This window comes from Mytilus edulis, chromosome 7, assembly GCF_963676685.1.
Source record: "Mytilus edulis chromosome 7, xbMytEdul2.2, whole genome shotgun sequence".
In the NCBI taxonomy this organism is placed as follows: domain Eukaryota; kingdom Metazoa; phylum Mollusca; class Bivalvia; order Mytilida; family Mytilidae; genus Mytilus; species Mytilus edulis.
The window spans coordinates 62,583,402-62,727,580 of NC_092350.1; the positions used below are offsets into that span (position 1 = coordinate 62,583,402).

At 31.5% G+C, this 144,179-nt stretch overlaps 3 protein-coding genes and 2 long non-coding RNA genes across 9 annotated transcripts; 3 read left to right on the top strand and 2 right to left on the bottom strand.

Moving 5' to 3' along the window:
• Positions 1 to 4,631: 4,631 nt before the first annotated feature.
• LOC139481947 (uncharacterized) lies at positions 4,632 to 8,444 on the top strand. The gene is made up of 2 exons (XR_011654728.1): positions 4,632 to 5,383; positions 7,388 to 8,444. It is a non-coding gene; the product is annotated as an uncharacterized lncRNA (long non-coding RNA).
• Positions 8,445 to 10,108: 1,664 nt separating this feature from the next.
• LOC139481948 (transmembrane emp24 domain-containing protein 5-like) lies at positions 10,109 to 16,728 on the bottom strand. 2 transcript variants are annotated; one of them, XR_011654729.1, is made up of 5 exons: positions 16,513 to 16,728; positions 14,910 to 15,007; positions 13,625 to 13,808; positions 12,027 to 12,604; positions 10,757 to 11,827 (listed from the first exon to the last, which is right to left on the bottom strand). XR_011654729.1 is itself a non-coding variant. In XM_071265525.1 (4 exons), the coding sequence occupies exons 1-4, from the start codon at positions 16,672 to 16,674 to the stop codon at positions 12,368 to 12,370; spliced, it is 681 nt and encodes a 226-aa protein (XP_071121626.1). In that variant the 5' UTR covers positions 16,675 to 16,728; the 3' UTR covers positions 10,109 to 12,367. The 2 variants fall into 2 exon arrangements, 1 of the variants encoding a protein (XP_071121626.1); XM_071265525.1 differs by having other exon boundaries at positions 10,109 to 12,604.
• A 347-nt stretch (positions 16,729 to 17,075) lies between these two features.
• LOC139481949 (uncharacterized) lies at positions 17,076 to 50,310 on the top strand. Its single transcript, XM_071265526.1, has 16 exons — positions 17,076 to 17,747; positions 19,683 to 19,851; positions 21,214 to 21,287; positions 25,883 to 26,094; positions 27,011 to 27,171; positions 28,126 to 28,231; positions 29,365 to 29,410; positions 30,566 to 30,657; positions 32,013 to 32,261; positions 33,696 to 33,824; positions 36,500 to 38,137; positions 39,290 to 39,406; positions 40,807 to 40,965; positions 42,045 to 42,195; positions 42,879 to 43,265; positions 44,739 to 50,310. The coding sequence occupies exons 1-16, from the start codon at positions 17,390 to 17,392 to the stop codon at positions 49,499 to 49,501; spliced, it is 8,811 nt and encodes a 2,936-aa protein (XP_071121627.1). The 5' UTR covers positions 17,076 to 17,389; the 3' UTR covers positions 49,502 to 50,310.
• A 14,798-nt stretch (positions 50,311 to 65,108) lies between these two features.
• LOC139481952 (uncharacterized) lies at positions 65,109 to 78,530 on the top strand. Of its 4 annotated transcripts, none has more exons than XR_011654732.1 (3): positions 65,109 to 65,260; positions 70,279 to 70,313; positions 75,564 to 78,530. It is a non-coding gene; the product is annotated as an uncharacterized lncRNA (long non-coding RNA). The 4 variants fall into 4 exon arrangements; XR_011654730.1 differs by lacking the exon at positions 75,564 to 78,530 and adding an exon at positions 74,063 to 75,200; XR_011654731.1 differs by lacking the exon at positions 65,109 to 65,260 and adding an exon at positions 68,978 to 69,086.
• Positions 78,531 to 84,331: 5,801 nt separating this feature from the next.
• LOC139483307 (CD209 antigen-like protein A) lies at positions 84,332 to 89,930 on the bottom strand. The gene is made up of 5 exons (XM_071267336.1): positions 89,627 to 89,930; positions 89,268 to 89,350; positions 88,497 to 88,578; positions 86,037 to 86,227; positions 84,332 to 84,349 (listed from the first exon to the last, which is right to left on the bottom strand). The coding sequence occupies exons 1-5, from the start codon at positions 89,928 to 89,930 to the stop codon at positions 84,332 to 84,334; spliced, it is 678 nt and encodes a 225-aa protein (XP_071123437.1).
• Positions 89,931 to 144,179: the final 54,249 nt, after the last annotated feature.

Consider the following 144,179-nt stretch of genomic DNA (forward strand, 5'->3'; position numbering starts at 1 on the left):
AAGCCACAAAATTCTGCTTTGTTGACTATAAGTGTAATACCAACATTGATTTTCCCCTATTATTCTTTGTTATATTTGAACCCTTCAAAAAAATGATATCTTTTGTTTCAAATAATATTTGACATGACAATGCTTTCCAGTACTATAGAAAAAATTCCAATGAATTACATTGCATATAAGAAAATTAATTTATACATGTATGATGGATTTGAGCATTCATATATGAATGCATTTTCTTATTAGGGTATCTAATTTGTTGTTGTCATGATAAATCAATAAAACCGTGAAATATTTAAAATATGACTAAAACAAGCAAATAAAAGTGCATCAAGTGAGATATTTTTGTAAACACATACTCACCTATTGCCTGAACTGGACACTGCGAAAAAAAAATTTAATCGTGACACAAGATGCATTTTACGTTTGTTGTAAATAAAAAAAAATAGAGTTTAAAACGACCTCTGTCAAATATATGTAGGAGTAATTCTAGTATGTACAGCTCGTTAAATGCAATAAATAGCGATAAATGTCGAAAACCTTTGTAAAACAACTTTACCTATTGCAACCTATTTCTGCAACCTAGTTCTCAATTAATATAAGTCAACTAATTTTCCCCGTTTCCAATCTCTATTCTATTTCGTACCGGAGCTTAACGTACTATCTCGAAGAGTTTTAGATAGAAAATAAAAAAATATAAAAAATATATCAATTAATCTTTATATAAAGAATAAAGAATATTAAAGTTTTCCACCAATTTACCCCGTTCAATATTAACTAAAAGTTTATTATTCAGATATTGAGAAATTATTTATGAGTAATTAAAATAAAAATGTGTAAGGGTACCCAGTGTCTCGCTTACTTTTGCTGTTAATCACACACTCATCAAAAATGATGAAAAAAATCAATAAAATTATTCCTCTCTATACTATCTTTTGATTGTCAGAAGCTTCTGTCCAAGTTTGGTAAAAATCCAGGCTAGTTTAAGAATCTTAAAAATGTTTTAAATACTTTAACTGCAGACTGTATGTAATGTTAACTGGAAGAAAAACTAAGTCCATTTATAAGTAAAATACGGGAAAAATGGAATTTTATTTTTACAAAATTTACTTCTGGATACTATCTTCTGATCATAAACAAGCTTCTGGCCAAGTTTCTTACAATTCCAGGATAGTTTAAGAAAGTTATTAAAATTTTTAAAACTTTAACCACAGAGTGAATGTAATGTTTCCTGGCAGAAAAAACTAAGTCCATTTATAAGTAAAATACGGGAAAAAAATGGAATTTTATTTTAAAAAAATTTAACCTCTGGATACTATCTTATGAACATAAACAAGCATCTGTCCAAGTTTCGTATAATTCAAGGATAGTTTAAGAAAGTTATTAAAATTTCAAAAACTTTAACCACAGAGTGAATATTTGTGGACGCCGCCGACGACGACGCTGACGCCGACGGAATGTAGGATCGCTATGTCTCGTTTTTTCGACTAAAGTCGAAGGCTCGACAAAAATGAAATGAAATATGGAAGCTGTAATTACTTTGATTAACTCTTCTCAATACAAAAAAAAAAAATACAAATTTGAATGATAATTTTCTGTTATTGTTTTAAATTTTTATCAGACATTTATTTTCTATTTGCTCTTTCTATTTCTCCATGAAAACTTTTTATCTGAGATGCAGTTGATATTTTATATTTATTTTACACTTTTTCCTACTAATAAGTGATATTTATCGGTAATTTGTACATTTTTCCTTTGATGTGTACTCGCTGATAATGTCAGTATCAGTGGACTGGCCGTGATATTAAAATTATTAGGTTAGTACGCAAATGACATGCGCGAATGCAACGCGTAAGGATCTATTTCCCCCTTTCATTCACAAAATTGCGCGTGTTTTTTTTTTCGCAGAAACGCACGAGATTTTTGGCGAATGAAACACTTGACATTGTTTGAAACTTTCACAAAGTCAGTTTAGCATTTTTGAACAATTGTTGTGAAAATGTGAATTGTTAATGCATGAAAAACCCGAGAGACTTAAAAAAAAAATGCGTTATATGAAATGCAACTAACATACCGTCCATGCTGAGTTTTTATTCATACAATACCAATACCTGATACATAGCCTGGTGCTGTTCCGTGTAGTTTTCTTTTTCTGTTTCTTGAGAAGTATTTGTTTTACCTGTTCAGTCACTATTAAGTGTTACAATTCATATTTAAACTCAACACATAAATAGTTACCAAAAAGGTACCGCTATCGCATGAGAGAAGCTAGTAGAAAAAAATGAAATTTACGCATTTTCGACATTTTTGTGGGACCATCAATGGCATCATATACAATTTTAAAAGATGTGGTTTCATTGTCAATATGACAGATATACATAGAACATAGAACAAAAATGTGAACCGTGATATTCATATGCGGATCTAGGATAAATTTTTAAAATGGGGGTAACCGGGGGCACCAAACTTTAAAAGTCTGTTTTGACCATAATTGTAGCCTTTATACGGGGTGACTGTGACCCGGGTCGCCTACCCCTAAATTCGCTTCTGAAATTAAAGGTAACCGCAAGGCCTTTCCAAGTTTCAAATTTCTGGTCGGTGTTGAAAATAAATGAACATGACTTTGAAAAAGCAAGAATTATAGGCTAAAAAAGTTTAATAACGTCTATTAAAATGTTTGAAATAATTATGAAGTCGGCAGGAAATGAGCTTGTTCAGATAATTTACAGTCAGAAGTTACATTGGACCATTGCCTCCTGTATAAATCAAATGTCTACTCACAGTGCTTTCGTAAAATTATTTGAAATCAATGTGATCGTTTTCAGTGGCGGATCTAGCTGCGAAAACGTAGCTCTATTGTCCTTTTTTTTTGCCATATTTCTGTATACCATTGTATCAAAATTGGTTCTTCAGAATAAAATATATATATGTAAAATAAAGTACTGGTTCCAGCCCCGGCGCCGGGGAGGAAGTTACGAATTAAATCTACTCTAACATCGTTAGGTTGATTTTCTAGGCACTTTATATATATATATATAAGTTGCTCCGAAAGGGTAAGCAGATCCTGCTCCACATGTGGCACCTGTCGTGTTGCTAATGTTATTACAAACCCGGTTAATAATCTAATTCAGTAAGTCACATTCGTGGTGAAAAGGAAAGTGGATTGTAATTACGACATTAGGAACATTATCGATATCATCTGTGAAACAGTTATTCCATACGGTCAACCAACTAGTGATGGCGTCCATAAAATTTACGAATGGATGACTTCAACTTAGCCATTTGAAACTCTTGGTTTAATATCTTCCTTATGAGTAGCAACCCTTATTAAAGAACTCATTATAGGAAATACAAGCCCGGGAATATCGTTTCAATTAGGAGATTAACAGTTCACTTTAAAAGAGGGACGATAGATACCAGAGGGACAGTCAAACTCACCAATCGAAAATAAACTGACAACGCCATGGCTAAAAATGAAAAAAAGACAAACAGAAAAACAATAGTACACATGACACAACATAGAAAACTAAAGAATAAGCAACACGAACCCAACCAAAACTAGGGGTGATCTCTGGTGCTCCGGAAGGGTAAGCAGATCCTGCTCCACATGTGGCACCCGTCGTGTTGCTCATGTTATAACAAATCTGGAAATAGTCTAATTCGATAGGTCACATTCATGAAAGGGAAAGGGATTGTAGTTATGACGTAAAGAATATATCCGATATCATCTGAAACGGTTGCTAGTATTACAACGGTCAATCAACTCGTGATGTCTGTAAAATTTACAAAGGGATGATTTCAACTTCACCATTTGGAACTCTTGGTTTAATAGCTTCCATGTGAGCAGCAACCCTCTACCAAGAAACTCATGATAGAAAATACAAGCACAGGAATATCTTAAACTGATCTAATCAGAAACTAGTATATGTAAACTAAGCATGTTTCAAAGTCGATAGACCATGACTGAGGGGCAGGGCCAAATATTCTTAATGGAAATGAGATGTGCTAATGATTATTCAACTGAATATCAATTAACATTATCCTACAACTAATGGTTCCCTTGAACTGACCGAATCACAAACTAATGCGTGTTAAATTTAAGTCAGCAAAATTTTCAAAGTTAATAGAGCATGACTTAGGGGGTGGAGCCAAACTATCTCCATGGAAATGAGATATTCCAATGCTTATACAACTCCATACCATATATGATTGACCTACCACTTCAGGTTCACCATAAACTAGACCTAACCAAAAAACTAATACATTGTTGACGCCACTGTTTCTGTCGCCAACGCCTGAAACAGCATACCATGTATCGCTCTCTGACTCCGTCAAGGCGAGACAAAAACTCATCACAGAGGTGTAATACCACAATCGGTTTTCTCCATTTTGTTAAATTTGCACTTTTTTATAGATTGTGCAGAATTTAACGAATGTTTCAAATAAAGAAATATTTGGCATGAGTTAAGTTTTATCCTATCCAGTACTATATACAAAATTTCACATAACATTTCATTGCATACTAGTATAAATGTCTGATTATTTTCCACATATTAAGAATGTCTCTCTGGTATCTTTAACTCTTCTTTTTCTGTCATAAACAATACTGGAATGTGTCATGATAAAAGAACAAATTACAAAATAAATATTTTATTGTATTAGCAAAGTGCATTCATCAATCAATAACTGGGACATAACGTAACAAATCTAATTTTGTAATAACTAACAATATGTGTGTATTGAATGATTTCAAATGAAAAACTTGGTTAATAGTCTTCACACACTCACTTGTTTAATATGAGCATAGCACATAACACATTTTCTCAAATCCTTATAATCCTGTTGCATTAATTTTTGAATTTACAGTACTTTTATATTTCAAATGATTATAATTTAATTGATGCTTGCTACAAATGTGAATGTTAAAAACATTAAATATAACTTGATATGCAGACAATTTTTTCGTAAAAGTAAAAACAAAATTCTTTAATATGGTATATATTTCCTTCATGGAACGTTCCATTTAAAATCATTACTCTAGTTAGTAAGTTTCTAATTTTGGCACTTCATAGATTCATAAGTTAACATAATACAGCAAAAAATGTTCTATACACCTTTTAAGATTTTCTGATTTGTGAACTTTTTAAAACAAAATTATGCACAAGATTATATTGTGTTAGAAAAAAGATACTTTCAAATAGAATATTTCCAGAATGAGTCAACAATGAGAAATCTTCATCTGTGTAAATAATTTTGTTAATTTCAAATACCAATAAAAATAATGTACAGTTGGGTTAAGTTTGATTCACACACACATTTCTTATTCAAACATAATATGGATGATTATACAGAAACTTGAAAAAAATAATATAGGTCCAACATCCGGGTACTTATAAAGTGAGAAACGGAATCGAAACGAAACGAAACGAAATATAACGAAACGAAACGAAATACAACGAAACGCAACGAAATACAACGAAACGAAACGAAATATAACGAAACGAAATGTAAAAATGAAGAAACGAAACCCTCTTCAAAAGCATCAAATATATTGCCCCTCCCCAGCCCATTTAGTTCAAAAGAAATTGACCTCAATCATAATACAAATACTTCAAAATAAAACTATTATACGAATGTCATGTATAAAGAAGTCTTTTCAACGACCCTGTAATTGGGCAGGTCCATGATTTCAATACGGTTGGTGTAAAAGGGATTGAATTTGCCGTGCAGAAAGAGTCACGAACACAAATATTTAAATGGTGACGCCCCTCACAAGAAAAAATGATCTCCCCTTTCTCAAGTTTCTGGGATTTACCGAGTTTAATAAGACCGGTCGGTTAAAATGCTATGTAAGTACTTATATTCGAAAAAAATTATTAGGACAGGAACTTGTTTTTCCCCAATAGTACCGACCGTGCAAGGGCTTTATAGCCAGTCAAGGTCGTTAAAAACTCCCGTAGTAGCCAATAGTTCTCCGTTTCTGATATAAAGGCCAAAAGATTTTTTTCAACGGCTTTTTATAGTTCGTTCCTATATTGGACGGTCTTCAACAATGAGCAAAGCCTGTACCGCATAGTCAGCTATAAAATGCCCCGAAACGACAAATGTAAAACCATTCAAATGAGAAAACTAACGGCCTAATTAATGTACAAAAAATTAACGAAAAAAAACAAATATGTAACACAGCAACAAACGGCAACCACTGAATTACAGGCTCCTGACTTGGGACAGGCACATACATATACACATACATGCATACTGTGGCGGGGTAAACATGTTAGCGGGATCCCAACCCTCCCGTAACGTGGGACAGTGATGTAACAGTAAAATATAGGAACGAACTATAAAAATCAATTGAAAAGGGCTTAACTCATCAGATGGATACAAATAGAAATACATAGACAAAAACCAGAGTGGAATCGTTTTCGAAATTCTTGCACAAAACAGGGTAAAACATTCATATCTTATTATATTATGTTCTCGTCCTGAATATTTATTTAACTTGCCACTGGACGTTAAAGACCATTTATATACATTAACCCTGAAACCCCTAAAATACTCTTAAAATAAATCATTTTTTTATTCACAATTTATTATGACCTGGGCTATTGAAATATTTTGCCATTATGGTCTATAAAGATATCAGATATCAGCTGGTTAGCTACTAAAAATTGCAATGACTCAACATCAAAATGTTTTTAAGTTCTGTTTCCTTAACTACTAACACTGTCGAAATAAATTTTAAAATGTACATGTATAAGGGTACTTACATTTTCTTTTCCTTCTCATTGGGCTCCATTTTGCGTAATAACGGTTGAATAAAAAATATTCCTTTTATATATACCCGGCTGGAGCCCGTGCAACATCTGGTGCTGAATGCGTTTTAGAAAACTTCAAAGACCTTTGATTTTTTTTCTCACGCTCACAACTTACCCATATATAAACTCAGGCATGATAAAGGGAGCCGACAGGATGAAAGACAATGCCTTTAAAAAGTATTTTTGGAACATCAAAGTGTTATATTGTACGTCAGAACGGGTAGCACGTACACACGGGCTTGTAGAAAAGTGTGCAGTCTTTCAATAAACAATAAATTAATTTACAATCCTCAATTAAGAGATCAAAGGAGTTTTTCTTTTCATCTTACATACTGTTTTAGCGTGGTTGTAACAATGATAACTACATCAACAGCACCACACAATTGCATAACATAAGGGTCAGATTCATTTCGTTGTATTTCGTTTCTTCATTTTTTCATTTCGTTTCGTTATATTTCGTTTCGTTTCGTTGTATTTCGTTTCGTTTCGTTATATTTCGTTTCGTTTCGTTATATTTCGTTTCGTTTCGTTTCGATTCCGTTTCTCACTTTATAAGTACCCCCAACATCCAGGTATCTAGGGTAAAAACATTATATATTAAAACTAACTTTCATAATTTCATTTAGTTGTATCAACAGCACAAATACGATTTTCAACACATATCTTTAGAAAACATACGACTAGAACACAAAATTTTTTTGTACATTACATTTCATTTTTGCATAGTAAATATATTGATTGGTCTGGATTTCTCTTTCAATAAGCACCTAAAAATAAAGCAATTAGAAAAAAACACCTAGTAAATCAGTTATTCATTCCAAAAATATCTTGTATCAGAATGTTTTCACCAATATCAATTATACAAATTTCAAACTGGAGCTTTTCGAATGAATATTTCAAATGTGTACTTTTTATCGTTATACATATATAACATATTTCAGTAAAATGGAAACATTTCAAAACTATTTAATATAAATTCAGAAATGATTGTGTGCATTTATTTTTGAGCTTTTCTCATTTTAGACTAAAATGCAATTTTAATTTTTGCCATATTGAGAAATATCCTGTTTAATCAAAAGCTCATATATAAGGACATGCTGTGAGTATTTTCAGTATTATATAATAAGTAAGGCTTATACATGTTTTCAACACGAAGGTCCCATGCAGGTTTGTTAGAACTGGTTGAATAAAAAAATGTTTACTATTGGTCTTATCTATTTGTTCTGTGGCAGTTGAAAAAGATTTAAAAAACAAAATTTGTTCAAAGTTATTCTGTACGCATAAAAAAGTAATTTTGTGTTTTCAAATTATTAATAGTTTGTTTTTTTTCAAGACAAAATAAAGGGAGTTTTGATTTTTTAAGAAACTACATTTTAATACCCGTTTTCATATTTAAAAATTACCATTTATTTTTTAAACAATCTTTATTAAATTGTTTCTCTGGTGTTAAAATGAAAAAATAAAAAAATTATCACATTTAAAAACATTGTTTCAAAACTTATTCTTCTTATATAATAATTGACTGTGAACAAGAAATTTTAAATCAACTTAAAATTAATATGACACCTAATATGTTTAATAATTATAAATGATATTTATCTATGACTTTCAAAAAGGTAATTCAGAAAACCATAAATATAAAATTTTCATGCATGGGTTAGTTTTTGCAACTATGAAAAATGTGTGAATGGTTTGTAGAATGCAACAGTGTCGATGTGAGTTTCCAACTTATTGTTGTATCAGGAATTTTGCCCCAGCGAGACATAAAATTATGTATTGGAATCAGAGCAATGACAACTTAAATAAATACACATTTTAACATTAACCATTTCAAAAGCAGTGATATTGTTGTCTTTTTTCAAAACTACCTCTACCGTTTTTTATTGGGAAAAATGCACATTTTTATTGAAATTGGGAAATATTATTCTAAACACATCTCCGATTTTTTACTGACCTTTGCTGATTTTTTTGCACTGTTTTTTCATGTACATTTTGGTTGTCAGACATTTTCAACCTTTAGGATAGGGGAAAGAAACAGAAGCAATGATGGTACTTAATGCATTGAAAACCACATGTGTTACAAACACCATGATGATTCTGATCAGAAAACCGGATCTCAAAAGTGCTTTATAATATCAAAATAATAACATGAATACGATATTTACAAACATTACTACCAATGCCATCACTGTTTAGGGAAAATGTAGACCTTTTTGGGAGGAATTTTAAGCCATTTTTTTTAGTAATTGGGAATTTTCTCTAGGGGAAAAGGCCGAATTTCGGCTGTTATTTGAGGCAAACAATATCACTGAAAAGAATCCCAACAATAAAAAAACAAAACAGTATCACAGGTTCTGGGTCTTTTAAATTTAAATACTGGTTAAATGTTTGGCCTAAAATATAAATAAACATTATTAGCACGGTATATCATTGCTTTAATTGACCTGTGTGAATTCTTTATGATTTGCCAATGTTTAAATCTATTTTCTGTTGTATAGATCTTTTAAGCTTTGAAATCTTTTCCACTTTATGCACTTTAAACTTTAAATTACAATGATACTTTCAATTAATTTAAGTGCTAGTCTACCTAAGAATCAGGCAGTGGTGAAAACCTGTCAAACAAAAACCCACTCAGGTTGACATTAATTTATGTTCAAAATGGATAATGATGCAAAAATATAACATTCGTTTCATTGTCCTGTTCTGGTAATTGGAGATAAAATTTGGTTAAAATGCACTAGAAATGAACAATCATGGGGAGCTAACTCTGTAATTTGCTATCATTCTAACCAAAGTTTGTCTAAAGATTTCTCAAGTTACCAGACACGCAGACACTACAGACCTACCATTTCTAACTCAGGATGAATGTTACTTCAATATATGATGGCTAGGTAGGTGGGTTTTTTACAGCCATGTTTTGATTTTTTTCAAAATTGCCTGATTCTTACAAAGACTGGCACTTAATTATCTTAATGTCTCTTTTCTGAGAAACAATACAGTGAACTGTGCTAAAAGGTACAAAGATTGGAAACATTCTTCCTTTTCATGCTTAATTGCTGGTTTCAAACATAAATATACCCAAAATAATGTAAAATAGAATTTGTTCTAAGATGAATGATCCAACTGCTTTAAAAAGCAAAATTGACAATCAAGTTTTGTTCTATCCATGTCTACAGAATCAGATGAAAATGTTGGCACAATATTTAAAAAGATACAATACAATAAATGTAAATTAAAATGTATTTTAACATAATAATCATGTATGGGACATCTGTTCTAATCATACTTATGTATTTGTTTTTTAATATTCCTGCAAATGGTCAATTTTCATTAAATTTTAGATTTTATAAGAGACCTAATAAAACTGATTGTTGTTTATGGTGGTACCTAACACACGGGGAATAACTCTGTAAAATCAGCTAAACGTTTGAATTACGTTGTGTTGTTAAGGGAATTCTAAGCTTCTCAATGATCAAAATTAGTGTTTGTCACTCTGTAATATAACCAGTGTAATTTTTTTGATAAATTGGTTGGTTCAAATTTTTTGAAATTTTTATATTCTTGTCAAAGGGTCAAAGTAAATACTTTGTCAAAATTTCATGAAAATTAAACGAGCCAAATTAATTATAGTGAAGGTGTTGGGTACCACCTTAAATAATGCAAAAGTATCCAGGTTGATACATATAATAATGATTTTATTGTATTAATACAATTATTATTAATACTTTGTTATTCAAAGACAAGAAATTGTTGATTGTGCAATGAATACAAAACCTCTTTCTGTGAATCTATTTTAAATCTATAAAGTCTCCTAAAAAATCATTACAGCTGCCTTTGTAAGAGAAAAAGGACAGATAACATCACAAAAAATATTCTAATTATTGCAATGGAACAAAAGTGAAGTGAAACATTGATTGTACACCATACAATAGCTTAGTCGAGAAAATAGTTTTGTGTCAAAATTAAGATTACAAACATCAAAATTGTATATATTCCATTTACATTGTATCAAACAAATTATGCACAAAAACAGCAGGCAATAATGTAACATAATCAAACACATTCAAACACTGTCAAATTTTAAGCATCCCAAAAAAGCAAGAAATTGTCATTACACCAAAGAAAGCAATATCAATAAATAAAAAAATACAAATATAAATTTTGAGTTAGAAAATAAGTCACCATTGTATTAGTTTAATATTGTGCACATTACACATAATAACCAGGGTTCTTGACAATAATTTTAAAGACGAGTCTAAAGAATCCTCTATTTTCTGAATAGTGAGTCCAGGTACTCACCACTTTTGACCATGGCAAGTACAGGAACTTGCCATTTTTGAGGTGAGTCCAGGGACTTGTCATTTTTGAGGTGAGTCCAGGGACTTGTCATTTTGGCAATGAAGAATCCAATGGTTAGAAGGAAATTTGTTCCTACTATATAATTTATTATTCCCAATGAAATAATCAAGCAAGGATATGACATCTAATTCAGACTACTTAAAAAAATTAATATATAAATTGTTGATAAGTGTGCTCAGCTGGTAAATAGTTTTTTTCAATTTTAAGGAACATTTGGACTCCTGCTGAATCCAGATAGATTTTCATGAGTCCAGGATTCATGGACTCATCATAGTGAAAATCCTGATAGCACCAGGATAAGTTCAGAATGTAGAAGATTTGGGATAAAAAAGATGTTTATGTCTGGTCTTTTGAGAGGAGTTAAAAGTTTCTTTCCATAAATTCCCCATTGACATGTTGTCAAAAATACTTTAAATGTGTGCAAATAACAATTTATAGACCAATTAGTTATGGGCATACCTTTTCCATATACCTAATTATACATGTAATAGAAAATAAAAAAAGACAATTAAATAGAAAGGGACACAGTCTTTGAACTTCAACCGGAAAAAATATGATCCCTTTCACAAATCACACTCTCTACTCTTGTTAACATAAAAGGGTCAAAATTATATCCTTATAAGTTTTAAACGTCAATAAAACAAACAAAAACTCTGCATTAGGGCTATTCCAGAGAAAAAATGTTTGGGGGGGGGTTGGAAGGCACATTGTATTAATAATACATGGGTGATGGGTATCAGAGCAACTTTTCACACTATAATGCACTATAATTCTCAATTACAATTGTCTGGGTGGCGGGTGCTGACAAAAACTGCCTTCCAACCCCCTCGTACATTTTTTTTCTGGAATAGCCCTTATCACAAACAAATAATACCCAAATAAAAAAAAAGTTTAAATTTGTTTACACTTTTTAAATCATTGGTTTTTAAATCAAAAGAGACAAGTGTTACAGCTTTTACTTTACATTTTGGAGTCCCAACTTTTTCAACATGCAACCACAATATTTTTAAATGTAATGTATTACGCAACATATACATTATATATTACATAGGACACTTGTATAAATGTTAGGTACCAGCTCAAAGGCTTCAGATGAAACAATCATTAAATACTAAATAATGTTAATGAATTAGAAAAAATACTCTCAACCTTTAAACAATTTTTAAAATAACCTAAATAATGACCTATCGCAGCTATGTTTTCACTCTCATAACTTTTGATAACCTACTCCTGTCATCAAATAGACTCCTTATGAGTAAAACTTGGGTTAAACCTACTGAAATCATGACAAAGGCTTGAACTGCAGATAAAAAGTTTACACGGTTAAAGCTGATTTCTTGGGCATTTCTGTCTCTAGCTTCAAAGTTCCGTAACATTGTCTGTGCTAGTTCTGTCTGGTCCAAATTGGTTTGCACATTGTCTATCAGTTTCTGAAAAAAAAGTAAAATCTGTACATCATGGCATGCTAATGGTGTGTTATTAAAATTAGTATATTGTTTTTGTTATAGCCTTCATCTCTATGAGAAATTACAGGTATGTCAACTCAGAAGCCATATGTTTATTCATTCTTAGATCTCTAGATACTAGTATACTATGGATTCATCTATTTTCGTGGGTACCAATTTTCGTGTTTGAGGAAATCTTGCATGTTTGTGGATATGAGAAATCTACTAATGAATTACATACTTCTCTCAAAATTTGCATATTTCATTAAAAATCAAGACAGACAATTGTGCTATCTGCCACTTCAAAATCCAAGGAGGAAGACACTACAGCCTTCTTAATAATTGTAATGTGTAGGGCCTAAAATAAAATATTGTTGTTTCCCCAATCCTGACCGACCCTGCAAAAATAGCCAGACTTATATAATTTTATTGTCAAAACTAAGTAAAATATTATTTTATTCATTTCAGAGTTTCAGGCTTGCCAGATTGACGGATATTGTTCCAGCTATTTGGAAAAAATAAAATTATTTACCTACCTACCTACCCACACCTAGATTGGCAGGGTCGGGATTGGGGAAACAAACATTATATTAATTTAGGCCTAGATGTTTATATTTCTCTCACATTTATTGTTGGGTTGTGTGTTAATTATAATGATGTATATAAAAACTTTTCTAAATAAAATAAACAGAGAATGTGTCCATTGGGACACAGATGATTCCCCCACTTGCATATAACCTTATGAAGGAACATTACTCGAGAAAGGTTAAAGTGATTCTACTCAATTTTGTTCTTGATTTGAGTTTTTTGGTAATAAGCATATGCATTATGTATAATTTTCATAACCATGATTACATTTAGTTCAGGTAAACTGAAGTAAGAGAACGGTAACCAATTTCAAGAAGTATGGAAGGACATACAGACGGACAAGGACACAAGGGTAGAACTAATTTCTAAAACCTCTCCTTTATGGCCAGGACATAAAAAATTCAGACATTTAAATACCTGAAAATCGTCTACAGTCATATCAATCAATGTTCCAAGTTCTTCCTTAGCGTTTTTCCAATTTGTTGTATTTTCATCGTCATTCTCATCTGATAATATTTCAAAGAACACCAACTTTGAGGAAAATCTACTGAATGTGTTGTCAAAGCACAGCTGGTAATCACCTTCTATATCAGCTGTGAACCTGTTAAATAAATTTTAACTACAATTGTTATTACAATCCCCTTCCCTATTCATGAATGTGACCGAAATTATACTATTTACTTGGTTTGTAATAACATGAGCAACAAGATGGGTGCCACCTGTGGAGCAGCATCTGCTTACCCTTCCGGAGCACCTTAGATTATCCCCAGTTTTCGGTGGGGTTCTTGTTGCTCAGTTTTCTATGTTGGTTCTTGTGTACTATTATTTGTCTGTTTGTCATTTTCATTTTTTAGCCATGGCGTCAGTTTATTTTTTTATTTAAGTGTTTGACTGTTCCACTGGTATCTTTTGCTCCTAAATTGCATACTGTATTAAAATTCAGAAATTATTGCAATGTTTTTATTATTGTGTAAAATGCGACAGGTTTATAATCGCAAAAAATTCAAACTCGAAGTCTGAAATTTTATATATGAATGAAACATGATTTTTCTCAATATTACAAAAATTAAAATCGCATTTTAGTCTACAATGACAAAATTGCAATAATAAATGCACTCAATATTTTTTTAATTTACCGACTGAAAATTCAGAAATTTTATCATTGTCAATAATGGGACAAGGTGTCTATTGCAATAATAAGAACTCACATTCAGATATCTGATACATAAATCAGTATGCGGCTTTTTCTTGAAATTGCTATAATACGTCTTACATTTTTGTCCATTCCTCAAAAATTGCAATAATAATTGCATGCAACAATTTCGCAATTTACAGTTGTTAACTTACAAAATAAATGTCTATGTATTTTGGACTCTTGTGGACAGTTACCTCAATTTTAACCATAACCCAATCTCCTTCTTTGTAAACTTAATATGATGTACCCAGATTGCCCTTAAAGTTAAAACATTTTTTTTTCTACAGGTAATTGGTGTGTTAATTGCTTTGATTGATTGTTTTTGTTTAACAAAAGTGTCATACAAATAATAATAGTCTAAAAACATTAAGAATGTGATTAAAACATTCAGCTGATTTTTTCAGAGTTATCTCCCTGTAGTGTTATTTGTCTTTTTTTTTTTTTTTGTGTCATTGACATACACCTATACCTTACATATCTTTTATAATTCATATTCAGGGGTCTTACTTGTGGGCAGCATCCGATTTACCAGATTCTGTTAACAAAACTCTGCCATCAGGTGCCTGGAGAAAGAAGTTTATGTCCATGTCACCGCCATCAATAACCTGAAAAATCCCAAACATATCATTAAAATAAATAGCAAAATAAACTGTTAGTTATGTATATAGTTAGGCTAAACAGAAAAGTATATATGTGTGTTTACTGTAACCATTGTAACATGGTAGCATGCTGGAATAAAGGGTAAGTAGGTAGGTAGGAAATTATTTTTATTCTTAATATTACTATTTCCATTGAGTCTATGGGATCAACATTATGACTTAAAGTGCTTAATAAAAAAAAATAGGGTAATCACACTGAGGACTTAATTCAATTCCATTATCCCTATTGGAGCAGAGAAGTTTTTTTCTATGCAGTGATGTTTTTAAATGCAAAAATGATAGGCAAGGGAGATAAGTACAAATTTTGTTAGGAAATGAATGATGATCATATATAAATTATTAACCTAAAGATTGTCATTAACTTCCTTTAATTTTCAATCAATATGCATAAACATGATAAATATCGTTAAATGAGGCAATACTCAAAATAAAATGATGAAAAATATTCACATTTTTATTGTGATTTCCTCTTGTTTGATTTCAGTTCTTTGTCTTTCACAATTTGTCTCTGTATAATATTTTCTGGACAATGATGCACAAATAATGCATTTTTCAAGTTTATTATATATTGTACAAAGAGAGTTTTAAAAAACAAATTATAAGATTTATTAAATATATTATTGTTCTATACCACAAGGAGAAGTAATATCATATTACAACAGGGTAAACGTAATACTTGTTGTTATACATAATAAATGATAACATAGCATGTAAATAAATGTTTAAATTTTTTTTTCTATCAATATTAACTTTCTTGTCGCTAAAATTGTTTTCTTTTGCATATTCTTTTAATATTTATTTGGAATAAGTAATTTAAATTAAAACAAATATGTTTTATTGTCGCTCAATAGTTTCTTGTCGCTAAAATAATTCTTCTTGTTGCTTCTTGAATTGACACTTCTTGCATGTCTTGTCGCAAATTAGTGAGACCGGATTTAGAGGTATTTGAGCAGCAATATTATAAAACCAGGGGTTCAATTTGATAACGGACCTTTCACCAATAAGACTTTAAGGTTATAGTCGACATTAGTATGATTACTAACCTACTGACAAATTCAATAAAAATTAATCCGTTGGCTTATTGATCATGTGTTTGCGCTATAAAGTGTTGTTAACAAGCTTCTTTCAATAGTTTATTGTTTTATGGATATTAATCATTTAAAGGAGAGCATAAAATTCCATCAAAAGTTAAATTAACTTTAATTATTAATTTCTACTGATTGATACAATCAGAATGGGCATGACCCCATGTATATCCTGTTTGTAAAAAAATATATTCTGATAAGATTTGACCAACCATTGTCTTTGAAAATATAGGAGTGTTACCACTCATTTTAAAGCTTAGAGAACAAAGCAGTGATATTTCACAAAAATACAAACCATCCAATATGAGTTTGATTATTTTTTGCTAAATTGTTTGAAAGGGAGATTTTTTTCTGTATAAATTTCACCTGATATTCCACTTCAAACTCAATATTTCTCGTCTTGATGGTTTCAAAAAAACATGACTGATGTCCTGCAGGAATATCAACTGTGAAATCATTGTCCATGCCTATTGCAATGTCTGCAAGACATAGAAATAACAAAATTTTAGGAAGAATTTCTATATTCATTTTTAGTTTTCAGACACCTGTCACCAAACCGGAAGTTTGCGTGTTATTTTGAGTGCTGAATATATGCGAAACAGTTATGATAAAATACTGAGAAAAGAATCGATACAAGTGTTTTAAATAAAAAGAAAAAAATATTTGGCAAGATTTTCAAATCAAAAGTTAAATTGTATAAAAGTATGAAATAAATCAACAGTAAAGTCTCGTGACAATTTACATCTGATTTGCATATACGAGACTTGTGTTTCAATATAGTCCTAGTACAAAAGCACATTTCGGCTTACTGATAACTGAAACAAAGCTTTAATTTCGGTTTCATAGTTCAAAAACATTTGTACAATTAATTTATCCTATTACGTTGATTTTTTTCATAATGCATAGTGAATTTCATTCAGAAACTGCGTAGGAATTCATTTTGATGTCATCAAGTTATGCGGCTGGCATCAATGTATCCGAAATCATGTCAAATTATGCAGGTGTGATAATTCCAAAATACAGCTTGGAACGTTTCATACAGTTCGATTATGAAGACGGACAGGGTCCAGGTTATCGAAATGAGTTGTTCAATAGTTAAATTTTCACTTTAGAATATTTAAAAATGTGTACCGAACATGTCAGATGATGATTTAGCATTGTTTTGATATTTTACAGAACATTTTGGAAGATTCTTAAAATTATAAAGTTTTGAAACTTTTCAATAACAACAACTTCAAGAAATATGTCGTTTTATGATTCAAGAGTTAATATTAATGACGCAGAAGAAATATCTATGTCTTATTTCACGTTCGAAGACGGGGAGATCTTTGGTGACAGTTTGACAGAACCCACAGCTGATGCAGAAACACCGGACCTGGAGGCGGAGCCTGATGGATGTGACCAACAGAGCACGGATGACCACACCTACAATCAAGCACCCCTCAGTTATGAGCTTCAGCAGGGTCTTAGACTTCTTAAAGAATTAATGTCAGATTCAAACAAATCTGTCAACTGGCACTTTCTTGAGCCTGTTGATGACAGTCACCCAGAAACAGCTGATTATTATGGAAAAATTAAAAAGCCTATCTGGCTGGGAAAAAGTTAGTAAAGTTGAAAGTCTCAACTAAATAATAATTTTCACATTCTTCGGCCATTGTGACCACACTCACTTAAATATTAGAAATTGTATTTGTATCAGGTCCTTCAAACCTTAAACCAATCTGGACGATCTTGTAAGATGGTCTGAGCTGAAGTTGATGGCCCAGGGGCGAATTCAGACGGGTGTGTGGCAAGTATGCGCTACCCCTTCTAATGTGCAAAGCTTGAGTTATCCTCAGTTTAGAATAGAAAAGGATATTTCAATAATTTAATCTAAAAAAATCACTCTGCCACCATCCCCCTCTGCCACCCCCTTCTTCTCTGCACCCTACTCCCATCCCAATCCAACTCAAATCCTGGATCCCCTGTCCCATAATAAGATAATGAATAATAGTTAAAATTCAGGGATTGTTGTACAGGGTTCAACTCAAGGTTTTTGCACATGAAAATTTATATAAACATGATAAAATTCACTTATAAACAAGGAAACAATTTAGGAAAAAAACAACTATGTTCAATGACAGCAGGTCAAAATGTCAAATGAGTATTGACAGCAACAGATTTTAACACAATTAAATATTAATGTTACATGTACATTTGTTGCAATACATTACATACAATGACATAGTATTTCGTGAAATAAACATAGTTATTTCACTCCACTAACATCATCCAACAATTGGCGTTGTCAAGACGCAGATAACCTAAGATCAATACAAATTGTGAATGCGTAGAAAAAAATATTGTTTCTTACATTTTCTACTTCCATAAAAGAGCCATTTCATGATTTGCCAATGTAATAAAAAGAATAACTAATTAAAGAATTCAAATGTCGACAAATATTCAACTCATGACTGAACAACACTGATAGTTTTCCCATGAGATACACACATTTGTGAATGAATGTTTGTATGGCCACTCGTTGAATATTTTTTCTGTGTTTTAATTCTTTGATTACTTATTCCATATATATACACACTATAGTCAGCTGCTAGAGTCCTGGATATGAAAAAAATGTACAACAACAGTGGTGTATCTAGGTGGTTCCCTCTTTTTATTTATGACCAATGCATTTGAATGGGGACATATAGTCGGAACCCCCTTTATCCTGGGTTAGGAACACCCCTTTCATAAATGGCTGGATCTGCCCCTGAACTATTCAATGTGTGGCTATGTTTAGGCCAAATAAAAAAATATACATATGGTTCCAGTTACCAGACCGACTCTACATGCCCTAATTTAAACCCCTGACCCTAGAACTTTTTTTTTCATTTCTGAAAAAATAGATTTTCAAACCATCAAATTTGAGTATTGTGAATTAAAATAATTAAATTCATAGATACCTGTCATCTGTTATGACTATAAAAATGCAAGAATTAATAACAGTGCAACAAAATTCACTAAAAACGTAACATGACATTATTTTTCAACCAAACATACATGTACGTAAAATGATGAACTTCCGGTAATGGCGTGTACAATACCAAAAACAATTTCGGTAAACACAATATTTTTCCAGAGTCTGACAATCCAAAATCAAAATTTTTGAAAAGTATGTAACTGGAACCACACATATATTTTTATTTGGCCTTGTTACAAAAAATGTAGTATACAACTGTATTTGCAAATAAACTATTTCAATTTTGACAAACTAAAATAGTATACTTTTCTTTGTTTTTTTATGGGAGATAACTATTGAGTTCAGACTGTTCTTGGAAAGTTGTCAGAGTTGTCTCCCATTGAATGTCTATTATAACTTTTTGTGCAGTATGAGGAACAAATGTAGGAGTTGTACTGATTAATTTGGGAAAGATATACTAAAATATTGTTACTGTGTTTAAACAAGTAATACCTAATTAATATTCTTACTTGTATACTTGTAGCAGAATAATTAATGTCAGTATAAGTACAAATTTAATTGAATTTGTCTTTTTCAGTGAAAGAAAAGTTTGACAACAGAGAGTATGGATCTATTACTCAGTTTGTTGGAGACTTTCGTCAGATGTTGGAAAACTGTTACAGATTCAATGGACCAGATCATTTTGTCTCTAAAAGGGCACAGAAGCTAGAAACGATGATGGAACAGAAATTAAATTTGTTGTCTCGGTAATATATTTAATGATAAAGTCTGCTATGTGTCTTGTGTTTATTTAGTTGCAATACAATGTAAGAATTTTTTCTGGAAATTTATATCTAAAACCTAAAAACAATATATTTAAAAAGTTTTATCAAATTTTGATCTTTAACTACATAAAATTAAGAATAGAAATGGGTAATGTGTCAAAGCGACAACAACCTGACCATAGAGCAGACAACAGCCGAAGGTCACCAATGGGTATTCAATGTAGCGAGAAACTCCCGCACCCGGAGGTGTCCTTCAGCTGGCCCCTAAACAAATATGTATACCATGTATACTAGTTCAGTGATAATGGACGTCATACTAAACTCCGAATTATACAAAAAAAACTTTAAATTAAAAATCATACAACACTAACACATGACTAACAAAGGCAAGAGGCTCCTAACTTGGGACAGGCGCAAAATTGTTGCGGTGTTAAACATGTCTTTTGAGATCTCAACCCTCCCCCTATAGTCAGTCAATGTAGAAAAAACAAATGCACAACAATACGCACAGTAAAACTCAGTTTAAGAGAAGTCAGAGTCTGATGTCAGAATATGAATCAAAAGAAAATTAACAAAATGACAGTGATATATATAAATAACAAATGACTACTAGCAGTTACTGACATGCCAGCTCCAGATCTCAATTAAACTGATTGAAAGATTATGTCTTTTCATCATATGAATATTAGGCACAATCCCTCCTGTTAGGGGTTTAGTATTATACCATCATGAAATATATGAGCAGAACATAACCCGTGTCATGCCAACAACTGGTTTTAGAATAAATGTGTTTAATTCAGATGCAAAGACCCTATAAGTGAATCAATATTAAAGCCAAAATATGCAATCTTTAATGACCAGATAACAGTATCGTAACTATATCCATTCTTAATAAGCCGTTGAAAGGTTTTGGTAGCATACATACATATATGTTTGTTAAATTGAGAATGGAAACTGGAATTTGTCAAAGAGACAACAACCCAACCAAAGAGAAGAAACCAGTGCTAGGCTACGTATGGGTCCGGAACACAGTGAGAAAATTCAGCAGCCAGACACGCTGCTTCAGCTGGCCCCTTTACCAAATTTTACTATAGATACTTCACATAAAATGGATGTCACACTAAAATCTGAAACATACAATGAACTGAAATTAAAAAAAAGACTATTAAACAATGGACAAAGGTGTCTTGGGACAGGTTAAAAAAGTGGCGGGATTAAACATGTTATGTGATCTCAACCCTCTTACTATATATATCTAGCCAATGAAGAACAAAGAAATCACAAGACAATACACATAGTAAGACCAAAAAGTATTTAAAGTCACATTCTCTTTTATTTTTCCAGAGACCTAAGAGAGAAAACGAGTATTTCTGCTACTTCTGGACAATTACAAGATGATTCATTCCCAATGATACCAGGTTTGTATTGAAAATACCAGATTAAAAAAACAGGGATAATTTAGGGACGACATCAGAAGTTCAATGAAGGATAAAAAACTTAATTCAAATAGTTTTTTCACTGACCCCCCTACCCCTCTATTAACTTAGTTTGGGAAAAATTGATTGACCCATATGGATACAAATGTATATGTAAAAATTAAGTTTTTATCTTACATTGATCTTTTGATGTCGTCCCTTAAGATATGAGGATTGCACACTGACTATGCATCCATAAGGGTCAGTAGTGAACTGTTGAACAAATTTATCTCGCATCAGATTTCATGTCAACTGTCAAGTTTCGTATAAGTTGTTTGATTTAAACATTGAAATACAATACTGGGATCTCCATGGCCTGTTTAATGATGGCGCCCAGCAATCGTTCAAATATCTGGCGCCATTGTCAAATGAACGGCGCCATCGTTAAATTGTCTTCCACCATGGTTCAAAACTATCATCATTTTTTAAGCCTGACACCTTTTTTTTTTAATAGCAATTATAATTAAATGCATGTAATTGCGTAACCCTTAGGCTTTTTTATATTATGATCCAATACAGTTCTAATGCCTGAGGGATATCTGGATTAAGATTGCTAATCACTTGTACCTAAGCTTGTACAGGTAGATCAACAAACCAGACAGGAGAATACTATCTGAAGATATATGATTAATTTACCGAATTATTCAACTAAATTTCAGCAAATACTTATGATGATTTAGATTAAATGAGTAAATTAATAATCCAGTTACAAAGAAAACAGTTTATGAGCCTTTAAGAAGTCAAACACATGCTTTTATTTTGACTTACACAATCAGCATCCCCCTTTTTAAGAAGTTCAAAATAAGACATAACACAGTTATATTATTTTATCGCAAATAACTCGAGTACTGCTGTAACGATAATATAGAAATACTTCAAAAGTTATAAAGTAAAAACTTAAATATTTACTGTGAAGAAATATTTTATTGTAATTTCCGAATTCAATCCGTAGTTTACATCTGCGTTTCCGGTTTGTATTCAGACTCAAAAAATGCATGTTGCATAGCATCAATTTGCTAGATAATGTCATTAAAAAACCTTTTCATTTGTCAATGTTTGTTTTACAAATATCTTAAACCTTTTACATAACCCGTACAAATTGTTTTGTTGTTGCTGCTGTAATGGGTTTATGACTTAAGTTCTGAATTTGACGGTGTCTGTGAAAAGTAAGCTCCACATGATTTTTAACCCCCATAACAATTACCAAAAATAGCAAAAAATCTACATGGGGACTCTGAAGGCTTAGCATTTGAATTAGGGATGAAATACTATCAATCACGCTATACTGTACATCTTAGACACATTTTGTGATTGTGAAAGTTCCTCCATTGTTCAATTTTCATCCATGGAGATCCCTGTAATATAAATAGCAGTAGACGTGATATGACTTCTAGATATCTAATTTACTTATCTACTTCAGACTCATAGTCGGTCAAAAATCAAAAATTTAACCCTAGGTGCATAAATGAGCACTAGTTGATGACCTGATTTTTATGTCCCAGCGGTAGTGATGGGGGCATTAAGTTTTACCCTTGTCTGTACGTCTCAAAAATGGGTTTCGTTTCTTTAACTTTAGTTTGCTTCAACAAAATGTTTTGAAACTTATACACAATGCTTATTACCAAAAAACACAGGTCAAGTTTGGAATTTTATAGCATCACTTTTATGATTCTAGAGTTATGCCCCTTTACAAATGGAAAAATTTCTCAATTTTTTATTTTGGATCTCTAACTTAAGTTTGTCTCAACCAAATGATATGATACTTTTACACAATGCTTATTACCACAAAACACAGATCAATTTGAATTTTGGTGGTGTCACTTTTACCATTCAAGAGTTATATGCCCCTTTACAAATTGAAATATTGCTGAATGTTTTCTTTTTAGCTCACCTGGCCTAAAAGGCCATGTGAGCTTTTCTCATTACTTGGCGGTCGTCGTCTGTCGTCGTTAACAATTTTTCAAACATCTTCTCCTCTGAAACTACTGAATGGATTTGAATGAAACTTAAAATGATTGTTCCTTAGATTATCCTGCACAAAGTGTGTGCTTCGATTTTTGATCCGTCAAAAAACATGGCCGCCCTTACTTAAAATAGAACATAGGGGTCAAATGCAGTTTTTGGCTTATATCTCAAAAACGGAAGCATTTAGAGCAAATCTGACATGGGGTAAAAATGTTCATTAGGTCAAGATCTATCAGCCCAGAAATTTTCAGATGAATCAAACAAACCATTGTTGGGTTGCTGCCACTTAATTGGTAATTTTAAGGAAATTTTGCAGTTTTTGGTCATTATATTGAATATCATTATAGATGAAGATAAACTGTAAACAGCAAAAATGATCAGCAAAGTAAGATCTACAAATAGGTTAATATGACCAAAATTGTCAATTGACCCCTTAAGGGGTAAATGTCCTTTAATGACAATTTTTCACAATTTGTTCATCATATTTGCTAACTTTAAAAAATCTTCTCCTCTGAAACTACTGAATGGATTTGGATGAAACTTAGCATGATAGTTCCTTAGATTATCCTGCACAAAGTGTGTGCTTCGATTTTTGATCCGTCAAAAAACATGGCCGCCCTTACTTTAAATAGAACATAGGGGTCAAATGCAGTTTTTGGCTTATATCTCAAAAACGAAAGCATTTAGAGCAAATCTGACATGGGGTAAAAATGTTCATTAGGTCAAGATTTATCAGCCCTGAAATTTTCAGACGAATCAAACAAACCATTGTTGGGTTGCTGCCACTTAATTGGTAATTTTAAGGAAATTTTGCAGTTTTTGGTCATTATCTTGAATATCATTATAGATAAAGATAAACTGTAAACAGCAAAAATGATCAGCAAAGTAAGATCTGCAAATAGGTTAATATGACCAAAATTGTCAATTGACCCCTTAAGGGGTAAATGTCCTTTAATGACAATTTTTCACAATTTGTTCATCATATTTGCTAACTTTAAAAAATCTTCTCCTCTGAAACTACTGAATGGATTTGGATGAAACTTAGCATGATAGTTCCTTAGATTATCCTGCACAAAGTGTGTGCTTCGATTTTTGATCCGTCAAAAAACATGGCCGCCCTTACTTTAAATAGAACATAGGGGTAAGTTTTTGAGTTTTGGTCTGTTTTTCTTATACTATATGCAATAGGTCTACTAAAATTGGTGTATAGAATGATTGTAAGGTGTACATGTCTAGCTGACAGGTGTCATCTAACCTTGACCTCATTTTCATAATTCAGTGCGACTGTGGTCAAAGTTAACTTTTTTAGTTTTGGTCTATTTTTTTAATACTTTATGCATTAGGTCAACTATATTTGGTGTATGAAAATATTTTATGATCTATATGTCGGTTACGCAGGTTTTATTTGAACTTGACCTCATTTTCACAGTCCATTGCTAAGTTTTAAGTGTTTGTGTTTTGGTCTCATTTTCTTTATTTATAAACAGTAAGTCATATATATTTGTAATATTGAAGAATTGTTAGCTGTACATGTTTGCCTGGCATGGTTCAATATGTTCAATAAGGCATTGTTTACCAGGTGAGCGATTCAGGCTCTTGAGAGCCTCTTGTCTGTTCTCTTACTAATTTTCTTCAACCACATTTTATGTAACTTATACACAATGCTCTTTACCCCAAAAAAAAGGTAAGGTTTGAATTTTTGTGACGTCACTTTACATTTCAAGAGTTATGCCCCTTTACAAATTGAAAAATTGCTGAATTATTCATTTCTGTTCTCTAACTTTCCGTAATGAAATGCTTACTACCACAAAACTTTGGCAGTGTCACTTTTACAGTTCTTAAGTAATGTCCCTTTATAACGTTAGTCATTAATTGCTGGGGGATCATCTGTGTCCCTTAGAACACATTTCCCATTTATCTATCATTGACAGAATTTAATAGTGATGCTTATGTAATGAAACAACACTTTTTTGGCTGATCTTAATGGAAAAGTGATTGTGATTTGATTTGATTTTTGGTGTTTTAACTCCGTTTTTAAGCACTGTATTTGGGCTATTTTTGTGGGGGCCAGTTTTTATTGGTGGAGGAGGCAGAAAACCACTAACCTTCCATGGGAAAACTGACAATCCTAGTCCATTAATATTTGAGTCAAGTGCACCCGCACTAGGCGAGTTTGAACTGACTAGTGATTACAGCTGTAACTACTTAGGCCAATCGGCTATAGAACCCCCTTCTCCCCCCCCCCAAAAAAAAAAGAGATTGTGAAGCCTTTAAAACAGAGTGAAAGCACCTATATCACTGCTATAAGAAAATCAATTCAGATAGCATCACATTCAAGAAATATAGTATCACATTACCATGATGATAAAAAAAGCCTAGGGAGAACACTGACAAAATAACTTGAATCATGCAGCCATGGTTATATTATGGAAATGGTTTTGAAAATATATATAATTTAAAGCTGTTGACACTTTACCACATTGACTAATCATGCTAATGGCCATGTATGTACATCTTAATAGTAATATTTTTGTTTATCACTTTTAACAAATACATGATTCATGTCTTTTAAGGTATGAGAAGAAGAGCAAGGGCTGTCATCCCACATGATTCCACGGCTTTGTTAAATCAGCTCAGAGTAGAGGAACTTCAAAAGGGAAGAGATGCCAGAAAAAAACAGATGTTAGACAGAAAGGCTGTCTTGGAATCTCATATTCAGGGTATGATGGAATGGGAGGACAAGTTGATGGAAGGTCAAAGGGAAAATGTCAAGGCCATGTGGGAGGTAATTTAAACTATTTTGTAGGTGTTAGAATGATTGGTTTATGGGTAGGTTCCAATTAAACAATCATGACTTAAACTATGAGGGATTTGTTGCAACTATTCTGTATACAATTTAAGGGTGTGATTTGGAAATAGCTTCAAACTTAACAGTGAAATTGAAAATAGAAAAAGGGAATGAGTCAAAGAGACAACAATCCTACCAAATAGCAGAAAACAGCAAAAGGCTACCATTCAATACAGTGAGATGAAGGCTTCAGCTGGCCCCTTAAAAAAATGTAAACTAATTCAGCGAAAAAACGGATTAACTTTACTCCAAAACATATAAATGAACCAAAATTTAAGAAGCATACAAGAATATTAAAGGCCAGAGGTTTCTGGCTTGGGACAGTCACTAAAATGCAGCATGGTTAAACTTTGTTTTGTGAGATATCAATCCTGCCCTATATCTCTAGCCATTGTGTAATAAAAACACACACTGCCATACACTAGGTAAAACTGAGTTTTATAGAAGTCAGTGTCAGATTTTAGTTAATGTAAAAGAAGAAACATAGCAAAATGACAATGATGAACATAAAATAACAAAGGGCAACTATCATTTACTGACATGGCAGCTTAGGAACTCAATTAGACTCCATGAAAGTTTGAGGATTATCCGAAATTTTTAGAATAAGCATTGATTTTTTTAGCCTTTGACTTTCCCGTTTGTCTCTTCATTGTTTTGAAAAGCGTGATTTTTTTTGCTCAGAAAGGTTTGGCTTTCCAAGCTTTTGATCTCTGGTGTACCTACATGACCTAATGAACATTAATTTAAAAAAGACATGTGTCATGTACACCCATGAAAATCATATGATTTTTTTTTAACCAATTAGATGGAGTACATTATCTAAATAACAATTACATATTCTAAATATTTGCAGTTGCCATCCATAGGATTGTTGTTATTCCTTTGTCATTATCCACTTAACATTGGAGAAGTTGCACAGTTTGAGCTCGAGAGGTGTTTGTTCATGCCGAGGGAAAGCTCCACTCTACAGAGAGTGATGACCACTTTACTGAGTACTCCATTCCAAAGACACAAGTACGGTTATAGAAATTATTTCTCTTAATTTTGTGCTATTTTCGCATTTGTTGTTTGTTTAGAAATAAATTTCTCATCATTTGTGAAACATATGTTCTCTGCAATCTTTTTATTGAAATTTGATTATGACGTAAAATGTTCTAGGTTTCTTCTGAATTGTTTGATGTGATGTCATGAAAAAAGGTGATCATGTCTTAATCTTTCATATACATGATATAAAGAACACAACTTTCTGTCAAACTTTGAAAAGGAAAGACAAAAATCATTAGAGAAACAGATTCCACCACTAAAATTTGTTTATCAGGATATTTCTCCAACAAATTTAAATTTTAAATATTTCAAAAGCTCAGCAAGCCACAGGGTTTAAATATTAAAAATTAACTGTCTCTAGAAGAGAAATATTGTAACACACTTGTTGCAGTGATGGGATCTTTATAACCCCATTGACTTCTTCCTAATCAAGGGTAATGTATAGTTTAATATGTAATCAATGGAAAGAAGACTTTCTTTACAATTACCTATTGCATCTAGTGTGTAGGTAAAGGTAATATCTTTGGTTGGCTTGCTTGCTAGCTGAACCATGAAGTCATTATTAGGTCATGTATACTACCCTTCTTTCCAGTCAGCCTAATCCTACAGACAGATAGATAGGTTATCTGTGGGACTAGTCTACTCTTAAAGGAGGGTAGTTTACCTAACATAATAATGACTTCACAGTTTCTGCTCGAAAGCCAACTAACCAAAGATATACCTTTCATACACACACAATGTAATCAACTGTAAAACAAATCATTTAAGAAAATTATTTATTTACACAAATTTGCTATGATTAGAAGAGGAATTAAGATTTTTATTTGACATGGTCTAAAGACATTTATTTCAGATTTATTAAGAACATTTTGTGTACCTAATAATGGCACTAATTAATTTGAATTGGATTTTTTTCTTATTCAGGTTAGACAGAACTGGTATAATGCCATACAGGGTGTGGAATGAAAAGTTACGGGACAGAATGGCACTATGGTTTAAACTTCTCAAAGACTCACAAGATCTTTATAAAGTATATATATGTCATTTTGTTCTTTTGTGGATAGTTGTCTCATTGGCAATCATACCACATCTTCTTTTTTATATATAGGATAACTTGAATTTACAGTTTATTTTTCATCAGACAAGCTGTTGGGCCAGATACCTGTCTTTCCTAGCAGACATTATTTCTTCAATTGCATTTTGACATTTTTAGTACTAAAGTGTGATTTCAAATGTAGTTATTTAAATGCAAAATCATACTTGTAAGTTATAGTGTAAAAAATCTGAACATACCATATGAAGGAATAATCCAGAAAAAAAGAGGTCTCAGTGGCTGAGTCAAACTACTGTTCCACTAGCCTAGTAACACTGAGATTGTGAATTTGAATCCTGCAAGGGGCAAGTGCATCAACTCCATTCTTAATTGTCAATTTTCCTACCGAGGCTCATGGTTCTCTCTTGACACTCTGGCTTCTTCCCCCAATAAAACTGAAATAGCACAATAGTGTTTACAGTGGCGTTAAACATAAATTAATCGTTTAAAAAAAAATGTAGTTTCTGCAGTTTATTAGATTTTGTAGGAATTAAAAATATATATGTACTGGTCTACTTATAAGTAAGTACAAAAGTGAAAAACACAAAGTACGATAAACGGAAGTATTCAGGAGATTGCATTAAATCTTTCACATTTTATAGTAGATACTTGCTTGGCAATTATAGTGAAATCCCCTCAGAGAATATGTGATCCACAAAAAAAGTAATGTGTACTTTTGTGAGGCCCCTCATGGGGCAATCCAAGTAATAACATAATCACAAATCTTTATGCCAATATAATCACGTAATCATCAGTTGTCTTCCTCAACAAGATAATCAAATAATCAAAAATACAGTCCAAGATTAAACATGTTTAATAACAAATAATCACGTAATCAAACACCCCATGAGAGGGTGCATTTACATCAAACTCACGGTGAACTTTGTAGCTTGCATTGATTGTTGCAGAATCAAACAAAACATGAAGAAATACACTTACAAGAAGCATCATTGATATACACACTATACATCAGGAGTATATATTAACTTGTACCAATAAAAAAAACAAGAAAGAAAGAAAGAGAAATTGAAACATAGTTGTGTTTTATTTTCATTTTTAATACATTTTAGGTAGCTGACAAATTTGGTATAGACCCATTTCTGTTTCAAGTTGTGGGTAAGTTTCTGATTGAATTGAATCAATGAAGTATGGAGTGTTATACTTTATTAGGATAGTTTAAAGGGGCACTAGCTACGAGATATATAAAAAAACTAAAGTAAGATTTTTTTTGTTCAATAAATAATGAAAGTGAAATAGTGAAATAATAGTTCGCCTTTAGCAGCTAAAATGGTTCAATTTTGTCAAAGTGAAGAAACATTGATAATTACTCATTCACTTGCAAGTGAATTAGTCGTCCTCATGAAATCTGTATTCATGTGAACTTCAATTTAACCCCTTGCTAGAGATTGACAACGCATGCATTGTATGTGTACTGGTTATTTAAAGAAAATGAATGTCAACAATGGAAGTGAAACTACAGTAAATCATTTGAAAACTGATTCGATCCATATAAAATTGTCTTATACGGTTAAAACAATGCGAAACATATATTTTTAATCTATAAAATAAACTCAAACAGACCTAGGAAATTCCAATTGCACGTGTTGGTTTAATCTATTCATATCTACATTCATGTTTACATCGCTTATATGGTCATCTGAGGTCAAATCGATAGTTAATTAGATGGCGTCTGGACTAAAATACACACGAAACGAACCTACATATTATCTACCCCATGCTCTGTAAACTGTTTATTTTAGACTTTTGGTTGTTTAGATAAATGTTTTACACTATTATAAATCAAATATGAGAATTTGAGTCAAATCGGTGACCACAAATTTGACAGCTAGTGCCCCTTTAAAGCAAGGTGATAATATTTATAAAGGACAATAACACCATTTAATCTGTCTGGAGCTCTAGTAAGTAACAATGCTTTTACTACAAAACACTGATCAAGTTTTAAATTTGGTACCATCACTTTTAATGAGTTTTGTCTCCTTACAAATTGGAAAAATTGCTGAATTATTGTTTCTGTTGGTTTTTTTTTGGTCAGGACAACTTTTTACTCTTCTTTAGTTTTGTCCTTTTGTAACAAAATTTGCAATCTGGGACATCATCTGTGTCTCGTGGTGTCCTGACACATTACCCATTTATTCTATATATATATATATATATTTATATTTAAATATAAATGATTCAAATGATGGAGCTATTAGTAATTACATTAAAATGAATAAGATATAGATGTAATTCATTGCTTTATTTAAACAGGTAAGAAAAATCCATTGAGGAGAAAGAAATTTCATGAGCTAAGTTTGTTCCAGAGAGTTTGGGTATTGAAGAGCTTATGTGACAATGTGGTGGTAAGATTATAAATTTGTCATAAAGATCTTTAATGGTGTATAAACAAATGTATGAAGTATATAAAGAAGAAGTTCAAGGGTCACCACACTTCAGAATTAATTTGAGTAGGCACTCCTGCCAAACAGGGTAAAATGAAGACTCAACAGGGAGACTTCAGGGAAAGATCACATTTATACTTTTTAAGAATTACATTTTCCAAGCATCTACACTTTTTTGTTTATTTTTTATACCTCTGTCTGTCCTTCCGTCAGTCAGTCCGCCGTCCCATGAATATTTTTCGTTGCATTTTTCTCAGGAACTACAATACAAGGATTTCTGAAATTTTGTTTCAGGGTTTATCTAAGTCAGCTATACCGTGTGATGCGTTTTCAGATTGATCACTTGACAATTTCCTGTTTACCGAACACTTGTATGATTTTACACATGATAGCCAAGTTGAAAATTTTCGTCACATTTTTCTCAGGAACTACAATACAAGGATTTCTGAAATTTGGTTTCAGGATTTATATAAGTCAGCTATACCGTGTAATGCGTTTTCAGATTCATTACTCGACAACTTCCTGTTTACCGAACACTTGCATATTTTTACACTATTAATATTATCCACTTGCGGCGGGGGTGTCATCAGTGAGCAGTAGCTCGCAGTTTCACTTGTTTCAAAGCATTTTACAAGGCAACTTATTCGCTTGCGAAACATATATCAAATGCCATCTTAAGCTGGTACCCAACACTTTCACTAAAATTAATTTGGCTCGTTTAATTTTCATAAAATTTTGTCAAAGTATTTACTTTGAGACTTTATTTTGAATATTTTGAACCAACCGTTTTGTCAGAAAAATTACACTGGTTATATAGCAGTTTGACAAACACTTATTTTGATCATTGAGAAGCTTAATATTCCTTTTACAACACAACATAATTAAAGCGTTTAGCTAACTTTACAGAGTTATCTCCCTGTAGTGTTAGGTACCACCTTAATTCCAATTTAAAAATGGGATTACCCTTTGGTCATTTGAACAGATTGGTAGTCTCTCGTTTATAAGCTGTAGAGGTTCATAACACTTCTTTCATAATCTTTACAAAACTTGTTTTGTTGGTGTTGATCAGAAATGTCTAAGTATACATCATACACACATACATCTATTTGATGGTTTTTATAAAACAAAAAGATTACAATTTATAATAGGTTTTGATGCTTGTTAATTGAAAAAACTGAGTTTAGTTTTCAGGTAGGAACAATATTACAATGTATTCATATTAAAACATAAATAATACCATGAATATGTTGGCTGTCATATTTATTCAGGTCAAACTGTAATGAAATTAAATGACATTCATCATGTTCATATTTTAGGAAAACCAAGAATCCTTAGTAAAAACAATTGAATCTCAATATCCTGATGAACAGAAGGAGTACAAACTTGGAGAAGATGCAGACGGCAATACATATATTCATTTCCCACAATTCTGTGGAGTGGATGTACGTATCTACCGACAAGCTTACATTCCTGAACCAGAATTTGAGGAAACAGAACAGGAAATGGAAGAGGAAATGGTGGAGGAAGAAACAACCAAGTCTGCAAGAAAAAGAAAATCAGTTCAAGTAAATATTAGAAATTACCATGATTACACAAGAATAAAACAGCAAACTGTTAACAAGTATAACATACATAGGTTTATTTTGATATGACCGCAAACAAAATTTGGGGTCATATATCATTGTATATATTACTATCATGTCGTGGTTGTCCGAAAAGACATTTGGTTTCTGGACAATAAATTTAGTTTTAAGTGTGGATTTTTCTGAAATTTAATCAAAAGGTCCAATACCACATAAGGAAGGTTGGGATTGTATTTGGGGATGATGGTTAAAACTGTTTAGGTATTACGCCCAAAAATATTCATTTTTGTAGTTTCAGGACAATCACTCACTGTGGATTAATTAATTTTCATGGGTACCAGTTTTTGTGGATTAAGGAAAACTTGCATATTCGTGCATATTTAATTTCATGTTTTTGCTGAAGTTTGTATACAAACCTTAAGAATATTTGTCATTGGATGAACATTGAATTTTGTGGTTTACCTGTACCCACAAAATCCATGAAAATTGGTATCCAACGAATGATGAATCCACAGTATATATATATATATATATATATGCATATTGATTGCTCTGAAATTGTACAACAAGGTTTAATACCACAAGTAGAAGATTTTGGATTCTTTTCAAGGGTAATGGCCGAAACTGTTTAGGAATTGGGCGGCCAAAAAAAGTCTGAAACAAGGATCTTTCTAGTTTTCAGACAATAACTTGTGTTCAAGTGTATTGATGTCTATTGAATTGTACAACATTTCTTAAAAAGATTTCAAATATGTTTCAACTGACGTATCAGCAATGTACTTGCAATTGGATAAATATGTGTGTTGAGTATTTTATCGACCATGAATTATTGATTAAAAACAAACAATAAAATCTGTTGAACATATAAAATGATGATATGGTCACAATTTTAACGGCGTAACAGGGACAAATATGTTAGGTATGGTTGTCTATTCTACTGTAGAATAGACAAAATGATGATTTACAAAAAAAAACGCCTCACAAACATGACAAAAGGATCAAGGCAAAGTTTTCCTGAATGCCACATGTGTTCATACGAGATTCTGGTGCACAAAAAAACACAATGATACCTACTTCAAGTCTATAGTAAAGTATTATCTTATATGCTCTCTTTTCAGGTTATGTTCTTTCATAGCAAATTTCTAAGGCAGTGTAACTGACACTTAACTTGCATTGGCCACTGAAATATTATATATGGTGGCCAAATGGCAACCTCAATTGTAATCTACTTTGAGCATGTTGAGGACTATTAAAGAATTGCATGGCTACTTTTTTCAAGGGAAAATTATTTACAATTTTTGCAATGCATATTTGATAGAAAAATTGAATTTTTCTTTGAAGATCTATTAACTCGACAGCAATATAAATTAGTCAGCCTGAAAATTATAGTCAAAAATTTATTTACCTTTATTTCAGAAGAAAGAGAGAAGAGACAGATCTAAGAGTAAGGAAAAAACACCAACTCCCAAGAAAAAACCAAAGACTGTGAAAACCTTATCTGAAATACCAGCACCAACTACTAGTCGTCCAAGCAGATTGAGACAGGTATTAGATAGTATTGAGTCAAATCTTTTTTTTTTTAATAATTTGGGTTATCCTGATCCATTTGGTTTTGAATTTGGAATGAGATTCAAACAATACAAAAACCTGGGGGGGGGGGGGGGGGGGGGGTCTCTTCCTATGTGAAGGTTTTTGGGATACAATTGCTTTCAAGCAATCTGTAGACTTATACCAGTGGCTCAGGGCAATAAACATTAAGGAACATCTCAGATTCTTATGATTGTCTTGCTTTAAAAGGTTAAAACAAACAAAGGGATTGAACTTAAACAACTTTACTATAATGTTCTTTTCATAATCTTCATGTTTGATATTTCTCTTGACTTATATATGCGTGTTTTTAACAACACGGAAAATCAGAATTAAGCAGTATTTATATTTAGTGTTTTTATAAATTTAGAAACACGTCAGAGGGAATTCCCCAGTTTTGATAAAAATGTGAGAGTTCTCTGAATTCCGATAAATCTATTTCTGTCATAGCTAAGAACTTAAGTTTCTCTTACATGTCACCGTTATGAATCTGATATTTGATATTGTACTTCCATAAAGAAATAGAGCACCATCTAGGTTGTTTAATTAACATTTAATATACGTTCTTGCTCCAGGGTTTGTTTAGGTAATTATACGCATGCGTATAGTTTTCTTGACTTCAAGGGGTATTATATTAAATGGTTGCTCTGGATTCCCCACTCAATTGATTGTTTTAAAACTCATGGGATCGTTTCTATTTTTGTCTGTTACTGAGGGTTATTGTTGTTTCATAATTTTAAATCATATGCATCATTTAAATTAAAATAAATGTAGTCCAAATCGCAACACCCCTTACAGCGAAATGGAGTCTTCCATATTATCGTTTCGAGTTGTCTCCCTTCCGGAGATAACTTCTATAAAATTCTGAAAACAAAACATGTCGAGAAAATTAACTTGGTCTGTCAATAAACGTCGTGTTATACTAAATACGCAATTTTAACTTAGGAATGTGTACGGAAAGGAGTCATAACCACTGACCAAAAAGAAATTAAATATTTTTTAAAGAGTTAAGAATGGGGTTCCTCCTAGAATTATCGTAGGAAAATATGTGAGATACGAAGTGAAATACCTTCTCTCACTCTGAATCTCTGCTGTGACTACTGTGGAAAGTAAACTTGGAATTGATAGTACAAAAATAAAACACAATGATTATATTGTTCATACAATTGTATCCGGGATTGGCTATTTTGTAACTTCAGATTATGTAAATTATATTTTACATGTGCAGTTGAATTAGTTTTGAAAATAATATTATCCAGCTACATGTAAACATGTGTCAATGAAAACAATGGCAATTGTATTCCTCAGAGCAATCTGCTCTTTGATTGATGTATATATATATATACGTCAAATATATCAATGAAGTGCAGTTTTAGCGAGGAATTATATCAGTAGTTAGTTATTGACCAATTGTTATATTGAATGGAATGATATTTCGCTGTGAAATGTATAGATAGGGATTTCACAATTATCCAATACATGAATGGGTGGTGCTTTTTTTAAAATCCCTGCAACACAACTGTACCCAAAATCCCATGTTGAGACCCCCTGTGTACAAAACTAAAAGTATTGTTATTTTGGCTTTTGGTCAGCACTGAAAGAATAAAAGCAAATTTCTATTTCTAGTTATAAGTATCTCTATTGATCAATATTCTCACAGTTTTCTCTACAATCACCAGATTCCAAAAAACACATGTCAAAAAAGGCAACAGCAATGTATAGTTTAAAGTTACAGTGGATTTCTTTTAATTCATTGGATACTAATTTTCCAGAATTTCATGAGTAAAGGTGTGCCATGCATTTAAACGTTTAATTGGAGTACAATTGTTTTATAGGCTTAAATGCAGACTTTGGAAAAATCATAAAAACATATGTTCACAAAAATATCCGCAAAAACAAATAAATCCACAGACTCAGTAATCATAAGTTTCAGTAATCATAATTTTTGTCAAACTGGCAATTTTTGTCACAAAAGAGAGACATAGCACTCCAACATTCCGTCGTCATGTGACAAGAGCAAAAGTAAGCAAGACACTAGATTCTGCAGAATCCTTACTATTTTTGTTTGTTACTTGTTGATTTTTCATTTGATAACAAAGTTTAAACAGTGTTTTTTATGCTGTTTGTAAACATTAAATACACATGAAGAGCTTTGCCTTCAAGTGACCAAAACAGACCTTTTTTTATGTTAAGGTATCATATCATAAATTTATAAATTGTGATCTGATCTTCAGTGTGGCTGTTTTAACTTGAAGTTAACATGCAATGTGTTGAGAATGAATTCCATTTTGTATTGGTATGTCCAGCATATAGGGCAATTAGAATATTGTTTTTGCCATGCTATTATTGTTCATGGCCTACTATTTTTAAACTATCTTGTTTGTTGAAAGCTAATTCTAGATCTTTAACAATTAAGCTCTGTAACTATTTGAAGAGTGCATGGAAAGCTAGATCTGATATTATTGGTTAGCTACAACATGTATGTTATTATTGTATTGTTCTCTGTTACCAGTCTTTTGTTACATTATGTATATACATGTATTATGTATTGCCATAGCATGTTATATATGCTCTTGCAAATAAAATATTCATTCATTCATTCATTCAACTTTTGAATAACATTTCTTTTACAGACACCAAAGACTGTTTTACCTGTAACAACTAATGAAGAATCATCATCTGATGAAGAAGAAATTGAAAGTACAGAAGAGGAAGCAAGTGAAAGTGAAAGTACATGTAAGAGTGAGTCTGAAGAACCAGAAGGCTGTACGGATAGTGGTTTGGATAATAATACTCCTTATAAAAACATTCTCAGGAACAGGATTATGGACAGAGATAATTTTAGTGAGACTTCTTCTTTAGATAGTAACGATATTTGGAGTGTTAAACGAACTAGATCAGGAAGAATCAGATATAATGGTGCAATGAGAATGAATAATGATCTTGCATTAGTGAACGAAAATTCTTTTGACCTTGAAAGTACGTTTTCAGAAAATAGCAATGCGGGTTCTTTAGATACGAGTAAGTTTAAGAAAGGTACAAAAACTAGTCGTACAGATTTTAATGGTTTAAATTTGGCCAAAAATTTCAATGGTTTGAGCGAAAATGACGATAGTGATATGTGCCATAAACCTGTTGATGAAACGGGCGCTTGTTCATCATCAAACAGTGAAATGATCTCAAAAACTCAAAATTTAAATAGTGAAAATCCAAACAGTATTTCTTCTAGTACACAAAATATAATTTCTGAAGAGTGTGATATTCAAAAACAAGGAACTAGTTGTTTTGAGGGAAGTAATCAAAATAACACTACAACAAGACCTGTAGAAACAAACGAGGATAGTAGCACTTCAAACGATTTTTCTGAAATTGACAGCCAAGACAGTGCTTTTGATGGCAATAATTCAGAGTATTCCTCTCAGAATAAGACTGATATAATGACACTTAACCGAATATTTGATGAGAAAACGGGTGACAAAATGTTTGAAGACAGTGACACAAATTCGTCATTCAATGTGAAATGTGATAGTCCAGCTGATCAGAAGGAAACTTTAAATTCTCCACAACAACTGGTAGCAAAAACTTCTGCTGATCAATCAATTTTAGGCAATGTTTCTCAAGAATCTGAAAAGGATGAAGAAACAAGGGAAACAACTCCATGTAAGGAAATAGATGAAAATGAAGTTATTGTAAGGGAAGTAACTCCATGTAAAGAAATAAGTGATGGTGCTGATACAGACACTGAGTTTGATGAGGAAAAAATGGTAATAGATGAAAAGTTTGGGGATAAAAGTAATTTATTGACACAAAAGGACAACACCTCTTGTGATGCTAGTATTGATGGTTTGAACTCTGACCCAGAGCATAACGAGACAGCAAATTTATTTAATGAAAGGACTGTAGAGGTCAAATCTGAACCTTGTGATGTAACTGAAATTGAAATAAAAGAAGAGACTGCAGACAAATTCGATGATAAGTCAATAGTTTCAGATTCTTCAGAATTACATATTGTGAAAACTGAGGAATGTTCAAATTTACAAATAAAAAAGGAAGAGGCTGAAAATTGTGAAGGAGCTAATGGGGTAACTAAGACAGGCAACATGGTGTCCCTAGTTAAGGAGGAGATTAAAGATGAAATGGAGGACCAGACAGGAGTGAAAAGAGAAAATGACCTTGAAGATGAAAAGAAGGATCTAGCAGAAGTAAAAGGAGAAATAAAGGAGGAAGTTATAGAATCAGATGACGAAGAAGATGAAAGTGATTTGGTCACTGTAAGTTATTTTAACATTTACATGATGTTTGTCTATCATAAACTGTATAAAAATATGAAGATGTGACATGATTGCCAATAAGACAATTATCCACCTGAAACCAAATAACGTAGATTTTAACAATTTTACCGGATCACTGTACCACCTTCAACAAATAAGCAAAATCCCTACTGCAAAATGAGATATAAAAAGCTCATAAATAAAATCTTAAACAATAAAAACTAGAAAACTTAAGTCCAGATATATGTACAAAGCAAACAAAAAATGAACAAGATATATACATCAACAGAACACAAAGACTGCATTACCATGATTACAGTGTGGTGTAACAGTACATCACAAGGTCATATAGTGTAACAGTACATCACAAGGTCATATAGTGTAACAGTACATCACAAGGTCATTTAGTGAAATGATAGAAATTGTGTACATGGAATACAATAAAAACCTAATCAAACAATTAACAATAATTAATGTGTAGTTAGAAAAAAATACTGTAGAAACATTCATTTTTATGGGGTTAAAATTTCATGGTTTTGTCTCTATTTAAGATTTCGTGGGTTCGAATAAATGAAAGTGATATTGTAGGTTTAATTTTTGTAGGTGTTTTAATTTGTGAATATATATATTCTTTCTACATGCATGACATACATGACATAATAAACGAAATTAAATCCTCCACCAAAATATCTGGTTTTACAGTAGTAACAAACTACTTTATAGCAGTACATACACAAGTACACCTTTGTTATCAACACTCATATCTATTGTAATCATTGGTAACCATGGTAACAGAACATAATAACATTTTCTTTTGAATTGCACTTTGAATTGTGTTATATGAGGCCAAATAAAAATATATGTGTGGTTCCAGTTACCCTACCTACCCTACTTTTTAGTCGTAAAAATAGCCTACCCTAAAGATTTTTTTGTCATTTTCCATGAAGCACTGTTAAAGTCAGAATGTTGCTCCCATAGACTCAATGTAAAAAATTAACATAAAATAAAAAAAAAATCCCTACCTACCTACCTACCCTAATTTTTTTGTTGATGTAACTGGAACCACACATACTATTTTATTTGGCCTGTTGGAAAAAGAACATAATTATGTGTTTAATCAATATAAAATTTGATTTTGGTGAATAATTTTAGGGTCCAGAGATTGGTCCTTTGGAGTTGATAGCAGAGAGCGTTGAAGATCTAAGGAACCTAGTGGAGAAATTTGCTGAACCAGAACCATATACTGTTGGCAGGGGAAAGAAAACAAGGGTATACATTTTAGTCTGAGATATATCTCTGATTCTGCAGTAGAGGTGGCAATAAGTCAATTAGTGTTACCCTTGCTCTTCTTTACCTTTGTCCCGTCAGGGAACTTACTTAAATGAGTGATTTTCTAAATCACTGATTCAAGTAACATTATGTTCATAAAGGTTGAAAGTAAGAGTTGTCTTTCTGTAATAATCACCTATTTAAGTAGTACAAATTTATCACTAGACTAAGTGATTTAATTTTATTGTAGTTTTAAATATAGAATACTAATGATCCAGGGACTAACATCTGTGTTGTCTAGGATGACCAGGTCATGTCAGGTGATGACCTTGTACTGAATCTGGGATAATGACATAAAAATCACTTGTTTAAGTATCATACCTCAATTTCCTTCCAAAAAATCACTTCTTTAAGTATCATTATTCTAATAACCCCCACTAGTTTCAACACCCCCAAACAGTGAAATTTTTATCGCAAACAGTAGAATTTTATTACATAATCTGAAAGATGAAACCTTGAACTTTACAGGAAAAATATTCCACTGCTGGGAAAAATCTGTTAAGAAAGTATCAGTTCATTAAGTTAAGCCATTATTATAGCATTTTTTCCAATAAAATAGAATTTACAGCTAAATGATAGCATCAAAGGCATTAACCTTGCTACTTAAAAGAAGCAAAAAGTTCATTTTTTTCAATTTTACTAATGAAAAGATATTATCTAAACCTATGTGTTTAAAATTTTAGTAAAACTACAAAATCACAATTTATGACAAAATTTCGAATTTGCTACTTAAATAAGTGATTTATAAATCACTTATTTCAGTAAGTCCCCTGACTATTGTCCAAAAATAGTTTTCCATTCTCTAACTTTGTTTGGCCTCAGTCAAATGTTTTTAAACTTGTACACAATGCTTATTACCAAAAAAAACAAAGAGATCGAATTCAAAATTGGGCGGTGTCATGTTTAACATTCTAGAGTTATTTCTCTTTACAAATAGAAAAACTGCTGATTTTTGTTTTCCATTTTTCAACGTAAGTTTGCCCTTACAAGATGTTATAAAACTTATATACAATGCTTATTACCACACAACTCAGATCAATTTCGAATTTGGATGCCGTCACTTATAATGTTCTTGAGTTATGTCCCTTGCATACTAAATTATAATCCTGGTACCTTTGATAACTAATTATAAAGTTATATGCAAGCAGGGGCATCATCTTTGTCCAATGAACACATTCTTCATTTATTTTCACATTCATCAGTTAATAGAAGAAAAATACCGCATCAGTTTCTGAAAAAAAAAACAGTACATAACCGAAAGCTTTATGTTTGAACATGTTGAATGAAGAAATATATTTTAGTGATCATGGTGATTAGAAATCTTTACAATTTATATTTAGGTGGTTAAGCCTCCAGCAAGGAAAAGATGTGTTGTACAGTTGCATAACCGATTGTGCTACCTGTTAAAAGAGTTAGAACCATGGGAACAAAAACTCATCCAAGCCACAAAGAAAAATAGACTCAAAATGAAGAAAGAGTATGAATGTTATGATGAAAAGGTATGGACAGAATTAAAGATTTAATATATAGTTTAATTTTGACTTTTCAAACACTGATTGAAACATACATTGTAGAAATGTTTTGAATAGTTTAATGAATTAATTCTGAGGGTGCATTTGTTTTATAAATACATTGTTAAATTCTACATTTAAAAAAAGAACAAATAAGTAACCATGGTAACCACAAAAAGTCAAATAGTTATGAAAAATATATGTATTCATCAATGGACACATATAAGTACCCATGAAAATAAATGAAACCACAGTAGGCTGAATACGTAACATGAATTTTGTTATTTACGGGCAAAACTTTTTTGGGTAAACAAGTAGCTTTTTATACCCCCGCTTTTACCCCCGCTTTTAAAAAAGGGGGGGTATACTGTTTTACCTCTGTCTGTCAGTCCGTCCGTCAGTCCGTCAGTCAGTCCGTCCCATGAAACTTTCGTCACATTTTTCTCAGGAACTACACATCCACCCTTTCTGTAATTTGGTATCAACATTTATATATGTCAGCCATACCGTGTGATGCGTTTTCAGATTCATCACTTGACAACTTCCTGTTTACCGAACACTTGTCTGATTTTACACATGATAGCCAAGTTGAAAATTTTCGTCACATTTTTCTCAGGAACTACAATACAGGATTTCTGAAATTTGGATTCAGGATTTATATAAGTCAGCTATACCGTGTGATGCGTTTTCAGATTCATCACTCGACAACTTCCTGTTTACCGAACACTTGCATATTTTTACACTATTAATATTATCCACTTGCGGCGGGGGTATCATCAGTGAGCAGTAGCTCGCAGTTTCACTTGTTCTTTCAACAAAGATTCAAAATATAAAATTATTGAAATATTATAACCATTTTACATAATCTGAGATCTAATGTGACTTTGCAAGATTATTATTGTTATTAGTTTCCATTTGAAAATTACATAATCCATATTAGATGTCGGTTAATTTTCCAATAAATTTAAAGGATGAGGTATAATTGCAGGTGATATATATTCATTAAAAAAATTATGGCAAGATGTGTCCCTAAATATAAAAAAAACATGTTTCTTTTGCTTGTATAGGATGATGATGGTTGGGAGTCTGATCACTCAGAATCAACAAACTCCGCTACAGAAGATACAAGTATGGATGTAGATTCAGCACACAAACCTCGGCAGCCAAGTATTCCTAAAGATTTTTTGATGTCACAGAATGATGATAGTAGAAATTCTGGTATGTTTAAACTATAGTTGTCTCCCTTTTATAAAGTGTCAAATTTTGATATTTGCAGTTTTCTCCCTTTGTAAAGTGTCTCAAAGTGTAGCACTATTTCTCCCAACGTGGATAACAAGGATACATTCTGAAATTACACACACTTTCATACAGTCACAAACCAGTTGAAGCTATATGGTGCCCTGTTTAAACAATAAGTTGTGGGTAGAAATTTGCGTAGACACTTGTTAAACTATAGTCAACATTTCAAACAGAGCATCGTTATGACTATTAAATCTGAGTTTAAAATTCTATCAAAATCTCAAAATGTTCTTAACTTTTTCCCATATTTAAAAGTAAGGTGTAAACCATCTAGTTTTGTAATTCACATTCTCTTTATTACAATAAAAGCTTCTCATGAGAATGAATTCATGATGCTTATCATGTTTTAAAATCAACTTTTAAATTTTATGGAAATAGGTTTTTCCTTAATTGACTTTGACCAAGATGGGATTTGTTTTTTCAGTACATTGTAAATGACATCTTTTTAAAAAAAAAAAATATTGCGTATAGCATGTATAGATACATGAAAACATAATCGACAAAGAAAAACAAAGCCAAACATTAAAAAAGTTTTGCCCACCTTTTGCATTGATTGTTAAAAGTTAAAATTTATTTTGACTTTTGACTTTTTTTTTTTACAGAAGATGCTGGAGAATGGGATATCAGTCTAAGGGGCAGAATTAGAAAGAGGAGAATTATACCAAACAATGTTGAAGATCAAGGCTTGTCTAAAAAGCGCAAAACTGAAACCACACCTACTACCACATCATCACAAGTGTCAATTAAATCAGATCAGAGTTCACCAAACATGGTTTCCTTGGTGACGAGTGGTGCTAGTCAAATACTGCTACACACATCAGGCGGTCAGACTTTCTACACTGGGTTAAATCAGCAGTCACTTAACAGTCTCAGGATGTTATCACATAACAAGCAGACGGCACATCCCATAATTCAACAGTTACTACGACAACCAGGGATGGACTCTTCAAAACCTCTAGCCAGTACTTCTGTTGACAATACCTCTCAAGGTAAGGATTTAAGTCAGACTTACATCATGCATATAAAATGTATATATTCTAGGTTCATATTATGTCCAAAAAAAAATGTTTACAACAATTACTTAATTCATTCAGTTTAAAGAATGTTTCTGAACAATACATAGGCTGTATGGTTGCAGCTTATTGCTTGCGTTCACTTCATTTGAACTCTGGTGGACAGCTGTCTCATTGAGAATCGTACCATGCCACTATTAGGTCTATGAAGTGATTAATTCTAAAGAAAGAAAAAGGAACCCTAGAAAAAACATTTGTTATAAAAAGAATATTGTTTTTATAAACATCGAACAACAAAAATATGTGACAAATAAAATTTTCTGACGTCAGACACGCGAATCAATGAATGTTTTTGTAGATAGATGTTTTTGTGTTGTGTTAAATTGTTACACGATGATGACTGATGTACCCATATTTTGACTTTCATTTATTATATCTGTTCAGTTCACCCATCATTGTAAATCTAACAGAATTTTATGAGACTGTCAACAAAGTGAGAGGTTTAGTGCTATAAAACCAGGTTTAATCCACCATTTTCTACATTTCAAAATGCCTGTACCAAGTCAGGAATATGACAGTTCTAATTATATTCTTCTCAAAACATATAACAGGTGGAATTGTTATATTTAAATTAAATGTTGAACATTTTCCCCTTTTGCTTTCACAAAGGCAAATAAGTTATTTTCATGCTCCACCTAAGATAGTAGAGGGGCATTATGTTTTCTGGTCTGTGCCTCCGTTCGTTTGTCCGTTCGTCTGTCCGTCTGTGCGTCAGTTAGCTTCAGGTTAAAGTTTTTGGTCAAGGTAGTTTTTAATGAAGTTGAAGTCCAATCAACTTGAAACTTAGTACACATGTTCCCCATGATATGATCTTTCTAGTTTTAATGCCAAATTATAGTTTTGACCCCAATTTTATGGTCCACTGAACATAGAAAATGATAGTGCAAAGTTCAGGTTAAAGTTTTTGGTCAAGGTAGTTTTTGATGAAGTTAAAGTTACATCAACATGAAGCTGAGTACACATGTTCCCTATGATATGATCTTTCTAATTTTAATTCCAAATTAAAGTTTTGACCTGAATTTCATGGTCCATTGAACATAGAAAATGATAGTGCGAGTGGGGCATCCGTGTACTATGGACACATTCTTGTTACTCTGATCTTAATTAACAAGAATTGCCAGTTTTGTTGTCAAAGGTCTGAATTTCTCTCTAGGTACTCTGGCTTCCTATATAAATAATAACTGGTACCCATGATATAGCCAAGTGCTACAAAAATCAATTGATCAATGGGTATAGTCTTCACATAGATAATTTTAAAAAATGTCATGGTTTTTTGCAATACTTTTTCGTTCTCATTTTAAAATCTGATCTTTAGAAAATGTTATTATTACATGTATTATCATAAATTTCAATTGTATCTTTAAAACTTGTATTATTTTTTTTTTCCAGACAACTCCATTGCATCAAAGAACATCAAGAAGGCAACTACTCCTCAGAAATTGCCAGTGTCTACACCAAAAACAACACAGGCTCCGGGAAAAGTTCAGTACTTTGCTGCTAACATAAACAGTTTGCCTCCAGCTGTCATTCAGCAGTTAATTAAGTCAAATGCTTTGTCCATACAGGCAGGAAATAATCAGCAGGGGATGATTTTATTAACAGCTGTCAATCCTGCAGAGCCTGGAGGTGCTCCTGGAACTAAGGCAACACTTACTTTACAAAATCCAGTAGCAACCAAAACCACAAGTCCTTCTCAACAAACACAATCTATATCACAGAATGTTGCATCAATAGTCAGAACCTCAGCAAATATTGACAAGAGAGCAACGGTTGTCACAGAAAGTCGAGTTGAGACCAACAAGTTAACCAAAAATGTTTTCGCTACTGAACTTTCCCAACAGAAGACGATCATACCTGTAACAAATGCACAGTCTATTGTTGCCTCTGCCAAAAACGTGCAACAAAATAAATTTTCTAATTTTGCAAAAACTTTACATGCCACGCCTGCTACACCACAATCACTTGTGTCAAGTGTCCAGACTGTCCAATCTACAACATTTACTCAACAAACACCAACTGTTCCCATTTCAGTGCCAAGGACAGCTCAACCTAAAATGATTATACAGCAGAATCCCACAGTACTACCTGTGGCTAATCAAGGTTTGAGATTACAGAATTTTGGTGGGGTCAATGTGATCAATCAGGGTGGATATGTTTTGAATACTGGACAGAACCAAGGTGTGGCACTCAATTTGAACCCAACTCTGAATATGGCCAGTCAGGGAACTTTGAACCTTAATACAGGTCAAACTGCAATGAATATTGGTGGTCAAAGTTTAACCCTTCAGCAGATTCAGGCATTGGCTTTACAAGGTATAAATTTGCAAGGAATATCTCTACAAGGTTCAAATATAATTGTACAACCAAATGCTGGTTTAAGAATTCAGACACCTGTGAGCAATCATGGACAGCAAGTTATTGTATCAACAATTGGAGCAACAGTTCAGAATCCTGCAACTTTGACAAACTCCAATTTGGCTTCAGTTCAAGTGCAAGGGACAGTTCTGTCTCATAAAATACAAAGCAGTCCAACGGATGCTGGATTAAATTTATTAAATCCAGTTTCATGTTCAATTGGAGACATTTGTCCACCTATAAGTCCAGTGATTGGGTCAGGACAGGCAAATAAGGACTTGAATACCATAAATCATCCAGGAAGTGTTCTGACTGATTACCCAAATTCTCCAATGTTTGGCTTACAGATTTCACCTGGTAGAACACAATGCAAGTATGCAAGCAATGTGACAGTGAAAACATTACTAGAAGCTAGAAAACCGTCGTTTACTGAAACGTCCCCAGAAAACCACGGAACTATTGTTGTACAATCAACCGCAACTGGAATAAAAAAATTAAAACTTCCAAGCAAAGCAGCTTTAGATTCTGCCATACAAACTGTTGTGACTGAAGTAAAAACATCTTTACCTACCGCTAACATTAAAGTGCCATCCCCTGTAACAATGCCGTCAATTCAACCCAGACGTAACATTACTAAAACAATACAAAGTATGAAAGTTCCTATTCCAACTACACCAAAAGTGGAAACTAAATCCAATGTACCAATAAATATTCAGGTTTCACCACCAAACTATGTACAGCCTATGTCTCCTGCTATTGGACAGTCAAACATTACTCTTGGCACACCAGTGCAGTCAGGGCAGCCTAACCTTGCTTTGGCTAGTCCATTACAATCTGGGATTTTGAACATGAATCAGGTGAACAGTGCCGGCCAAATAATGCTGACGAATTTTAAATCAAATACGAATATTCCCACCGGACAGAATGTTGTTCAAGGTTATTTGACCCCACAAGGTCTTATAATACCGTCTGCAAATCTGAAAAACTTTCAAAATTTGCAGAAAACCGTCAGTTCTAATGTTATCGGAAATTCTTTAACCAGTGTCGAACCTGCATCTCCTTTGTTAGTTAATTCTTCTCAGATTGGAGCATCATCATTAGCAAGTTTGCAGTCAAATTCTCTAATCTTTGGTGCATCTAGCATGTCTAGTATAACTGATAAGAACGAGCTAAAACATTTACAAAATGTGCAAGACTTGCGGAATATTGCAGCCATTAATTCAAATATTATTCCTCAGATTGGATCTCAACAGTTTGTACAAAAGCCTATGGGATTATCTGTCGCAGGCAATCAACTTCAGTCTGGAAACTTCGTGTATCTTTCTCCGTCAGCAAATGTTCAACAAGGATCTCAAATTGTACTAAACACAAATCAACCATTGACATCTGTATCATTTAATACACCATCCGTTAAGTCACAGATTTCTGTTACAGGTTCTTCTTTGAATTTACAACCGGGAACAATTGGTGCACCTCAAATTCAGCGGAGTGTGAGTTACGAAACGAATATTGAAAGTTGTAATCTTAGGCCTGTTATTTCATTGCCACTTGGAGCTCAGAAAAAAGACGAAACAAAAAGCACTATCATGTCATTGCCTCTTGCTTCAATTAAGGCTGATTGTGTCACTAGTTCAGTAAGCTCTCTACCATTAGCTTCTGTGAGAGCCGAAGATGCAAGTCTCAACATTACAAAAAATCAAATTCCAATGCTAAATACATTTGGAAGTAATGCCACTTTATTGAGTCACTTGAATAGTCCTGTATTAAAGACTAATGTTAACCACTTTGCTACTACTTCTAAAGGTGATGGAATAAGGCCACCAAATGTTGTTTCATCGTCAGTAGGTCAAAATAACTTGTTAACTGGAAAAAACAATATTCAGCAGTCATTTGTGAAAGAGATGACTCTGGGTCAAAAATCTGTTCTGTCAAGTCCACAAACCAGACAGGTACCCATGATATTGAACCAACAGGGATCCAGTTCAGAAATTATGAAACAACTGGCAGCTGCTCAAGTGCTAGGGACACCAGTTCAACAGATATCGAAATTACAAAATTCCAATGTAGCTTTAGCCAATGGAAATAAACTTGTCATTCAAGTTCCTGGACAGTCCAATGTTTCGACACAACAGTATGAAAGTAAGAGGATCTTGCAAATACCAGGACAGATGCAGAATTTTGCAAGCACAGGAAATGCAGGTAAATTGGTCATACCTGTATCAAGACCAACAGTTTCTACTCCTACTCCAGCAAATATCACAAGTGCCATGTCTGGACTGAAAACGGTAACTTCAGTGCCAAATAAAGTGATGATTCAGGTACCAGGACAGACCCAGTCAGGTAGTCCAATGCTTCTTATATCACCACAGAAACAATACATACTTGGTTCTCAAAATGTGCAAAAATCTGTAGCAAATAATGTGTCCCAGGCACTGCCATTGCCTTCTCTGTCTGGTCACGTGACTAATATCCAAAAGCCTGTAGCGCAACCGAAGGACCAAGTGTATCTTCGTGCATCTGCACCAAATCTTGGTAAAAGTGTGGACTTTCCTGTATTAAAAGGACAAAATGTGGAAAATATTTTCAAGTTTCCTAATACATCTCTAAATAACTCTAGTATTCAACAAACATCTGTGCAAGGGATTGTTAATACTGCCACAAATTCCCATGTGCTACCGAAAGGAGGAACAGGTGCACAAGTAGGAAATAAAATGACAGTAACTACAAATTCAGAAATCCCACATTCAAATTTAAAACCAAGTGGACAGCAAACAACTGTAGCACAGTCGCCAGCAAAGTCGCCAACAACTCCACAAAAATTGTTTTTGTATAATATAAATGGCCAGTTAGTGACAGCTCAAGGTGTACCTGTGACAGTAGACAATGGTATACTGAAAATATTACCGCAACCTAAAATACAAATGTCAAATTTCAACTTGCCGAAAAGTCCACCTGCTTCCTCAAAACCTCATGGAAACGTACCGATTTCACCAAAACCAGGACAGCAAACTGTCAATACACAGCAGGCTTATTTGAATGTACTCTCCAGTACAAATAGTGCTTTGTCATCAGCCTCAATACCACAGTGTTCTAAAACTCAGATTTTACCAGGAGGTTTAGTTCATAGTGTAGCAGATTCAATTCCGACCAATCAGTTGTTAGTAGGAAATGGTACACAGCAGCCGAAATCTGTTGTCCGTAATTTAAATTCTAATTTAACCTTTGTGACATCAAATTGCACTGCTAGTAGTAATATGAAACAAAACATGCTTGTTACAAATTCAATGGCCGGACAAAATGTGAATGTCAGTGGAATATTGTCACATGATTCCATTAATACAAAACCGTCTCATAGGTTTGTTGTTATGCCAGAAACTGGTGGACAGACACAAATTGTATTTCCTCAACCAAATGTTCATTCCAGTAAGGCTTTAGTTAATACTGCACATAATGCGTCATCTTCCATCATGTCATTGTCATCTGCTAACTCACCAATCATAGCTGTCCAGACTGCGTCACCAACTGTCATGTCCGTCAACTCACAGATCATCAAAAAGTCAGTTGTACAAAGTTCACCTGTCATTTCCAGTCAGATATCAAAAGTAAATAATGCAGCACAAAAAATTGTTAATTCTGTCAATATGAATCATCATAATAATATAAACGGTCAAAATGTTGTCACAACTAATCCTGCAACAGTGAAAAACACGACCAAGCCTAACAGTAATAGCACTGTGGATGCTGAAGAGGCTGCTCTTAACTTGTTATCCTTAGCCAATCAGAGATTCTCATCTTGATACATGTGACATATTCAATGTAAATTAACATGATAGCAATAGTGGTGTATATTTTTGATTTTGTATTTCGACAGGATTGTAAATTCAGAAATAAGTGTGTGCATTTATTAATGAAAGATTTGAACATCTGTTAAAGTTGCTAGATTTAACTATGGGATTTCAGTAATTGCTACAAGTAGAAAGTGCTATCTGTAAAGAAACATTGTGTTACTCAGTTGTTTTATTTTTGACATTAACCCAAAAATCACTCCAATTTCTGAATGTACAGAATCTTTATTATTTGATTCCAATTTTCATGACTATTAAGAAGATGTTTTTGTTCCAATTTCATGGTTTTTAGACTTCACAAATTGTAGATTTTTAAATTAATGTATGATTGGTGGAGATGAAAAGTGTTATGACCTATGAAATTGATAAATGAAACTTGTGTACAACTTATATCTATGATGAGATAGATTGTGCATTTTATTTCTTTTTTTGTCATTTATGGAGCAATTTAGTTTATTGTAACTGGCGAACTTAATTTCAACTGCAGTTTTAAATTTAAAAAGTTTTTTTTATTGAATTGAAATTGACCAACTGCAGGAAGTTATTGACTCCTTAGACATGCTAAAAACTTTTTTAAAGGAAGATTAAACCATGTAACTTATTTTAAAATATATAAGACTACTGTCTTTGAAAACAGTAAATTTCCTCAGTTAATGAAAATTGGTGTCCATAAAATTGATTAATTCACAGTATTTCAGTGTAGTATCCTTGAATGGGCATTATAATTAGTTCTAGTTCTTATCGATGTCATTTGTAAATACTTTTTAGCTGAAAAGACTTATTTTGATGTGAATGTTGATAATTTGATTGGTTGCAATACAAAATTAAAATGCTGACACATCATTGGTTGGATTTCAATTGTTATGGATATTATTAACCAATGATAATACTTTTTACAATATTACCCAGAATTCTTAAGATACAGAAATTGGGAATTTTCCAGTTTCTTAATCAGACTTTTGCAATCACTTTTAATTCAAAATTGCCACTTCAGTCCTATCACATGGAAGTCTTCAAAAGTATGTACATTTGTTAGGAAAATGAGAATATATTTGATTTGTTGCAGAATGAGCTTTTTCTATTGTAAAAAGTTATCAAATTTGCATAGTACTATTACAGCTTTTACATTAATGCTAGCAAGACAAATCTTTGTTTGACTTGCTTGCTTTGCTTGTATCAAGGTTTGTTCAAGCATGACAATTAAAATAGGCGGGGCTCCAGCTTGTATACATCATACTTAAATTTTATTGGACGTTATGCTTGAAGTTAAGGACAGTCACACTAAATTTTAAAACATCACAAGATGACAAATATAAAGTGCAATCGTAGAAATGGAAGCCAAACACTTGTATTTTTTTTTCTCGAAGATATGCATTTTTTTATCATCCAACTGAAAAGACTGTCGTCAAGTACTTTTAGTAAAACAAAAAAGCTATCCGAACACACCTACTCTGATTTAGTGATTCATTACATAGGTATTTCATTTGACCCATATATTTCATCTTTTAGTACTGTGATTTTTTTATGTTATAACGTCAACCTGTAGCTTTGCTATATAAAAATGATAGAATCTAAAGCGAGATGATGTATCAAATATTCTTTCTTTGTACGTTTTCAACACAAAATATTCATATCAAACACACCCTAATAAAAAAGGTGCACTTGATTTTCTAATAAAAGGGATAAATTAATTAGGGGGATGACTTAATTAGTTTATTCATTATGTCTATTGTTATTGAATATTGCGCACTTTGGATTATTTTTTTTATTGTAAACCTTCAAACTGATTATTCTTTGTTTATAGAGAAGGCGATAAGTGCTTTCTGTTATGTTTACTTTAGTAAAAAAAAAAAAAAAAGTGAATAGAAACAAATAAAATAATAATTTTCTTCTCCAATACGAGTGTTTTAATGTAAATAAAACCAACCATTTGCATAAGTTTTTAATTTATCTATTACATAGTTAAGCAGAACAGTTAGATGTAAGTCGACGACATGGTTATCTATCAAGTTGGATGAAGAAAATACTTTCCGGAGTCCCCTTTTTTTTTAATTAATACGGACGGAGAACATATCTATCTATAAGTTTACTTATTTCCGTGTATGTCCTGCCATTACGTGACTCAAGAAAAAAAATGGTAACAATTGTATCAAAAAGAGAAAATCGAGCGAACCTTCTTATGTTAGGGTGTGTTTGAGATGAATAATTTGTCAAAAAACGCAAAAAGAAAGCACATTTGATACATCATCTCGCTTCTGATGCTATCATTTTTATATAGCAAAGCTACAGGTTGACTTTATAACATAAACAAATCACAGTACTAAAAGATGAAATATATGGGTCAAATGAAATACCTATGTAATGAATCACTAAATCAGAGTAGGTGTGTTCGAATAGTTATTTTGCTTTTCTAAAAGTACTTGACGACAGTCTTTTCAGTTGGATGATGAAAATGCATATCTTCGAGAAAAAACATATACAATTTTTTTGGTTTCCATTTCTACGATTGCACTTTATATTTGTCATCCTGTGATGTTTTAAAATTTAGTGTCCTTAACTTCAAACATAACCGTCCAATAAAATTTAAGAATGATGTATACAATCTAAAGCCCCGCCTATCTTAATTGTCATGCTTGAGCAAACATTGATACAAGCAAAGCAAGCAAGTCAAACAAAGATTTGTCTTGCTAGCATTAATGTATTAGCTGTAAGTGCTTTCAAATTGTTTGTTTGCTTGTACTCTTTGATGCAAATTGTTATTTTTATTTTTTGTTAAGGTGGTACCTAACACTACAGGGAGATAACTCTGTAAAATCAGCTAAACGTTTTAATTACACTGTGTTGTTAAGGGGATATAAAGCTCCTCAATGATCAAAATTAGTGTTTGTTAAACTGCTATATAACCAGTGTAAATCTTCTGATGAAATGGTTGGTTCAATTTTTTTTTTAATTTTATATTTTTGTCAAAGGGTCAAAGTAAATACTTTGTCAAACTTTTATGAAACTGAAACGAGCCAAATTAATTGTACCGAAGGTGTTGGGTACTGATAATTTAACCTGTTTAAGGGGGTAGACCTTGGTTCAGGGAGATAACTCTTTAAATCAGTTAAGCGTTTGTAAAAGTCAAGTTCATCAATGTATTTTAAGCATTTACCTGAAACAGATTGAAAATAATCTATGTATCCTAGAAGCTTAGAATATATTTTTGAAAATGGCTGACACAAACGTACTGATGATTTTAAGAGTTATTTCCCTTAACCTAGGTCTACCTCCTTAAGTAAAAGAAAATGCATCTTTTTCAAAGTTTTTAAAATAGTAATTCTTATGATACTGAAAATGAATTAAATAATCTGTTCAGTTATTAATGCAAATCATTGTTAATTAAATAAAGCATTAAACTGATTTAATTTCTATGCTCAGACAACATTAATTCCATTACCATAAAATGCTAGGATCAAAATGCTAATTTTAGATTGTGTGATCTGAACCCTTTTTGCACTGATAAAAACAACATATTAATTTCTGAATATTCAGTATGTATTTAACCACAGCTCGTAAAATATATATGGTTTTGAACAAAAAAATTAATGGAATTGTATATTTTTTTTAATGATGGGTTGAATCAAGTATGATATTTTTATTGTTGAACTGTTTTGTTCTGGGTTGATGTTGAAATTCAATATTTGAATTTAATATGTAAATAAATGTATGAAGAGTAAATAAAAAAGAATCTATTTTTTTGTTTTGAGTTTCAACTTATATATTGTTGATTTGATTCGTTGCATACCAATTTTCGTGGTTTTTGTGGGTACATGTGAATTTTCAACGAAGAACACATTTTCTATAGGATGTGTATACAGGAATAAGTAAAACCACGAAATATAATAATCACGAAAATGCAGCTTTTCCACAATCCACGAAAATTGATACCCACAAAAATCCACAGTAACACAAAATAACACAAAAAGTAGCTAATTTAATTGAAATATGATTATATATATATTTAAAAAGTTTTTCGCATTATGACAGGTTATATAGAAAATTGATATTTCTGCATTTTGTTTGTTTGTAGTAATTAATCAAAACATTCTTTCAATATGAGATTTTAATTTACTCGATATATAAGAAAAATCCAACAAAAAAACAGTGAAAGTTATATTAAAATGATCAATTATAAAGTTTTTAATTAAATGATAAAAGATGCAATACAAAAATGTATGGTATTCAGTTTTCCCATCAGAAAAAGTGTGCATGATGCTGTGTAATTAATTAAATAATGTAAAATAGGTTATATGTTCGCCCAGATATACAATTTAGCAATATCTGAGTTAAAATTTCTTTCTAGAGTTCTGTTTTCATGTTTTTTCTTGTACCTAACTCTTATCTCCCTTAATATCAAATGTATGTAAGAATAAATTATCATGATTTTGTCTGGTCTGCAAACATGGCAAAAGTTAGTGAAAATATCTCACTTTTCAGTAATTGGTGTTTTCTCCTGTATTATATTTGAATTCGTCTGTGTGGAAAAATTCATGAAATAAAAGTGCTTAATATTTTTTACCATTTCCAATGAAATGAATGATATTTGAACAGGCTATGTTCATTTAAGTTTGAAAGGATACATATACGTAACAGCTTTCTCTAGACAACACTTCTGTAAATTTGACATTGACTTATTCTAGTTTCTTTGTCATTGCAAAAAATTAGAAAAGTTCATTGGAAAACCTGAATTGATGTGACTTTGTATATAAAATGTATTGCCAGTAAAATTAATTTCTTTACATTATTCAGTGTTAATATTCTTTATTCAAAACTGACTGCAACCAAAACAATATAATACTTTTGGACTATTTCAAATGATGTAAGAAAGCATATATTGGCATAAAGGCTCCTTAGCAATATGATAGTTGCTGATAACATTTTTTTCAGTGTTACCATTTTCTTGTCGAGCATGCAACTTCTGACCAAGAAACACCTCGAGGTCATTATGCAGTCTTCAGCCAATATAAATTTTTCTTAAAAATGTTTTTTTTATGGCATAACAAAAAATATGATAAGTAAAAGAATACTCTTTGGAGCTTTGATAGTGAAGTGAGTTTGTAACAGGCAATCTGAAGATTAAAGAATATGTATGTGCTATTAAGGGAGAGCTGTCTCATTGGCACTGATACCCATCTTCTTATTTTCTATTAAAATAAAGAAAGTTAATAGAAAGTGCAAAACATGAATCACATATTGGCGACTGGAAATCATCTGTTGATTTTATCTCACTTAAAAACAATTGAAATTGACCTGCTAAAACCAACCATAATTCATACTTTATAAAATTATCAAATAGTCATACTGCAAAACCAATTTTAAGTTATGAATATTATGTTATTGTTTCAAATTGCTTTTACTGTATTGATAGTTTGTTTAAGTTTTGTATAAATGATGTGGAAACATTATAAGGAATAATGTTTTTTGAGGTTTCTAATTGTTTTACATGTAAATACTGAATGCTGAGTTAAGTTAAAAATGAATGATTGTACAAAGTATGTTATTTAAAACTGAAATTGAAATAGAATCTTATCATCATCTTTTGTGTTATAAATTAATATGTTCCTTATGGGAACCTGTGATGTATTTTGTTATACCTTTGTCATTGGCTATAATGAATAACCTCGTATGTCCTTCTGTCTGTTTGTTTGTCTGTCAGTCTCACTAAATTTCAATCACATTATTCTTCGAAATTACAAATAGCACTCTTCCAGATTCTTTGCTCTTCAAAAAAAAGTTAATCACAAAAATACTGAACTCAGAGGAAAATTCAAAACAGAAACTTCCTAATCAAACAGCTAAACCAAAAGCTCACCAATCGAATGGACAACAACTGACATATTCATGACTTGGTTCAGCAGTTTCTTATGTAGACAATGGTCACTTGTATGACAGTCATATATATACAATTCCATTATATTGACAACGATATGTGAACAAAACAAACAGCCATAATATGTAAAAATGTCAAAAATAGGGGTAAGTGCAACAGTCAACGTTGTGTTATTATCTTAATCACCATAAAAAAGACTGATGTATAAACAAACATTTACCATGACACAATAACACAATGACAGGATGTATAAATACATAGCTACATCACATGCAAGAAAGAAACACAAAAAGGCATTCAGACAAAGTAACCGCATGTGTATTAAATTCTTATCAACTCGTAACATAATGACCATGCATCTACAAAATGTTCATCATATTTCTTTAGGGATCTTTAAATAAATGCTTCCTGAACTCCTGCTTCATGTCAGCATACTAAAAATGTGTGACACAGATTAAAATAAATACATGAATAATGCATGTATAAAATACAGAGACACTTAACGAATTGGTTGACCGTTATGGAATAACCGTTTCACAGATGATATTGGATATTTTCATTACGTCGTAACTACAATCCCCTTCCCTTTCATGAATGGGACCTACTGCATTAGACTAATAACCGGATTTGTTATAACATAAGCAACACGATGGGTGCCACATGTGGAGCAGGATCTGCTTACCCTTCCGGAGCAGCTGAGATCACCCCTAGTTTTTGGTGGGGTTGTGTTGCTTATTATTAAGTTTTCTATGTTGTGTTCTATTGTTTGTCTGTTTGTCTTCTTTCATTTTTAGCCAGGTGTTGTTAGTTTATTTTCGATTTATGAGTTTGGCTGTCCCTCTTGTATCTTTCGTCCTTCTTTCGTATTATACAACACATTCACACTCTGTATAATATAGTCATTTTGGGAATAGGTCACGTTGAAACTCAGCAGACATCTCTTACCTATTATATAAGTTTATGAAAACAATCCATGTAATATATTGATTATCATTTTATAACAAAATCATAAATTTTGCGTCTGTTTATTTATTATTCTTTATTAGAAATTTAATAATTTCTCTTTTGGGAGACAGTTGAACTTTGTCATTTTTTGGAGGATTTAGACGTTGCTTCTCCGGGGGCACCACTTGTGTCTCCCAGACACAATGAAATCTAAAAGTCCTACATTGACTTTATTATAATACAGTTATTGCATAGTGGAGTGCGGGGGTATCACTTTGTCTAGTTTACTTTTAATAATGACCATTATATACAGATTGCACTGCATAAGAAAGGTATGTTTTAAATCTTGCAAGTACCATATAAATGGTTACTTAGCTGATGGTGTACTCAAGTACTTGAATGCATAAAGAAGGAATTATCAAAAGGAACCTATTTGTTGTCAAGCCTTCGACCGACATTGGGATAGTGATCTGGCGGCGGCGTTAGTTCACTTATACAAGCTTTATACTTTAGAAGGTGGAAGACCTGAATGCTTCATACTATGTATATAGATGCCTTATGTTACGAAGCTTGCGTCTGTCATATGTCCATTGTCCTTGACCTCGTTTAAATGGTTCAGAGACTACTTGAAAAAAGTTAAGATTTTTAGTATTACTTATTTCTTTCCTATCATGAGTAACAGGATAACTTTATTTAGTATGTGCGTACTGCTCTGATAATAAAGGTGACATTTGGATAGTGTTTGGGTTGAGATCCATCAATAGTACTACAGCAGGACAAGAAGATAATGACTTTATGTTGCTCTATATAGATGATGTTCTCTCACTAAATAATACAAAATTTGGTGACTATGTTGAACGAATCTATCCCATCGAACTGTAGATAAAGGATATTATTACATTGGTTGCAATAAATTACATTGATTTCCCAGTAAAATGAAAACCGATAATTTCTCTCTCTGACGTCATACAACAATAGGCGTTGTCAAGACGTCGATAACGTCGGATCAAAACAAATTGTAAATGCGTAGGAAAAACATATAGTCCCTTACATTTTCTACATTAATTTCATAAAAAAAGCCATTTGACAATGTAATAAAAAGTATAACTACAGATACAGTTAAATCTGCCTCATATCTTGACTTACATCTAGAAATTTACAATGAGGCTGGTTGAAAACAAAACTTTGCGACAAAAGAGATAATTTCAGTTTCCCAAATGTGAACTTTCCATTTCTAAGTAGCAACATTCCAGCAGCACCTGCATACGGGATATATATCTCCCAATTGATACGATTTTCCTGGGCTTGTATTTCCTATCATGATTTCCTTGATAGAGGATTGCTGCTCACGCGGAAGCTATTAAACCAAGAGTTCCAAATGGTGAAGTTGAAATCATCCTTCGTAAATTTTACGGACGCCATCACGAGTTGGTTGACCGTTACGGAATGACCGTTTCACAGATGACATTGGATCTGCTCCTTATGTCGTAACTACAATATCTTTCCCTTTTCATGAATGTGACCTACCGAATTTGATTATTTACCGGATTTGTAATAACATAAGCAACACGACGGGTGTCACATGTGGAGCAGGATCTGCTTACCCTTCCAGAGCACCTGAGATCACCCCCAGTTTTTGGTGGGGTTCATATTACTTAGTCTTTGGTTTTCGGTGTTTGTCTGTACTGTTATTTGTCTGTTTGTCTTTTTATTTTTTAGCCATGGCGTTGCCAGTTTATTTTCGATCTATGAGTTTGACCTTCCCTTCGGTATCTTTTGTCCCTCTTTTGCAATGTCCCGAAGCCCGTCAGACCATTTTCATTTGACCAGTGATCAGACAAAAGGTTGGGTTTTGGTGGTTTAGTACATATATCAGATGCTATTTTTTTTTGTATAGAATGATTGTAAGATTTACATGTCTAGCTGGTAGGTGGCATATGACCTTGACCTCATTTTTATGGTTCAGTGGTCAAAGATGAGATTTTGAATTTTGGTCTTTTTCTCTAATACTATATATAAGGTCATGAGCAGTGTCAACATTTAAGTAACTTAGACTGCAATCAAAATTGTTATGGCTAATGACCACTGAATTCTGAAATGGCTAAACTGTAAACTTATCTATTTATATTTTAAATTCAAACAATTAATAAATTACACATTACTCTATCTATTTAGATACGTCTTTCATTTATGTATATGTTAATATCTAATATATGCGTTTATATATATGTTAATATTTAATATATGCGTTTATATATATGTTAATGTCTAATATATATTTTTATTAACTGTAAATTTCAAGTTCAAACTCAAATTTCGAAGGTGCTTATCCAATTCTTGCAATTTAATATTATACACATATATAATATATGTACATAAATATCTATTATTGGTTGCTGCGTGTACATTGGATAAAACTACCCTTATATTTAATCAGTTGTGGCTTCTATTACCCAGCTCTAAACACCATATCTTCAAAGATTATTAGAAACTGTTTAAAGGGGAACAATCCTTACATTTTTTTTATTGTCTCCCATATAAATTATCTCTTTTATGTGTATGCAATAACTATTCAGTGTTATATTCTATTGTGTTGTGTTGTATTTTATTATATTATTTGTTCATTGTTATAACAAAGACAAAAAACACCATTGTAAACATTGTATGAAATTTAAAACTCGCAGTGAAGCAATATAGGCCAACTGTATTTGTTATATTAAAGGATTTTAAGGTGTATATGTCTATCTTGATGGTATCATCTGAATTTGACATCATTATCATGGTTTATTTGTTAATGTTAAGTTTAATGGTTATGTTTGTTTCTTTGATACTATAAGCAATATGTCAACTATGTATAATTCATATATTGGTTGTACGGTGTGCATGTCTGTCAGACATGGTTCATCTGACCTTGACCTCAATTTCATGGTTTATTGGTCAATGTTTATTGTTTAGTTTCTTAGAAACTATAAGCATTAGGTCAACTATATTTAGTGTGTTGAATGATTGCAAGGTGTACGTGTATTTCTTGTTAGGTTTATCTGACCTTGACTCATTTTCTTGGATCATTTAGTTCGTTGCTTTGAACACCATATCTTCAAAGATTATTAACTATTGTTAGAAGGGGAATAATCCTTTCATTTGTATTGATTGTCTCCTATATTAACTTTCTCTTTCATATGCATGCAATATCTGTTTATTTTCTATTATATTATATTCTATTGTATTGTATTGTGTTCTATTTTATTCTATTACATTTCATTGTTATTACAAAACATCATTTTAATCATTGCATGAAATTAAAAACCCGCAAGGGTTGTCAGTCTCGCAGTTTTTTTTTACCTTGACCTCATTTTCACTGTTCATTGCTTAGAGTAAGTGTTTGTTTTTTGGTCTTCTGTTCTTAACCTCTAAGCAATAGTCAACTGTATTTGTTGTATTAAAGGACGACAAGCTGTAAATGTCTAACTAGCAAGTATCATCTGACCTTGACCTCATTATCATGGTTCATTTGTTAATGTTAAGTTTCATGGTTAAGTTTGTTTCTTTGATACTATACACAATAGGTCACTATGTTTAATGCATAAATTGATTATAAGGTATGCATGTCTGTCTGGCATGGTTCGTTTGACCTTGACCTCAATTTCTTTTCAGTTTTCTTCCTTAAGGATGTACTTAGGTGAGGTTAGGTAAAAATTAAGAAATTAAGAAATTAAAATTGATATTATAAGCTGGTAGAGCATCAATAAAGGATAAAGATAAGCTAAAAATATTGATAGGTCATGGACCTTCTTTTCAAAATATTTGAGATTTAAAATATGGCGGGAATAGGCTGACTCGGACTTTTACCTTATATTTGCATTCGTATTATTTGGGTCTCAAAACACAAGAAAGAAAATCAACAAACTTCTAAAATTTTGGTAAAGTGACCTTTTATGAGCTATTAAGTCTTATATGAAAAAATAAATGGGTGCTATGGGGCAAAATATTTTATATGGTATTGTATGGAATAACACCAAGGAGTCCGAACATTTGACACAAATTCCAAAACCTCACCTAAGTACATCCTTAAGTCTGTTTCTTAGAAACCATAAGCTATAGGTCAACTTTATTTGGTTTATTAAATGATTGACCTTGACTCATTTTCTTGGATCATGGTAAGTTTATGTGATACTTGTAGTAAGCTTTAGATTTGAAACTATCAACATACAATCAATGCTGAATAACGAAGACGAGACAGCGTGTGCACTCTTTGTCTTGAAATGTTCAAATTTCATCACCGGCACGTTTCAGAAATTTACATCATAAATCATGTAAATTTTAACATTTGATTTTAGCAGTTTTTTATGGACATCTCCTTTTTGAAATTACCTTGGAGTTTGGTATTTTTGTTATACTTTTTCACGTTTCACGTCAATACCGAAACACTAACTAAGTTAAATCCAGAAAATATGTTCTGGACGAATGAAAGTCAAAGATTTATTTCATTTTTTTCTCTCAATATTTTACAATTTAGCAGGTTTTCTATTTTCTTTTTTTTCAATTTTGTATTTTCTTTCAGAATCATTCTGTAACTCCTTTTGATCGAGTAAGTGAGGCTAAAGTTTTATAATACTTGTTTGAATCAACCACATACCAATGAGGCTGTACTAAATAACAAATGAACCTCGCCAGGGACTCTACGTGGATCAAAACTTAACTTCTTGCATTAACCTGATTCTTGAGTACTCCCTATTTTCTTGAGATATCTTCAATTTTATGTCAATATGATTATATCTACATCTTTTTTTTTTGTAACTGTATCATTGACTGTACATATGTATACTCATATCGACTTGGCAGGTTGCTTGTTAAGCCAATGATAGCGAATTGATCTGACATATGAATGATGTAAATTGTTTAAAGAGGTTTTCTGAAGAAATATCTATGGTCAACACTTTTTTCGCCTTTTTCAATAATCTTTTAACATTTTACTCAAAAATGTTACGAACGTTCATGTCATGCTACCAAACTTACTTTCAAGGCCAACTGATATTTATTGATAAATCTTATTGAAAATTTCCTAATTCAAATGCGTTATTTCATCAGAATTAAAACTTGATTTTGAAATGACTACAGTGAGTCACGTTGTATAATTGACTTTTTAATTAAAGGTAAATTGCAAAACAACACTTTTTTTCAAGTAGTGACACATGATATTGTTTTGACTTCACACAAATACGTAATATATAAGCACAACGTATTATTATTGGAGCCAGTAGCTGATTAGAAGGTAAGGCCTTATACATCTCTTTTCATATAGTTAAATATTGGTTTCATAAGACATGTATATTTGATCTTTCTTCCATATTAACATGACTATATGATATATGTTATTACAGAAGTATTATATACCCTGTTTTGCAAGTTATCACACTGCAGAGCAGTAATCATATAGCGGCGTTAACAACATTTCACCAATTAAAAATTAAACAACAGTCTTAAATTACTTATATATTGAAAGGATTATGTCAGGATCTGTGTTCAGATGAAAAAGAATATATTTGGATACTCCTTCCAGATGGGTTAAGGTGTAAATGTCGTTGATACAAATTTGATCACGAAAACTGAATGAGTCTACGTAAACTAATAATACATCTGTCTTTAAAGAGACCGAAATGTTGTAGACGCATATCATACTTCAATGACATGTATGTTGTTGTAAACGCCAACAAAGGCCCCAATAACATCAATTGTTTGTGTAAACGACCTGACACATAAAGCTTGATAATGAGGTAAAGACAATTTACTTGGAAACGCAACATATACTCCTACGAGAAATACCAAGAAAAAAATCAGTTCTATTTTTGAAAAAAATATGTTAAATTTTCTTCAATGAACTAGATTGAAATAAGATTAATGTAATTAATAACAAGGTTAATATGTTACTGAGTTTTCTAATTGCTTCACAAATACTATTTAAATAGTTTGTATCAGTAGTAAAAGCCGGTCTCCAATAAAATGCGAAACAACCAATTCTAGGGACAGTGTGAAGCAGGTGTGCATTCTGAAAAAAATCATAAAATTTATCAGAGAAATTTAATGTACTTGTTAATCTTTGTCCTCCTGTAAAAGTGTGAACAAAATGTTTGACTTGTCTACTATTTTAAAAGTATTCCCACGTTCAAATCGAGAAAATACTGAATAAACTAGACCAACGTTACTTCAAATACATTATTTTACGAATTGTAACCATACGCTTTAAAAGATACCAAAAAATAAGATGCTGGTGTGTTTTTAATCATTTCGTTAGATGGAAGTTTTTTAACAAACGGTTGACATTACTTTGCTTCTTTAAGTAAGTACTGGCGCACCTGTGATTAATCTGGTGGGGTTTGTGTTGCTCGTGTTTTTGCTTGTTTTGTCTTTTCATCGATTAACGTATTTGTCATGGCGGAGCTAGTTTATTTTCGACCATTGGATTTTGAATGTACCTCATGAATCTTCCACTTTCCCTTTATACTAGTTTACATAGAATGTATAGCGTATTCACATAAGAACTGGTTTAATGGGTGCTTACATGATGCATGTGATATATTTCCGCACTCCTGGTCTATTCGAGTTTTCGTAAGCATTTATGAATTAATGAACGGAGCCTTACTGTTTACTCTCATTTATAACTTAAAGCTAAATATTAACTTGATACGTAAATGGAAGGGATAACAACTCGGCTTAGATTATGCACAAATCGATGTTATCATACAAAGAAAAATGAATGCAGGATCTGCACGATTCGGAAAACTGAGTTTACCTCAACATTCAATCGAAAACACAATCATTGTGAAAAAGATGTATTAAAGTATATACAAACGAAGTCATAAGAGAGGGACGAAATATATCAGAAGAACAGTAAAACTCATAGATGGAAAAATAAACTGACAACGCCATGTCTAAAAATAAAAAGACAAACAGTCAAATAATAGTACAGAAGACGCAACATAGAAAACTAAAGACTGGGCAACACGAACCCCATCAAAAACTGGGGTAGATATCAGGTGCTCCGGAAGGGTAAGCAGATCCTGCTCGACATGTGGCACCCGTCGTGTTGCTCATGTTATTACAAATCCAGTAAATAGTCAAATTTGGTAGGTCACATTCGTGGAAAGGGAAGGGTATTGTAGTAACGACATAAGGAACATATCCGATATCATCTGTAAAACGGTTATTCCATACATGTAACAGTCAACCAACTCGTGATCGCGTCCATAAGAATTACGAAGGAATGATTTCAACTTCACCATTTGACGGTTTAAAGATATACCTTAAATTAAATCAATGATTTATCCTACATTATCCCTATGTTTTTGAAAGAAGATATATACGGTCACTTTACAAATGAAAATACTTTATCTAAATAATACATACATGATATTCACATTAAGGAAACTAACAATACTCTTTTATTTATGATAAAACTGAAAAGCAATCATTATGGAATTTGTACGTTATATGAGATTTTTGCATTTTGATCGAAAATTGATAAACATATGATACCATTGCTAATCAATGTTTGAATACCTCAAAACAAAGCTCGTTTGAAATGTAAATTTAAACGACGCATTGGTAAAAAAAGTTAATTAAAAGTCTTCTGTGGCATAATTTGATATTGACTTTATCATGGTCATAAAATTGAATACATTTTGAAGATGTTTTGAATTTGTCAATAGTAATGTCATTTCTATACTTTGTTAAAATGTTTTACAGCAAATACACATCACGTATGAAAACAAGTAAAAAAATCAATATAATTTTCATAATTTCTTGGAATAACCTGACAATGGCTATATTAAAACGAACCACAATTTTGAGTATACCTTAACCCGCAACTGATATGTTTTATTATGACACATAATTTCAGCTTTCCTTCAAAAAAAGAAAAATAGTTTAAGGATTAGTTTGATATCAAATAAACTTCCCTTATAAGATAAATGGCTGACCCGTGTTAAGAGAGAGCCATATTTATTGCACGTAAAAGACACCATTGTAGATTTCCAATAAGAGCAGGCCAATGCCGCTACAAGGCAGCACTCGCACCCGCAAAGTGGAAAGGGATTAGTATAAGTTGCAAAACTTGTTTCCCAATCCACTATAAATAAATATGTTTAAACTAACACAATCATTATGTTAGAAGCTCCGACCTTTGAGGTTTGAGGTTTAAATCTTAAGTGTACGAAAAAAGTAAAATCACAAAAATACTGAACTTAGAGGAAAATCAATTCGGAAAGTCCATAATCACATGGCAAAATCAAATAACAAAACGCATCAAAAACGAATGGACAAGACTGTCATATTCCTGACTTGGTACAGGCATTTTCAAATGTAGAAAATGGTGGATAAAACCTGGTTTTATAGCGCTAACCCTCTCACTTTGATGACAGTCTCATCAAATTCCGTTATATTTACATTGATGCGAATAAGCGTATAGTAAAGGAATCATTATATGAAAGGAAAATACAGAGGCATCGAGATATAAATGATGTAAATTGAACCTGGGCAATATTTAAAGAAGTCCTATTGTCAACACTTTTTTTGCCTTTTTTAAGACCCATTTTAAATTGTACTTAAAAATGTTACAAACGTTCATGTCAAGCTACCAAACGTACTTTCAATGCCAACTGATATTTATCGATAAATCTCATTGAAAATTTTCAAATTCAAATGAGTTATTTCATCAGAATTTAAAATTGATTTTGAAATGACTATCGTGAGTCACGTTGTATAATTGTTTTTCAATTAAAGGTAAATTGCAAAACAACTATTTTAAAGGAGTGACACATGATATTGTTTTGATTTCACACAAATACGTAATATATAAGCACAACGTATTATTATTGGAGCCAGTAGCTGATTAGAAGGTAAGGCTTATACATCTCTTTTCATATAGTTGAATATTGGTTTCATAAGAAATGTAAACCTTCCATATTAATATGATTTTATGATATAAATTTTTACAGAAAGAAGTGTTATATACTAAAAGTATCATATTATGCAAGTTATTACATTACAGAATCAGCAATCATATCGCGGCGTTTACAGCATTTCACAATGGAGTCTAAATTCAACATTTGGGATTTCAGGCTTAAACTACTAATTGATTCAGAGGATTAAGTCAGGCACCGTGCTGAGATAACAATTCTAATATGAAGTGCATGTTTCGCTTTGTGAACATCACATGCTCTAAATCCAATAAAAGAGTATCTGGACTACTTCAGAATAATGAATTTTATCAAATTATCATGCACTTAATATATTTCCTTAACTTTAGAACATTTTCAAACTCTTAACTGGTGCACTTGATGTTACTAATTCATTTATTATGACTGTGTTGCATTCCGAAATTGACATAGTTGACCTATATTTGACAACCGTTCATGCTGGCTGTTCAAACTCCTCCCTCTGAAAAATCACAGTGCCAGCCGTTTGCTTCTTTACAAACAAAAAAGGGAGGTTCATTGAAGAACCTACACAAACGCTTTTACACTTATACGTATCGGACATAGAAGTTACCTTAATTGTCCTATTCAGAATCGAAATAATTGATGCAAGCTATACTTTATTGTAGTTTTAACATGGGTAGGCATTATATTTGTGTTATTTTAGCCCTCACAATCGCTCGGGCAAAAATAATCACGAATTTAATGCTTACCCATGTTGAAACTACAATAAAGTGTAGCTTGCATCAATTATTTCTTAAACAATGTGGACACTCCTTCCAGATGGGTAAAGGTTGATATATCATTGATACAAATTGTTTTACGAAAACTGAATTGGTCTACGTAAATTAATGTTGTTGTTGTATAAGCAGAAAATGCTCCCGTATAACATCAGTTGTGTATGTAAACGACATTACACAAAATACTTGATAATAGGGTATAGACAATTTACTTGGAAACGCAACCTATGCTCCTACGAGAATTACCAAGAATAAATCAGTTTTACTTTTCCTTTGAAAAAAAATATGACAAACTGGATCTTTCTTTTATGTACTATACACCTGGAAAAAAGTATTGAAATACTTCCATTGTAAACCATGTAAAATGATATAATTGTAGAATGCGTATAATGCCATAAAAAGCTAGGTTATATTGCTGGGTCTGCTAATTGTTTTAAAAATACGATTGAAATAGTTTGTATCAGTAATAAAAGCCGGTCTCCAATAAATATGCGAAACTACCGATTCTAGGGACAGTGTGAAGCAGGTGTGCATATTATAAAATTCATAAAATTTATTACAGAAATTGAATGTACTAGTTAATCTTTTTCCTCCTGCAAAAGTGTGAACAAAATGTTTGACCTGTCTAGCATTTTGAAAGTATTCCCAATTTAAAAATAAACTATACCAACGTTACTTCAAATACGTTATTTTACGAATTGTAACCATACGCTCTAAAAGATACCAAAAAATATTTGATACTGGCATTATCAAGATGCTGGTCTGTCTTTATTTATTTCGTTAGATGGACGTTTTTTGAAAAAACAAACGACATTCCATTGCTTCTTTAAGTAAGTACCGGAGCACCTGTGATCAACCTGATGGTGGTCATGTTTCTCGTGTATTTTCTTTCATATACAAAGTAGTGCTTAGTTGCCTTGTTTGTCTTTTCATCGATTAACGTATTTATCATGGCGAAACTAGTTTATTTTTCGACCATTGGGTTTTGAATGTACCTTTTCCTTTTGGATCTTCAGCCTTTTTTAAAACTAGTTTTAAATGGAAGGTATAGCCTTTTCACATAACAACAAACTTTACAAATGAAAATACGTTATTTAAATTATATATACGTATTAAGGCGACTAACATACTCCTTTATTAATGAGCTTTTTGCATTTTTATTGAAAATTGATATATATGCTACCATCGCTAATCAATGTTTAAATAATTCAGAACAAAGCTCGTTTGAAATGTAAATTATAACGATGCATTGGTAAGAAATGTAAATTATAACGATGCATTGGTAAAAAAGGTAAATAAAAAGTTTTTTGTGACATAATTTGAGATTTTAGTCAATTATCATTTTTTTCAGTTTGTATCTGATTTACTTCGGTTGCGTGTTAAAATAAGTTACAATAAAAATGGTAAACTTATAAAAACTTTTCCTACTTAAAAATCTAATGCAAAATATATATACCTATGTTAACGAAACAAAATTTAAATCCCATTTCATCTTTTTCTGTAAACCCCACGAAAATTCTCATAAATTCTTTTGAATTTCAGAGAGTTAAAATTAAGTTTCGGCCTTCATGTCATTTTTACATTATTCTTATTTTGTACGGGAGCGATCAAAACTTATAGATCAACTTTAAAAACGTGTAATCATATAAGTAACAATCCTTTACTGATATCTTTTGCGAGCGAGGGGTGTTCAAGCCAAATAATACGCGATTGAAGCACCAAAGGAATGCAGTATTATTTGCGTATTTAAGTATGAAGAAAAAGAGCTATTTCTAAAGCAACCCATCTTGTCTCTGTAGTCCACTTTTGTTCACCTTTTCAATTCAAATATGTAATAACATTTATCTTACCTCCTATTTATTCTATCGAACTAGAGATAAAGGATATAACATAAACAGTTAAGTCGGCCTCATATCTTGACTTACATCTAGACATTGACAATGAGGGTCGGTTGAAAACTAAACTTTACGACAAAAGAGAGGATTTCAGCATTCCAGTTGTGAACTTTCCATTTCTAAGTAGCAACATTCCAGCAGCACCTGCATATGGGATATATATATCTCCCAATAGATACTATATTCCCGTGCTTGCATTTCCTATCATGATTTTCTTGATAGAGGGTTGCTGCTCACAAGGAAACCATTAAACCAAGAGTTCCAAAATGGTGAAGCTGAAATCATCCCTTCGTAAATTTTACGGACGCCATCACGAGTTGGTTGACCGTTATGGAATAACCGTTTCACAAATGATATCGGATATGTTCCTAACGCCGTAACTATAATCCCCTTCCCTTTCATGAATGTGACCTACCGAATTAGACTATTTACCGGATTTGTTATAACATAAGCAACACGACGGGTGTCACATGTGGAGCAGGATCTGCTTACCCTTCCAGAACACCTGCGATCACCCCTAGTTTTTGGTTGGGTTCGTGTTGCTTATTCTTTAGCTTTCTATTGTTTGACTGTTTGTCTTCTTTCATTTTAGGCGTTGTCAGTTTATTTTCGATTTATGAGTTTGACTGTCCCTCTGGTATCTTTCGTCCCTCTTTTAAAGATATCATTGGTAAAAGGACTACACGTTGTGACCCTGTATATTTGATATAGGGTGTCCTAAAAATATAGGGTTAGTTACCATACATGGTTAGTTACCATGCCACAACCCTTTATAAAACAATACGATGTTGAGGAAAAATCTGACAGGATTCAGCAGACGAAAGAATTGATGATGAAAGGTTGAAATAAGTTCATAAAACACAATTAAAGCTGACAAGTTGTTATTGTTGGAATAACGGAGTTGCATCCCTTTCAAAACATATAAAGAAATCTGAAAGGATTCAACAGACGAAGAAATTGATACAATCATGTTATGAACGTTTGAAATAAATTATAAAACATTTTTTTTTGTTTTCTCTATAGAAAAATAGAAGTAGGATCTTAATACTAAGTTTTGAAGAATTGATCACTTTGATAGGCCGCTAGTCAAAATACCACATGTGAAGATAGTCGGTAAGATAAATTCGTTACACGGTGTGCTAGAGACCTAATACGACACATAAGAGGTCAGTAAATTCCATATATTGTATAAGGTCACTAAAACACCATGTAACTAATAATATACCTTCATGCATTACTATTAGAGATAAATTGTTTCGAAATTTTTGAAATTTACTGGAAATTTCGGTTTCTCGAACAGTTCTATCCTTTTGAAATACTTTTAACATATATCATTTTTGTTTCAAAAAATACATGCGAGCAGGTTTTTGTAAAATTATTCGAAAATCTTCACTACATAGGTGTGCTTTGAATTCGTGTAACAGTTCTTTCATACATAATCAGGCGAAATGTATTTATCAAAATAGGGGTCGATGAATCAGTCTGAATTGACCCTTTTCCCAATATGTCACAGTTTGACGTTGCGAAATGTAACATTTTACGTTCTTGACTACCTTCCCTGTCTTGTAGCTTTATCGTATGCTCTTAATGTCAATAATACATACAAATGGATATTAAGAATGTGTTTTTAATATTTTTGCCATAAATTCCATCTCAGGATTTAAAGCTTGAAATATACGTCAATTGCATGTCTATGTATTATACAGATTTGATGTTGACTTATATGTTTATATGGTTTGTGTAAGTCTTTTTTCTTTGTCTCAATGTTGTACAACCATATTTTTTTTTTCTACTTACATGTATGTAGCCACTGTTACATTCCAAACACGTTTTTCTGTCAGTACAGATGTTATTTTCCATTTATCAATCATCAAGTGGTGATCAGATATGACCGGTAGTCATTTCTCAAATCCAAATATCAACATGAAACATGTGAAATACTTTACCCAATGGTCATTCAGAATGGCTTCATTTTGAACAGTCTAAAATTGAGAAAGGAAATGGGGAATGTCGAAAAGATGATATGGGTCACCAGGAGAATCTTAAATTCTGAAAATAATTCCCCATAATACACTATCGCTGGCACTGTAATTTGACTCTAGTTAGTTCAGCTTCAGAGTATCCGACATCAGTATGCGTTCATTTTTAATAAAAATGTAAACTTTGGTTATTAAAAAAAGTTAATAAACGAGACGGTTTTCCTTAGAAGAAAATGTAGGTCATGTAGCAGAATAACATAGGAATGAAAATTATTGGTCATATGCTTACACGAAGATATCTATTTCATTATTTCTTTTTTTTTCAGATTCTGCTTTTCATCAGCAAACAATCATCAAAATGGTAAGCAATGATAATTTTGAAATCAAACAGATTCTGAAATACGTAGTGCTATAATTTTAAAATTGAGATCGATAAAGAGATACTTGTTCAGTAAAAATTTGCGTTTTGATATATGGCATAAAATCGTATAGTACCATTTGTACGGCCCCAGATGCATATTTCAACAAAAACATTATGGTTGAAAGCTAATGATGATATATTGTAAAAAATTTAAAAAAAAACTGTTCCTTTTATTTAATAATTAATTTTTCATAAATTGTGAAAAAGTTCAACTAATACATGTAATATAATAACAATATGATAGATTTTTGCCAAAAAAATAACAAATAACGTAGTTCAATTAATATTAAGGTATATTTTTTTCTTTATGCAAATGGATCATAATGATACAGTTTTAAATTGGGATAATAAATGTATCATTAACCTACATAGATGTAATTGGTCCTCACATTATGTGTCTTTTATGATTGTCTTTGTGCACTTGCAAATCAACAATTTAAGATATTCCGTTAAATTTAATTGTCTATCTTTAAATCCTCACACCAAGCAGCATGATAGTTGAACATTTAGTTTTCAAGATATAACCGTCTAGAGAGAAATCTTTAAATGTCTTATCAACGGTCTATATACTCGAATTTGAAAATAAAATCATCAATCTCGATATTACCTATCAATGAAAGAAGATACGTGTTGCAGTCGCTCCAATGTACACATGAGATGTGTAGTTATTTCTGTGGTTCGGTTGCATCTCGTTGTATACATCTTGACATAGGTAAGCTGAAGTAATGTAAAAAATAATAAATATGATTAGATAAAACTAGAATTATTTGATTTGATAGAAATAAAAGAAACTCGTTCTGTCTAGTTTTCGAATCAGAAAATAAAACTAACAAAAACAGACACACATAGGACAGAATCAAAGTTAAAACTCCTAGTAAGACGCCTATGTGACCTTTGTTGTCATCGATAAGCTAGTGTGAGAATGTTAGAATGATCAGCCGCGCATTTTGTTTTGCGAATATATTCTCGGTAAAAAATATTTCTAGGTTTCAACTATGAAATCATTAGGTCAGTTGAATCCTACTTTGACCAATAATATTCCTACTCTATAGATGGCAAACCAATATGACTATCATCGTTTAAGGATGTATTTAGGTGATCTTAGGTGAAATTCGATAAATCAAGAATTTAAAGTTGATACTATTAGCTTGAAGGGTGTTAGTTAAGGATCAGAATAGGCTAAAAATATGTATAGGTCATGGCGCTCCTTTTCGAGATATTTGATTTATAAAATATGGCGAGAAAAGGTTGACTCAGACTTTTACCTGTTATTTGCATTGTTATATTTTGGGTTTCAAATTAAAAAAGAGAAAATCAAGAATCTGCCTAAATTTTGACAAATGACGTTTTATGAGCAATTTAGTCTTATATTAAAAGATGGATAGGTGTTATGGGGCAAAATGTCTTACCAAGACGTACGAACATCTGACACAAATTCCAAAACCTCACCTTCACTAAGTACATCCTTAATAGAGCAGGGTGATAAGATAAGTAATAAAATTTGGCACAAACAAGAAAAATTATAATTTCATGGTCTTTTAAGATATCAGAAGTGTTCCCACCAACATTATAATATCATAATAACACAATTATAAAATTGAAGTCATAAACTAACAAACTTTGATATTTTAGTTTGAGGTTAATGACAATCCATGGTCAAACAATTCTTAGCTTAAAAAAATGGTCAAATTAAAAACCATGTAATAGACCATTTCCTCTAAAACGTAAATTGGCAAACACATTTATGGTTCCAAAAAAAATAAAAGATAAAGTCAACCTAAAAAATTAATAACCCAAAATCATCAAAAACAAGTAATTTAGATACTCAAATCAAGTAGTTGAACTGTCAAAATTATTGATCATAGGTAGTTAGTGTTAGTAATGACTAGTAAACATTAGTAATTCATTACTGAGAAATTTATGAAAATGCTAGGTTATCAATTACAGCACATTATAGTAATCAATTTAACATGTTTAAGTAATTTCAGGTAATGATTTTAGTAATTTTGCGTTTTTCCAAATATGTTTTTTAGTAATTCAAAATAATGTATTTATTAAGCTATTCTAAGAAATATTGAGTAATTCTAACTAATATTTTAGATAATTATAAGTAATGTTTGAGTAAATCCAAGTAATGATTTTAGTTATTCCAAATAGTGTTTCGAGTAACTCCAAGTAGTGTTTCAAGAGATTATGAAAAAGGTTAAGTTAGAGTAAGTAATATTTTAAGTAAATCCATTGTAGTTTGTAATACTTCTAAGTGATGTTTCTAGTAATTCCACATAATATCTCCAGTAAATTTACGTAATGCTGTTATTTATAGTAAATGCTGATCTTTAAATATTGATTTTTGTTTTCTCAAGAAATGGTATACGTATAGATAAATTATAATCGATGATATTACAAGTAATTTCTAAATAGGTACATAAATGAAGTGGCGTAATTTTGGGAGATGGTACACAACAATTGTCCTTTCCTTTTTTCTTTATGGTCAAAACATGTCTTTATAAACAACAAAAACGTAGTGTGTTTCGAAATATGATCCAGTACGGTCTATAACAATATGAATATATCAAATTAATATACATTAAACATGTTAAAGGTTACACTTTTTTTTATTAAAAATTCATAAAAGAAAAATCTAAACCAACCTTTCAAATGATAATCATATACCTTATCTTTTGTTTTCAATCAGTTAATATTCTTTTTTGCTTTCAAGTTATCATGTTCTACCTCCCTAGTCACTCTTGGGTGCTGCGTTTCTATTTATTTGAACATGTTGAAATATCAGACACAGAGTAGCCAGAAACATGTATACCCACCAACCTTTAGCTCCTGCAATTCTCAAATATATTTTGTTAATAGCTGAACAAAATCTAATGACAGTCTAATTTCGTTTGGCTGAATTTTCATTTGAGTCTTCAAACAAATGATACCTACCGTAAACTGGGATTTATGACATAATCTGGTACCTTAGATTGTCAATAAGTATACATTTTAGTAACACTCAAATCCATAACACAATCTTAAAATGAATGATAATCTTAGGAAACAGGAATACGGCCATTGTTATATTATTGTTCGTTTCTGTGTGTGTTACATTCTAACGTTGCGTCGTTTGTTTTTTCTTATTTTTGAGTGTAATTTCATATTGCGATAAGACGTGTCACAGTACTTGTCTATCCCAAATTCATGTATTTGGTTTTGATGTTATATTTGTTATTCTCGTGGGATTTTGTCTGATGCTTGGTCCGTTTCTGTGTGTGTTACATTTTAGTGTTATGTCGTTGTTCTCCTCTTATATTTAATGCGTTTCCCTCGGTTTTAGTTTGTTACCCCGATTTAGTTTTTTGTCCGTGGAGTTATGAGTTTTGAACAACGGTATACTACTGTTGCCTTTATTTAGACAGTATAACATGCTAACATAAGATCAACACATTGACAAGATACGTAAAGGCCATAGTGAGACCTCTGCACTTCGCTCAATTGCATATTGTCACGAGATCATGAGTTTGGCATTTTGATTCCCAGCAGTTTCAACCTAAAAAAGACACTTGACTATACATTGGAGTATTGTGACTTGTCTCCCTTTCTCGTCTTTTCACCTTTTTTCCACTTGCCTGATAAGCCTTTTTCATATTTTGCATTTGAAAATTGTAGCATATTTATATGCTAAATCTTTTTTGCAGAATAAACTCGTGGAAAATGTGGAAAAAATTGACCTTGAAACACTGACAAAGATAATGCCTAAATTACGGAGATTGTTTGGAGAGCCTATAACCAAGCAATACATGGAATTAATTGCGAATGCCATTTACGATAAGGATGTGGAATCCGACTGGAACAATACAAGAGTGTGCTTGGTTGATGACAAAAAGTCATTCAATATAGTTTGCGGAACCGGAATCCACAACTGGATTTTATACACAGAAGACGGTATTGTTGATATAGTAAAGTCAGTTCGGAAACAATATTTTGACGAATTTATAACTGCACCAGTTATAAACAAACGTGTTTTCGGTAGGTTACTCATCAAGTATGTAGGGAACGAAGGAGCTGATGTTGATACCAGAAAAGCTAGCCTGAGACAACTCTTCCAAGCTACCATTGACTACATTCAAACCCATGATGTTCCTGGAGTTTGGGAAAATGCGACGATAACTGTTTATGATTCAGAAGATAACACATTTAAGATCAAAAGTGGAAACGGGAAAAATACGTTCATAGTTACCGAGATAAAAGGCAATCCAATAATTAAATATACTGTAAATAATAAGGTGAAAGAGCTCAAAGAAACCAACAACCAATCAGCTACCAATGACGTAGGAATATTGTCACGAATAGGTGGCGTTTTCGGTCACGGAAAGTAAAATCCAGCGTTATTTGGAAAAATACAACAGAATCAAAGATGTCATACAGATGATTAACTGTGTAACTTTGGTACAATATAGTAGATTAATAAGATGAGATTAATTTATGATTGTTACTTTTTTGCTACCTTCAATAAATGTAACTAAGCGTTTCTTAATTCTTGGTGTGGAAGGTGTCAATAAAGTCATGTTGTTCATTTAAGGATCCATATGTATGTGTAAAATACGCGGATGAGACATCAACGGCTCAAATAAAAAGCTTCTTATTCACCAAACAGACTTCATTTATGTCTTCAGTTATTTTGTATATATAATTTGTTACTTTCTTTGTCCTATGACTACATGTTTTATTGTGTTCTTGTGATCTAATTTTTTAAGGTGGAGAGGTGGTGAAAATTTTTAAACAAATGTGTATAGATACTATTTAGTCTTGTAAGTAGTAAAGATTTACTCATAAGTGTGTTTCTTATTCTATATGAAGCAGTTATCGTCCAAAACAACAAACAAGACAAGGCTTATGTCTCTGTCTTAAATAACTGTTAATTGTAAGTTTTGAAACTTATTTGTTGAACCTTAATACTAGTAGTAGCAAACATGATGAGGGAAGCAATCAAAACGTTACTGCATTATATCTTTTTGGTATTAAACTTTTAAGAATACGTTACATGCAAGTTATATACATGATATATTTATACGGTGGGTATTTTAGAAAAGCCAAACAAATAAAACACGATCAATTAAAAAAAAAAAAAAAAACACTTTTGTACACTGATTTTTATGATGACATCATCTTTTCATTTCTCTTTTTATATGTATATAGGGAGGAAACAGTAGTAGTTATTCCGAATACAGAACAATAGACGAAGCACACGAGTTTGTGAACATCATAATCAGAGAGAATCCTTATTTATCCTATGAAGCCAAATCTATGTTACGAGAATTAAGAACGGACGTCTATGTGGCATTAGATGAAGAAACAAGTGCTCGAATATCAATATACGTCGAAGGCGAAAATAATGAAGAACCGTTTAAATTCAAAATAGGTAGTGGAAGCCAGCATCTTATCGTTAATATACTGAATGACAAAGTCAAATACAGGTTTAGTACTGGAAGGTATTGGACACGATTTAAAAGAGGCGCTGCTAGCTTTTTTAAGTCAGTTTTGCATTACACTGGGAAGGCATTGTCGGCTGGGTCTTCACTAGCTATACAGTGGTTCTAAAAAGAAGTTATGGCTTTAATTAAGTCTTTAACAATAAACTTTAATGAAATTGATGTTATTATGATGAAGGTATATTTGTTCCCTACATTTATTGAAATTTGAAAAAAATGTATACAGAAAATAATGTTGGATTCTTACATGACAACGTGTTTAGATCAACTGACAATATGATATAAATGCGACTACACTGTCATTTTTCGTCGTTTTTATACGCCCGTCAAAATTTTGACGGGACGTATTATGGTATACACATGTCCGGTGTCCGTCTGTCCGTCTGTCTGTCCGTCTGTCTGTCCGGCGTAAACATGTCGCACCATAACTTGAGAACGACTTATTCAAATTTCATGAAACTTAATATAGTTGTTTCTTATGATGGTCAAATGATCTGTATACTTTTTGGTGAAAATAAGATTTAAACTTTTTGAGTTACGGCACTTTGTAACTAAAACAGGGGTGTGTTTTTTTTCACATGTCGCACCGTATCTCAAAAACGATTCTTGATTATGGCTTAAAACTTTAAACACTTTTTAGTTATATTAATCTTGATATCTGTATACTTTTTGGTGAAGATTCAAAATTTCATTTTTGAGTTATTGAGTAGTTTGTAAAAAGGGGGAGGGTTTTTTTTACATGTCGCGCCATATCTCAAAATCGATTTATGATTATTACTTAAAACTTTACACATGTCTTTGATATATTAATCTAAAGATCTGTATACTTTTTGATGATGATTCAAAATGTTACTTTTGAGTTATTGAGTATTTTGTAAAAAAGGGGGAGGGCTTTTTTTTTTTACATGTTGTGCAGAATCTCTAAAACAATTTATGATTATTGCTTAAAACTTTACACACTTCTTTGTTATATTAATCTAACCGCAGTCGAAACCCGGAGTTCTGTTGAACCCCTTATACATTTTGTGTATATATTATAATTATTCGTGTTTGATAAAGAAAGTCCTTATCCTAATGAAATTCCCAGTTTCTTTAAACCGGATGTCTATGACAAATAGCTGTATAAATTTCAGTACCCAGTTTGTTTATAATCTGATTGCATTAATTTGATATTTCATATCTTTATGTTTGTTTCCTGAATGCATTCAATTATTTTGAAACTCATTATTGAAGCTGTCTGTACTCATAATAGAGGTGGTATAGAGAAATTGAAAGTCTAACTTCCATGTGAAATGCAATTCTGTGCCATGCAATTTATAAGAAGGTTTCCTATTTTGTTCTTGGTAGTAACACACCAGCTTCATTTGAACCTCATATATTCTGACAATTATTTTATTGGACAAAGTTCGTTTTGAAAAATTACTTGTTTTAAATTTATTATAAATATCTTGACATGCTCTGAATGAAAATAGTTTATATAAAAAGATAAATTTAGTAAACCTAAATAAACTAAACATAGACACCAACTGTTCATTTTTGTTCAGGACGAACACTATTTTAACAGTTGATACAATTGATTAATGTCTGTGAAATTGGTTTATATTTAATAAGGACAGAAACTGTGTCTTACAACAGGCCACTTACGGCGAAAGAATAAACTAGGGCGAAACTCATTTTTTCCCTGTAATACTTAACCTAACGGTTCAGTAAGCAGGCATTATTAATTCACTGTCTTTTAAAACTGAAATTAAGTACATAAATTTTACCTGAATAGCAACTACATGAATGTAAGATATACTGGATTAATTCAAATCGAGATTACTAAAAAATTTTACGTGCGACTGCAATACCAGAATTATGTATTGTTGATAAAGATGGATTAACGATATTCGAGACTTCAAGGAGGCATATATCCGATCTAGTTGGTTGAATCATATTTCTTTTATCAGACCTCGAATAAATTTATTTACACAATTTTCTAACTTTTTCCTATTCACATATTATAACATCTCAAGTTAAATACATTACGAAATGTTATATTCGCAATAACATACGAAAATATGTTTGTGGTAAAGCATATGTATAGTCTTAGTTAATGTCATATAAGTGATAAAGACCAAAATTTGCATAGTTGTCAGAAAGATTATAGAGGTACTTATTGGTTATAAACATATCAATCTATTTTTTTCAATTTGTGTTAGATTTACAAAATATCTTAATCTCAACACAATTAATGTTCATGTAATATAACAACTTGTACTTTGGACCAAACTTATCAATGACACATGCTTTTATGGTTATCATCTTAAGTCAATTTAATTTTGAAATTAGTATTGTGACAACCTCTATTTTTTACAGAAATGCCACAGGACGGAAAGTGGCCAATTACTAACAGTTTTATCTACATATATAACAAAGCAAACACATTATTTTCTATCGTTTAGGTTAATTACTAGTATTGTGAAGGAGAGGTTTTTAAATCATTTATTTCAACAATTAGTTTATTTTCATATTTAAATAATTTCATAAAAATATACATGATCGTGCTTTTAAATTAATTTGAGTCTATAATATGTTAAGTTGTGTAAAGTTGAGTTATATTTACTGTTGAATGCAATGAAATATATGTAGCGTTAGGGAGTGTGTTAGTTTATTAAAAGTTATATCCTATGAACTTGTTAGTGAGGACCTTTTATTTGTGTGTGTTGTGCAATGTTGTGTTGCACTTCAAAGACACAATGATAAATGTATGTTTATGATTTTTTTAACTGTTACACTGTTGTTCCAGAACTGCTCAGCAAAGATTTTCTATGTATAGTCGCCGTCACGTAAAATTGGCACCATGTTTTTTGTCCAAAAAAAAATAAATATCAGCCGCGTTTACTCAAGATGATGTTTTTCATTTAGCGGAAGTAAAATCCTGTTCAAATATCCACTACTGTCCTACCTTTTATTGTGTTTGCACTGTATAATCCTGACCTTCAAATTTTTCAAGATTATTTACATGGTAAAACCGCCTTCTTGGTTTGTATGAGGATCCCTTATTCCATAACATTCGTTACTCTCCGGTAATATCATTGTCATTGATAATACAATTTCCCGCGCTTTTTAAGTAAAGATGACGAAAAGCTCCGAGAGACACTAGAAAATGGATAGCACGTGGAACTCCACGGCAACACTTCCGGTAATAACAATGTCGGATTCCACCATACCAAATAATCTTTTATTATATGAAGGTCATGATTATACAGTACAAACACAATAAAAGGTAGGACAGTAGTGGATATTTGGACAGGATTTTTCTTCCGCTAATTGAAAAACATGATCTTTAGTCATTCTTAGTAAACGCGGTCGATATTTAAGAAAATTTTGACAAAAAACATGGTGCCAATTTTACGTGACGGTGACTATAGTAAAAAATGCTATAGTGTGCGCTAATCTTGGAATGTTTAACATTAAAATTTTTCTAGATAAAGTAAATATATGGTCCGAGACCACAATTATTTCGTAGTGCATTTCTGTTAGAACATAAATGAAAATTAAAAAAAATCCCACCTGAGCTTTCTCAATGAAATTTTTACAGTGTTTTGTACTACTTTTCGGACGAATTATATTAAAATTATAAAAAACTTCATCGGCTCTAACTCAAAATATGGACAATTTTATGTTTAGGGCATCTTGAAATCTTTTGACAGCTTCTTAAGTGCTAATTTTTAACCTATTTCAGCTGGACCAAATCACTTCTTTCCTTAAAAATTTGGGACCCAAATTTTTTTACAGTGTAATTTCACCCCCTTTCTTGCAATTTGAGGCATTTAACATGGAGAAATAAATTTGGAAGGGGTATAAAAATTAATGGCAAGTAACCCACTGTCAACACTATATTCGTGAACAACGAAAATCAAGGGACGACAATTGTGGTCTCAGACCATATATCAAAGGCATATGCAATGCTGATATGTTTTCTTATCATCAAATTGATCATAGTACAGTAGAAATTGATTGTATCAACACATTGTCAATAAATCATTTATATATGTCTGAAAATGATGAAAATGACTTTCTTGTAAATACTTAACTTTTAATAATTTATCAGATTTGATTCCGTTCAACGTAATCAGTACGATATTTTACGTTTGAAGTTAGATTCAAAACAAACCGGACATAGTTTTATAATATAGTTAATTGCTACCTTAGTTTGATATTAATAAGTATTAAAATGTGCTTTGTTGTTAAATGCAATATCAGTATTTAGTTCAAATATATAATCTTAAATCAATCCTTATTCTATCTTATTCATTCTTATGTGACGTCATTTTTCATTTTTTGATGATCTGTTTTACAAATTCAAATGACGTCATTTTTTCGTCATTTTTCAGTTTCAAATAGGACGTCACTTGGCGTAGAAGTTTAAACTTATTCGGATGTGTCTACTTTTGTGTTTCAAATGTCTGGTTATGTAAATGTATTTCAGTTGTTTCCTGTAATTAGTTAATACTTCAGTTTTATCATGTACATGTTTTGAATATTCATTTTATAACATTTACTGTTTACAAAAGTATAAATTATTCTAAATTATAGGGATTTTCTGGTAACTAACAGAAAACCCTTGCCGTTTTTGGCACAACCTTTTTAATCTTTTGGTCCTCGATGCTGTTCAACTTTGTACTCGTTTCGGCTTTCAAACTTTTGTATCTGGGCTTCACACGTAGGTCTTGTGTGGACAAAATAAACTTCTGGCGTATTAAAATTTTGAACTTGTTGCCTTTTGTTGGCTGTTGTTCGTGTGATTCTTTGTCAATTGTGTTCTCCAATTTATTTATATTGTAGTCCTGTGTTGTCATTTTGATGTTATATTTCACATGGCCATAAAAGTGCGAGGTTTGGGATGCCACAAAACCAGGTTCAACCCACCATTTTTTCCCTTTAAAAATGCCCTGTACCAAGTCAGGAATATGGCCATTGTTATATTATAGTTCGTTTTTGTGTGTATTACATTATAACGTTGTGTCGTTTGTTTTCTCTTATTTTTGAGTGTAAATTCACATTGCGATAAGACGTGTCACGGTACTTGTCTATCCCAAATTCATGTATTTGGTTTTGATGTTATATATATATATGTTATATTTGTTATTCTCGTGGGATTTTGTCTATGTGTGTTACATTTTAGTGTTATGTCGTTGTTCTCCTCTTATATTTAATGCGTTTCCCTCGGTTTTAGTTTGTTACCCCGATTTTGTTTTTTGTCCATGGATTTATGAGTTTTGAACAGCGATATACTACTGTTGCCTTTATTTGATAAGGTACTAATTTTGAAAAGAAGTCAAGTTGATATTGTTTACGAAGATAAGTCATATATTAATATGCGTTACCATAATAACAAAATTAAATGCTATCAAAGAAGGTTTGCCGTGTGGATACAGTAGAGTGCCTTCCAGTGCCTTAGGTTTATGCTCCTATAATATACTAGTTAGAGGAGTGCGTGTCCGAGCGAGAACATATATACATGCATTACTTTAGGAATATTACTATATATATATATTACTATATATACTACTGTTGCCTTTATGTAAAACGGATAACAAAAACAAGTCTCTGAACAAAATCATCAGACTGGAACAAAAGTCGACCTTGATCTATAAGTTGTCATGGACAATCAATATACCAAATATCAAATAAATGTCATCTAGTATGAAGGAAAAGTGTGGAAAACTGATTTGCTGGACTGACGGATGGACAGACACACAGATAGACACAAAAACACAAAGAATTCAGACCTAAAATCCCTTCGTCGTTAGATTGAACCTTGTTTTATAGTGCTAAACCTTTCACTTGTATGATAAACACATCAAGTTCCTTTATATTGACAACGATACGTGAATTTCAATGTTGGTGTAGTTCATAATATCTGGGAGAGTAGTGGATCAGAACTATCTGTTAACCACTGGAATTAGTCAGGCGGAAATTCAATACTTCTACTAAGAAATCTACTAAATGATAAGATTAACGTACTAATAGTGGAAGATTTATTTAACCTCGAAGATAATATATTACATTTATTAGTGGACTGTACATGCTGTACAACATTCCAGTTTTTAAATCTATTATGAATTAATATTGATCGCCTGTCAAGCAGCCTATGTATTGCTCTACGTCAGAAGAGAACAAGTTTATTACTATGAATACTGTTCATATAGTTTTCCCAGTTAAAAGAACATATTGTGCAATGATTCTTTTTTTAATGTGGTATAGATGCTCATGACTTTTAAAAAGATTTATAAACTGATGGTAGATTTTAATATTTTAAACAAATCAGTCAGTTGGTCATAATTAACACTTATATGATTGGTGATAAATTTTACACTTTCTTTTTAGATTTTAAATGTTTACTTGTCGCTAAGTCATAAGTACAGTTAACTGTGTTAAATTATTTAATACCTTAAGTTTAAGAATTAAAAAGTCTGTAAGAATGTTCTCTCGATAGGGGTACACTACATGTAGGAGCATGGGTTAGGACTTTAAGTTTGCATCGTACGAGTATGCATAAGTAAACGAAAGGAGAAACAGACATTTGCTGAAATGTGCAAGTTTTACAGTCAATGTGCATTGTGGATACATGTATATATATTCTATTGATCCGAAAGAGACCTTACTGAATAACAGACAAAATGACATTTGATGAATATATCAAGTTTTACATTTTAATATATGACTGTATATACAGTTTGAATACTTTTAAATAAGTGTGACGGCGGTGTATATTAGTGTATAAAGAAGTTTTTAATTCGAATGTGAACATAATCATTCAATAAATACACGTGTATGATAAGCGATTCTACACTTCAAGATGATTTACCAACTGAAGTGGTTCATCTGGAAAAGGTGGAATATACAGAATATGTAACAGGTAGCAGGTGAACAAAAAAAATTGACATAATAAGTAAACATGTAAAAATAATGGTAAAGAAGTCAACACCGTGGCACAATCTTAATCACAACAAAAACATAAAGGATTGAGATATTTTAGGTAACGTGACTGAATGGTTTATAGATTCACATTAACTCATGCGTAGAATCGTGTGTATCACGGTGTATTAATAGATTACTTCATTGCTAGATGGGTAATGCAAGATGTTGAGGGATATAACTGCCCAGATGTTCGTTTTTGTATGTAGATATCAGTCGGAATGTAAGCAGTAGAGTTAAATACTGAAACACTGCACCGGTGTGCAAAACATACGAATCACATATTGACCTTTTTTTATATCAATCTTAATCAAGTAAAAAAAAATCCCTTAAGATACTATATTCCAGACACTCATTAGTGTTATCAATGTTTCAAAGAATTGGATTAGAATTTTTACAAACTTGCTCGTAAGCAATAAAATTTTACCAATTTTCAAAAATGTCTTTTAAGTAGTTAATTTGTTACATGAACAAATTCGTTATCCTTTAGAAATAGTTACAAAAACTGTTCAAATAAAATTAAAAGAAGGTCAGCATATATTAATCTACAAGTTATTTTTCTTCTATCAAGAAAAACCTTAATTATTTAAGTTCCGAAATAAGTGTACTGTATATCATTTCTGTACTAAATATTGAAATAGAGTTTTGCTTACTACAAAATTAATGTTATGGATTTATTCAAACCAATTATCGTTGTGTGACAAAATGCGTTCAAAACAATTCATTATTAATTGTCAAATCGTGACAGAAACTGAAATGATTGAAGCAGCCTAGACGAAGAAGGTAATTTGAAACGTACAATCCAACGGATAAGTTGACAACAATACCAAATCCCAAAGAGTTATCGGCCCTTTCTCTTGCTCAATGAGAGAAAGGACCGATAACTCAGCATGGGAGATTATACTATATCCTTGTTATACATCATTCTTTAAACTAAATATTGAGACCTAGTTAAGTGGAGATACAATCTTTATTGCACTTTAAGCCTGCATTTCACTTATTGATCGATCAAATTCGTTGTGATTGTAAGAGTAAACATGCTGAGTTCATAAATCAAATAATATGAAATAAGGTAAGGATTACAAAATTAATACAATCAAAAACATTACCCCATTACGAGTTCTCTATATTAAATAGAGGTAACACTTTACCATAATTTGCCATTGGTTTACACGCTTTGAATTAATTAAAAAGTAAAAGCACAAAAATACTGACCTCAGAGGAAAATCTAATCGGACAGTCCATAATATTTGTCACATGGCACAGAAATCAAGAACACATAACAAAATCTTCATGAAAGCCAAAAATAATTATGCAAGTATATTCTTATAGAGATAGTATAATCACGTTAAGTAAAAAGGCATTATCTTTTTCCAAACGAGTTTGACACAAACATATTAATGAATATTTTAGTCGTCAGTTAAACAGATATTCAAATCCGCAGTGACGGGTGAACAGGATTAAACCACAACTACACTAAATCAATCTTCTCTCTTTAGAGTCTGATTTTCATACAAATAAAATAGCCTGAAAAATAAGAAAATAAATTGTAGAATACAGATATAATTTGGTTTGGTGTTTCATATGACCGACTTTCCATTGTATTTGTTATTTAACAGCATTTGTGTTATTTAAAGTTGATCTTTATCATGTTTATATCGTTAAAAACAATTTAAAAAAAAATCGACCACGTATGTTGAGATATAGAACAAATCATGCCGTCAACGTATATATTTTTATACATATGTTGCATTCTAATAAAAAAGTATCTACTCATTTGTCATTCACAAAAAGCTATTTCTTTTATGTATGGCTTTGTCAATCTATCGTTCTTAATATTCCGGGGTTTTTGCTAGTGATTAGTTGTAAAATTGAAGAGTATCCTTTATTTTTATATTTATTTGATGATTAAAAAAACTTTCAGTTAAATTCTATAAATATGTGTATGATTTTAACCAGTTTTCTTCTTTGGGTTTATAACCCAACGTGCTTAAACAGTTTTAGTATACACATTTATTTCAACCATTGTAATCAATTACTAATCAATTTCGACCTGATGTTGATTGCTTTACTTTGCTTGATTTAGTTTAAACAGTATTTATAAATGAAAAACCAAAAACAATTGAGCAGTACAATTTTTACATACAATTCAAAGATGGGATTTAGAAACGAGAATTTATTTATAAATACATCTCTTGTGTGTGTTTAACATGTTTAATTCACAAGAAACAAACGTTATAAATATGCACCCTAGGGTTAGGAGCCTCTGTTGCTGAGTGGTCTGACATGTCTAAATAGTCAACTTTTGTATTACTAGCTTGTCAAAACTGAGGTTGTGAGTTCGAATCTCACACTTGGCAGGTGCGCTCTATACCAATCACGAATTAAGGAGATTACTTAATTTTCTACTTAAGTTCATTGGTTCTCCTCGACCACTTTGGTTTCCTCCAATAAAAAGATCTTACCATGGGATGATAAAGTAAAGGCTTATATTTCAAAACTGTTTATTGGTATGAGGATGTTGACTTTTTGAGGTTTAACAACCTATGTCAAGCGATAAATTCTTCAATGGTTTCATTTTGTTGGGTTTTTGTTAGTCTTATTCAATCCTTCAACTCTTTTCCACTCCCATAATATTTTTTAGGTGTTACTTTTTCTTTTCTTTTTTTTTTGGTTTCAACTTACAATCCATATCAGTGCATGTGAAAACTATTTTTTTGTTTTGTTGTTTAATCATGAGGCTTCATATCCTTCTTAAAATCAAATCGTCTTTGGTCACTGAGGGTGGCATTTAAAAAAATGATAAAAAAAAAGAACCACTTTTGATAGTAAAGAAAGAGTGACAAAATATAATATCGTTCTCGTTAAGTTGAAATATGTATATGGGTGATCTGCAGGTATTAAGGAGTGATTGATGCCCGAAAATCGTCAAAAGCTATTATTCGAAATCAACTAAAATAAAATATTTAAATAAAAACAGTTTCCCTGACGTCTGTGCTTCCGTGAACAGTTATAGACAATCAATCTTTAATTGAAGCTCTCAAAGCGTTTAAATCATAAATATGTTCTATTTACAACTACATAAGACTTTGTTTATGTCCTGACTTTTCTCTTTAAGTTTAGTCCTATGTATGTTAGTCGAAATGAACAAAAATATTATAAATTATTTTGTTTATATTTTGTAATTTGAAGATGGAATCGTAAAAATGCTTACTTTCTCACAGAGAAAATATCTAGGAACAAAACATCCAGTGTCATCCAGTTTATGTCCTTTCCATATCTGAGTGCATTTTCCATTTTGTGGCTCACCAGGGTACCACAGTGTATCAGTTAATACCAACTCTTTACCAGAAGTGGTCCATTGCCATTTCCTGTTGAAATGTCGGCATCCAATATACGCATCAGCTGAAATTAATTTTCATTTTCAGTAAGAAATGTTATTTGCACTTTTTTTATGATTCTATCTTGATCTCTGATTATTTAGAAAAACATGATTTACAAGATTTATTGAAGATGACTATACTTTATACATAATAGTATATAAATAAATCTTTATTTGCATAGGGTAACATTCTAGCTTATTTCAGGTTTTTTTTTTAAATTTGAAATGAGATTAACGTCCTGTCAGTTGTTCTAATTCTTTGAAAGATTACATATATCTTTTATCTTCTAATGCACGAAATAAAAAAAAACAAATGACTTTACTTTTTTTCAATTTCAGACAAATTTTCGATTAGATAACCTCAACTAAACATAGATTTATATGGGTTTTCAACATTTCTGTCTTTAGCTTACCAATCAATTGATTTAAAATTTATCAAATATTTTAAATGAAAACTGAAACTTTATGAATTGGTTGCATTCTGTTTTTTATTATTTCAATTCATGAATTATCGCGGACAAAAAAGATTTACAAATAAAGATTTTACCAAATGTGTGCATAGATGTAGTGCTCTATTACTAAACGTCAGAGTGAAAATATTCAAATCCATCTAGGTCAACTTTTGATGATGAATCTGAAACCCTGAACTCGTGATTATATTTATCAATCTGACGTTTTATAGTGAAACATGAAAATCAATGATATGGTCATCTTTATAAATTTCCTGTTTACAAAACTTTAAATTTTTCGAAAAACTAAGGATTTTCTTATCCCAGGAATAGATTACCTTAACCGTATTTGGCACAACTTATTTGGAATTTTGGGTACTTAACGCTCTTCAACTTTGTACTGGTTGGGCTTTATAGCTTTTTTGATTTGAGCGTCACTGGTGAGTCTTATGTAGACGAAACGCGCGTCTGGCGTATGAAATTATAATCCTATAATAACTTTTATCGTGTCAATCTGAGAACACTGGATCCTAGACTGGTGGTACATAAGAATTTATGCAGTCCGCCAGCCATGGTAACAATCAAAATTTCAATGAATGTAGTATAGTGAGAATCAATCTATGGTCAACTTTTCCCGAGATTGTTGTAACCTTATTTTCCTAATAATTAAGTGATATGAATTCTTTCAGTCAATTTTCTGTAATATTAATTGAAGTGAAGTTGTTAGTGTTAAGGTGGCTTGGGTTTCTTCCTTCATCTTGGATTTTGAAATATCAGATAACATTCGGTCTAGATCTTTGATGAAATGTGCTTATTTCGAGAGTAGAAGATGATTCATATGTAAGACTTCAAATTCAAGTTAATACCGAAAAATGACATGTTTCATCATATTTACAAATGTAATTTACCAAAAAAAACCAAAAAAAAACTTTCCGTTTGACTTAATCTTTTTTCAACTTTGCCACATAAGAGGAGACAACTCAAATGTAAGGGGATATAAATCTGATAAAGTAACTTTTACAACAGAAAGTGTATGGAACTTGTCTATTTTATCAGGTAGAAAAAAACGAGTCAGGTGACATCATTTTTTTCGTTTTTCTTATCAAAAAGCATATTATCAGAGATAGCCTCTCATATCTCAAAATTCTATGATGTAGTTTTTGTTTTTTGATATAAAATTAGGTTTTCCATGCCTTATCTATACCAAATATGACATCTTTAAACAATCTGTAGCGTAAAAAATAAGCACGGTGACTCCTACTTTTTGATATATTTTTATGAACTTTAATTTAGACCCCACAGCTACTTTAAGATGTATTTTTAGCCATACTAAGTATATTTTGCGAAATTAATTGTCGTTTCCCATATGCAAGAATGAATAAAAACTGATATAACTGCAAACTGACGTAATTTTGTTCATAACACCTCAGGGAGATACCTCTGTTATAATCAGTTGAAGTGTTAAATCAAGCTTCAATGTGAGGAAATATTAGGCTTCTAAATGATCAAAATTTCTGTTTTATCAAACAGTTATATATTAAATGAAATATTTCTTAGAATATGCGTGGTTCCACTTTTTTGATTTATATTTTATTTGCCAAAGGGTCAAAACAATATTTTGTAAAAATTTTATGAAAATAAAACTAGTCAAATTAATTTAAGCCAAGATTTCGTACCAGCTGAATAGTATTGGAATGATGGCCACGAAACATTACTGAATAGGCTGATTCGATAACATTGTACTCATCTTTCTAAACGTCAAATAAACGTGGCAGGCCTAAGCTCATTTATCAATGCATGATATCATTCTGTATGAACAGACATAGTTGAAATAAAAACAAACCGTTTATCATTGAATCAACTTGCGTAAATTCTGCTTCATCTGTCACTTCTGCTAGATATCCTCCTTGAGATTCACAATATGCCTATAAAGATCAATTATATTTAGGTTCTTTATTATAACATTGAAGGGTAATACACACAAGAGGAAAATAATAAGAACCTTACTTATCTCCTGATTGCAACACAACGAAAACTCATCAGTAAAATGTTGTTTTCCGTTTTCCCTTTTTTCAAAACGTTTCTTAAATTTCACATTCATGCCTGTGAAAATTGAGAAAAAAAAATACTGTACAATCAGATAACCTCCTCAAAGAAGGTTGACCTTAGAGGCCCCTCATGGGGGGGGGGGGGGTCCTAGTAATCACATAATCACCATTTTTTTGCCAATATAATCACATAATCATTAAATATTTGCTTATCTTTAGTAATCAAATAATCATAAACTAAAAATACAGTCCTAGGTAATCAAATAATCATGAAATATTTGGCTTAATAATCAAATAATCATTAAAAAAACGGCCAAGTAATCACATAATCAAAAACCCCATGAGGGCCCTCACCTTAGACATGTAGATTATTTAGGACAGTTTTGTTATATCCCTGTTGCATATGTATTGTAAAATAACCCAGAATAATTTAGTTACTTAAACATCTATGGATTTCAATTTTATGTTTTTTTTTTAATAATTATACTTAACTGCAGACGAAAACTTCGTCTTGAAGAAGAAGGTAGAAGGTATTGAATTATTCAAATACCAGATACTATACTTACTGTTGCGTCATCCCAAGACAATTGTTTTGTGTTTTCGTAAAAATAGCAACTGTTTCCTAACTTCTTCCAGTCGATAGGACACTCTATGATAAACAATGATAAATAATTGTAAATATTTACAATGAATCATGTATCATTTAAATAATTTTAAATTATAACTTACAAATTAAAAGTAATGTATAATTCTATAATCAAAAGTTACTATTATTGAACTGTTAGTTTTTTTTCGGATAATATTCCTTACAATTTGTTTCAGGTTGCAGGGCAAGGTTACATCCCCAACTTTCTAATTTGTTTTCAAACCCACAAGAACTTATTAACAAGCAACGATTAGACAAAATTAATTTTATGTTTCCTACCAGTTTCTTTAGTAAAAGTTATGCCTCCATTTTTCTCATTCAAATCACAGTTTATTGTATCAATCATCTGATAGAGACGACACATTTTAGTTAAATCATCGTAGGTAAAAACAGTGCATTCATCAACATCTGTGCACAGTTTGGCTCCATGTTTGGCTGATATACAAGCACAATTTAAGAACGGAGTTTTGTTAACAGATGTTGTTCCTACTCTAACACATTTAGTATACGTTTTTGCAGTCTGTACCAGAGCTACTGAGACAGTAACGTAGTAAAACGCGATACAGAATATAACTTGTAGCATTATAGTCTCAACCTAGACTTCAGTTGAAAAGATTTATCAGTAAAATGCTACAATTAATTTATATTTATGAGGGAACTCAATATTTTAATTTACATTGATTGGGTAATCCGTTTTTAGGTTTACATCTGTTTAAATATTGAATATGCAATTATAGTTTTATAGCAAAATACAGTTTTTTGACAAGACGGTAAATTGAGGATATTTCCAAATGTTTTTTAAGTATCGAACGTTAATGATTAATTGCAAATATAGTACACAACTACAAATGAAACATTTCAAGCTTATATGATCTTATTAGATACTGTATCATTTTGTGAAGGATTTTTCTTAATCTTTTTTTCTTTTACATCTTGTAATCGGAATCCTTTTTTCCATGTGGTGCCTTTAAAAAATTGTGCCTGCTTCTTTTCATAATTTTATTACAAAAAAGTCGTATAATTCCAAAAGCTAATTTTGAAAATCTCATAAATTGAGATACAATATTTATTTTAATTCAACCGAAAAGATGTGGGAAATATGTATATGTATATATCTTTGTGCACTTTTATAAAAAAAGTTTAACTATCTTTCTTATATCTAAGCAAATGAACAGTGGAGTAAGACTATACATTAGGGAAACAATATTCAAGATTGTTAAAATTAAATAATTACATTAGATGTATGTTTCATTAATATACGTTTTTCTGATTGGCTAACTAGCATTCTCGTGATATTCCTTAATCAATTGCATTACACGATGCAACTTTTCATTCATGATTACACGAGGTCCCACAATAAAGTGCACAGGTAAATGAAATAAAAACTTGATAAAAGGCGTGTTTTCATGATTCTATAGGTAAAAATGTAATTATAAGTATTGAATGCTTTTTTTTGTAACTTTATAGGGTTGTAAAAGCGTTGACCGTGCGCACATTTTAATTATGAAGCGCTTTCGCGCTTCATACAAAATGTACTTCGGTCAACGCTTTTACACCCCAATAAATTTACAAAAAAGAGCATTCAATTCTTAAATAAAAAATACAAATAAAAAAAATAACCGACAAGAAAACTGAGTTTTACAAATGGGCGCCCATATTTAAAGAATATGTATAACTTTTAATGAAAAGAGCAAGATAACAAGTGCGATCGTCTTGACGGGTATAGTTTTTACAAGTCGATTTACGTAAATGTTGGCTTCCGAAATGTTTTTCTGGATTAACTTTTATCTTCCACGTCCAAAGTCAAATATTTGAAAGCCATGCATAATAATATATGAACATAACATTACGGTTTGGTACCATTAAAACGTTTAATCCCGCTGCAAATGGTTGCATCTGTCCTAAGTCAGAACGCTAATGTACAGTAGTTGTCGTTTGGTTATGTAGTTTATACGTGTTTCTCGTTTCTCGTTTTTTTTATATATATTAGACCGTTGGTTTTCCCGTTTGAATAGTTTGTACTAGTAATTTTGGGGCCCTTGATAGCTTGGTGTTCGGTGTGAGTCAAGGCTTCCTGGTGAAGGCCGTACATTGCCCTACAGTGGTTTACTTTTATAAATTGTTATTTAGATGGAGAAGTGTCTCATTGGCACTCATACCACACCTTCCTATATCTATTAACAGTCGAAGAGCTATGTTTGACCGAAAAGGACATTACAGTAATAGCCACATAAAAATAAGGTCAACTTTATCTGATAGAGTCAAAACCTTAGTTTCGTAATAGTTTATATTTATCATGTTTATAAAAAGATTTGTTATAAATCATTGCCGTACTATAGTAACGTAAAAAAGTATAGTTAACTGAAATCACAAAACTTTCGATATTTGATATCAAAATTTAACTTGATATCGGACGAATTTTTGGGAAATAAAATTGATTTAAGGGGGCTCAAGGGTATAAATCTAATTTTTTTTTTTAGTATAGGATTTCGATATTTTTTCTATAAATGAACTTTATCATGTACTTCATAGTAAAATAAAATAAAAAATATGGGGTGGTGTTCATCTAAATTAAGCTTCGTTATATATATTAAAACGGATTCAAGCTTAAAATCGAAATCCACTGTAAAGGAAGAGTACTCTAACTAGAAAGTGACAAGTATTTAGCGAATACATGTTGATAGCGTTTAAGCAAATTCAGGTTGCACTGATAGTGAACACATGTAACAGTAAAGAGTTATTTTAAGTATTATCAGTGATAAAATTGTTGCATTTAAATAGGACAAAACATTCATTGTTAGACATCAAAGTTAAATTGATTTTGAATGAAACGTTATTTTTCAAATCCGGTTAGATTTAATTCCTACCTTTAATACTACCAAACACATACAACTGAATAACAGTGCATTCATACAAACAAACAAAAATACGATATATTGAATAATGATATTCGCCATCTGCAAATTCTCACCAATGTTGCATACGTTCAGACCTTATAGTGTAATTAGGTAGATTAAAATATCAGGTAAGCAATCAGCTAACAAACGGTGAAGTGGAAACCCTAATTATCGTTTAATTACAACACTTTCAAAACCAAACATGTAATTATCACTGACATTCTTATTCGTTTGAGCTATATTGAAAAAGGAGTGGGAAGCTTAAATAAAACATGTGTGTGGTTACCTATTCATTAATTCATTAGGTCAGATTACCTTTAAACTATATCGCGGCAAGTGTGTGTACACGTACTCGATGCCACCATTCCAACAAATAATTAAATGATCACGTCTTACAAACGCTACTTTCTCTTTCAATTTATGACAATACACAAAGTATTGCTAAAATGTGATCGACTGACTTGCTCGGTGTACTTTTGTATATTTAGGAAACTCAGTAAAATGATATGGTTACGATAATAACGTTTGGTCAAGTGGCATCAAGTTACCTTTTTCTGTGTTTGATGACGTCATATATAAACGTAGTTCATTAGGATAATAACGTTTTTTTACTGCCTATTCCTAATATGTCACTTGTATTATGGAGAGACAGGCAAACTACCACAAATCCATAATTTGTCACTGAGCCGAAGTTTTTGATAGTATTTCTAACTTTTAGGATTTTAAGTTATGTGTAATTTCAGAGTCGCACTTTAGTCTAGCAATTTACCATATTTTATATGGTTGTCCAGCCCAACAGAACGTCTTGAGTCAAAAAGTCTAGCTTGGTACAGGATGCATTTCGATACGAAGCTACTTTACAACACGATAAACGATAATAGACTAATAATTTTACTTACTATGCCGTCATATCAAATATCAATTTTATTATATGTGTTTCTTTAACAGTAAATGACGTCTTTACACTTTTACAGCTATTTGTAAGATCCAGGCAGGGGGTGATTCATGTATGTCTCAGAACTGCTTTATTCTTTGATATGATAGGCAGCTAAGATTGAAATGAAGTTTGCATGCTTATTTTTATTAATTTTTTGAACGGTTGCTATGGAAACATGCAGACATTTTTTTGAGGAATAAATGTCTACTTTATGGTTGCAGCAATTTTATGATAATGACAATTTCAAGAAAAAAAATAATTTCAACATATAATTTAGCATTATTCATGTTATTTGAAGTTTATATTTTGATATTAAGGTTGTGAAATTTTTTTGTTGATATAAGGCTAAAATGGTATTTAAAAAGTTATAATCTGTAAATTGACATTTTCTGGAAATAGCTTCAATATCATATTTTGAATTAAGAAAAATTGACATTGGGCAGACAAGTTCATTATAATCTATGATTGCATCTTAAAGTTCATATATTGAATTAATGAAAACAGGAAAAAAACATCTGGGTTTTTTTGTAATTTTTGGTTACCATGGCAACAAAAATAGGTAAAATTCATAAAAATGACAAAACACAATACTTGTTCATTATCAAGATTTTTGCTATTTTTTTATATTAATGTAATCTAACAGACAATAAAACTTATAATTTGTTTGAAAATGATAAAAAAATATATAAGCTTTAATTTAAGTGGCTGAAAGACCATAGCGACATTAAAAAAAGCCCTAGCAACCGGTCTGATATTGCTGAATTAATTCAGATTCAGCATCAAATACATGGTTTTCTAGGTATTGGATACATATAAAAAGTGGAGTTTGAATTATATACTCAACAGTTAGATAGTTAACACTAGATCTGCTTTTGGTAACCATGGACCAAAAGAAGTTCAGATTTGATACAAACCATTATGTACCTTATAATATCTGTTTTGCAGCACTGTAAATGGACTTCTTTCAACCAGAAACAACATGCAATTATATTTCTCTATATTTACAAATCATATCTCTTGATTTCATGAAAGGGTCATTTGGTTATTGTAATAACAATGTATGGCATAGAAATTTTAGATGGAGAGACAGAGTTAATAATGTAGGACTGCTGAATTTGGTGGTTCCTCAAACATTTGTATTCCTGGATTTTAGATTGCATTTTCGTCTGGAATCGTAAAAGTAAATGCATGTGGTACTTATACAATGCTTCCGATGCAAGAATTATTAAACGTATTTTCTAATTTCTGAATTTACAGTAGCATCGAGAAACAATTTTCCAGTGACACATCTATTGATAGACATTGTTATTTTACTGTTGATCTGCCCAACTCAAAGTCATTATGAATTTCCTACTCATCTCTTACGTTTAATTTCAATTATTTCAGGGAAACCTTTATGACCAATTGAAAATATAAAAAAGACTATGTGGTATAATTGCCAATGAGACAACTCTTCACAAGAGACCAAAATGACACAAAAATTAACAACTATAGGTTATCATACGTGATATATAATCAAAAAAGGTTTAAATGAAGACCAAATATGTTCCAGATATGGTACGAATTTGACTTATCCCTCTTTTAACAAAGTGGCACAATACAAAAGAAAAGGACTTTGTAGGATTTTTTAAAAGCTAAAAGAGGAAATAACATGGCAGATCCATGAATTAGATTAAGAATTGGGAGACATCAACCCGATCAAAGATCAGACAATAACCGTAGACCACCAATGGGTCTTCAACGCAGTGAAAAAATCCCGCACTGGAGGTGGTCCTCAGACGGCCCCTAAATAAAATTGTGTACTAGTTCAGTGAAAATGAACGTCTCACTAAACTCCAAAACATATGAATGACCTAAAATTAAAAAAAAAACAATACACAAGAGTTAAAAACACCAGAGGCTCCTGACTTAGGACAGGCGTAAACATGCGGCGAGGTTAAACACGTTTTGTGAAATCTCAACCCTACCCTTTACATCTAGCCAATGTAGAATAAAGACACACATAGCAGTACGCATAGTAAAACTCAGATTTAAAAGAAGTCCGAGTCCGATGTCAGAAAAGATAGAAAAGAAACTAAGCAAAATGTCAATGATACATAAATTAATAAAGGAATACTAGCAGTTACTGACATGCCAGTTCCAGACCTTACTTAAACTGATGGAAAGATTACGACTTCATCCTATGAAAATCAAGTACAAGCCCTCCCGTTATGTGTTTAGTATCATACCATCATAAAATATATGAGAAGAACATAACACGTACCATGCCAACAACTGGTTATAGAATAAATGTGTTTATTTCTGATGCAAAGACCATATGAGTCAATCAGTATTTTTACCAAAATATGTAATTCCTAATGACCATGACAACAGTATCGTATCTATATCCCTTCCAAATAATTATGTTTAAAGGTTTGGAACATATTTGGTCTTCATTTAAACCTTTCTTGATTATACAACACAACACAAAATGTATAACAAAACTGACTTGTTTATAAGTACATGCAATTTCACATATGTACCAACAATTTATACAGCAAAGTGCATATTCAAATTGTATCTCGTATTTAACATCCCCTAATATATATGTGGCGACAAACCCCAAAAAAAAAGAGCAATACTATTTTCATTTCTACAGATAATTATAAACCTACAAACGATAGCACCTATATCAAACCATTGCATTCAATTTAATTGTTTCTTCAATTGCACTTCGCGCTATTAATGTAAGTGTGGGTGGTGTATAAACAGTCTATACAATAATGAATACAAAACGGAAATGAATCATGAAATAAGAGAAAACTCTCACATCGAAAATATTCATGAGAACATGTTATATTTTATAAAATTTAAGATAACATTTTTCGAAACATTTGAATAGAGAGATGCAGACTCCTATCAAGACATTCCTTAGTTGTTGAAACGTAGCTCTTAGGTCCTTATGATATCTTTTATCATCCGCAGCTAGACCTTCGTCAAAGGAAAGCGATTAATGTATTCCATTATTCAACGATTGTTTTGATGAATAAACATAAAATTGAAAATGGAAATGGGGAATGTGTCAAAGTGACAACAACCCGACCAAAGAGCAGATAGTTTACATATCAATCATGGGACAATATGCAGTCATGTCAAGTGTGGATGTGGATATAGTTGGATAATCTATCCATTAGTTCTTAAGTTTTGTCAATTTTTATAAATCCTTGGCTTTCAAATATTTGGCTTTTAGCGTTCCTGATGAAGTTAAATTCAGAAAAGCGCTTCGGACGCATACAATTAGATAACCTGTAATTTTTTTTTGTAAAACACATCAATTATATATTAATTTGGCACGCAAGTCCACATTAACTCATCATCGGCGCACTAGTCGTAACAGTTGAAAGGTCAAATGAAATACTAAGTAGAAGAGAATAACAAACCGAAAACATCTGAAAGATTTTGCCAAATAATGCTATGGCAATCTATAAAAACTTACCAAAGATACAATGCTAATTATTTGTTGTGAAAGACTCGCGTTTTTTCTGCGACAGATTGATCATAGCGCTCAAATGTCAACAGTTGAAAGGTCAAATGATATTCTCGGTTAAAGAGTTTTCAAAAATTAAAATTCTAATAGGTTGTGCCAAATCTTGAACGAGGCCATCTAATCAAGGGAGTAGAATAACCTTTAAAGTGAACTTTGAAGCTTAGAGTGAGCTTGACTCATTTTTGAAGGCCATACGGTGACTATAGTTGTTAAGTTATGTGTCATATGGTCTCTTGTGAAGAGTTGTCTCATTGGCAAACATACCACCTCTTCTTTTGTAATATTAGCAGGATATGTGTTATTATTCAACATTGTATAAACAATAATCACATTTCAAGAACAGATTTAGTGCTAAACTGATCAGATGTAAATTGTTGGAATGATAGAAAAGAGACACTTCTGATGGCGTCCGTCAATTTAAAAAAAGATTTAACTTCACCACTTGGAACTCTTCGTTTGATAGTTTCCTTGTGAGCAGTAATCCCATGTCAAGGAAATCCCGTCCAACTTAGAGCAATAAAATTGATGTTTTCATGTTAAACATCCCTAAACACAGAAAAATTATGATTGTCAACCATGAATATAACGAGCACAGACAAATGATACTGAGCTACATTTGTGTTAGTTTAGATAATACTAGAAACAAATTGCGCGAGCGCGGCTTGAAGAATACTTAAATGTTTATAGTGAAACACAGCTGGGGTTCGTGCTTTTCAAACTGGTGTTATACACTAATGCATTATAGTGATGTCCAATTAGTAGCTTCTGTCTCGGTGTTACACCGGTACTTCTAGAATGAAGAAAATAACTCAGAGAAGACGAAGACAACCTAGAAAACTGACGATTAAAACACTTCTCGGTGGTGCTAGTTTGTAGCATTTCTTCTTTTGTTCGAAAGGTGCGAGTCAAGTTATGTCTCTGAGTGATACGGGTGCTCCAGGAATGGAGGAAAACACTCATAGAAGAAGTAGACAATCTAAAACTCTCTAATGATTTAAAACATTTCTTCAATGATGTGAGTTTGTAGTGTTTTTTTCTAGTGCTGCCAGTTCTGTCTCATTGCGACACGAGTGCTCCGAGAATAGATGAATTTATTAAGATATAATGATAAGACACATTTCTCCAAGTTTGTTATATTTCTTATTTTTTTGAGTGGTACGAGTTTGATGAAGTGATGGAAGTTGTTAAAATTAGTGAGAGTGTTTGAGTGGTGCAAGTTGCCCGTGGGCCGATTTTTGGGGCAGTACGTCAACTGAACATGCGCGAAAGCGTTTAAGACATGGTCGATAATGGTCTATATTTTTTCTAAAAAATTGGCGTTTTCTGTGGAAAAAGACAAATTCAGGAAGTACAAAACACTTGATTTGCACGTCATATCACAAATACTTCTGACTTTGTATAGTTTCAGAGGAGTTGCGGATCAATGAAATCGGTCTCTTCTTTTAGAAGTATAGACCATGCATGCAGATGGTTAAGGATTGTCATTTATATTTTTTTTCTACGAAAAAATTATTCTTTAGAAATGTGTAACTATACAATTCTGAACATGATCACTATCTAATTACCTAGTGTATTGAAATCGACGTAAATGTATTTTACAAATAAGTTTTGTAAATAATTTATTGTGATGTTCTGTTCTATATATTTCAAACATTATCTAGCAGGACAATCAGAAAGAAAAAAACCATGTTTATTATTATTATACCGATGTCATGTCTATAAATACAAGAATATATAATACTGTATTGATTTATAAATAGTATAGATGATTCTTTCAAAAGAGCATGCAAGATAAAAAAAGATTCTTTTATTTCATACACTTAATTACTAAATATTCTATGAGCAGTTTGAGATACTATCACAAATATTTAACATTAGCAAGTTTTATTTCCTTTATCCTTTGAAAATGTTTTCCCAATACAAAGATTGCATTTTCAAAAGCTAAACAGATGTAAACATAAAAAGTCAGAATGAAATTAATCAATCAATGTAAATGAATATATTTAGTTCCTTTAAAAAGATATTGTATTGTAGTATTTTCATCATAAATATTTTCACTTGAAGTTTAGGTAAAAACTAGAATGCTACATATTGCATTTTGTACCGCGTTTTTCATCGTTACTGTCTCTGTAGTTCTAGCACAGACTATAGAATCGTATACAAAATGTGTTCAAGTAGGAGCAACATCTGTTAACAAATTTCCGTTCTTAAACAGAAACTGCATATCAGCTATAGATGGTGCACTAATGTGCACAGAAGTTGCTGAATGTACTGCATTTACCTACGATGATTTGACTAAAATGTGTCATCTCCATCAGATGATTGATACAGTAAACTGTGATATAAATAAGAAAAATGGAGAAATTACGTTTACTAAAAAAATAGGTAGGAAACACAACATTGCTTTTGTCTAATCTTTGCTTGTTAATAAGTTCTTGTGCGTTTAAAAGCAAAGTATAAAGTTGGGGACGTTGCCTTGCCCTGTAAGGAATTGTTACCAATAGTATGCGGAAAAGAAAACGGATTAACAGTTTAATAATGAAAAATGCTGGCAATTACTATAACCAAACTCATTGTACTTATCCTGTTTTCAGATATATATATGGTAAGGAGAGATAAATAGAAGAAAAGTTCAAAAGCTAAGTGTTTCAAACGATAACGAATTAGCGGTTATATAAACTTTTGATTATAGAATTATACACTACTTTACTTGGCAAGTAATAATTTAAACATTAAACAAATTTTTATAAAATGTTACATTACTAATTGTAAATATTTACAATTGTGTTTCATTGTTTATCATAGAGTGTCCTATTGACTGGAAGAAGTTAGGAAACAGTTGCTATTATTACGAAAACACAACAGAATTGTCTTGGGATGACGCATCAGTAAGTATAGTATATGGTATTTTAAATTATTCAAAGCCTTCTGGATACGAAGTGTTCGTCTGCAGTTGGGTACCATTACTCAAAAAGACGTCAAGTAATATAAAAAAAAAGTCATATGCAACTTTTCATCGTCATTTTTCTTTCATAATAGTATCAGTATTTGTGGAACACAGGACATCAATGTTATATCCTTTTTTGTCTTTGGTTTTCAGCACATTAACTAATCATATAATTAACGTAAAAAAATATGTGCAAACTGGATAAAAGGATTGTGCCTGATGTACATATGATGAAATCATAATCTTTCAGTCAGTTTAATTGAAGTCTGGAGCTGGCATGTCAGTTAACTGCTAGTAGTCTGTTGTTATTTATGTATTATTGTCATTTTGTTAATTTTCTTTGGTTACATCTTCTGACATCAGACTCGGACTTCTCTTAAACTGAATTTTAATGTGCGTATTGTTATGCGTTTACTTTTCTACATTGGTTAGAGGTATAGGGGGAGGGTTGAGATCTCACAAACATGTTTAACCACGCCGCATTTTTGCGCCTGTCCCAAGTCAGGAGCCTCTGGCCTTTGTTAGTCTTGTATTATTTTAATTTTAGTTTCTTGTGTACAATTTGGAAATTAGTATGGCGTTCATTATCACTGAACTAGTATATATTTGTTTAGGGGCCAGCTGAAGGACGCCTCCGGGTGCGGGAATTTCTCGCTACATTGAAGACCTGTTGGTGACCTTCTGCTGTTGTTTTTTATTTGGTCGGGTTGTTGTCTCTTTGACACATTCCCCATTTCCATTCTCAATTTTATGCTAAATATTTTTGCGTTGATCAATATTTGTTCCGATACAATATCACTTGTCGAAACAAGTTTCTAAGTTTAGTGTATTAAAAGGTTTTCATGCAGATTTATTTTAGCTTTTATAAGAATTAACCGAGGACTGAATTATAAAATGAAAATAATATAATTATGTGCGTCTTAGGCTTTTACATGGTTTAATTTCAGCAGGAACAATAAAAACCTAAAATTGAAATCCATAGATGTTTAAATACCTACATTCTGGGTTATTTCACAATACATGCAACAGGGAAATAACAAAAATACCTAAATTATATCAAGGTCAACCTTCATTGAGGAGGTTGTTTGTTTGAACCGTAGTTTCTTCTCAATTTCCACAGGTATCAATGTGAAATTTAAGTAAAATAATGAAAAAAAGGAACAGGGTAAACAAGACGTCACTGATGCTTTATCATTGTGCTGCCATCGGTGATAAGTAACTTCCTATCTCTCTGAAACACAAGAGTCATTTGAGTTTGTGTTGCTTATTCTTAATACTTCTTAATATATGCGGTTTTAAGTTTTCTTTTTTTCCTAATTTGTATTACCCTACAATTTTATAATAAATAACAAAATATCATTGATTTTTATAGGAATACTGTATATCTCAAGGTGGATATCTAGCGGAAGTAACAAATGAAGCAGAATTTGAGCTGGTTAATTCAATGATAAACGGTTTGTATTTATATCAACTACGTCTGATCAAAAAGAATAATTTCATGCATTGGTAAATGAGTGTAGGCCTGATACGTTCATTTAACGTTTATAATTCTGAACCTGAATACAATGTTTTTAAATAGGCCTATTAAGTACGGTTTCGTCGCAGTCATTCAAATACTTTTAGGGTGGCACCAAACACATCGACTAAAATTTATTTGGCTCGTGTAATTTTCAAAAGATTTTGACATAATATTCATTTGACCTTTGACAAAAATATAAAAATTTCAAATGACTTAAACCACACACTTTATCGGAAACATTTTATTGGATAAATAGCTGTTTGACAAACACTAATTTTGATTATTAAGTTGTTTAATATTTCCTTAACAATAAAACGTGATTAATACGTGCAGCTGATTTTTACAGAGTAATCTCCCTGTAGTGTTATCTACCACAATAAGTCAGTTGCAGATATTTCAGTATGCAATAATTTTTGCATTGGGTAACAACAGCTTTTTAATTTCGCAAAATATACTTTAGCAGTGCTGAATTAACATCTTAACACTACTAATTTTACTGCAATTGACATTACTGAAAATTGACTGCAAGACTTTATCTCACTTTATTATAACGAAAATAAGGTTCCAATAACCCCGAGAAAAGTTAACCATAGATTGATTCAGCTATGCTTTTCATTTCCATTATACTAATTTTGGGTCGATACAACTGCTGGTGGACTGCTTAAGGGCATACGATACAGATACAGGGGAGGTTATGACGTTGCTAACGTTAAATGTTATTTTCGCGACGTCAAACTGTGACATATCGGGAAAAGATGCATTTTTCGACTGATTTTGATCATTGAAGCTGATTTAATTTGAAAACGAGTGCATGGACCCCTATTTTTTAAAACAACATTTTGTTTCATTTTGCAGGGAGATTATGTGAACCAAATTTAATAAAACTGTTAATAGTGCAATTTTTTTAATGTTGATAAATATACAGCAAAAAAATACATTTTTTCTCAATTCATGACCATTTGATAAATATGAGTTATTTCGGAATAAAAAATGCATAAATTTTTAGAATACTTATAAAATACAGAAATTAAAAATTATTTAACAAAAAACAATTTGTGTTTATCTTTTACAACAAAAAAGTTATGGCTTTCTTTCGAAAAGGAAAATACGGCCACAAATCCGAATTTTGAGCAAATATACAAAATGTCGACCTCATTTAACTCAAAAAGTAGCGCATGAAGGTATATTTTTTATTACATATTTGATTTAATCAGGCAAAAAATAGCCTATTAGGAAATGTTCTTCAAACTGTAAATACGGGATCAAAACTGTATCGTATGCCCTTAAGGATGTTCGCTACTCTGTTTCAAAATAACAAGCTTTTTAAAAGACTGTTATCAATTGATAGTATATAAACACAGAAACTAGAAAAGCAGAAAAAAATTAGGGGTCCGTGTGCTTGTTTTCGAGATGTAAGCCATTAAAAATTTGGCGGGAAATATTTCTCTTTAGAATTTTCATGCAATCAACATTGTCATCATTTGTCTTTCAAATACAATGAAAAAATAACAAGGATTTTATAAGATTTTCAAATATGACTTATAAAACTATGTGTAATAAAATTATGAAAAGAGAAATAGGGTTTAATGGGCATATTTTTTAATGGGCATATTTTTTAATGGGCACTAGATGGATAAAACCAGAGGATTTCGAATATCTGACAAAAATTCAAAAATCAAGAGGAGCAAACATCCTTAATATCCAATGTAGCATCAGTCCAGGAGACACTGTTCTATGATTGACATGATACATCCTTTTAAAACTTTCGATTGATAAATTATTATCACGAGATTAAGGTAAAAAATTAGGCAGCCATAGTTGACCTAGATGGATTTGGCTATTTTCACGCCCATTTTTGGTTATAGAGCGCCTCATTTATTCACATTTGTTTTATATTTAGCTTAAAAACACTTTTGGTCCGACCGTTCCTATTGAAGATAAGTTATGAAATGAAATAAAATAAAATGAATGCAACATATTTATTAAGTTTCATTTTTCCTTTAAAACGTTTTATAAAATCTTCAACAAATTGATTGGTAAACCAAAAACTCAAATGTTTAAAAAAAAATGGAAATGAATTATTTATTTAGATTATCTATTTAAATAATTCATCTTCAAGGAAGAACGTATGCTTTCGTATTTCGTGCATTGAAAGATAAAAATAAATTTAAGCAATCTAGTGAATAACAATCATAAGGTCTGAGAAGATGTTAGTATATCAGCTGACAATAACAACATATTTAAATTGCTCCTTTTAAAATTTCTCATTTCAATTCAAAAAAATGATTTCAACGAGAACTCTATCCAAGCAAAAATTTACAATCAAATATAAAGTAAAGTATAATGATCTTGTAATCAACGTTTTTGTTAATGATCATAATAGGATTTAATAATAAAGTGAAAATAACATTAATTTTAGCTGATGCGTATATTGGATGCCGACATTACAACGGGAAATGGCAGTGGACGACTTCTGGTAAAGAGTTGTTATTAACTGACACACTGTGGACCCCTGGCGAGCCAAGGGAAGACGAATGCGTTCAGATATGGAAAGGAAAAAAATGTGATGACACTCTGTGTTACAATCTAATGTATTTTCTGTGTGAGAAAGTAAGCATGTTTACGATTTCATCTTCATATTTTGTTTTATTTTGACTTTACATACACATTTACTAAATTTTATCATCGGTATAAGGACATCATTCGTAAATATAGCTCAACATGCAGACTTCTTATACGTTCAGGTATTTCACATCCAATTTTTTATGGAAATATTCTTTATAAAGCACAAAGGTGTCAGTATTTACCTCAAAAACTAACAAAACCTTTGAATAGACTTATTTAGAAGGGATATAGTTACGAGACTGTTGTCAGGTCATTAAAGATTGCATATGTTGGCGTTAATATTGATTCACTTATAGGGTCTTTGCATCGGAACTAAACACATTTATTCAAAAACCAGTTGTTGGCATGACACGGGTTATGTTCTTCTCATATATGTTATGATGGTATGATACTAAACCCCTAACGGGAAGGATTGTGCCTGATGTTCATATGATGAAATCATAATCTTTCAGTCAGTTTAATTGAAGTCTGGAGCTGGCATGTCAGTTAACTGCTAGTAGTCTGTTGTTATTTATGTATTATTGTCATTTTGTTTATTTTCTTTGGTTACATCTTCTGACATCAGACTCGGACTTCTCTTGAACTGAATTTGAATGTGCGTATTGTTATGCGTTTACTTTTCTACATTGGCTAGAGGTATAGGGGGAGGGTTGAGATCTCACAAACATGTTTAACCCCGCCGCATTTTTGCGCCTGTCCCAAGTCAGGAGCCTCTGGCCTTTGTTAGTCTTGTATTATTTTAATTTTAGTTTCTTATGTACAATTTGGAAATTAGTATGGCGTTCATTATCACTGAACTAGTATATATGTGTTTAGGGGCCAGTTGAAGGACGCCTCCGGGTGCGGGAATTTCTCGCTACATTGAAGACCTGTTGGTGACCTTCTGCTGTTGTTTTTTTCTATGGTCGGGTTGTTGTCTCTTTGGCACATTCCCCATTTCCATTCTCAATTTTATAGGACTAACATTATAAGTGATAAGTCAGAACGTAGACGTAGTTTGACGATGAAGGTAGTTATTGTGAATAGTACACCATGTTGATTTCAGAGTATCAATTAAAAAAAATATTGTTGTTATCTGTTCACGGAAGCGCAGATGTCAGGCAGATGATTGATTTTGTTTTATTCTAATTTCAAAGAATTTCTCCAGTTGTATTCGAATAATTTTCACTCCTTCATGCCTGCAAAAAGTAAAATCACAAAAATACTGAACTCCGAGGAAAATTCAAAACGGAAAGTCCCTAATCAAATGGCAAAATCAAAGGATAAAACACATCAATTGAATGGACAACAAATACAGGCAACAGTAGTATACCGCTGTTCGAACAACTGTCATATACTTGACTTGGTATAGGCATTTTCAAATGTAGAAAATGGTGGATTGAACCTGGTTTTATAGCGTAATCATCCATATACACATTTCAAAATCACCAAACAGATATATCTGGTCACCCTTTCTTTCATATCAAAATAGGTTTTCGCGGAAATTTTATTTTTTTCGCCAATGATATTAATTATTATTTTTTTCTTATTAGTTTCTTTTTTTGTATAATTTTTAAAATGCCGCGCTCAATCAACTTATTTTTAAGAAAGATATGTGGCCTTATTATTTAACAACAATACAAATAATTAGTGGGTCACATGCACTGGTATGGATTGTATGCTGAAACAATGATACACTGACTAACTGATTATAATCATATATTTTACATAGAAGTAAACTTGTATTCCAATTACTAGTCTCCTAATTCTTTCGGAACTAAATTTAATCAGAAACTTTAAGAATTAAAAAACAATTGTTCAAAGAACAATTGAAAGTCATTCCACATCAATGTTCTAAATAATTGATAAGAAGCTACTTCTGGTTTACTCAAAGCTTCTATTGGCGTCCAATCACATGTTTATTTTTTCTAATTCAATAAATTATAGATACTTTTGTCTGTAAAAAGGAGCTAATTGACAACTTCCGGTTTAAAAAATGTCACTTCCGGTCTCATAGGATAGCTTTATTTACACTGATTCCAAAAACATATAGTCTAGATATAATTATGCCTGTAATAAGGGAGATAATATGCTACTTATGCTAGATTAATGTATGACCATTCAAACAATATATGGTGTCTATGTACTTTTACATGAAATATGTGCAAAAATGACCTTTTCCGGTTTACTTAAGGTCACTTCCGGTTGACATTTATCAAGGTCATATGTCACCCAACATTTTGCCAATGATATTATGGCTTTATCATGTACCAATCTGAAGAAATAATCAATTTATCTTAAGATAAAACATTTCAGGGGTAATAACTTCTATAAGATGTCACTCAATTGTTTCAGACCAATGTATCATATCTTCCCTACAATATAACAAACATTTTGCTCTAGTTCTTTTATATATAACGTTAAAAATATCGGAGAAAATGCCAAAAAAATGTATAAGATAAAATTCAGAACATGACCTTGACATTTGACCTTGACCTCATTTTCTAATTTAGGAATCATGGACCTCAAATAAAAAGACTATAGGTTAATACGGCTTTCGGTTTATGAGTTACACAAACTTTACGACAAATTTATTTGATCAAGGTAGATAATTCTATAAAATTTCACGAGATCGCTTCGATCCAAATCAGCCTAACATTCCTTAGGATGTAACGAACAAATGTGAAAAAGAATTTTGTCGTTATCTTTTTTGGTCACACTAACAGTCTTTGGGTAGATAACTCGTATAATACCAAGTCTTCGCCTTACAATATTATTTTTAAAAGCGCAATTACTGTCCAATATAATATACAATATATCTAGGCGAAATCTTGTGAATCAACTTTATACCGCAAGAAAATGGTTTTGCGGAAGAAGAAAAAAAATAATAATAATGAGAACACATACAGTAGGTCTTTCCGAAAAAAGTGGAAATACCTTAATATTATGGGTGGGGAAAAAATGAAAGATTGGACAAGACAAAAATATGAAAATATGAAACCATTGAAGAAATTACTTTCCTGACTTTGGTTATAAAACCTCAAAATGTCAAAATCCTAATGCCGACAAACATTTTTAAAATAAAGGACGATGATTTAAGACTTGACATGGTTAGATAACGATTTTGCATATAACACGCAAATGACGTACGTAACAAAGGAATTAACATAACATTAGCATTGATTAATCGATTGATTGGTGTTTAACGTAATTTTCAGCATTATTGTGATTTTTCATGGCTGTCAGTTTTTTTCGGTGGATGAAGCCGGAGTTGTCGAATATAACCACCGACCATTGGTGGAAAATCAAATTATCTTATTCATTTGATATTTGAATCGAGCGCACCTGACAAGTGCGGAATTTGAGCTCACAACAATTAGAATTGTTAGACCACTGAACCACCGAGGCCCCTACAGAATAGTAAGAGTAGGTGCATGAGTGTATAACATTTATCAACTAATGTGAATTAAACATACACAAAAAATGGATTTAATAAAGTGTTTTCAAACTTTTTTGCGAATGCCATATTTGATGTTTACGTTAAATTGTACAACTCCGTTGTTTTGATTTTTCTTTAATCAATACTGTTTAAACCAAATACACACAAAGGGGAGCAATCAACAGTACGTAGGAACTGTCCAGAAGATTGGTTACAATGGTTGAAATATATTTGCACTTTGCTTTATATAACCTACAGAAAAAGACCGATGAAAAAGTTTCATTTAATCTTGTAAGCATGTAGATATAAAATGTTTATGATTCAATAAACAATGACAAAGAGTATGAATTGTGTTGTGTATAAAGAAATTCGTGCAATTGCGGCATAAAATATCCAATACTTAAAAATTCGAGGTCCATTTTCCGAAGACAAATATATTAGTTTGAATATAAGGATCGACTTTTAATAATACAAGTACTATAAGTAAACAAATACAATGACAACTCGTACATATGAAACACCAAAACAAATAATATGTGTAATTTAAAGTGAAAACATGTAGTTTATTTTGTATTTTTCAGGCAATTTCATTTGTATGAGAATCAAACTCCAAAGATTGAAGGGTTGTTTGTGACTCGAATTTGTTTCAGTTAAATCCTTTTATGGCTATTGAACAACTCTATACTACTGTTGCCTTTATTTATGAGTGCTGTCTGGTTTAATCCTGTTCACTCGTTACTGAGATTTGGATATCTGTTTAACTCGAAATCAATATACTCATATCGTTTGGAAAAGAAAAGGATTGTTTTTATGTGAATACCTTTTTATATTTCTAGTATTATACTGTCTCTATATCTTCTGAAGTTACCTGTTTACGTATTTCATATCCAATGTGAACATTTTCTTTTTAGCAAATGTGTTCGTTTTATTGCATTTTTTTTTGGATTGACTTTCATTAAATTTACCCCTTTATTTTTAATAATTCCGTATAAAAAAAAGTAAAATAACCAGCATATCGAACTCCAACAGTTTCAGAACGGAATGTTCCACATCAAATGGCAGAAAGCTAAAACACGCCAAATTAATTAGACATCTTCAGTCACAAGTAAATGTGACACATTATTGTAGTGTTTGTTATTTGAACTCTTGTTTGTCTTATGTCATTTATATGGTTTGAGATATAATTTTTACACTTATATGCATAGCAGGATATGCTTATGTTTTAGGCGCATTCGGTCTCAATCACGTTGAAGTTCATAGGATTTTTTCGATTGTTGTAAATGTATATGTATATCCAAAATACTGAAAGTTATATATCGATGTACGGATATATTGATTATTAATAACAAATCAATGACGTCGACTTTTTCATAAAGCGTCAAAGTGATTTCTACAAAAAGATGAATATAACGTTAGTCTGTATAAATTTGTGGCATAACAACTGAACTTGACACACGCACAAAATTGTATCATTCTTCATATGATATATTTGAAAATCATAATCAATTCGTAAAATTGCCTAAAAATTGAAAAATATATACATGAGCTTTTCAAAACAGTTCGTTCAGAGCAATCATTTGGCAATTCATTTACAAACCAATTAGAACACTGGTATACTGATGTCTTAGGTAGACATTGTTTACTTTACTACAAGGAATAAATAACAATGCACTACACTAAAACAAAAATGTATAGCATGTGAAAACTATGGAACATTAATCTGAGAAAGAACAGGTTTGCTTGATAAGGCATGCTTTGACCTTAAATCTGTTTATATTTTGAATACATTAAAAAACAACAGAATTGTCCGGATTTGGTTTTAGTCTTTAGCGTCATATACCATGTGACTCTTCATCATGCTCATATTATTAAAAAGAGGGGCGAAAAATATCATCAATCGAAAAAACAAATGACAACGCCATGGCTAAAAAATAAAAAAAAACAATAGTACACAAAATACAACATAGATAACTAAAGACTAAGAAACATGAACACCACTAAATACTGGGATGATCTCAGGGAAGGATAAGCAGATCCTGCTTCACATGTGGCATCCGTCGTGTTGCTGACGTTATTACATTGGATTTATTTGTTTTGATTCCAATTTATATCTAGTAAGATCACGGGAAATATCAAGGTCTTTACACATCCAATTTTGAAGAAAATACATGCTATGTCTGTTTACACAAATTTTTATTAATTATCAACAATATCACATTTATAAATCACACAATTGTGAGTGTGTGGCAATTGTGTTCATGTTATTAATTAACATTCTTAAAATTCTTAACATGACTTTTAAAATCAAGTCACTAAGACCCTGTTTACACTTTTATACAAGATCGATCTTTCCTGAGATCGATATTTAAAAGACCGATCTTTAGTCTAATGTAAACTGGAAAGATCGATATTCCGTCGGACTTAAAAATTCCATCTCCAGAGTTTGTTTCGTTTTTGAATCGTTCTTTTTTTCAAGTGTTAACGACTTTTTTCAAGTGAATGTTATATTTAGATATGAAAACAATCTGTACATGTTTGGCGTACAAACACATGCGCTTTTAAACGACGGATGGTATAAGAAAAGTTAATATAAATTTCCGCGGTTAGGATAACTATTCTTCAAATTCTATATCGTTGCTGTAAATCCTCATTTCCGGACGCATTGACCTGTCATGTTTTTTTTAGAGTCGTCTCTTGACATTCCTTTGTTTAGTGACCTGTGACGTACGAACCTAAAAGAAAATCAATAACTGCAAACATGATTCCTATGCTCCAACTATTTTCTCAATGAGTTAGATTAACGCATTGTCATACTATTACATGTCTACGTTAATCTATTTTTGAAATGTAAAGTACTCAGGTCATACCGGTACTTTTTATGTTGTAGTGTAAACGCAGTAGATTAAAAAAACGTATTTAATCTAGCGAATTTGTGTTTAAAAGATCGATTGAAATAAAGATCAGTTGAATTTCGTGTAAACAGGGTCTAGGATTTTTGAATCAATATTTAGATGTTTCGTGGAATGTTTTTCTAAGTCATAATCAAATGCAAGGTTGAAGAACATTGTGCACAAATCATTCCAAAATGTTGAACGAGCAAAATACAGATCACAGCATCTTTATCTGGGATTCGAAGACGGAAATAAAATAACATGCATATTACTGGAGATCATAATCAGAACACGAGATGTATATAACTATAAAATAAAACATCCCACTACTAATTGGATTTCTCCTTGATAAACATAATAGACCAAAATGAATAGAAATTGATTTAAAAAGTTAATATTTTAAAGCAGAATAGATTCATAACATTGAAAGATAGCAAATCTATAAAACTTATGCATTACAAAAATGATATACTGTGCGCTTATCTTTAAACTGATAAAGGAAACATATATGTAAACGAATAAACGCTGACCTTCTTTGGTTGACAATTTGATCATCATTTGTACGTATCTCTAAATGATACAAAATTTCTTCATGTAAAGAATTAAATATTTGAGGGATAGAAGTTTTAAGTTTTGGTAATCTTATATTGTGTGCGACGAAGTTTCAAAAGAATTCATATCCAATGCTATGTCACATTAATGTGTCTCATTAAGAACATCAAAAAAGAATGTTGCCAAAGAACGTTTGACGTGTTTATATGATATATTGTATCTTTGACCAGTTGTTTTGACTTTATAAAGCTTGAAATTTAAAAAAAAACGTCAATATTTTATACATCATTTCGACTATTTAAAACAAAAATACAAATAAACATCTGGGCATTTGTATTCCTCAATGACGTCCAAAACAAAATGTAAGAACATCGTCTGTAACCAATATAGCAATTAACATGATTAAGTAATCTATTGCATATCGCTATTACAGAAAACATGAAATCAAATACTGTAATTTAGGGTAAAATATATAAAACAAATAACTACAAAACAACAAAAAAGCCACGTAGAGACACCACAAACAATCACTTATCTAGTGTTAAACATATGTTTATTTACACATATTTGATGATGTTTAAAAAGAAATTTAAGACAGAACTAAAAACATTGCTAAAGATTTCAATGATTTGGGACAGATACGTGAACATTATGAAATAGGTTTAGGTTTATCTACCAATATGCTAAAGAAAAATAGAGGCGGGAAAATACCAAAGGAATATAACTCAAATGTCGAAGACAAATTGCCAACACCTTTCAAAACAACTGTTTTCCTTTTAATAATAAGTGATAACCTGTTCATATTAATCTAGTAATCGACATTTCAAAATAATATGACAATCAGAAAATTGACAAAAAATTTTATGAGTACTCTTATATAACAAAATCAATAATTGAGTCTACCAAAAATATTTGCCACCTGATCAGCACATACTGAGGAAATACTGAGGACGTTATGTCACCAAATCATAGTATGCAACACAAATTCTGTCTACAATCATAATTCAAACCACCTTTGAATGATAGGTAGATCGTGTCTTGATGTCATAAACATGATATATGCTAACGCAGTAACATGTCTCTTGTCTTAAGAATTGTTGACGGAAAAGCCAATCCTATAAGTCCATTGATGTTGTTTGACAATTCTTGTATTTATTGACTTGGCTTTTTAATACATGTTTCACAATCATCAACTTTTTAACTTTTACACTTGCGTCAGGTTTGCAGGACCAAAGATTTTGGCAAATATGTCGACCTCATTACTATAGCATGTGTCATTTACAACGCTTTGGACGGTAAAGCATCAACATTTATAGATGTAATAAGCTTTAAAACTTTGATTTTGTCAAATCAACATTCAAGTAGACAGCATGATCAAATGGTAACTTGTTATAAAGCAAATGTGTGGTAGCATCGTATACATATGCTTTAGAATAGACAATAATCTTAAGATTGACAGGTTATCTGCTAGCAGACTTATCTGAATGACTTCCCCTGCATAAAATGTAATATTTTATACATATTGACTGGGTATGAGTGGAATAGTAAATTTATTGTCCCCGAGGTGCAACTATTGCCCTGAGGCGTGCATGGCGTACCTTTCAACGAATATCCAGTCAGTAAGTGCTTTATTATACCGAAAGAGACAACAGACAATAAATGTTGGGGCTATATCAACTATCGTAATATAAAAAGCAGAAACACAATCATACTGTTTCACGTTGAATTCATATGTATTCTGAATACTAAGGCTAGTTAAAACATATTTTATTGTTCAAAATGACAAATGGAATTGATCAGACACAACTTAGTAACGTCTTCTCCAAAGGCTACGTCCCGCACCGACGTAAAACCTAGATACAATAGGTAAAACGAGACGTCGTACATGTAACTGCCGAGGTATTTTCAACATTATCCAATCCCGTAGCTGTATTTGAAATTCTGCGAAATATAACGAGGCTTGCGGTTAAAAGGTTTCACTGAGGTTTAATAGTTGGAAATTATTGACCGGTCAAACAGTTCAACGCTTACAATTTGAAAAAATAGTGAAAATATTGTGTAATTATTTTGTATAGAAAATGATAACTGAGGTATAATAACACTTATTCGAGCCCGGTCTAAAAAATCATACCAGAAAGTATTGGGTATAGCTTTCAAAATATAAAGAATGCGTTTTAGTCTAGTCAATTTAGTGAACAACCTGAAACTAATTGCAACACAACGATTTTCTCTGAAAAACAAATCTGTTACTATCTATGAACAACATACTAAAAATATACAAAAATAGATTTTGAGGAATGTTGTGTAATTAGTCACACTGTTTTGGTAGTAAAAGAAAGATTATATGAATTGCTTCCCCTTATTTGCCAAAGTTGAAAAAAAGAAAATTATACAAAAATGTTCTGTAATTTTTTTTAAACAGTTGAATTAATACGATACAATACATAATTATCTCATTTTAAAAGAATAATATTACAAATGAATCACTTTTCTCTCTTAAAATTTGTATATTTGAATAAAGATATAGACCGAGATTGTGTTCTGCTATTTTACAATCCAAAAATCTAATTCTCCAAAACAGTGTTGGTATATACCATACAAATAGAAAACTGTACTAAATTAGTTGAACCATCTTAATCACAATCTTACACGGTGTTTGAAAGAATTATGCCCCTGTGTTAATGGCGCCAACAGTTACTTTTATGCAAGGGGGGGGGGGGGGCTTCTCGAAACTCATGTTTTGTCCTTTATAAAAAAATGTTATTGCAAGACTTATTTTTTGAAATTCAAAGTCTTTAATGTATTTTTTCTCCACAACTTTATAAAGAAAAGATGTTTTTTTTCCATTTCCCTTCTGGAACAAACACTTTTAGATTTAGAATCCAACAATGTTTTTCATAAAAAATAAAAATAATGAGTGTTAATTGATTTTAATGTTAAACATTTTTTTTTCAATTTCAGGCTCCTCTAAGCAAATAGCTACTCATGTAATTAACGACGATCTCAGTATTCACAGACCATAAGATTAAGCTTTGGCTTTGCAAGCTTTTTTGGATGTAACACTGAATCTTACTTTTCACTTTGGTTGCTAATCGGATGCGTACTGATTTATATTTTATTCGGTGCCAACTGTATTTATTCATCAACTGTTATTAGCTTTGAACTAGCTATGAGAACTCAGTGTCTTTTTGTTTACGCCGCGTTGATTTTTTTGAGTCGAACCCTTTCCAACTGAGTTTTACAATTTGTTCTTATGTTGTTTGCTATTTCAAAACTGTTCCTGATTACGGGAGGGTTGAGTCCTTGCAACAAAAGTTAACCCTGCACACTATGAATATGATTATCACAAGTCAGTTACCCTTTATTACTTGGTGGTAATTGTTTGCTGTCTGTCATATTTGTTTTTCCCTTTATTGATTAAACATCAATCAGACCTTAGAGTTTCTCGTTCGGTCTGTTTAATATTTTGACGATGAACCATTGTTGTTTACATCCACAACCACATCATTGTTATCTGTTGTGGAAAGTTTTCTCATTGGCAATCATACAACATCTTCTTATAATTTTAAAGTGGGGTATTTTACAATAAATCATGGTTTCACTTGCGAGCGATCAAACATACTACTAAAAGCTCACTGATAGAGTTATATGGACCGTAAAAGCTAACATTTATATTAGTTTGGCATGAAGTGTATTTTGTTAGATATGTTTTTAGTTTCGTTTAAATGAGTTGAATACAGGTCAGCATTCCGGAAGCATGAAACGACGTTTTTAACATTGATACGCACGGTATGTATTTCAATTTTGCGTAATTACTTGATTGTTCATCTGATTTGAATAAAAAGTTATTCTGTTTTCCTTATTTTAACATTCAAATATAACTTTTATGGTTTATTATATTTGTGTTGTCCTTGGATTAATTTCCAAAGGAGAAGACCAGGATACGACAACAGGGTATTTGTCTCATGCAATGCATGTATCATCCACCTTACAAATCAACACTCACAGTAAGGAGTATGATACAATCATTAACACCACGGTTTAGATGACCTTTCTTGTAACTTAAGACCAAAGACAATAAAAACACGTCCCGTTTGATTGAGATATATAGATATCCTGTCAGTGCCCTATTTTGTGATTGTGACGGTCGAAAATATGTATTCTTGATCTCATACATTCTTTCCTTATACCCTGTATAACTTTTGCATACGGAGTAATACCTTTCATTTACGGACTGAAAGTGGGTGGGACTTTTAAATATGTATTTTACGTAGTGTAGCAATTTAGATTAAAAGACAGTGGGCATAGAATATGCGTTTGTAGATAAATGGAAAGTTAGCAACTCTTAATAAATACATTCAACAAAACTAATTTGCTATTCAGAAATAGCTGTATTCATCAATATTAAGATATATGTAAGTCTCAAATCAACGTTCGGTCTCTAATTGTTGTCCGTTCCTTAAGCCGACGTCAAAATCTGACTTCATTATAAAATAACATTCCAAATCGACGGTAAATTTCTTATCCTCTAATCGACGTCTCTTTTGTTGTCCTCAAATCGATTTCAATTGTAGGATTCTGTCAGTTGTATGGACTCGCCTTAATGACATCATAACTTTACTAGATAATAATAATATTTGATTGAAAGATAATTAACAAAATTAAAAAATAAAACGTATCTTTCCTGATGCTCCTTTCAACTTTTTGGAAATCAACGTTGACATGCATATGTCACCTGTTTCGGACTGAACAAATCTCAATGGAAAGGCTTTAATTTTTTGGAAATTTAGATGCTATTAGAACCCTATCAAACAGACTAAAAATTCCTTTTTTCGTATTTGAATATGCCAATAAGATCAAAGTCTTATACATGGACATATCTACGTGAAGTAATTTATTATATTTATCAATATCAGACATCGACTAGAGAAGACTTCAATCAATCGGACGTTGTTGTTAGCAACACACGATGTTAAATTGGACGTTGATTAGAGGTAAAAAAAATATTGGACACTAATTTGAGAATGTGACGTCAAATTTGAACGTTGATTTGGGAAATGGACGTCCATTAGAGACGCCCAGACGTTTATCTGAGTCTAACATATATACATGGTGACAACACTAAATAACAACAATTTAAATCTAAAATTGATCCATAAACAATCAGTCCAGGGGATGAACATAACTCAATTATCTGGCCAGTACAACGTAGAAATAAAAAACCAAATAATAAGTGTCAGTGTATTTGTTATCATCTATATAAATAAAGAGTTATCATATAAATATATAGTTCTCAATTTGTGTAAAACAATCCATTTGGAGGTACCAAAGGATCACAATTTATTGGCGGTAGATAATAATCGAGATAAGAGGAAATATTGGCATCGTGCATATATTAATGAATATAGAAAATGGAGTAATTTGAAAGTAAATGTATATGACGGTTTATCGAGATCTCACGTGTAAAACAGTCCACCCTGAGGTGTTGACACTCGTTATTGTTAAAACAAAATTTCAATAACAATAGACCAAATTCTGAGATACCAAGATAATTTTTGTTTTATGTTAGAGAATAATACATTGATGGATACAAGAATTTTTTATTTAAAACTATCCATTCGGAGGTACTAAAATTACAACATGTTATCGTCGTTACATAATATTATATAAAGGAGTAAAAGATTGACACTTTATAATGATACCAACAACAAGGTTTGAAATTTCAAACTTATATTCAATACCTTTCATGTCAAACAATCTATCCCGAGTAATAAAAGTACTGAATTATCAAATCGGTTCAAGAATACCATATAGAATAAGTAAAACTGACACTGTTTTATTGCAGACGACGTATGTTAAGTAACCATATATTTACTAAGATTTCAATACGTATAAAAATGGCCATCCTTATGTACCAAATAAAAGAATTTCATAAAAGTAACGAAGGAAAGTAAAATGAAAAGACCCATTTTTGACCCTTAAAATTCAAAAATAGTAAAATTGTTTCAAGACGTTTAAATAAAATGTTTTTTTTTCTTTTATCTATGAATGAACAGGTACATATATTCTTTACAATTTTTGGCATAATAAGATAAATTATACACTCAAAAATATCTTTGCAAATACATTTTGTAGCAAAATTTCGTTTAATCTTGACAATATATCAAACGTATGTTGTTGTTGCCGTGTGCACTCAGAATAAGAGTTGCAAATAGGAAAAATAAATCTATCAAATAGAATACTGCTGTTCATCAGTCCAAAGTATTATGTATATCTGCAGGATATAAATTAGTAGACTTGAAATATTTAAAGGTCATTTTGTTTTTTCACAATATTTAGTTGCAATAAATGTTTCCTAATAGGTCATTTCATTAGTGCTGTATAACGTTACGGCGACAAAGTTTTTAGTTTTCGAATGAAATGCACAATATTTTGTGTGTACAACGCTCTCGTTTTCGTCATCATATTACACGTTCTCAAACATGCATTGTACCTACGTAACTTTATAATGATATTGTTTTATATATATCATATTTTTTTATTCAGTAAATCGTATCAAATCATGGTATTTATCTTTATATTCATCTGTTTAAAATTTGATTTGTTTTATATCCACTTGTTTCCAAAACCTTTTCGATTTTTTCGACAATTCCGTTGTTGTCTAATAGCATAACATCAGTTGATTTATATATTTTCAAACATGAGAAACTCATTGTTTAATTGCAAGTTATATACCAACAAATACTTTTTATAACTGATTTTACCTTTTCAGTTAATCGAAAGACAGCATAAAATGGAAGAGACGATGAATAAAATGAAGGAAAGGGTGCTTAAAGAGGATTGTGCCGCACCAAAAAAGGTAACAAAAGATTAAGTGTACACACGTCATCAAAATCGAGACAAGAATTAACATTTCCAATTCCAAATTGATAGCATTTAGGAACATAATTGTTCATTACTGTATAGAACAGTTTCTATGAACATCAAAATCAATGTTTGAACCGAGAAAGAATTGTATGAAAATATAAAACTGAATAATACAAACATAGCTTTAAACATTGGACCAGTAAGTATAACCATATATTGTTAATCTTAGAAAAGTGCAACATGTTCAAAGGACCACAGGTATGAAGCAATACGACGTGCTCATTATGCTTTGTAAACAAAGCCTTGTTCTAATTAGCACAAATTATGTTTGAAACATGTGAACAAACTTACTCTTTATATATTTGTTATTTTTCTTGATATCCTAATAAAATATATACATTCTTACAGCGTACATAAACTTTAATAATATATTGTTTATCAAACAACTTATGTGTACCCTGCTTTTAGTTTTAAAACTTATTAAATATGAAAATGTCAAACTCCACGCAGAGGAAACTATAACAGCTAAACATTATCATGATTATATAGGTATTTTTGTATGTTTCGACCTTTAAAAATACCGTATTTGTCCTATTATGTCATGCTATTTTAATTTTTATTTTTAGCCATTGCATTGTCAGTTAGTTTTCGATCTATAAGTTTGACTGTCCCTCTGGTATCTTTCACCCCTCTTTTTTGAACAGTGGTAGGCATTATACTTGACTATGTTGCTTCATTTAAGTGTAAAATATCGACAAATACAATGCCTACACATGTTAAAATGAGCATTAAACATAACTTGCGGGAATTATTTCTTCAATATGAAATACTGTTATTGTCTCGTTTATAGTAAGTGATATGTTATTTGTGATCATATATGAGGTTTTTCCTTGAGGAGAAATTAATTGTGCTTGTTGTCTGCAACAACAAAAAAACAGTTATGGCTTATATATTATAGGCTGAAATGAATAAAGTTTTCAGCAAGATTAAACATATTTAATTGAACATTAATTTTAATTCTGACTAAAATATTCTTTTTGATCTTTTTCAGAGTATCATAAACATTTGACAGAGCTGCAAAACGAACACATTTCGTATTTTTCAATACCACTTTGTATTGCTAATTGTCTTTTATTTAATCTTTAAACCATATGTCGTCAGATTCGTACTTCAGACTGATTATCATCATAAGATAAATTACAACGCCGAAATTTATATAAATCCGTAAGATAGTTGCATCATTGGCTTTTATGCAACATAGCTAATATAATGTATAGTTTGTTTAAAGTGTTAATCCCCTTTCGTTACCTGTCGTGCATTTTAATGATTTAGAAGTGTACCTTTATTGACCCTCAGATAGAAGATTTGTATTTCAAAAAATAAAATTGTTGTCTCTAATTGATCTGTACTAAGTATATCTCCAAACGATCTTTTATAGACCTGAAATTCTGATGTTAATTTAAAAGTCTGCTTCAAATTTATTACTGGGAGACTACTTCAAACTATTGATATGCTATTAATGTTAGGTATATACACCTTGTATTCTTTATAATCAACGATCGTTATTCTGTTTAAGCTTGTAAGAGTAATGATCTGCTGGTCCAATTATACAAATAGTACAAATACAAGATGTAATAAATTGTATTTCTAAAAGCCAAAGAATTATATTAAGAGGTTATTATTGGTTCCTGTAAATAATGTTGTGAGCATCACCTATATTATTCAAATAAGTTGTTGATGATTTATTTGAAGTATTTTAAGATCTCTATTTGTAATGAACAGAACTGACTGCATTGTGCATTGGCTTATCATTTTGGAAAATATAAAGATAAACTGGCAAAATGTCTTACTAATTATACGTAGTATATATAGTAAAATCACAAAAAAACTGAACTCAGAGGAAAATCAATTCGGAAAGTCCATAATCACATGGCAAAATCAAATAACAAAACGCATCAAAAACGAATGGACAAGAACTGTCATATTCCTGTACAGGCATTTTCAAATGTAGAAAATGGTGGATTGAACCTGGTTTTATAGCTAGCTAAACCTTTCACTTGTATGACAGTCGTATCACATTCCTTTATATTGTCACCATAATGCAAACTAATGAAATGTTTAATTACTGTTGTTTCGTTTTAAAATACAACGAATTGATCCTTAAGTATATGTTCAGATTGCTAAAAAGTGTTTTTATTTTGATAATTTATCATAGTTTAATTAATGCATATAGTCAAATAGTTTTTTTTATTATCATTCAAATCAGTAGATATATATAACTCTTTGATTTTTTATTGTTGAAATCGATGCATATATTTTCATATGTTTATTTTATACTGTTAAATAGCTGCACATGAATCAACAGACTTAAATTAAATTATTGATTTTGAACAAAATGTTTGTAAATGTTAAAAGAGAAGATACAGTTTAGATTTTAACTTACAAACTAGACATGCTAGATAATCCAGAATATTTGAAGATATATCGAGTCCATGAATTATGAAAATGAAAGTATCTAAGACTTTTCAGATCGACATATAAATGAAAGAAAGAAATGCTTCTTTGTTCTATTTCAGATTAACCTTTTTGTGTATATTCATATAACCGAGAGATGCTTTTGTAGTTTTAGATAACTATTATTGGATATATTATTGTATGTGATGGGGGAGAATATGTGACAGAAGTGAATGCACTTATCTTATTTTTATTGTGATGTTTTATATACATAATTATATTACTTCTTTTAACGTTTTATGATTTTTGTCATTGCAGTTTTAAAGTTAAATAGATTTAATTTATCAACGTTTATAATAATTAATTTGGATTCGTTTTCCATCTTTCCGAATTGATTTTCCTCTAAGTTCAGTATTTTTGTGATTTTACTTTTTGCTACTAACATAACTTAGCATTATCTTTTCTTTGTCATGTTTGTAACAATTGTACTTTGAAATAAAATTTCTTCCTATTCAATTTTAATCTTGAGAAACATATTTAGTATGATTGCCAATGACACAACTCTTCTCCACAAGTGACAGAATGACACAGAAATTAACATAAATAGGTCACAATCCGGTTTTTAACAGTGAGCAAAGCCCATACCGCATAGTCACGTATAAAAGAAAACCGAAATGACACTGGTAAAACAATTTAAATGAGAAAATTAACGGCCTTATTTACATAATGAATGTACAAAATAATGAACGAAAAACAAATGTGTAGTACAGCAACAAACGACAACCACGAAATTACAGGCTCTGACTTTGGACAGGTTTATACGTAAGGTGGTGGATTTAACATGTTAGCAGGCGTACAACCCTCCCCTGAAACAGTGGTGGAACAGCACAAGAACAAATTATGAAAATGTGGAATGGTTCCGTGGAACCCAGAGTCTCGCCAACGTTTGCTGTTGTCTATTTTTTAATTGTTATAACATTTGTTTGATCGTCGACAACGGAATGTAGGATCGCAATGTCTCACTTTGACGACAAAATTTTCAGGCTCAACACAAAAAAAAAAACCAACAGAACATTAATTAAAAGTTTCCTCTAGATGCCATCTTTTGAGTGTAAGAAGCTTATGTCGGTGTTTAATAAAAAATCAGAATAATTTATAACAGCAATTTGTATGCAATGTTAACTGGAAGAAAAATTGAGTCCATCTATAAGTAATATACAGAAAAAAAGAAATAACTTTTCCCACATTTACTTCCGGATATTATCTTTAGATCATAAACAAGCTTCTATCAAAATTTGGTAAAATTCTAGGACAGTTTAAGAAAGTTAATCAAATTCATAAACCTTAACCAAAGATTGAATGTTATCTTGCTAACTCTCGGCTGGTAATCTACTCACGCAGAACATTTGGTTCTGCAATAAAAACCGTGAGAGGATTTTCCGGTTGTGCTTGAGTAGAGCAATTGTCACCGCTTTGAAAGGAATATACATTTCTAAATCGCAATTTTCTTATTCGACTGATCAAAATATTGAAAATCGGAGAATGCTATGCTGTGGTGAATACTTGAACAAAAAGATACATGTATCATTAACTGTTGTACGTGGAGTTGAACTCCTACAAAATCAGTTGCCGCACGAGAATTTGCCTAAAAAGGTGACATTTAAATTTTAAAATGGTTCTAATTACAGACCTGCAAGTTAAAATTTACTTTTTATTCGGTCAATGGGTATGAATGACGTTTTGGGCGGCGTGTACGCTGTCCGGTGTTGGTCGACATCTTAATAAATCTAAAAACCTCATATTTTCATTATGACATGCGTGAGGAGATCGGTTCTGATTGAGGACATCGTGAATGCGTGAGGGGACGTGAAATCATAATATTATATCCAAACTATGAGTTTTTGAAAGTTGCCTAAATGTGGTCAGATTGTTCATGAAAAAACACATTTGTGTGCATAAACAAAATTAATGAGATAGAATTTTGAAATACATTGTGGGAAGATAGATTTTACGAACATTAAACGGAAACATTTTGTCAACGATTTGTTTCTAGCTACAAATAAAAGTTGGACAATTTCATAGCAGCCCAGTATATATTTTTTACGAAAAGAGTTAACTCCCCTTGTATTTTAAAAAAAATGGATCGCGAAAACACAAATTTTGATATTTAGTTGAATACTTTGATTTAAACAATACATCACAAAGTTTTCTGTATATGAATAAACAGTCTTACCAATCAATTGCAAATATGTCTCCAATAAAGGCAACAGTAGTAAACAGTTGTCGAAATTCATAAATTGATTGAGAAAAAACAAATGCGGACTACAAACTAAAACTGAGGGAAAAACGTCAAATATAAGAGGAAAACTACGACACAACAGCAACACAAAATTAAACTTTAACACACACAGAAATGAATAACAATTTAACAATGGCCATTTTCCGGACTTGGCACAGGACATGTTAAGAAAAAAATGGTGGGATGAACCCAGTTTTCTGGCATGCCAAACCTCCCACTTCTACGGCAATGGTAAATATATCAGTTGAAGACAACATTACATGACAGAACTACAATACAAATAAATATATAGGACAGAGAAACACTCCAATTATAGCTAACAAAAGGTACGAGGTTTAAAAAACACTTATACGTCAGACGCGTCTTTCGTCAATACAAGTCTTACCAGTGACGCTCAGATGAAAAAAGTTCGAAAGCCAAGACAAGTACATTGAGGACCAAAAGTTCCAAAAAGTTGTGTCTAATACGGCTACGGTTTCTACCTGGAATAAGAACATCCTTGTTATTTCGATAATTCATAATTTTGCAACCAGTGATGTTTTATAAAATGACTATATAATAGATATACATAATAAAATCGAAGTGGCGATTAACTACACAATAAAAACGGATACATACAAATTACCTAAACCAGCACATAAAAATTCACAGCCGAGTTAGCCAAAACCATAAACGCACAAAGTGACGTAATATATGAATTTCTTAAACAATATCACAAAAATAGGATAGACAGAATTCAGGATTAGATTTGCAATACTGATATAACATTTATCAATAACAATGAAAAATACAATATTTTAAAATTAATTAATATCAAATTGTGGTAGTACACTATACCGATTATTTGCCCAAATCCACGAATTTGGACACATATTTGAAATTTATTGGTTAGACTTTTATTCATAAAAAGAAAACATGGTCATTTATTGTGATTTCAAAATTCTATCTCATAATTTTTATTTATGCACACAAATTTGTTTTTCCATAAACAATCTAACCATATTAAGGCAACTTTCAACGACTGATATATTGTATATAAAGATATGATTTCAAGTCCTCTCACGCATTCACGATGTCCTCAATCAAAACCGATCCACTCACGCATGACAAAATGAAAATATGAGGTTTTTAGATTTATTAAGATGTCTATCAACACCGGACAGCGTACACGCCGCCCAAAAACGACATTCATACGCAATGACCGAATAAAAAGTAAATTTGAACTTGCAGGTCTGTTAATAGAACCATTTCAAAATCGAAATGTCACTTTTTTTAGGCATATTCTCGTAGGGCAACTGATTTTGTAGGATTTCAACTCCACGTACAACAGTAAATGATACATGTATCTCTTCGTTTAAGTATTCACAACCGCATAGCATTCTCCGATTTTCAATATTTTGATCAGTCGAATAAGAAAATTGCGATTTAGAAATGTACATACCCTTTGAAGCGGTGACAATTACTCCACTCAAGCACAACCGGAAAATCCTCTCACGGTTTTCATTGCAGAACCAAATTTTCTGCGTGTGTAGATTACCAGCCGTGTAACTGGCAGAAATAAACTAAGTCCATTAATGAGTTAAATACGGATACACTGGATTTTTTTTTACAAAATTTACCCCTGGATGTCTAGTTATGATCATCAACAAGCTTATGTCCATATTTTGTAGAAATATATGATAATTCAAGACAGTTATGAAAACTTCACGAGTCATTCAGCGATTGAAAAGAAAAAAACAATTCCGGATTACAAACCAAAACTTCGTTTGTAGCATTGAGTAGATGGGTAGCACTTACTATAGGCCAAAAGGAATCGATATTTTGAGGTGTTTTGTAAATTCCGTTTTATTTGGAACATAATGACTTAGATAAAAGAGAATTAATTCTGACCTTCCGTGTAGACTACGTCATGCCACTGACACATTGTTGACTGCTTTATCTGTTGATACAAACGCAAGCCGCTTTCAAATTTCAGTTACTTGGTTCAATTAAGGCAAAAGATGGCCTTGAATTCAACTGTATTATAAAAAATGTATACGAAAGAATTGGAATCTAAAATGGATCTATTTTAAAAAGATATTTTGTTTAAAAATATTTCTGAATTTGAGTACATTATGGGTCTTTAAATCAGCACATTTTCAGTATATTGTCAAAATACGATGATTTTGTGAATGTTGCGTGCAAGGGACTGCGAACAGTTACTGACATGTCAGCTCAGGACCTCAACCAAACTAATCGAAACAGTATGTCTTCTTCATAGGAAATCAAGCGATTTAGTAAATTTGCTAAACTAGGATACGTTTCTGTAGGAACCAGCTGAAGTAAACCTCCGGTTGCGCAGTTTTCTCGCTGTGTTGAAAACACATTGGTTGTATTGTGCTAATCATGCACTTTTGTTCAGTTGTGTCTCTTTGACATTCTCCGTTTCCATTCTCAATTTAGTGCATATAGTTCATCGTTTTGTTGTGAGGAAAAATATTACACATTAAGCAATTACAACCCGGAAAGATTTTTTCCTAGATAACAGACGTTTTGCGTATTGCAAAACTGCAAGACAAATCATGAATTTTACTAAATGTTAATAGAGAAAAAGAATTTCGTTAGTCATATGGTCGTTATTTAGTTGATGATATTGCAGTTGTGTTTACAATGCTTGAACCAAGTGTCTAATTAATGTTCTTGAAGTAATTCAGGTGTGTTTAATTTGATATGTAAAAATACATTGATGTATATAGAATAAGGAATTCTTTAAAACAGATAAAATATTAAAAGCGCTCTTGATTATTAACCTCAGTAACAGATGCATTCTATATTGTTTACTAAATATCAATGGCTGAGCTCGATTTGAGCTTCCTACTCAATAATTATATAGTCGTGGAGTAAACGTGTCTGCCCACGTGAAGCCTGCTTTATTTTATTTGTTTTGTATTAAAAGCCAAAGACAATTTGGTAAAACTTATTTTAAAAGTCAGTGTTATACCTTTTCGTTCATAGTATTATATGTACAAAAGCTTCTTATCACCTTTTCAACATTATAACAGCATCACAGCTTTAAGGAGCAAGAACTGCTTACACTTATGAAATTGCTAAGTGCATCTGTGTGTTTTGGTTGAGTTTGTGTTCTTCAATCATTTGTTTTATCTTAGTGTGCACGGTAATATAGACCGGTTTTTGTCTTTTCGTCCTTTTCACCCAATAAAGGGATTGTGTCCTTCCCTTCAATAATTGCATAATAAATTTTAATCTTTAGCATTGGACTGTTTCCAAAAAACAACAAAATATTTTATATAATCTGATAAATATAAGGGCCTGCAGTTCATCGCTGTTTTCATAGTTAACAAAGTCTATACCTAACGACTCCTATATGTTAACAGTGATTAACACAGTGGTGGGTGAACTAGGCACTGTGTGAACAATATCCTTTTTCAATCAAATGTAACGACATTCTTAGATCATACGGTGGTTACACTTAAGGATGTTATTATAAATGGTAAAACCAATAAATCTTCGAAAAAGTGTCACTCTATGTTCATCAATGCTGAAAAGACTACTAAAACAATCTCTACAAAATAAATCAAATAAAAAACTAACAAGATCTCTAACGAACCTTTTTTACATTTTCCGTTGATAAATTTATTAATTAAGAAGGATATCAGCTTTTGATTCCATAAAGAAAAGTAGAAATTAGATACATGTAACTATCGTGTTTAAGTCATTAAGATTTTCATCTGTTTCGGTTCTTATGTATTGCATCTGTGCGACAGACGGTAAAGAATGGTAAAAGAAAATTACGTTTCTGTTATAATAGTGTTCTTGAGTTTATACTTACAGTCCGCAATTGTAAAAAGGAAATGTGATTAAAATTAAAAATAAGTGCAGTTTCATCGTCTTTTAATAAAAAAGAGTATAGAAGAGGGACGAAAGACACCAAAGGGACAGTCAAACTCATAAATCTAAAATAAACTGACAACCCCATGGTTAAAAATGAAAAAGATATACAAACAAACAATAGCACACATGACACAACATAGAAAACTAAAGAATAAACAACACGAACCCCACCAAAAACTAGGGGTGTTCTCAGGTGCTTTGGCAGTGTATGTCATTCAAAAGACTGTATGAATATTAAAAAGAGGGTATATGGAACAATTTTGAGTTATCCCTCTTTGAATATAGTGGTACAGTTACATGAGCAAGAACAATTCAGTAAAACTTAAATTTGTAGTGTTTTCAAAAAGCTCAAATAGGAAATCAATTGACAATTGCAGGTGTAACAGCTCTTATAATTTGAACAATGTCGGCTTAAATCAGCGAAATAGGTAAAACAAAATACTAATTACAGTATTACTGAAACGAACACAAGCATCATAAAATAAGCAAAAACTGTTACCGTTATATTCATGATATTTGAAGGCAGAACACAGCACCAACAAATGTTTATTGATCGATTTAAACGTATGGAACGATTGTTCACGTGTTCATATTATAAAAAATATCGTTGCAAACAAAGTTTAGTCTCCCAAAGTCAAAGTCTAAAACCAAATATTAACAAATAACTTAAACAATTTTTTAAGATCTGTATGTTGCTATTTAGTTGTTTTTACTTTTATTTAAATCGTTCCTGTCTCAGCTGTCTTATTGATGTTTGTAACACGTCTATATTATAGTTATTAAGTTAAAATATTGAAGCCTGAAGAAGAATTTCAATATTTCTTTGATTCGTGTGTTTGTTTTGCACTTCAAAGACACAATTATGAATTATGTTTATTAATTTTGATTGTTATACTGCTATTCCAGAACTGCTTAGCATGTTCTTTTAGAAAGAAAAGTGCAATGGTGTGCGCTAATCTTGAAAGTATAAAATCACGATTTTCCGAGATAAAGGACATACTTATAAAAGGGAATGAAACGCTGATATCATTTTTTTATGAATAGTACAGTAGAAATTGATTATAACAACACATTGTGAATATATTGTTGATATTCATCTGAACGTGATGAAAAATGACTCTTGTGTATATACCTTAATATTAATGAGGTATTAATTTTGAAAAGAGTTAAAGTTCATATTGTTTACGACCACAATTGAAAAGACGTCATGACTAATTATGTGTTACATTATATTATCAAAATGAAATGCTATCAAAAGAAGGATTGATGTATTAGAGTAATCAGACATGAAGAAATACAAAATGTTAAAGTTAATGAAAACGTGATTACATGGTATTGATCTTTTCCGATTCTATGAAAATCTGTATAATTATTTTATGTTATATTAACATTAACTTTGACCATGATCTACAAAACTTAGTTTGTTTAAAAGAAAACACTGCATAGTTATCACGAAAATAGTATATTTCCTTTCGATTGCATTGTTACGAAGCATTTGATATTAATTGAAAATTCGTAATGAAAAAATTTACAATTTGCATTATAATCAAATTCAAAGTTTGACGACTGTGTTGACAACATCAACATACGGTAATCACGACGATTTTTGTTTTTAAGTTATCAATTCTCCCACCTTTGCTTACCGTTCCGGAGCACCCGATATAACCCCCAGTTTTTGGTTGGGTTCGTGTTGCTTGGTAATTTATAATAGTATTTGTCTGTTTGTTCTTTATTTTTTAGCCATGGCATTTTCAGTTTATTTTCGTTTTCTGAGTTTTATTGTCCTCTGGTATCGTTCGCCTCTCTTTTGTAGCAATATACCAACTTCACCTAAATATGGAGGATACATTAGCTGACTTAATGAACGTCATCAGTTTTTGAGCAGAAAGTAAATGAACCAGGGTTATAAGATACAAAAACCTTGTTCATACATATTCGAATCATTTTTACAAATGTGTAACTGTGCTATTGTCATTTTTTGTATTCTTGTCTTTTATTTTTGCTTATGTTTTTTGTATATGTACATTTTGTTTTCTTTTCTTACATATTTGTTTTTTTTTTGTAGTGATACGGACTATACCGCCCTGGAGACTGCTTTACCCCTAAAAAAGAAGTTTATACCATATTATATGCGACTATAATGCAAGTGAGAGGCTTAGCTAGCTACGAAACAATATTTTATCCACCATTTTCTACATAAGCAAATGCTTGTACGAAATCATAAATATGGCTGTTGTCTCCATTCGTTGTGATGTGTTTCAGATTTTGATTTTACCATTTTATTAAAGACTTCACGTTTTGAAATTTTCTTTGGGGTGCGGTTGTTTTGTTATTAAACTTTCTACTACTGTAATAAGGATAACCACAAAATAAGGTTGAGCCTGTCCATATGTTGGCTAACATCATGCACAAAAAATGATGCCAGTGATAGGGTTCCTGACTTGTTACATGTACGTAAATTCGTTTTTTCAAAACCCTTTCTCTTTTTAGCTATGAACTAACACTTTTATATGTAACAGAAGGTATATAAAGCAAGTAAAATAACAAATACAAGTTTCACTAGTGGAAACTATTTCTACCTGTTTAGCTTAAAAAAAGTATCATGAATCGAAAAATTTTCATAAAAACAAAAAGAAAAACGGAAAAGACGAAGAACAGACAATATGTACCGAACATTGAGGAAATTATTAAAAGCACACTAAAACCGAACATAACTTGCTGAAATTGAAATGATATTGAAAATGAATTAGTTGTGCATTGCTTGCTTGAGAGAGAGAGAGAGAGAGTAAAAGGAGAGAAGTTCAAATGCGTGTTAAAGTTGACAAAAAGAAAATATTGTAACCTTACATTTAGATAAATAACAGCAACATTAGTATAACACTGTTCGTAATTTATAAATGGATTGAGGAAAAAAACAAATCCCGGTTATAAACTAAAACTGAGGGAAACACATCAAATATGAGAGGAGAACTACGACACAACAGAAACACAATATTAAAATGTAACACACACAGAAACGAACTACAATATAACAATGGCCATTTTCCTGAATAGGTACAGGACATTTGAATAAAAAAAAATGATGGGTTGAACCTAGTTTTGAGGCATGCCAAACCTTCCACTTTTATGGCAATGTTAAATATAACATTAAAATGACGAACATTCCTTCATAGGACTACAATACAAATAAATGATAAGTTACATTTCGATGATTTATGTGCGTTTTATTAAATAATTAATAATTCCTGCGTGACAAATATTTGACATGACTTATATATATGACCATATTTTCATTTCATTAAATTGAGAATCAAAATATGGAATGTGTCAAAGAGACATCAACCCGAGAAAAGAACAAAAAATAAAACAACAGCCTAAGGCCACTAATGTGTCTTCAACACATTTATAAAATACCGACCCGAAGTCCGGCTATTATGTGCACTAGTTCAGGGAAAATGGAGTCTAAAACATATAAATGAACTAAGGCCGTATGTTTTCTCGTTTGAATTGCTTTACATTGTCATGTCGGGGCTTGTTATAGCTTACTAAGCGGTATGGGCTTTGCTGATTATTGAAGGCCGTACGGTGACCTATAGTTGTTAAAGTCTGTGTCATTTTGGTCTCTTGTGGACAGTTGTTGGCAATCATACCACATCTTCTTTTTTATAAAATTAAAAATTATACAAGACTAACAAAGTCAAGATTTCTTCTGTAATTTTTTTCTTTCAAAATAAGTATTTGCTTTATTTTTCTTAAGTCCCGATTTGAAAATATCGCCTTGCTATCACTACCTTTGGACAATTTACGTTTACTTTGTGATTATTGATTTTAATTGATGCAATTTAAAGAAAGGATATAATTGACCAATAAATTTCACTGAACATTTCAAGTGGCATATATATTTAATTCCATCATGAAACTGTTGTATTGTAGTATTTTCCAGATAAATCTTTTAAACCGAGATGTAGGTTAAGACTACAATGTTGTATATTGCATACTGTATCGCTTTTCACAATTTCGTCGTCGTCTCTGTTGTTCTTGCAAAGTATGAAGGGATGTATACAAAATGTGCTCAAGTAGGGATAACATCTGTTAGCAAAAGTCCGTTCTTAAACAGTACTAGTATATCAGATATTCATTGTGCAAAATTGTGCACAGAAGTTGCTAATTGTTATGTTTTAGCTACGATTACTTGAGTGAAATGTGTCATCTCTATCAGATTATAACAACATTAAACTGTGATTCGAATGAGAAGAATAGAGGCATCACTTTTACCAAAGAATCGGGTAAGAAAAGATAACTTGACATTTGGTTTTGTCCTTGATTGTTAATAGGTAGATATAGGAAGATTGTTAATAGGTAGATATAGGAAGAGGTGCATGTTTTTATTAATGGAAAATTGGGAACGTTACCTTACTTTTCGCTATGTAAATAATCGTGAAATTATTGATCCGGAAAAGAAAACCAATGTATACATTTGAAAAATAACCTGGAAGAAAGTATTTTTTGTCAAGTTCAAATCGATAAATTGTTTGTTTGCATTTTATCTCCGAAAATGATAGTTAAGCATCAATACTGACATTATCCTATTTATAAAAGATATTGAAATATTGAATTTACGCAAAATTAAAAAAAGTATTTTATGATCATATAACCGTTTCGTACTACAATTCGTTAAGTAAACCATATGCTGCGCACCTATCTATCTTTTTTGTATGGCAATATAATGTTGTACATTAAACTGTTCAACCATTACGTAGACCTATAATCATGCATGTTTATCGATTCAATTATAAGAAGATGTCAAGCATTTGTCAATGCGACAACAACATAACGAAAAATAAACCAAATAAATAATTTCACTTTATTTACACAATTTGTTGTGTTTAATCAAATGTTGTATCATTTCTAATCACACAAAGTAAATTGTTTGAAATAACTAGACAAAACAGATACTAAATAATCAGAACACAAAACGGATACTAGAAAGAAGAACACAAGACCAACACAGAACGTAAAACAAAAGAAATAATTGGATAATGAATATTGCAATCACTCACTAAATCCAAACGCAATGTACGACAAGGAGAGCCATACAGAAGAAAAGTTCAAATGTAAGGTATCGAAGAGAAAACTAAGTAGCGGTCATGTACAAGAAACGGAAGAATAAAGATAACGAATAGTCGTCTGATATTTTAACCTTCTTATCTGCATGCAGCGCACACGATTATACTTTTCTAAATTCTTTTGTCGTCAATAAATCATAAAACCAATGGTGTGTCTAGTTTTAAACAGGCACTTCTTGCTATTTATTTTTGTCTGCATCGATTTTTTGTGTTACCCCCCCCCCCCCTCCCCAAAAAAAACCTAATGGAGTTAAAACACGAAAAAAAACTTGTAATTATAGTTTAATACATCACTACTACTTGATTACTTTTGAATTAAACATTTCAGAAAAAAACTTTTTATTAATGATACATGATTATTTGAGAATATTTAAAATTGCATTCCGTATATGTTACAGATTGTCCTGCTAATTGGACGAGGTTAGAAAACAGTTGCTATTTTTTCGAAAACACAAAGAAAATGTCTTGGAATTACGCAACAGTAAGTTTAAAAGATAATATCGGGTATTAAGCATGGCCTTCTGAATACGAAGTGTTCGTACGCAATTTAGTACTAAAACTGAAAGAGGCGCTAAATAATACAAGAAATCTTCGAGTGTAGAATATCATGTGTAGCATTTTATCATCTATTCGTTTATAATAATTAGTCTCAATTTGTCAGGAACACATGGTATCACTTTGATTAAATTTGTTATCGTTGGTTTTGATCAAATGTAATGATTATAAAATTCACGTAAGAGTAAAAATTGGATATGTTAAAAGATTTGAGTTGGTCAATAGTTATTTCGATGCCATATTTAAATGTAGTTTAATAACAAATACTCAACGACATTTCTTAACAAATTTCAATTATTTTATCTACAATAGAAATTTAACCGAGAACATACATTTGAAATAAGAAAATAAATGATTGCACGTATGATGCGTGTTTCTGTAATTTCATAACAAACGATCTAACCCTGAATTGTAGTTAACATATGTTAAAACACCTGACTATGAGTGATTTCAAAATACATGCATTTAGATCGTTCTTTTGTTGTACTGTTAAACCACTGTACAAGGTGAGGGGGAGGGTTTATACCCCGCTAACATGTTTAACCCCACCACATTTTCTATGTTTGTAAATAAAGGCAACAGTAGTATACCGCTGTTCGTAATTCATAAATCGATTAAGAAAACACAAATCCGGGTTACAAACTAAAACTGAGGGAAACACATCAAATATAAGAGAAGAACTACGACACAACAGAAACACAACATTAAAATATAACACACAGAGAAACGAACTATAATATAACAATGGGCATTTTCCTGACTTGATTTTCCTGTGCCTGCTCCAATTCCGGAACCTGAAATTCAGATGTTGTTGTTTGTTTATGTGTTACATATTTGTTTTCATTCTTTTTGTAATTAAATTAGGCAGTTAAATTGCCCGTTTAATTGTTTTACATTGCCATTTCGGGGCCTTTTATATCTGACATGCGTAATGGGCTTTGCTCATTGTTGAAGGCCGTACGATAGCCTATTGTTGTTAATTTCTCTTTCATTTTGGTCTCTTGTGGAGAGTTGTGTCATTTGCAATCATACCACATCTTCTTTTTTTTAAATATATATATACCCAAATTCCCCTAAGGTCAACTTTGCATGAGGTATTGCCTTTTTGAACCAAAGTGTCTTCCTTATTGGTATCAAGGCGAAATGCAAGAAAATGTATGAAAAATGTCAAAACGTAATTAAAACTTTGCTGATGCTTGATCTTTCTGTTGGTATCAGGGGATAAGAAACGTCTTAATTTTCAGAAACACATGAGTAATTTTGGATTTGTGCTACTTTATCTTTGGACGTCTTTATAAGGTATTGTTTACTTTTCATTTTCTTTATATGCACCACTCTTTAATCATATAACAGAGTAACACAATTTGATCACTGATTGTAGGAATACTGTGTATCTCAAGGTGGATATCTAGCGGAAGTTACAGATGAAGCAGAATTACAGCTGGTTGATTCAATAATAAACGGTTTGTTTTAATTTCAACTATTTCTAATCAAAAAATAATTTAGGCCTTTATTTAAAATTTAGAATGCTGAACCTGATTGCAATGTTTTTAATTCGGTCTTTGAAGTACTGTTTCGTCACATTAATTCCAATACTATTAGGATGGCACCAAACACATTGACTAAAACTAATATGGCTCGTTTAATTTGCAAAAACATTTAACACAATATTTATTTCACCCTTTGACAAAAATATCAAATTTAAAAAGACTTGAACCACACACTATATTGGACACATTTCATTTGATAGCTTGAAGGTTTAAAAAAAGTTTAAATGAATAATTGATTCAGGTTATCTATTAGAAAAAGAAAGAAAGTATTGAAATGTCACTTTCGTGATTTGTCAATTGCAAGATAAAAATGAATATATGTAATCTAGCAAATAACAATTATGAGGTCTGATAAGACCTTAGTTAGTCAGCTGACAATAACAACATATTGATACTGCTCCATTTAAAACTTCTCATTTCAAATTAAAAAAAAGATTTCAGTAGATCGCTATCCAAGCAAAAATGAACAATCAAATATAAAGTAAAATAATTTTTATAGTGTCCATCATAAAATCTTTTAATCAACGTTTTTGTATAGATTAAAAAAGAATTAATAATTAGGTGAAAATAACATTAATAGCTGATACATAAAGTTAATTTTAGCGGATGTGTATATTGGATGCCGACTTTACAATGGGACATGGCAGTGGACGACTTCTGGTAAAGAGTTGTTATTAAATGACACCTTGTGGAGCCCTGGTGAGCCAAAGGAATCAGAATGCGTTCAGTTTTGGAAAGGAAATAAATTGGATGACGTTCTGTGTATTATACCGAGAAATTTTCTCTGTGAGAAAGTAAGTATGTTTATTATTTCATCCTCAAATATTCATTTGTTTTTTACTTGACATACATAGGACTTACCTAATAAGTGATAAGTCAGAACGTAGACGTAGTTTAATGATGGAGGCAATTATAAGTTGAAAAGTACACCATATGATTGATGTCAGAGCATCATTTAAAACGATTGTTTCTATCTGTTCATGGAAGCGCAGATGTCAGGGAAATTATTGATTTTTTTATTCCAAAATTTTATAAAGTTGTATTCGAATAATTATTCATTGCTTCATGTTTTTCATTTTTGTTAAAATTTTATGATATCATTAATTATTGTTTTCTTATAAAATTATTTTTTTCTTATTTTCAAAACGCTGCGCTCAGTGAACTTAGATGAAACAATTTTAAAAAAGATATGTTGCCTCAAAATGTAACAACAATACACATTATTAGTGGGTCATATGCACTGGTATGGATTGTATGTTAAAACATTAATACACTGACTAACTGATAACAATTATATATTGTTCATATGTGTAAATATACCTTTGCCTATAAAAGGGAGCTTATCAACTTACGGTTTAGAAAATGTCACTCCCGCTCTCATATGATAGCTTTATTAACACTGAGTCCAAAAACATATAGTGAAGATATAACTATGCCTGTGATAAGGGAGATAATATGCTATTTTCGGTTTAAAGAAATGTCACTTCTGGTCTCGAATGATAGGTTAATGTACGACAATTCAAACAATATATGATTTCTACGTATTTTTACATGAAATAGGTGCAAAAATTACATCTTCCAATTTACTCAATATCACTTCGGGTTGACTTTTTTCAAGGTCTATCTCACCCAACAATTTGCAAAAAAAAATATGGCTTAAGCATGTACCAATCTGACGGAATAATCAATGTACCTTAAAATAAATCATTTCGAGGGTAATAACTTCTATAAGGTGTCACCTGATTGTTTCAGAACAATGTATCAAATCTTCCACAAAATATAACAATCATTTTCCTCTAGTTCGTTTATATATAACATTAAAAGAATCGGTAAAAATGCCATAAAATTGTAAAAGACAAAATTTAGAAAATGACATTGACTTTCTACCTTGACCTCATTTTCTAAGTTAGGAATCAAGGACCTCAAATGAAAAGGATATATGTTAATAGGGCTTACGGTTTATGAGTAACAAAAACTTTACGACATATTTATTTGATCAAGGTAGATAATTCTAATAAAATTTCACCAGATCGCTTCGCTGGTGTAGGTTTAATTCCACGAGGGTATCGCTAGCCCAGTAGTCAGCACTTCTGTGTTGACTTGAGTTATCATTGATATTTTCATAATTATAAGTTAACTGTTTACAAAACTGTTTTGGCGAATATCGTATTTGATTTTTATGTTAAATTGTACATTCCGTTGTTTTGATTTTTCTTTTAAACAATACTGTTTAAACTAAACACGCAAAAAGGGGATCAATCAACAGTACGTAAAAACAGTTCAGAAGATTGGTTCCAATAATTGAAATATATTCGCATCTAAAAACACTTAAAGAAAGTTGGGTTCTAAAACTAAAACTGGTGAAAATTAGACACTTTTTTATATAATTTACAAAAACGACCGATTGAAAATTCTCATTTATTCTTGTAAACATGTATTTATAAAAAAATTATGATACTCTAAATCGGCTGAAAGCCAGTTAATTAGCTCTTTAAACAGCATATGATTCAATAAACAATGACAAGGAGTATTGCCTTATTTTGTATATAAAGAAATTCGTGTAATGACGGCATTAAATATTCAATATTTCAAAATTCGAGGTACATTTTCTGAAGACAAATGTATCACTTTGAATATAAGGATGAATTGCAAATATTACAAGTACTGTTAGTTAACAAACACAATGACAAATCGTACATATGTAACATCAAAACAAATATTATGTGTATCATGAAGTGAAAACATGTTGTTTATTTTGTATTTTCAGGCAATTTTGTTTGTATGAGAATCAAACTTTAAAGATAAAAGAGTGGTGTGTGACTTGGATTTGTTTCAGTTAAATCGATTTGTAACTATTGAACAGCGGTATACTACTGTTGCCTTTACTTATTAGTGTTGTCTGGATTAATCCTGTTCACTCGTTATTAAGCATTTGGATATAACTCGAGACTAATATACTGATATCGTTTAAAAAAGGAATATTTTTATGTGAATAACTTTCTATATTTCTAGTATTATACTGTTTCTATATCTTCTGAAGTTATCTGTTGACGTATTTCATATAATATGTGAAAACTATCTAAATAGCAAATGTTTTCATTGTAACGCATTTTTTTTATTTTTTTTGTGTTGGCTTTCATCACGTTTACCCCTTTATTCTTAATGATTCCGTATAAAAGAAGTAAAATAACAAATATATCGAGCTCCCAAAAATAATTTGAAACGGAATGTTCCACATCAAATGGTAAAATCAAAAGCTTAAACACACTAAAGTAATCATATATCTTCAGTCAAAAGTAAATGTGACACATTATTGTAGTGTTTGTTATTTTAACTCATGTTTGACATATGTTATGTAAATATGGGTTGAGACATTATTTTTACACTTATATGCAAAGCAGAATATGCTTATCGTTTAGGCGAACTCGGTCTCAATCACGTTGAAGTTCATATGATACGTTCTATTTTTGAAACTTTTAAAAACATGTATATCACAGTTATATATCGATGAACTGATAAATTGATTATTAATTACAAATCAATGACATGTTGACTTTTTCATATAGCCTCAAAATGATTTCTATAAAAGATGAGTATAAGGTTAACCCTTCTGAATTTATGGCATAAACATCTGAAATTGACACACGCACACAATTGTATGATTCTGTATATGACATATATTCTAAAATAATTATGAATTCGTCATATTACCATGACAAAATAGTGTATATAATTTGAAAAAACGAATAGCTCATTTACTTATTTGAGATCTTAATTATAAAAGGATAGTCATTTGTAGCGATGTCAATTGAGCTTTTTAAAATTGCTCGTTCAAAGCAATTATTTGACAGTCCATTTACAAATCGATTAGAATACTGGCATACTAATGTCTAAGGTATACATTATTTCTAAAGATTACAATAGCATGCATATTACTGGAGATTAAAATCAGAACACGAGATGTATAGAACTATAGAATAGAACATTCCACGGCTTAATTGAATTTCTTCTTAATAAACAAAACAGACCAAAATGAATGAAAATTGGTTTAAAAAGTTATTCTTTTAAAATTAAAAGGTTCATTACACTGATAGATAGAAAACCTATAATACGTATACATTACAAAAATGATATACTGTGCGCTTATCTTTTTCCCTGATATAGGAAAAATCCAGGTAAACAAATAAACCCTGACCTACTAGATTGCAATTTGATCATCAAGTTTACTTATCCCTAAATGATAAAGAATTGTTATCGTGTAAGACATTAAATATTAAAGAGACATTAGTTTCAATCATTTGTTGTCTTATACTGTTTGCGACCAATAAGTCATATCCAATGCTGTGTCACATTAATGCGGCACATAAAAAACATTAAAATAGAACGTTACGGTGTCAAAGAAACTTGGACGCGTTTATTGTATATTTGATCAGTTGTTATGTCCCATTTATAAGCATTATGTCTTCTGGTCTGCACATCCGTTCGTTCGTCCGTTCGTCCGTCTGTCCTGCTACAGGTTAAAGTTTTTGGTCTAGGTAGATTTTGACGAAGTTACAGTTCAATCAACCTGAAACTTAATACACATGTTCCCTATGATATGATCTTTATAATTGTAATGCTATATTAGAATTTTGACCCTATTGCACGGTCCACTGTGCATAAACAAATGATAGTGCGACTATGCAGACTTTTTAGTACTTCAAATCATTATTATGCTGCTATCATTTCGACTAAGTTTTAAAAATACAAATAAACATATTGTCAGTTGTATTGTAAGATACTCGTGGTAAATTCATTTAGAAATGAAGTAGTCTATTCCATATTATTGTTACAGAAAGCATGAGATGAAATACTACAATTAAGGTTTAGGCATTATTTACAAATAAAAAACAAAAACAAAAACGACAATGGCACATATAGACCCCATAAACAAACACTTAACTTATGATCAATATAATATGTTTCTATACACCTTGTTGATGATATTAAACTTTAACATTTTTAAAAATGTGAAATAGGTTTAGGTTTATCAACCAATATGCTCAAGAAAAATAGAGGCTGAAAAATACCACATGAGTATAAATCAAAAGTCGAAAACAAATTGACAACACCGTAGCAAAAAAAAAGTGTATTCCGTCTAACAATAGATAATAACCTATTCATATTAATAAGTGATTGATATTACAAAATAAAATGCAACACAAATAATTTGACAACATTTTCAAAGAATTGTGTATGTGTAATGTTAAATGACAACATCAATAATTGAGTCTACCAATAGTATTTACCACTTGATCTACACATAAGGAAATCATGCCACCAAATCCATGAAATCATTGTACATGAATGAAACACAAATTATGTCTACAAAATTTTAAATCATTTGAATGATATGTAGATTGCTTCTTGATTTCATTAACACGATACAATTATCCTAACACAGTAATATGTCTCTTGTATTAAGATTTGCGACATGTAAGCAAATCATATAAGTCTATGTATGTTGTTTGCCAATTCTTGTTTGGCTGACTTTGTTTTCTTATACATGTTTAAGAATCATAATTTTTCTACTTTTACACTTTCGTCAGGTTTGTAGGAACAAAGATTTTGGTATTTTTGTTGTACTTATTATCATAGCATGTGTCATCTACAATGCTGTGGACCGATTAAGCATCAACAGATGTGATAAGTTTTAAAACTTTGATATTGTCATATTAATATTCATTTTTACAGCAGGGTCAAATGGTAAATCGGTTTAAGGAAGTTTGTGGTATCATTGTATAATGCTGGTTTGGTTTGACGTTAATTTTTGGATTGAGATGTTTTCTGCTGCGGACTGGTTTGAATTACTCCCCCTGCATAAAGTGTGACATCAATATGTCGATCCCGGTCTGAAAAACATACCAGAAAGTATATGATACACCTTTTAAAATATCTGGAATGTGTTTGATCATTTCTGAATCAATTGCAATTTGAATGACTGGTGATCATAAAAAAAACTGTTTTTACTTTGACATTTTGAAATTTCTAAGGGAAACATTTTCCAATATTCTTGGATCTGATGCATCTGTTTTGTTACTTACAATGTTCTGGGAGATCAGAACTCGCTAATAAGCAATTAAAAAATGTTTTTTTTAAAAGAATATACCATAATTTAAAAACAAAAAAGATGTGGTATAAATGCATACAATTGAAAAACAACGAATTTTGGGTATCCATCCATGAAACGAAGTTAGCACATGCCGGGCAAAAATACACAAAAATATACAGAGCTTTTATTGCAGTTCTTCATCTCAAAGAAACAGTCTTCAACACGGAGCTAAAACAACTTTTAAATTTATTTATGTTTAAGACGGCCCATTACACGATAGATATTGTACATTTGTAAGATTCCACGCCACCATGGTCAAACTAATTTTCGGTCAAAAAGAGCATATCGGAAAGTAGGATATTTTTGTTTAAATATTTTCTAGGCATACGGGAAGATATCTAACTATAACTTAATATGTTTTAAATATTTATCTATCAAATGAATTATAATTAGGAATGAAACAAAATGTTTGTATGAATTCTGAAATCGGTGGCATACAATGCCTACTTCTCAGATATGACGTTCTAGGTTTAATATGTAAATTAATGTACATTGATCGAACCCGACCCCAAAACCCCAAAACAAATTGAAAGTGGTTTATTTTCACTTAGATAGGAATAGGGTCAAACATTAGAGGTACAAAGAAGTCGTAAGTATTGGATTATTTTGATAATTGAGACGTTAAAATGAGTACCCAACCGTTATATAAATTGACCATATAAGTAATTTTCAAATGATCAAAATGAGGACTTGTACAAAGACTATCTATCCGTTACCTAAGATAATAAGGTGGAAATCATGGAATGTTAACTTGTTTTCCTATTAAAATAGTGACAAATTGATGCATTTGTTTGTGTTTTCATTTGCGCCATCACCAAGAAAGGTGCCAATTCAAATTAAACTAAAACCTTGAAAAGAAATATTCTTGCTGCTCCACACTTGACAAAATAGTGAACACCCTTCAACTCCTTTTACTAAGGGTGTCGATGTAGTGACAAGCATGGTATAATTCATAGCACATTAACACGTAATAATCATAAAATTGAGAATGGAAATTGGGAATGTGTCAAAGAGTAAAAAAACCCGACAAAATAGCAGACAACAGCCGAAGGTCACCAATGGGTTTTAAATGCAGCGTGAAACTCCCGCACCCAGAGGCGTGCTTCAGCTGGGCCCTAAACGAAAATATATACTAGTTCAGTGATAATGGACGTCATACTAAACTCCGAAATATACACAAGAAACGAAACTATAATCATGTTTATATGTCTTTGAAATGTATTATATCTTAAAACAAACTTGACAAGATGTCCCCTACTAAGACCTGACAGATCTATATAGGGTTCGTATCAAGCCAATATTACTTATCAAACATTCTTTGAAAAAATGTCACCTTTTTGAAGAAAATTATAAACGGACAGTCTGTAATCAAATTTCAAAGTCTAAAACTCAGACACTTCAAACGAAAAGATAACAACTGCCATATTCCTGACTATGTACAGGCATTTCCTTATGTACACTGTACAAAGATTAAACCTGGTTTTAAAAAAAACAAGCTAAACCTCTCACTTGTGTGCCAGTCGCAAAAAAAACATTATATATACAACATTCACAGTACAACACTAATGTTTAAAAAGGAAATGTGGCAACAAATCCAAAGCCAAGAATGCACGTAAGTCCCCGGGGTATCATCATCTCAGTAGTGAGTACTTTGATACTGACCCGATTCATAATAAACTTGTGTTACATTTTACGTTTAAAAATTCAGTAATTATGACGAGAATAAGGTTACAACTCTATCAAACAGAGTTGACCATATAAACAGCACTGATATACTTGGATTTATATTTGCACTTTGTGAATACGACTGTTTAACAAACCGCGACTCTTTTGGAGAGATACAGTATATAATATTCATATATATCTATTTTTGAGTACGTCCTGGTTCCCATATATTATCTCTATGCTTCATTTCATAGAGTCATAATCCGTGAATTTAACCCCCCCCCAAAAAAAAAACAGCAGCCGCCTTGAATTCTGAGGAAGTTAGGGGGATACAAAACTCCAAAACATATAAATGACCTAAAATTTAAAAAAAAACATAGAAAACTAACAAACGCCAGAGGCTCCTAACTTGGGACAGGTGAAACTTGCGGTCAGGTTAAACATGTTTTGTGAAATGTAACCCCCCCCCTATACCACTAGCAGTTACGGTGATCCCAACATGGCGGAGCCCGAAATAGGTAAAATCGTCTTTTTGTAATTTCTCCGTGTACACGCGTTGTTTTAAAGAATTACTCGTACGGTATTGTTGTTTGTGTGTGTTTGTATATGTGATCTTGTTACCGAAATAATAGCCATTGAAAATGTACTGAAGTTCTTCTGAAAGCTAAATAAATTTTTAAATAGCATATGATTCAATAAACAATGACAAAGATCATTTATGAGTGTTATACGGGACAACTTTTTCTCATATATTTTATGATGGTATGATACTAAACCCTAACGGGAGGGATTGTTCTTGATTTTCATATGATGACGACATAATCTTTCAAACAGTGTGATTGAGGTCTTGTACTAACATATCAGAAACTGCTTGTAGTCACTTGTTAATTTTTGTATCATTGTTATTGAGAAGAATTTAACCCGTATAACACGAATTTATAATTTTTGTCATAATGCTTAGTTCATTTTGTTACATATTTTGACAGTGAACTGGGACTTCTTTAAAATGAGTTTGACAGTGCATACTGTTCCAAGTCATGAGCTTCTGGCCTTTGTTAGTCTTGTATTTTTTATTATATTAGTTTCTGTATATGTTTTTAAGTTTGGTGCGTCAATTTTTACTGAACTAGCACACATTTTGTTGAGGGTCCGGTTGAAGGCCACCTATTAGTTTAAGGTTTTCTCGGTGAATTGAAGACCAATTATCATGACGTTGTCATGAGGAATGCTTTTTTCACCATTTAATCGTTATCAATATAAAAATAGTAAAGCAGTACCGTGATATAAGATTTCTGCTTCCAGAGGTTCTGGTTTATATTTTTTTCGTTTTGTAATACAACAGGAATGACAGAGTGCTTGAGGTTGAAAAGATGGATAACAAACTTTTCTTAACTTTCAAATTAACGTCATGGCTTTGTGCCAAGGCTTAAACATTCTTTTTACGATAATTTGATTCAAATTTGCGGAGTCTTCGATCTTTCTTATATATTTTAACGCAACAAAATATACAAGAACAATAAAATTCAACGATTTTCGTCTTATCTTAGGACTTCAGTTTTAACGGAATAAACGAATCGTACATGTCGCGGAATTTGAACCGAAACTATCCGTCAATTGTTTTGATTTTATACAATCAGACTTTTCAGACTAAATGCATTTGACGGATCATAACCAATAAATAAGAATATATGCATATACAAACAAACTGTGTAACTTATATTAGTGCACTTAATAGAAAACATTTGTAAACAAAAGCGAAAAAGGTAGTAATTTCATATATCAGAATGCAAATCACATGAATCATCAGGTTTAAAAAAAAACACAAATGTCATGGAAGTGATGGGACAAGTTCCTTATTGAAATTGAAGTTTTTTATTCTATTCTTTTTAAGTTGATTTTTTTTAGACTTTTCATTCTTAAGTTCTGAAATATTTATTAGTAACTATACGTACTATATGTTTAATACATTATAGGATAGTTGATACTTCTTCTATGAAGAAGAAGTTACAGCTTGTATTGGAAATTGAATAAAAATGACCTCCTTTTTTAGTAGTCAAAACTTACTAAATTTTATAGATTAGAAGAAAATAGAATACTGTATAGAATATTTCAACATGTGATGGTAGGTTGGGAAAACAGTTTAAAAAACATATCAATTAAAGGAGTAGGTTCAATAAGACCCCTTTTTGGCCCCAAAATATAACAGTTTTATAGGGTACTAACATCATTAAGTCATGCTAAATTACTGAAATCTTCACAATTTTAGCATTTTAGTTAAATTTTAGACGGTTTCAGTATTCAATGAAAGTGGCCGCATTCGTGTTCATTCATAATATTGAAATGTAAGTTGTATTTGATTATAATACATTGCATATAAAAAGGTTGAGGATGAACACGGATGCGGCCACTTTCATTTTTGACAAAAATCATCTGAAAAGTGACGTATTGCATATTTGATAGATTTTTCATATTTAAGCTTGAATCGGAGCGTTTTTAATGACTTAATCAGTTAAAATCTTTCACATAAACTAATTGAATCAATTGAAATAGACACTTAAGTGTTTAAAAAGTGTTCAAAATCTTTCGTTAGATGAACCTGAAATTTGAGGCCAAAATCGGCCCTTACCGGACCTACTCCTTTAAGCATTTATGCAAGTTATTATTTTGTAAAAAAGGGGGTTGAAAGCAATCAAATGTACTAATAGTCATTAAAACATTTTAGAAAAATATGACCATACGAAATTCTTAGGACAGAAGATATCTTTGTCTTTAGGTTAAAATAGTTTAGCCCATTGATATTTGGGAAGATTAAACTTGAAATCAAGACGACTATTTACACTTCTGTCACCGCACTATAAGTCATGTGTTCCTTTTTGCTTTTTGGAAAGAAAAATTGTGTTCATACTGTCGGCATTGTAGTTTGTATTTCACATAATTATTTGATGATTGAGTATGAATAGAG

What these genes read in the sequence shown, in the direction of transcription:
- LOC139481948 (XM_071265525.1), bottom strand. Translation starts at nt 16,674, where the DNA reads ATGAATATAGAAATTCTTCCTAAAATTTTGTTATTTCTATGTCTTGCA. An exon ending in AAATCGGATGCTGCCCACAA is followed by an intron (nt 13,809 to 14,909) that starts GTAAGACCCCTG and finishes TTTATTTAACAG; the next exon opens with GTTCACAGCTGATATAGAAG. An exon ending in TGACTGTAGACGATTTTCAG is followed by an intron (nt 12,605 to 13,624) that starts GTATTTAAATGT and finishes CTTTTTTTTCAG; the next exon opens with AAACTGATAGACAATGTGCA.
- LOC139483307 (XM_071267336.1), bottom strand. Translation starts at nt 89,930, where the DNA reads ATGCTACAAGTTATATTCTGTATCGCGTTTTACTACGTTACTGTCTCA. An exon ending in TGTCTTGGGATGACGCAACA is followed by an intron (nt 88,579 to 89,267) that starts GTAAGTATAGTA and finishes TGATCTTTATAG; the next exon opens with GCATATTGTGAATCTCAAGG. An exon ending in AGTTGATTCAATGATAAACG is followed by an intron (nt 86,228 to 88,496) that starts GTTTGTTTTTAT and finishes AATTAATTTCAG; the next exon opens with CTGATGCGTATATTGGATGC.
- LOC139481949 (XM_071265526.1), top strand. Translation starts at nt 17,390, where the DNA reads ATGTCGTTTTATGATTCAAGAGTTAATATTAATGACGCAGAAGAAATA. An exon ending in ACTCACAAGATCTTTATAAA is followed by an intron (nt 28,232 to 29,364) that starts GTATATATATGT and finishes AATACATTTTAG; the next exon opens with GTAGCTGACAAATTTGGTAT. An exon ending in TGATGATAGTAGAAATTCTG is followed by an intron (nt 42,196 to 42,878) that starts GTATGTTTAAAC and finishes TTTTTTTTACAG; the next exon opens with AAGATGCTGGAGAATGGGAT.